Source organism: Pelodiscus sinensis, chromosome 1 (genome assembly GCF_052426305.1).
Source record: "Pelodiscus sinensis isolate ZL-2025 chromosome 1, ASM5242630v1, whole genome shotgun sequence".
In the NCBI taxonomy this organism is placed as follows: domain Eukaryota; kingdom Metazoa; phylum Chordata; order Testudines; family Trionychidae; genus Pelodiscus; species Pelodiscus sinensis.
In genome coordinates this window covers 129,123,524-129,267,702 of record NC_143052.1, presented here as the reverse complement: position 1 = coordinate 129,267,702, position 144,179 = coordinate 129,123,524, and the positions used below count along the sequence as shown (strand labels likewise).

At 43.7% G+C, this 144,179-nt stretch overlaps 2 protein-coding genes and 1 long non-coding RNA gene across 5 annotated transcripts; 1 reads left to right on the top strand and 2 right to left on the bottom strand.

Annotated features, from left to right (window-relative positions):
- Positions 1-35,240: 35,240 nt before the first annotated feature.
- Positions 35,241-63,156, bottom strand: NDUFA9 (NADH:ubiquinone oxidoreductase subunit A9). Of its 2 annotated transcripts, none has more exons than XM_006123043.5 (11): positions 62,997-63,156; positions 58,872-59,036; positions 56,190-56,287; positions 55,900-55,991; positions 53,865-54,006; positions 51,795-51,897; positions 51,102-51,169; positions 50,893-50,969; positions 44,264-44,359; positions 41,077-41,143; positions 35,241-35,518 (listed from the first exon to the last, which is right to left on the bottom strand). In XM_006123043.5, the coding sequence occupies exons 1-11, from the start codon at positions 63,055-63,057 to the stop codon at positions 35,348-35,350; spliced, it is 1,140 nt and encodes a 379-aa protein (XP_006123105.3). In that variant the 5' UTR covers positions 63,058-63,156; the 3' UTR covers positions 35,241-35,347. The 2 variants fall into 2 exon arrangements, with proteins under 2 accessions (XP_006123105.3, XP_075756889.2); XM_075900774.2 differs by having other exon boundaries at positions 58,872-59,048; positions 62,997-63,098.
- A 4,031-nt stretch (positions 63,157-67,187) lies between these two features.
- On the top strand, positions 67,188-91,825 carry AKAP3 (A-kinase anchoring protein 3). The gene is made up of 5 exons (XM_025184624.3): positions 67,188-67,325; positions 73,126-73,232; positions 76,003-76,095; positions 81,543-83,759; positions 91,496-91,825. Exons 3-5 carry the CDS (start codon positions 76,003-76,005, stop codon positions 91,649-91,651), a joined length of 2,466 nt encoding a protein of 821 aa, XP_025040409.2. The 5' UTR covers positions 67,188-67,325; positions 73,126-73,232; the 3' UTR covers positions 91,652-91,825.
- On the bottom strand, positions 76,102-138,217 carry LOC142818788 (uncharacterized). 2 transcript variants are annotated; one of them, XR_016347317.1, is made up of 3 exons: positions 137,696-138,217; positions 107,477-107,581; positions 76,102-80,898 (listed from the first exon to the last, which is right to left on the bottom strand). It is a non-coding gene; the product is annotated as an uncharacterized LOC142818788 (long non-coding RNA). The 2 variants fall into 2 exon arrangements; XR_016347316.1 differs by lacking the exon at positions 76,102-80,898 and adding an exon at positions 91,063-91,359 and having other exon boundaries at positions 137,696-138,215.
- Positions 138,218-144,179: the final 5,962 nt, after the last annotated feature.

Sequence of the window (144,179 nt, the reverse complement as noted above, 5' to 3'; positions counted from 1 at the left end):
GGCACAAATTGGTTAGTGCTTCTGTTGGGCATTCAACTCTTAAGGACATTTAACTTTCTAGAAACCAAATTATTAGTTTAGAAATTCAAGCTTTGAAACTTAACTGTCTCTTTCAAGGCTGAGTTGATAACAATTTTGGCTTGCTTTTAAATTCAACATTATATGTGAATACAGGCTGCCTGGTTATTTCAGAGGAAAGTGCACAGAGAAGGCTGCTGCTGTCTCAGCAGACTTACACTAACTCCTATGCTATATGGGCTGAAGCCACCCAGTGAATAATTAACTGGAAAAATAATAACTGGGAAATAGGAAAGCCTGTTTGGAGATTGGAATACTAGAAATGGATATACCAGCATGTAACCCAACATGCCTTAAGCATAAGTCATGTGTCCAAAAGAAATAATACTCTAGCTGCACAGCTAAATAACCTAGCAGATGCAGCAGTACAAATTTTTGCTGCCCAGGTGGATTGGGAACGCCTGTACATTTGGTTACATAAAACCTTGGGACACACAGAAAGCGATGAGCTGGTGCGGCAGGCACATGCCAAGGGGTGGCCTATCACCCACAAACAAGCCAGAGACCTGGTACAAGCTTGCACCCTATGTGCTGAACTCAGGAAACATATAACAGAAAGGCAATGATTTGCCAGGCTAAGAGATGGAAAAATACTATGGGCAACCTGGCAAGTAGATTATATTGGTCCACCACCCACCAGTAAGCAAGGGTGGAAGTATGTTTTAACTGGAGTAGAAATTGTTTCAAGAATTGGATTTGCTTACCTAACCCGATGGACAACAGGGTTGTCTACGATCATGGGACTAAACCGCTTAATAGCCCTTGTCCCAACACCCCAGTTTGGGGACACAAACCCATGTACTGCACTCCTATAAGGGAAAAGGAGTCTGGACAACTTCAGATGCTGGGCTAACACCAATAACCATCACTGAGGCTTGGATTGTATCCAAGACCGGCGAACCTTATGTTTTATTACAGGAAACTGAGGCAATAGCCCTAAACAGTGCTCCAGTGGGATGGATCCCTCCGAATGCTGGTGTGGATCCGGGAAAACCACCATGAACTTTTTGTATATATATATACCGCTTGCTGTTGTAGTGCTTGCAACCACTGTTGTTAGTTACAGACTATTGAAATAAGACATGGCACTCCAACTCGCCATGGTCTTCTTCCTCATCCCAACTGCTACTGCTGTACCAGAACACCTTACTTGACTCCTCTACTGGACTGGGAATCGAGTTTGTCCCTCTCAGCCCAAATGACTGGTGAAACAAAGTGACATCTTTCGATGGGGACCGGTATGGTTCAATGACAGCGACTACCACAATCCTCTAAATAACTCTGGGGGGAGCTTAAGGGGGGAGGCAAGGGAAGTGGCAACAAACGGTATGGGATAAGATATGCTGTAACTAAAAATGTAAAGCCTCATGGCTAGATTGTCTAGCCCAACACCTAGAACTTTCGTTAACTCCCTTCCTTCACTCTATTGTAAATACTATATTAACCATTTTACTTGTTGTAATTGCTTGCTGCATGCTTCTATGTATTGTTAGGCATTTTGTGTACACTGCTACCTCCTCTGCACAAATCTGGTATATGGCGTTGGGAAGCGATCCTAATCAATCCCTTGATCCAAATTATCTGATCAGACCCTGCTGATAGGGCGATTTTAGCTTCCTCCAAGGAGGGAAAAGGGTGCTGGCATCACCGCCATCTTGCGTTCTGGGACATAGTGAGGCGTGTCAAGGGGGTGGAATGTAGCCAGACACAAAACCCCATCTTGTTTTTCCACGAGCCCCATCTTGTTTCCCCCCCCCCCCCCCACAGAGAGCAAGAGAAAGGCAGTCAGCCTTTGATGCCCTGGGAACACAGGTTTGCTGCCTGTCCCTGACTCTACCATAAACAGAAACCAGACAGTAAATGGGCTAGCTGACGACCCGGGGCCTCCCGTCGCCCTGATGGCTAGTACCAGTAATTGACACGCCTGCACTGTCCCAGGAGAGGAATCTTTGCCCATCACATACCAGAGGTGCCCATTGTCTGCATTTTCCCAGGTGTAAATTATGCTTTGCACCCTTCGTGGGAAACTTGGTGTTCAAAGCCATTTTTCCTAATTGGCCACTTAAAACCAGGAAGAAGCCTACATGACCCAAGGGGTATAAAAAGAGGTTCAGCCGCCCACCCCATTTGAGCTCCAATCATCTATACCTGCTGGCAGGTATTGATTGTCTCCCGAGGTCTGTGGGATGCCCAACCTCGCCCTACTTCTTCCCGAGGGATTGAGAGAAAGACGCTGGCCATGCCAAATCTGGAACGCAGGGGTGAGAATATATACCTGCTATGTGTCTATTTTGCATGCATTTAATAAGAGCTCAGAGAACCAAAAGGGTTTCATGGTACCTGTAAGTGACTTATTAGTGTAATTTCTGTCCTGTCCTTTGTAGTGTCTGTGTTATCTGTAACACAGTAGTAGCATTTAACAGCTAAGTTTACCCTGTAACAATAAAATAGTAACTGTTTAAGCTTTAACCTGACTCCTTCAGTTGCTGTAACAGAACCAAGCACAATTTAAAAGAACTTCAGCCGGTCATAAGGGACTCACTGCCCTGACTGTCGGCTGACACCGCCCTCCTCCCCGCTTCGGAGTCCTCTCTCTCTCTCTCTGCTTGTCTCTTACAGACTCCGAGGCGGTTTCGAGGAACTGGCAGAGGGGCCGGACCGCGTGACAGAAAGAGCACAAAAGCTGCGAGCCTGTGGCACATGCGTGGTCCGGCCAGACACTGCTAATGACAATTCTCCATCTGCGACGCCGGGGGAAGCCCAGCACCCATAGTGGAGCACCCGCGGGGACACCACCTCGAAGAATGACAGTTACTGCACCGGAGGTGAGTAACTTTGCTTTCTTCAGCCTTGCCTCATATCTCATGTTCTCTAGACCTTTCCTCATTTGTGTTGATCTTCTCTGGACTTTCTCCTGTTTCTCCACATTTCCTGAAATGTGGCGCCCAGAACTGGACATGATACTCCAGCTGGGGCCTAATGTAGATGGCTCATTCCCTGCCTAGGGGACATGAGACTGGGCGGGTTAATTTCCAATTCTCCTGTTTATTCCTTTCCTAAGCCAGGGCACAGTAGTTCGGATGGGGGTTGGAGAGGGGATGGAAGCCAGATCCAAGATCAATGAGTCCTGGGAAGTGGGCCCATTGAAAGGAGACTGGACCTGTGGATGCCTTGGGGGTCAGCAGCAAGGGCCTGCTTTTGGAAGCCCCCTCTTTGGAGGCGAATGGGGCAGCATTGAGACACCACCCAGAAGCAGGCACCACAAACTCTAACTTCAGATTCATGGGATGGCTCTCTCAGATCTTGCACATGCATAAGATGTTAGATCTGCAGGGGGGGGGGGCAGTGGTGTAGAGAGGGGGCCGGAGGGGTCAATTGCCCCTGGGAGAAAAATAATATAAAATTTAGCTAAAAATAGATGTCACACATTTTTAAAAGGAATACCATATCTCCTGCCTTTTGTCTCTTTAGGTCCCCAGTTAAAATTTTTAAAAGCACATGAGTGACTAAAGTCATTTTTGATAATTGGACTTGGAAATCTAAGCTCAGATTTTCAAAGGTAATTAAGCTCCTAAAGAGACAGTTGCCAACTCGGATCTGCAAAGATATCTATCAGATCTTTACACACCTTTGAAAATCTGGTCATAAGTGTCCTAGTCAGTTCTGAACGTGAGATGTAGTAGCCCAGTCCTAATTCCTTCATGCTTTTTTTTTCTACACTAATTCCCCTCCTTTCTCTCTCACTATCCAATAAATGCATGGATCAAAATTAAAGGGGCTTTGTGAATATGCTGACTTGAGAGTGGAAAGATTTCATATTGTCATGTATGATTCCTAGTAACCCATCTCAAATATGAAAAACTAGGTTGATACCTGTTCATATCAGGAGCTGTTGAATTCAGTTTATCATTTGCAGTATCTCATTAGGATGTTTAGTGGAGAAGATATTAGGTTTTTTAAATTTATTTATACTGTGGGCAAAGCATCGGCTTACAAGAATTCCTCCATTGTTTTACCATGAGTCTCAAAACATTTGGTGTTTTTCTAAAGGCCTGGAGTCAATTGATTATGTAGGAATCTCAGCTTTCATTTTAAAAAAAGTTCTCTGTACTTCTGGGCCTTACAGCTAAGGAGGAAAGCTTTAAAAACATGAACCCTAAATACTCAAGAAACAAAAGGCCAATAAAAATCCAACATGTTTTAGTTTTAAAAAATCTTATGATTTGTAGACCATTCTCATAACTTTGTGTAGGCATTCCTTGTGATTTTTGGGTTGGCAATACTGCTCTTTGATTGGTGAATTTAGAGAGGTGTCTCTCTTCAGTTTCCCTTTCCACCCTCCTTTTTTGTCACAGGTCATCAGAGAATCATAGAGACAATGGAGAGTAGGGTGAGTCCATGACTATGGTTAATGACTGGTCAGGGTGACTAACTATTATCAGCCAGTGGTCTGAATGAGCTATCTACTGCCATCTGTTAATCAACTGTAGGAAAAGGCTTCATGAGCAGACCTTATTTATATAGACATACCTACTTTGCCACAGAGATCAGTAGACACACTTGCTTGTCAAGGTGATCAATTTTGGCTCTTTTGGGTCAAAATTCACTTAAGACTTGGAGCTGGGAGAATGAAATGTTTTAATACATATTGTATGATTAAAAGGTAAAAGACCTGAACTTAATAAGACCTGGCTTAGGGTCTACCATAACTTGAACACTAAGCAGAGGATAGTGAGTCACATCTAATTGAAAGTCACAGAAGATGGAAACAGGTTTTATTTCTGGTGGTGTAGAGTCTATTTGGGAGTCCTCAATTATATCTGACACTTTACATCCAGGCTACATCTAGACTGGCATGATTTTCCGGAAATGCTTTTAACGGAAAAGTTTTCCATTAAAAGCATTTTTGGAACAGAGCGTCTAGATTGGCACGGATGCTTTTTCACAAAAGCACGTTCTGCGGAAAAGCATCCATGCCAATCTAGACATGCTTTTTCCGCAAAAAAGCCCCGATCGCCATTTTCGCGATCGGGGCTTTTTTGCAGAAAACAAATCTGAGCTGTCTACACTGGCCCTTTAGCGCAAAAGTTTTGCGCAAAAGGACTTTTGCCCAAACGGGAGCAGCAGAGTATTTCCGCAAAAACACTGACAATCTTACATGAGATCGTCAGTGCTTTTGCGGAAATTCAAGCAGCCAGTGTAGACAGCTGGAAAGTTTTTCCGGAAAAGTGGCTGATTTTCCGGAAAAACTGGCCAGTCTAGACACAGCCCCAGTGTTTAAAGGCAGAGCTGACTAGAATCAATTGAGAGTCCTTGTCTTGTCTCAGTGATCGCTTGAGCAAAAATCATTGATAAAATCTTGTGTAGACGAACCTTGGATTCAACATGCAGGCAATATGTGTTGAAGGGCAGTGCAAAGGAGGCAGTGGTGGTGAGGTACCATATTACCTAGTGAAATCACTGGTGCTGAAATCACTAAGGACTGGAATTTGACCACAGAACTGACACTTTAACAGAGACTCAATTTTTGCTATTTAAAAAGTAAATCAATGTAACAGAAAACTGCAATGCTCTCTGATAACTTTTTAAAAATCAAACTTTATTGAAAAGATTGGAGAGTCTGCAATTGAAAATATTTGACCTACACTAAAGGCAACTTATTTAATTTTGTGTAAAATTTTGCATCATAAAGGATAGCATTTTTTAAAAAACATGTTCAACTATATTGATCAGATCTACTTCTGATGTGATATTTATGTGTGGTTGTGGTGCTTTTTTTTTGCTCAACAAAAAATCCTGGGTGGGGGAGACCCCGCCAAAACTGTTCGAATTGGGCCCCACACTTCCTAAAGCTGGCCCTGATGGCACTGATCACTCAGCAAAAGTCATTGCAGAGCTTGCAGAGTATTGTGCTAAAGAAGTTTGATTTTCAAAAACAAACAAAAAAAAATCCCAGCTGGCTCAGCAGATGCAGTAACACGGTGGAAAGGTATTTGCTATGGATCAAAATTAGGGAAAGCAGTGATCAACATATTGAATATGCCACCAATTACGGCAGCAACTGAAGAAGTTTCAGTACTTACAGTATCATTCATAATGCAAAAAGAAACAAGCTAACGCAAGAAAGGGCAGGCAAGCTGATATTCATAGCCCATAATATAAAGCTTCTTAAAAACCTAAATGATGCTCCGTTGAAATCCCCAAGAGAAAAAAAGGAAACAGAACCAGAGAAATGAGGAAAAAGAAATTGATGATGCTGAAGAGAAAAAAGAAGTTGAAGAAGAGGATATGTATGAGGAAGAAGAGATAGAAATATATGAGTCAGATTCGGAAAGTGCAGATTCTGATTAGACTTGTATTCAATCCAGAAAGTTAAAAATATTGTATCCTGCAACAGATTTGTAATAAAAGTTCTACTAATTTGAACCTCTGTCTTTTTTTCTTTACTTTCCCAAATTTTCATTTTAACAATTGGAAACTTTTATGATTCTTGAAGTTTTATTAAAGACATTATTATAAACAGTAAAATTCTCTAAAAACTAACAAGTATTTAAGAAAAAATTCTCAAAAATTCTTGCATTGGAGAATATTCTCAAGAACATTCTTGAGAATATTCTCTGAAAGTTTATTCCAGAGAATTTAACATCACTACTCACCACCCACTGCTGAAGCCAGAACCCAAGCTGTGTAGTTTCTCAAGACAACCGTGGAATGGGTTCCAATGCAGTTGCTGTGTTTGCTACCCCCTAATATTGGCCTGGCTTTTATATGCAAAAAAGCAGTAGTTGTGGCACAGGTGGGTCATAGAGATTTTTTAGCATGCTGGAGGGCCTCAGAAAGAAAAGAGCTGAGAACACCTCATCTATTAGACAACCCCTTGTGAGGGCTGGAATATGCTCTCCAGCCACTCAGTCCCTGGACACAGTTTTGACCCCTTAGACTGCATACATTTGAACACACCCTCTTCCAGAGTTACAGTTTTAGTGTGTAGTCCTTGTGAAACATAACACAAAGGCATTTTGCATGGAATTCTAGCATCATTACTCTCTTAGGGTATGTCTACACTTGCACCCTCTTTTGAAAGAGGGATGCAAATGAAGACATTTGAAATTGCAAATGAAGCACGGGATTTAAATATCCCGTGCTTCATTTGCATATTTACGTTATGGCACTATTTCAAAATAACAGATGCTGTTAAGACATGGTTATTTCAAGATAAAACCCTTCTCCTGAAATAACCCTTATTCCTCATATAATTAGGTTTACCAGTTTTTTCGTCTTAACAGTGTTTGTTATTTCTAAATAGCGCTATTTCAAAATAGCGCCATAATGCAACTATGCAAATGAAGCACAGGATATTTAAATCCCAGCTTCATTTGCAATTTCGAATGTCTTCATTTACATCCCTCTCTCAAAAAAAGGGTGCAAGTGTAGACATCCCTTACTTAACAGAGCACAAAAGCGTACAGAACATATAGAAAACAACAAAGGTCCTAACTGCAATACCACTCATTTGCTCACTCTTCCCTCGGGGGCATGGTGTATTCAGGAAGATAGCCAGCATACTCTGCCTCATCTGGCTTCTACATGCTGGGTTGTTTCTTCCTCCTCTTGAGCTGGGAAAAAATGTCCCCGAATAGATTATCTGTCTTTCTATAACCTTTCAGCTTCCTCTGTCAAGTCAATGATTCCCCTACCAGCCTCATCATATGATTAGAGATCCCTGCTACATTACTTTATTGCCAAGTGACCTCTCCCCGGTTCTCCTTGGAAATCAGTCTGTCTTGAGAGTGATGTTTCAGTAATCGAGCACTGAAAATTGAGTGACTCTATTGTTAGGCCTGTTCACCTTCCTTTTTTGGAATTTTATTCAACATGGAGTTGAAAAGGCATCTGAGATGAGAAAAGGCTGTATGTTCAGAATGGAATTTGGAGCTGGATACACACAGAGGTGATGCATAGTTTGAAGGGAATAAGCATATGAGTAAGCAGAGTCTGTGTCTACATCTCTGTATGTTCAGCCATTGTATCATAGACCATCCGACACTGTTTTGGCAACAATTAGCTCCTGGGAACTCAAACTGTGCCAGGCAAACATCTGCTGGGCAAGAGGATGCTATTCGGTGATAGGTAAAATATGGTCACTGCAAATGGAAGAATTGTTTTTCAATCATAGATATCACAAGACTTAGCACTGCTATGCGACTTCTTCTCTTACACTGGCACATTTTACTGTCACCCACAATTAATATAGCGTGCAGCATTATCACAGCTTCAAAACAATGTAAACATATGAAAGGCCACTTTATCCCTCATTTGATTATGGGGACTGAAAATACAATGACGATGGATTCATGGAATGTCTGCTTGATTATCCTCACTGGCGTCAGTGTATGATTCCCCCTCCTGTAGTAAGACGGTTTGTGCTTAAGGGCTGGGACTCAGGAAATCTGGGTTCTATGGCCTGCTCTGCCATCTACTTCCTTCGCAATCTTGGACTGTGTAGGAGAGCCTGAACTACCCTGCCTTGGCAATAAATGGTGATGTCTGCCTAAAAGCAAACCCCAGGCCTGGTTCAAGTCTGGTGAACCCAAAGCACGCAGGCAAGGCTTGGGTTGAAGGAAGCTGTGAGAGTCAGGAATTGTTTTGCATAACAATGCAGACTAAGTATGGCACGCGAGACCACATCAAGAACACAGGGCATGTGGCCTTGTACTGGTACTTCTGTTTCTGATAAGCAAAAACTACAGATACAGTCATAAAACTGTCAACTACGCATATAGTTTTAGGTAACATCCTGGGTAGCAGGATGAACCACAAATAGGGGCATTGGGCATTTTACGTATCCTACACAACACATAATCAATTGGTAAATATTATTAGAATGACCAAGTCTCGCTTTGCTATAAATTGGATTTAGTAAGAACAATTGATGGGAGGGAATGGGCAGGATTGACCCACAGATCCTGCTTGATGTAACTAGAAGTAATTAGACCCTTCACACTGGTGGCCCAGTGCGTGGTGCTCCTACGTGTGGGAAGAAATGGAACCACGACCTGCTACCTGGCATTGTAGGTAGCATATGGGTGAAGTGTAAGCGAATTAGGCTTTATTATTGTATATAGTAGATCTTTTAGTAATTGCTTTTGCATTGCTTTGCACTGTATTAATTGCTTTAGAATTTATAGTATTTAAGCTTTAAATTGTGTAGTAATTGTTTTAAGGCATGTAAAACTTAAACAACTGTATTAACTGCTTAAAGCTTGTAAAAATAAAAAAGTGGTTAAGTAACCCTGGCATGTCCCAGTTTCCCTTGGATCTAAAATAAATCGAACCACATGACAGACTGACCTTCATTCTAGATTTGATGGTGGTGGCAGGGTGAGAGAGGAAGGGTCTGCAAAGGATTGTACCAGAACAGTAGTGTTATAGAAGTAGTGATTACCCTTCCTGACACTGTTGTGACGCTACACCCTCATACTTTATGGAAATTTGTTTTGAATGAGAATTTGCCTAACAAACATGCTTTATGCAAAACGGGGCAAGTAACCCATCATTCATGAGCTTGAGGCCCCTAAATGTGTATATTCTATTTGTGTACATTTATCTTTCCCTTATGTGAATTTAGAAATATGAAGAGTAAACTTGCTTACTAGTGGTACTTAAGGAACTTAATGGCCTGGTGCTCAAGGCAATGATCTGTGAATGGTCTTATTTTTTCCTGTAAGCCTAAACTGTGGTTGGCCCTACAAAGACATATGACCATGCCACCTGGTGCTGGAATCTCTCTTGAATCTGGTATTTTTCCACTGAGGTGGGGAGAATAGAACAAAGATTTCCTACCCAGGGGAAATTCTGTTTAAGGAATGGGAAGCAATCAATCAGTCTTCAGCTGAATTCATAAACTGCTCCCCATGAAGAGGATTAGAAACAAAGAACTAACAAGGCAGGGGGAGGAAGGGAAAGCAGCTGGGTCCAGGTCAGAAAAAAGATCAGCTCTAGCCTGAAGCACATTACCTGAAATAAGGATTAGGGTAAGAAATTATGATTTGCAACAACTTCTTTCAGTGCCAAATATCAGAGGTGTGACTGGGTTAGTATGTATCTGGAAAAACAATGAGGAGTTCTGTGGTACCTTAAAGACTGTCAGATTTAATTGGGTATAAACATTCATGGGTAAAAACCACTTTTTCACATGCATCTTACAAAGTGATTTTTATCCATGAAAGCTTATGCCCGAAGGGAAGGGATTTGAATAGGAATCTGCCACCTCCCTGGTGCCTGTCCTAACCAGTGGCAATATTCCCCTGGCATATTATGATGTAGTGCTCTCTCAATCTACCCTGTTGAGGCTATTTCAGTTTGTATACATAATTCAATATGCAGTGGGCCATAGAGCACTGAGAATGACTCCAAGGGACCCACCTCAAAAGGAGGGTGTGATCCAGAGTACCCAGAGCCATAATTGAAAATGCCAAGGTCGGGGCAGACTGCAAAAAGGAGAGCAGATTCTCCCCAAAACTGGTGATTAACACTAAAGTTGGACTCACCAACCGTGCTCCTGATTCCTCTCACCCCTTCACTAATTAACAAGAAGGTGAAAAACAAATTGCACAGTCTACTTTGTTGCATTTCAGTTCTTCAGTTCAGGGCAGTGAGAAGGGCTCCGCTTATTATACAAGATGTTCTTCTGACCCCAAAGGTCAGACATTAGCCAGTTAATATTAGTTTGGATCTTACCCCAAAATACTGTGTTGCAGCCAATCCGTTAGTATCTAACACTTAAAGCTTATTATAAAAGAAAAGAACAAAGAACATTGTTAAATAGTATCAGAGGGGTTGCCGTGTTAGTCTGAATCTGCAAAAGCGGCGAGGAGTCCTGTGGCACCTTATAGACTAACTGAAGTGTTGGAGCATAAGCTTTCATGGGCAAAGACCCACTTCGTCAGATGCATGCATCTGATGAAGTGGGTCTTTGCCCACGAAAGCTTATGCTCCAACACTTCAGTTAGTCTATAAGGTGCCACAGGACTCCTCGCCGCTATTAAATAGTAAAACAATCAGATACATACATAAGACTTCCAAGTCCATATAGCAGGTTCTTAGCAGTTTTGGTGATCTGCTGGCTTCAAAGTCCCTGAGGAATACTTCCATAGCTTGGATGGAGCACTCAGACCTTTGTTCGGTGCTACAGTTTTTAGAAAAATTGCTCCAGTGGAGAGAAGCAGGACTGAAGGCAAAATGGAGACGATGTAGCTGCCATTTTATATTATTTGCCATGTGGTCTGTACTCCCTTTGTCCTATACACAGCTTCACAGCACATGGCATGGGAAAGCCTTAAGCTACGTCAACATTGGCAGAGATTTTCTGCTGAGAGTCTTTAGTCAATGGGCACTTTCTTATTTGGCACACACATGCTGCAGGTTTTTGCGTGGCGTTTTCAAGAACATATCTGCAGAAGCACAAGTAAAAATAAACAGAAGCCCTATTGTTATCACAAAGCAGCGAAACACTACATTAAAATGCAACACTGATAACATATCTGTTTTCTCGGTGACCCTAGGCAAGTACACGCGCTGGTAAACACCATGGCCCGGACATTTTTGTTTGCTGAAAAGTGAAAAGGATGTATGGTACTTATGGGGGAGGGTGCACACTAAACTTTTCAACAGGCACAGGCCATTATGGATGTTATCTTCCTTCTGAGGATAAGCATGGAAGCTAAGCTTCATCTACTACATGTTTGTGGTTTCCGCCTCAGTCTCTATGCTGTTCACTTGTGGGCTGCTTGGTCCCTCCACAAGTGATTGCAGAGTGGGGCAGGAAAGTGTCCCTCAATGGGGAGAGGAACAAAGCAGCTCTACCAATCCTCTGCCAGAGATTCTTTGGCAATTACCTCAAAGAAACCTTCCTAGAAATCTCTCTAGAGGAGTCCAGTGAAATCTCAGAGTGAATCAATACCCTGTTCCATCATAGTGACTGGATGCTGTGAGGAGCCCGTGCTGAGGTTGCCCCATATCGTCTTCTGCCTCTTTCTCTTCATCAATGACTTCCTCCTCTGGGTTAGGTCCACTTTCCACTGGCTCCAGACCATCCAAAGCATCCACAGTGCTCTTGGCAGTGGAGGTGGGATCACCACCTAGGACAGCATCTAACTCCTTATAAAAACAACAGGTCTGGGGCATAACTCCAGAGCAAGTGTTTGCCTCTCTCACCTTCTGGTGAGGGTGACTCTGCTCCTTCACCTTTTCTCTGCACTTCATCATCTCCTGATCACAGCTCTTTTTCACACAACCTATGCACACTATGGCTGTAGGTATCGACATTCCTATAACTGGAGTGCAGACAAAACTGGACAGTCTCCTCTTCCCAAATAGTGATCATATCCAATAGATCTATACTGTAGTGCTGCAAGTGGGAGAGCGTTTGCTGCTGGGAGCCACCTTGATCAGCTTGGAAGATACAATATAAGCACCCAAGCAAACAGGGAGGAGGATTTCAAAATTCCCAGGGATTTAAGGGGGGGAGGGTTAGAAGGTTGTATGCCTAGCAGCAGGGCAGCAGAGTTGAGACTGCTAAGAAGAGTGGTCAGGATGGGCATTGCTGGACACATTCTGGGATGCAATTGCAGCAATAAAACCAAGCATACTGTCTTTGGTTTGCTTAAAAAGCCTTGTGACTCTTGTCAAGGTGCTTTTGTCATATCACTGAAACAGAGGAATTTCATCAGCAGAGGTGGCTTTGCATCTGTACAATTCTAGCCATAGGCATGTCATCAAACAGGTTTAGTGCTGATTCCCATCTGTCTGAGGGTATCACCCAGAAACACAGCACAAGTTTTGAACTACAGCTATATGCCACATAGTTGTATTATACAATAAGAGGTGATACAGACATATATGCAAGACGAGTATACTTGGCAAATCATAACATTTTCACTGACACCTTACACAGGAATTCTGGCATGATTCATTGAAATTTTATAACATTGGTAATAATAATAATATAAAGTGTCTCCCAATTCTATACATCATCCCATGGGGGACCCCTGTTCACACCCCTTCTCATCGAGCTAAGGGGGAGGATTGAACTATGATCTTCTATATCGCAGCTGCCCGCCCTCTGGACTGGACTAAAGGTTATAAAGTGAAATCATCGCCTTCACCAATCATGGGTCATGGCCTCCATACGTCCCAAAAGACGGTGGGATGCAGCTTTAAGCTGGTCGATTTTTACAATGTTTTGTGTGGCTCAATAGACCAATGAGAGAAAGGCATGTTCGGCTGCAGTAGGTACAGCTCCATGCTGTAGTAGTGTTAGTTATCATCATCCGTTCTTTCCTCTTCATTCTTTTCTTGTTTTGGTTTTCCACCAAAGTTTTGTGGTAGTGCTTGCTTTTGTCCTTGGTGGAGGCGTTGACGCCAGATATTTCTATCTATTGCCAGGTTTTGCCCAACTATCAATGTCTATCTGAAACTTTACCAAAGCAGCTTTGCAGTAGTCCTTGAAACAGAGTTTAAGGCGTCCTCTGGGTCTTGTTCCCTCTGCCAGTTCTCCATACAAAATGTTCTTTGGGATGCGGTTATCATCCATTCTCTTCACGTGACCCAGCCACCGTAGCCTTCTGTTATGCAGAATGGCTCCCATGCTTGACATTCCAGCTCTTTCTAATACTTTCTCATTCGGGACTTTATCTTGCCATTTGATGTTCAAAATTTTGCGTAAACAATGGAGATGGAAAAAGCTAAGTTGTTTTTCTTGGCTTGCATAGGTAGTCCACATTTCTGATCCATAGAGAAGAACACTCAGCACACACTCAGTCTTTGCTCTAAATGTGAGCTTTGAGTTTGCCCAGGCACATTTTGGTAGTCTGCTGAAAGTAGTAGCTGCCTTTCCAATACAAATATTAATTTCTGCATCTAACGACAAGTTGCTAGTTATGGTTGAACCTAAGTAGCAGAACTTCAAAACTACTTCCAGAGGGTTGTTATTTAGCATAATACATGGTGGAGTCATGTTACCGTGTGCAAGAACCACAGTTTTCTTAACGCTGATGGTAAGAGCAAATTGTAGACAGGTTCATGACAGTTGGGCCATAAGATCCTGGAGTTGTGTTTCATTATGAGCTACAAAAGCAGCGTCATCAGCCAAGAGCAGTTCTCTGATAAGCACTTTCTTTATCTTGCTTTTCACCCGCAGTCTAGCTAGATTGAAAAGTGATCCGTCAGATCTTGTATGGAGGTAGATGCCTCCATGTGAGTTCTTGGAGGACTCAGGACAGCTTAGGAGGACTGAGAAGACTATTCCAACTAGGGTTGGGGCAAGAACACAGCCCTGCTTTACTCCCATGTTCACCAGAAAGCTACCTGATGTATATCCATCAAACTGGATAGTAGCTCTCATACCCTCATGAAAAGCTATGATCAGCTGCAATAAGTTTTGGTGGGCAGCCTATTCTCTCAAGTAGAAGGTAAAGTCTTTGTCTATTAACAGGGTCGAACGCCTTTGTGAGGTCCACAAAAGAGATATAAAGTGGCATATTTTGCTCACAGCACCTCTCCTGTAGTTGGTGAAGGGAGAAGATCATGTCGATGGTCGATCTTCCTGTATGAAAACCACACTGTGACCCTGGATATATGCGATTAGCCAACAGTTAAAGGCGTCTTAAAATGACTTTTGCAAAAGCTTTACCTGCGATGCTAAGGAGAGATATGCTACGATAGTTGTTACAATCTCCCTTGTCTCCTTTGCTCTTATATAAGGTGACAATATTTGCATCTTTCATATCTTGTGGTATTTCCCCTTTCATCCAGCACTTCAGAAGAAGGTCATAAAGAGGGGGAATGAGACAGTCTTTGTTGTGCTTGAGTACCTCACCAGGAATGCAATCTGTGCCTGTCGCTTTTCCGCTTGACAGTGCGTCTATCAGTTCCTGCTTGCTTGGCATGGCATCAAGTTCTTGCATTTGTTCCATAGAGGGAATGAAGTCTCCGGTTTCTGACATGATGTTTCGTTCCTCTGAATACAGCTCTGAATAATGCTCAATCCATCTGGCCATTTGCTTGCTCTTATCTATAATTGAGAAACCTTCCTTAGTTTTTAGGGGAGCAATCTTGGTAATGTTGGGACCTAAAGCTTTCCTAAGGCCTTCATACATTGCTCTTGCATTTCCTATATCAGAAGCAATCTGGATATTACTGCAAATATCTATGCAAATATCTCTCTCTTTGCATGCTGTAGTTTGACCTTCATGGTGTTAGATGGATTCTTGATGTATTCAAGATATGCTTCGTTCTTCTGCTTTATGAGGGGCATCAATCTGTCAACATTTTCCTTAAGCCAGTCCTTATTGGATAACTTTTTTTCGCCAAAAGCTTCACGGGCTGCTTCATAAATAGTGCTACGAAGGGTTTGCCATGTTTCTTCAACTGATTCTACACGTGAATTCTCTTCCCACTTTTTTGCAAAAGCTTTGGCAAAGTCTTCACATTTAGCACTATTCCTTGCGTTCACACAGTTAATTTTTGGCTTTTTGTTCAGTGTGGTTCGAAGGAATTTTTTCACTTCTAGTTTTGTTTTACTGACAATGAGGGAATTGTCTGTGTCACAGTCAGCACTATGATAGGTAAGTGTGGACTTTAAGCAGTTTAGGTCCTTTCTTCGCACGAGGACAAAATCCAGTTGATACCAGTGGCCTGACCATGGTAACTTTGTGGCACTCTTTTCCAGGGAAGAAGGTGTTTGTTATGCAGAATTCATTAATAGAACAAAATTCAAGTAGCCTTTGGCCATTCTCATTCATTTTTCTGATGCCATGATGTCCCAGGCAAATAGGCCATGATGAAGTATCAATTCCCACTCTTGCATTGAAGTCTCCCAGGATGAAAAGTTGTTCACCTGATGAGACAGAATCAACTATTTTCTGCAAGCTTTCATAAAAGTGATCTTTATCTGCACTATTTGTTGTCAGAGTTGGTGTGTAGACACTGATGATGTTGACATAGCCTGATTCAGTTAATACTTAATGAGCTATGATGCACTCGGATTCAGTACTAGGCGTATCTATTGACTTGAGCAGCGAGTTGTGAATGGTAAAATCAGCTCCATGCAGGCGTTTCTCATCACTATGTTTTCCTTGCCAAAAAAAGGTGTAGTGGGACTCTCTTATGGATCCAGAATTGGCTTGTCTAGTCTCTTGAAGAGCAGCAATATCCATGTTCAACCTGATGAGTTGTTGATCTATTAGCCCAGATTTTCTGATGATTATGGTCATATCGTCAGAATCGTTATTATGTCCTGGACACATGTTCCTTATGTTCCATGTTCCCAGTCTGAAATTTGAGGTTTTTCTATTACTGCTAGGCATGTGATTTCATCTGCTTTTTGACTTTTGGTCTAGTCCCATGAGCCCAGTGAGCGGCAGGTCAGCACCTAACTGTCCGGGGACTGCTCGGCTTAAAGCGGGCAGTAGCTGACCAGTGGAGTGTGATTACTCCTCCCACCATCAAAAGTGACCCCTAGCATCTTCCTCTTCACCAATTTAGGAAGGCTTATAACCAGTATCTGCCACTTTCCATGTTATGACCATGCTTAATAGCAAGGATGGAGTGTCCTCTCCATGTTGTGTTCTGCCGCATTGCCTGGGCAGATAATTTGGGATCGTTCATTGCCCAAGGACACTATCCTCCTCTCGATCCTTCCAGTTAAGCCCAAAGGAAAGACAAAAGTCTATATATTTGGAACTGGACTGGTTGTAGGAGATGCCCGAAAACAGATTGGATGCGTCCTTCCTGCTAACCACCTTAGGGTCTCCGCTTCTGATTTTCTGTTTGGGTTTACTCCTGTAGCCTTTGATTCTCCTGAAACTACTCGCAAGGCAGTGAGGGATTTTCTTTCAGGGGTTTCCTTCCCTTAGCCTTCCACCCTCTCAGGCTAACCCACAAGGCAGTGGGGGCGGCAGCCTTATTTAATGGCAGGCTACACTCGCCATGTCACAACACTGTCACTGGGAACATGTGATTTTTGATCAGTACAACGGATGCCAACCGATGTCCCATCACACCCTGGTAGCATTGCCACTGCTGGTCCACAGCTGCATATTAGCACGATGAGACATTCGTATTTTGCAGCAGACCTCTCACAAGAGAGGCCACCTCCTATCCATCACCTGGAGACATGCCTGGTAGCAGGCAGCTCTGCTCTTCTGTTACCAGGGACCCGATAACCATGTTGAATGGCATGAGGCAAGCACTGGTGCTGTCCTTGCATGAAACAGGTTGTCTGCCTGACTCCAGAAAGGGGTTCCTAGATGTGGATCCCAAGCATAGATAGGCACCTAAACCCCTAGGAAGGGGAGGGCTTAGAGTGCACCCTTTTCCCTCGTGTCTGTGATTGGATCTCTTATGCCACCCCCTAAAACTAGAGGCTCCTTTTCGTGGATCCCATCTTCAGGCATTTCTCCCCATGCATTGTATAGGGAGCCTAGGTGCCTAGCTCAGCATTAAGGAATTCCTTTGGATAGCTAGGCACCTACAAGCTAGGCACTGCCATTCCATGCATTGCAACACCTACAACTGGACTTCAGTTCCTTTTTGGTAATGGAGAAAGGTGAGGCACCCTTGTTGTCCTCAGCACCTGACTGTTGCTTCGCTTGCATGACAAAGAACACTCCTTTTTTTCGTAACCTATCAAATATAATTACATGTTATTTGCTGGCAATATCTGGCATAATCCAAATAATTGATGGCTGTGTCAGAGCTGCACACAAGCCCATTTCTAGATGGAAGTACCAGATTAGAAGGCAAGCACAAAGCGATTATTTCCCCATATCTATTGCAGTTTGGAATAATCATTTAGTCATTTAATCTTCACACTCTTCTGCTTCCCCACATACAAAATAATGAGAGTACCAATTTGATCACAAAGGTGATGTTCATGAACGTTTTCACGACACTTTGCAATTCTTGAGTGAATGGCACAGCAGTTGTCACCTCCCCCTGACGACAACCTTATATTTCCCAACTTGTACTGAAAAAGTAAGGGAATCAGCTAGCTATCTCAAGTGTCTGTACATTTTAACATTACAAGCAACCTCCCTCTCCAAGATGTTTGTAACTCTGAGGTCCTACTGTATAACGCCTTTTCTACTGTAAACAAAATCCCTAAGCATGTTTCAGAAAAACAGGAAAATGGCTGCTGTATGAAATTTGAAACAGCATTGAAAAATAATTCATTGAGCTTGTTGTGTTGCTTAGGGACCAGACTGAGCGCCTCTGTGCCACTGATACCCAGGTCTACTAGGAGCTCTATCAGATCCTCCAAAATGGCTGCACTATATGCAGTATTTTTTAATCCTTCCACAAACCCAGTCCGCAAAACTCAAAAAGGCCAGTTTTGAGCTCCTCTTGGAAGAGTGGCCCCCTCTCAAGAATGACATTACCTTGATGGGCACACAAAAACCTGGTTGCTATGTACGTTAGTGCAAGCAATTTAAATGCTGAGCTGGTGAAACCAGATGAGTTCAAAAACTCAGCAAGCTATATAGCTTTGGGGGGGAAGGAGCTTACAAATTGCAAGATATATCAGCTGAGGAGTTGCATAGGGTTGTCCCTGTGGCTGCACCATTTCAGGTAAAGTTGATAGTTGAGGATGAAGAACTTCCTGAAGAGGAAGATCCCAAGCCCACAGATGAGCAAAGGTCCCCTCTGCATAATTCTTCCTCACCAGATGGGAGATTCTCCTCCCAGAACTCTTCACATACTCAGAGGAGGCATTCTTGGAAGCTGAGACCTGTCACCCCACCCATAGCACTGGGAACCATGGCTGTTCCCACCACTTCCATACCCTCCCCCTCCTGCAGCAGTGGTTGGCCATGCTGGGACCCATGTTCCTCCTACATACAGCACTACACTACAGTATCTGAAGAGAGATTTAAAAGACTTGCACTTTTCACCTTAGAAAAGAGGAGACTAAGCGGGGGAGAGAGGGGCGGGAGGAAGGATACGAGAGAGATCAATAAAATCATGACAGGTGTAGAGAAAGAGAATAATGAAAAGTTATTTACTTGTTCCCATATGTGACTGTGCCCGTGTGGGTGAACCCGATGTCTCGAGTCCGGCACCATCCTCTTAAGTCCGGCCGACCAGCTCCTCCTCAGCTGGCGGTGTAACTCGCTCGTCAGGCGTCTCGCTGCGGTTTGCCTCCACCTGAGACGGAGGAGAGAGGGGGGCCCGGGCCTGCCCTCACTCGCGGGCCCCAGCCCAGAGCCCTAAGGACTTGGACCATGCTGCGGTCCCAGTCTGGCTAACGGGGTTGTAACCCTAAATGCGTCAGCCCATGGGCTAAATTCACTGCCCTGCCCTGGGCTACTTCCTCTCCCCTCCTCCGGTGCCGATCGCTGTCCCCAGTCGAGGTGAGCCCTTCCAGCTCCCCCGTTACTCCCTGCGGGGTTTCACGTGGCGCCCTCCCCCCTTATCCTCACCTGGGTCAGCGTCTTTCACTGTCCCTGACTCCCTTGGCGCCCCTCGCCTGCCCTTCCCCCTTACTCTGTACCCGGGCGGCTTTTAAATCTCCCGCCGACTAGGATGTCAGGCCAGACATCACCCTGACATCATCGGCGTAGCCCTGACCCTACGCCAACGTGACGCGGGGTCGACTCCTCCCCCTCTCCGTCTCTGGGCCCGTGCTCCTCAGTCGCGCTGCGGCACTGGTGCATCCGGCGCACGTCCGGTAAGGACTCCCCGGCTGCGCCAACAGGGCATTTACTCCCTGGGCTCCAGTGCAGGGTCTCGGGGCCCCATCACACCATAACAAAAACAAGAGGTCACCAAATGAAATTAGTAGACAGCAGATTAGGTTTTTCTTCATGCAGCACATAGTCAACCTGTGGAACTCCTTGCCAGAAGACATTGTAAAGACCAGGACTTTAATAGAGATCAAAAAAGAGCTAGATAAATTCATGGGATTTAGGTCCATCAGTAGTTATTAGCCAGTATGGGTAGGAATGGTGTCCCTAGCCTCTGTTTGTCAGGAGCTGGAAATGGTTGACAGGGGAGGGATCACTTGAGGATTACCTATTCTGTTCACTCCCTCTGGGACATCTGGCATGGGCCACTGTTGGAATGACAGGATACTGAGCTAGATAGACCTTTGATTTGATCCATTTTGGCCTTTTTTATGTTCCGTCAACACCATGGCCGACACGCTAGCCATCTTTGCCCCAATCAGCACAAGTGGGAAATAGACACTACTGTTCTTCACAAGATCTTTCACAGCTGGGGACATCCTCAAAAATTGATCTTTGTGATGTGTTCAAATTGCAAATGCCGCCAATTCTGCTCCAGGACGGGCCTTGGCAGGGGATTGCTCAGCGATGCCTTCCTTCTCACATAGAAAGCACCTGTTCTATATGCTTTCCCTCCGATACCGCTCATACCAGGAGTCACCCAAAAGCTACATGAGGACCAAGCACACCGTATACTCATAGTACCCTCACTGCCTGGTCAGACTTGGTTCTTCTACCTCAAGTGCTTGGCGCTCTGCAATCAGCAAGTGCTGCCACATAGCAGATTGGGGCAATCTCAACCACATGGTCATATGTTGCATCAAGATCCAACAATGCTTCACCTCAAAGCCTGGCTGCTGCATGGCCCCATAATACTGAAAGCATCTGCTCAGACAGAATAAAGCAAATGTTAATAAATAGCTGTCACCCCATTGCCAGGCAGTCCTACCTAACCCAATGGAAGCGATTCTCAGTTTGGTGCCAATGAAGACGACAGACTCCAACTACAACAGTACCTTTTCTGCCCACTGTACTAGGATATTAGATTTAAAGGAATCCGGCTTATCCTTTAGCTCATTAAAGGTCCACTTGGCCACCACCACAGTGTTTCACTACCCAAAAGACAGCTCCGTGCTTTGTTCCCATCCCATCACAAAACGCTTCCTCATGGGCATTCAGAAAACATAACCCAATGATTAGAGCTCCTACTCCACCCTGAACCATGTCCTCAAGAGCCTCACAAGGGTCCCTTTTGAGCCATTGACCACATGTTCTGTCCATAAAAGTGGCATTCGTTGTGGCCCTCAGGCGGACATGTTGGAGAAATAGTGGCCCTCATGGCTGACCCTCCCTACACTGTCTTCGCCAAGGATAAAGTCACCTTAAAACCTCACCCAAGTTCCTGCCTAAGGTGGCATCCACCTTCCACATCAATGAGCCCATCCATTTAGTTACCTTCTTTGCTAACCCACACGAACATGTACTGCAAGCACCTCCACATGCTCAGTGTCTAACATGCTCTCTCCTTCTATACCCTGGTGAAAATCCACTAGACTCTTTTAGTGCATAGCCAAATGCTTCAAGGGTAAAGCAATCTCTTCCCAATGGTTTTCCAAATGTATCTCCTTGAGAATCTGTCATGGAGAAGTGGGGAGTCTCTGGGCCCTGCACCCCCTCTGCAGCCAGATGTGAGTCTCAACCAGCAAGCAGAGCAGAAGGGTTATCCATTCACAAGGATACAAGCACAGACTTGTTCGTAGCACAGGAACTAGGAGCAGTCAGTACAATCCATCGTGGATTCATAACAACCGTCCACCACAGAACTGTAGCAGTATCTACAGCTTTCCTCAAAGATGTTCCACTCATTGATATGTGCAGAGCAGCCACCTGGTCCTCTGAGCATACCTTCACTAAATACTATGCCATTACCACCAGGCCAATCCCTACAGACATATTAGGACTAGCTGACCTTTCAAACACATCCAGGACATGGCCCCAAAAGCCTACATCTTCACAATGGACACTGCTCTACAGACACCTTAAGTGGTACACCCACACCTGTGGGTGCTCCACTGCCCTTCCTCCTCCCCTACTTTGGGGGCCATGTACCGGTTTCCAAAAGAGAGAAGGAACAGAGGGAGCTGCACCGTGTGGGCAGTCAATGGGCGACAACAGCACCAGTGGGTGCCAACTGAGCATGTGTAGTATGGTGGGGCACTCCTATGAAAAGTCTGGATGATCAGCTTAACAACTTGTAAAGAGCCTTGCTTGCCCTGTAAGTCCAAAGGTGATTGGATTAATAAGACATGTGACCAGATCACCTGATACTGGGATTCTATTTTTGAAACAGGTAATTTTCTAAGGAAGAGGAAATGCAGAACAAAAGATTCCCACCCTGGGAGAAGAATATTTAAGCAAGGGAAAGTTAACCAGTCTCTGTCTTCAGCTGGCATGACATATTCCAAGAGGGCTGCAGATCTAGCTCAGAGTGAAAGATCATCTCTGACCTGAAGATTATGCCTAGGACAAGAACAGCTCTGTAGGGTAAGAATCTGCTTGCAATAAGTTTTTTAGTGAATTATAACTGTGTGTTTTCTTTCCATTTTTTAGTAACTTACTGTGATCTGTTGGTTTTCACTAACAACTGCTTAAATCCTTTTTGTACTTAATAAAAAGAAGTTACTCACCCTGTGTAATAACGATGGTTCTTCGAGATGTGTCCCCGTGGGTGCTCCACTCCAGGTGTCGGGTCCCGTCCCGGCGCCGCTGGTCGGAAAACTTCCATAGCCGTAGCCGGGCCGGACCGCGCATGCGCGAGCGCAGCGCGCGGCGTTCGTGCCTTTGCAACGGTCCAGCTCCCCCTCGTCAGTTCCTCTCACCGCTCGGTCCCTGGAAAACAAAGCAAAGAGACCCGGAGCGGGGAGGAGGGTGGGGCGTGGAGCACCCACGGGGACACATCTCGAAGAACCATCGTTACTACACAGGGTGAGTAACTTCTTCTTCTTCTTCGAGTGGTCCCCGTGGGTGCTCCACTCCAGGTGAGTACAAAGCAGTAACCCAGAATGTGCTCCGGGTCAATTATTTTCTACTGTGGACAGGACTGCAGAGGCTACCGCGGTATCTGAAGCCCACCTCTTAGTTATGGCATAATGACGTGCAAAAGTTGCGCTAGAGGCCCAGGTAGCTGCACGGCAGATATCTGCAAGGGGAATTCCCTTTGCAAAGGCAGTGGTAGTCGCTACTGCCCATGTAGAGTGAGCCCGAGGTAAAGCAGGGAGAGGTTTGTTCCTAATCGAGTGGCATTTCGTAATACAGAGAGTAATTAGTTTTGCAATGCGTTGAGTGGAAAGTGCTTCGCCCTTTGATCTAGGTGCCAAAGATACCAACAAGTCTGTCTGTGCGTCGGCATTGACGTGTTCTATCTATATAGAAAGAAAGCGCACGCCGGACATCGAGCGTGTGAAACAGAGCGTCCCTAGTTGAGGAATGAGGCTTAGGATAAAAAGTCGGGCGGACAACAGGCTCGTTAATGTGGAAAGAAGAACAGACTTTGGGAATAAAATCTGGGTGTAATCGCAGCGTTACTGTATCTTTGGAAAAAACCGTAAAAGGAGGGCTTGCCATCAACGCCCCCAGTTCACCTACCCTTATTGCTGATGTAATTGCAAGGAGGAAGACTGTTTTCATTGTTAGCATATGTAGAGAAACTGATGTCAAGGGCTCAAAAGGTGGGTACATAATGGTGTCCAATACTAAATCAAGATTCCAAGAAGGGGAAGGCGCCCTTCGTGGTGGATGTAAATTTAGGAGCCCTTTCAGGAACCTCTTTGTAATTACATGGGAGAAGAGCGAGGAACCTTCTATTGGCTGGTGGAAGGCACTGATGGCTGCCAAGTGCACTCTTAGGGACGATAGTGCCAGTCCTGAATTCCGTAAGTGAAGGATGTAGTCCAAAACGTGCTGTAGAGGAGATGAGAGAGGGTGTATGTTGTTCTGAATGCACCAGTTAGAGAATCTCCGCCACTTTGCAAGGTACGTGTTCCACGTAGAGTCTTTCCTACTGTGTAGAAGTATTGTCTTGACCTGTTCAGAACAGAGATTTTCATCCCCTTTTAACCACTGAGGAGCCACGCCGGCAAATGCAACGCCTGCAGTCTGGGGTGTAACAGCGTGCCTTGTTCCTGAGTAAGGAGATCTTGATGGAGAGGAAGAGGGTAAGGTGGTTGAATTGACATCCTGTGTAAGAATGGATACCAGGCTTGCCTGGGCCACGCTGGCGCTAGCAAAATGACAGTCGCCGCTTCCAAGCTGATTTTCTCCAGTGTCCTGGAGATAAGAACCGTGGGGGGAAACGCGTACAGAAGTGCCTTCTTCCATGTGATCAGAAGCGCATCGCCGAGGGAGCCCTTGCCGAGCCCTGCTCTCGAGCAATATAGGCGACACTTCTTGTTGCTGTATGTTGCGAATAGGAATACCCCATCTCTGAAATATCACAGAAAGTACATCTGTCCTTATTTCCCACTCGTGATCCGTGGGGAATTGTCTGCTGAGAGAGTCTGCAATTACATTGGCGGTGCCAGGTAAGTACGATGCTGTTATGGTTACGTTGTTCTGTATGCACCAGTTCCAACACCGCACTGCTTCGGCGCATAGGGAGCGTGATCGTGCTCCTCCTTGTCTGTTGACATAATACATTGCGGCTACATTGTCCGTCAGTATCCTCACTGTAAGACCTCTGATCTGGGGAAGAAAATGTTTGCATGCGTAGAAGATTGCCCGAAGTTCCAACAGATTTATGTGCAGACGCCTCTCGCTGAGAGACCATTTGCCCTGGATTCGTTCGCTGCCCATGTGGGCCCCCCAGCCGATGAGTGAGGCATCCAATGTTATCTGTACCGATGGTTGTTGCCGATGGAATGGAACTCCTGGCAGAAGGTTTTGCGCTTTTGTCCACCACTGCAGAGATCTTTGGACATGCGGAGGTAGGCATACTACCTTTTGAATGTCGTGCCTCACAGGGACATAAACCGTGGACAACCAATGTTGGAGGCCCCTCAGGTGGAGGCGCGCATGAGGAACTACAGCAGTGGCCGCCGCCATGTGACCCAGGAGACGAAGGCAATTGTGTACCGATACCATCATGTTGCCGGTGAGTATGGTAACGAGATCCTTGATTGCTTGAAATCTTTCTTGAGGTAAGTAAGCTCTTGCCATGCGCGAATCGAGGTTTATCCCTATAAACTTTATGAATTGCGTCGGAATAAGTGTTGATTTTTGCTTGTTGAGGAGGAGGCCGAGTGATTCGAACGTTTGCTCGACCGTCGCCACCATCTTTGACGCCTCTCGCTGCGTGGCACCTTTTATTAAACAGTCGTCCAGGTATGGATATATTATCACCTGTAACCGACGCAGATGAGCTGCTACGACAGCCAGGGTTTTTGAGAATGCTCTGGGAGCTGAAGCAAGACCGAATGGTAGAACCCGATACTGAAAATGATCGTGGCCTATCACAAATCGCAGAAAACGTCTGTGAGCGGGATATATTGTGATGTGAAAATACGCATCTTGTAAATCGAGGGCAGCGAACCAATCATTGATATCGAGGGATGGAATTATGGAAGTCAGGGTCACCATTTTGAAGCGCTGTCTGCGAAGATAACGATTCAAACGTCTTAAATCGAGAATGGGTCTCCAACCCCCCGTTTTCTTTTCCGTTAGAAAGTATCTGGAATAGAACCCTCTTCCCCTGAACTGATCCGGGACCCTCTCTATCGCTCCGATATCCAGGAGGTGATGAACTTCCTGTCGCAGGAGATTTTCGTGAGATGGGTCCCTGAAAAGGGACGGGGAGGGTGGGGTGGTGGGAGGGATGGAAGCGAAGGGAATGGTGAAGCCGCTGTTTATGACTTCCAGTACCCATTTGTCCGATGTTATTTCGACCCATTGGTGATAGTAAGGTCGTAAGCGGTGGTGGAAAATGGGTTTTGCCTGTGCAAGAACGATTGGTAGGATGCGCTTGCCCCTGACAAGGGAGTCAAACTTGCTGTTTTGAGGCGGGCGCGCCCGTCACTCTAGGTGGTGGTGGACGCCTTCGTTGAGGGCGCTGTCTAGGTCGCGATTGGTCGAACGGGCGATTTTGCTGTCTCTGAGACTGATAATCATACCGTCTTTGGTATGGAAAATAACGACGGCGGCGGAATGGCGGTACGTACATCCCCAGCGTACGAAGTGTTGTTCTTGAGTCTTTTCCGGTATGAAGCACCTCATCTGTCTTCTCTGCTAACAACTTCACCTTGTCAAACAGGAGGTCTTCCACCTTGGAGTGCAACTCCTTGGGCACTGCCGCCGTGGCGAGCCAGGAAGAGCGCCTCATGGACACTGCTGTTGCCACTCCCCGAGCTGCTATCTGAAGATTGGCCTTTGAACATGCATAGCCCTCTTTGAGGATTGATCGTAACAGTTCTCTGTCCGCCTCCGATGATCTTTGGGACAGCTCTGTAAGCTTTGCTATACTATCGAAGCTATGATTCGCCAATAGAGCTGTATAATTCGCTATGCGAAGAAGCAATGTGGCCGATGTATAAACCTTTCGGCCAAATATGTCTAGTTTCTTTGCCTCTTTATCAGCCCCCGCATTTTTCAGCTGTGGGTTCTTAGCCCTTTGGAGAGCTGCGTCGACAACCAAGGAGTTTGGTTGCGGGTGAGTAAACAGAAATTCTGAGTCTTTAGATGCTATAAAATAACGCTTCTCCGCCGGTTTCGAAGTTGGTGGAGTCGAAGCCGGGGTATTCCAAATTTCTGTTGCTGATTGGAGGATTGCCTCGTCCATAGGAAGGGCAACCTTAGATTGTTGCTTAGGGTGTAAATTTCTCCAGTGTTTAAATTGCTTCGTTGGAGTGTCTGCTATCTGAACGTCTTGAGACTGGGCTACTCTCCTAAAAAGGTCTTGAAAGTCCTTTGTGTCGTCCGGGGGAGATGGATCCCCTTCAAACACTGCATCATCTGGGGAAGATGACGAAATATCTTTTTGAGTTACAGACCGTAATTGATCGTCCGTGTCTGATATCTGTCCTTCCTCGGGCTCAGATAAGTGAACTGAAGGCGAAGGATTCTGTTGACTAGGCGATGCCCTCTTCCAGTTTTGAATTGGAGATGATTGTCGTGCTTCATGAGGAGTACGGCAGCAGCAGTGATGAGAGCGAGAGTGAGGTCTTCCGTATCCAGAGGATGATCGATGGCTTCTATATTCAAAGTGGTCAGGGGAAGACCTTCGCGAGGAATATCTGCTGACATACCGCCTATGATAAGATCTAGGCGGGGAGTAGCTTGGTGAGCGGGATCTGTATGATGATTCCCGATGGTAACAATGATACCGTTCACGATGGTCAGAATAACGAGACCTTGACCTCCATCGCGGGGAAGGCATTGTTGGGTTATGAGACAACGCAAGATGACTGACCCTCGGTGAATGAGAGGGAGAAATTGAAGGCTGAGGTGAAGGTGAAATTGAATGCCTTGGTGCTGACTTTCTAGCAGCCTTTGTCGGGACTGCTGAGGCAGGGGGAGCCTCCCTCCCTTGCACTGATAAGGAACAATTGGCAGGGGGAGGAATAATCTCGGCAGCATTATCTGATTGCAGTATCATCCTGCCCGGCACCGCAGGCAGTTGCTCATCCGGTGCGGCTGCGAGAGTAGTATGATCCGTCGGTGCCGACTCGGCACGGTGGGGGGCGCTCTGTCGGCCCCGTTCGTTCCGCTCCCCGGTGCCGTCTGGCAATACGGCATCCGGTGCCGAGCACGGTGCCGGCTTGTCTTGGCTCACAGTAGCCGTTTGCGGTGCCGCTCGTTGCGGCTGGACAGACTGTCGCGGCTCCAGCCCCTGTGGCGGTGCCGAGCGCTCTGCATCAACCGTGCTCTCGGCGGGGCGCAGAGCCGGTGCCGATAATGAGCGGCTTGGTATCGCCGCTTGCGGCTTATGTGACCTGCCTGATTGTGTTGCCGCCCCGGAGACACCCGGCTTATGTCCCCGACCAACTCGGGACAGCGAGGGAGGCGGGAGAGAGCGGGTGGGGGAAGCTCTCTTCTTTTTTGACCCCATTGCCGCTGGGGATTTTGATCTTTCTCTGCCCTGCGGAGGACTTTGAGACCTGCTGCTCCGAAGGCTGTAAAGCCTTATCGCACAGTAGCAGTTTCAGGCGCATATCCCTTTCTCTGCGTGCCCGCGGAGTCAATTTAGCGCAGTGAGTGCATTTTTGTGGCACATGCGCTTCGCCTAAGCATCTCACACAGGCTTCGTGCCCGTCAGATGCTGGCATGGCTTCTTTGCAGAGAGCGCACCGTTTAAACCCCGGTGACCCAGGCATAATGTTGTCTTTTTCTCTTTCTTTCTTTCTTCTTCCCTTTTTCTTTTCTTTTTTTTTTAACCTAACTAACTATTATTATCCAATTTGACTAACTATCTTTCTTTTCTTTTCTTCTCTTTTTTTTTTTTTTTTTTTTTTTAGTGACGGCTTCTGTCTGAGGAGACAAACGGCATTCCGCCAGCAACCACGGGCGGCTGAGAGGAACTGACGAGGGGGAGCCGGACCGTTGCAAAGGCGTGAACGCCGCGCGCTGCGCTCGCGCATGCGCGGCCCGGCTACGGCTATGGAAGTTTTCCGACCAGCGGCGCCGGGACGGTACCCGACACCTGGAGTGGAGCACCCACGGGGACCACTTGAAGAAGAACACCTTTGTTCCCCCCAACTAACAATTACTTACACTGGGCTTGACAGTACACAACCAGTGTGCACATCTCTTATTGATAAAGAGGGTGAACGTCCTCAGGAGCTTTGTGTAAAACTTTTACACAGAGAAAGACCAATTTATTTGGGGGTTTGATCCCTTTTGCATGGTGGTTTCCTGGGTGTTCTGCCTTAGAACTGCATTCTCCCAGAGCTGAAGTGGTTAAATGTCAGCATTGCTCTTCGGGGGGAGGGAAGGGTTAACCCCAACTCTATGCCTTGTCTAGGGGAGTCCAGAGGCTCTGACCCAGCAGGATAAGGGGGAGGATCCTCAGAGAACAAGGCATATCACTGGCATAATCAGCTCACCAGAAAACAATCCCAAGGGGCCTTCTGTGACCACACTGTGTGAGAACTGTTAGCTTGGGGGAAGGGAGGAGGAAGGAGTCTGTGCATCTCTCTTTACATTGAGAAAGAGTGAATTTCATGATATTATAGTGTATAGATCTCTATACAGTATAAAATAGACTTATGTCAAGTTCAGCTTCTAGAGGGGCTCTGTTCTTGAGTGCTTGGAAAAAGTCTCACATTGCACTGCTTACTGTGTGCATTTATCTGCAGCCTTCAGGATGGGGCCCCATCCATGTCTGTGCTGAAGCAGGCTGGAGATCGGGGCTCGACAAGACAAGGTTAACAGATTCCCTCCCCGCCATTGTTTCAGGAAATGAAAGGACCAATAAGGGGAGCTCCATCTGCTGCCAAGGATGGTAGAGAAGGAACTGAAGTACTGCGTCACGTGCCTAATGGACACCAACGGCACAAAGAAATGCTACCGTGTATGCACAGCACAGCAGGGCACTGCTAGAAAAATCTCTGGTTGCCAGTGCGAGGCCACACCAGCACCCAGAGTGGAGCACCCACAGGTACATCATATGAAGAACTACTACCGACACCCTCCTGGAATGAGGGTGTAGCCCATACAGACTGTGACCTGCCGCTGAGACAGAGGGACTAGTCAGCCCCAGTGGCAGTAGAGGCTCAGGACTGCCGATAAACCCCCAGAAGTGGGATGAGAGACCGTTAGAGTGGGTGCTCCTGGAGGGCAGTGTCCTGAAGAGGATACCGTGGTCGGGAGTGATGCAGGTCTGTAGTAAGAGGGTTAAGCATGGACCGGGGAGACACCAGCCAGAAGGAGATGCCTTGCTGAGAAAGGACTAATTCCCATGAGCTACTAGCAGGAGGCTCTGCAGCAGTGAGTCCCACGTCACAACAATCTTCCATAGGCATTCTTCATCTATTGCATCAGATAATGGCCACCCAAGCTGTTATTCAATAGTTTTGTTAAATCCCGTTGCTCTCATAAATGATCTGGAGAAAGGGGTAAGCAGTGAGGTAGTAAAGTTTGCAGATGATACCAAACTGTTTAGGATAGTCAAGAGAAGCAGACTGTGAGGGACTCCAAGATCTCACCAAACTGAGTGATTGGGCAACAAAATGGCAAATGAAATTTAATGTGGATAAGTGTAAAGTAATGCACATCGGGAAAAATAACCCAACTATACGTACAGTATGATGGGGGCTAATTTGGCTACGACAGATCAGGAAAGAGATCTTGGAGTTATCGTGGACAGTTCTCTGAAAACTTCCACACAGTGTGCAGCGGCGGTCAAAAAGGAAATAGGATGTTAGAAATTATTACGGGAGAGAAAATAAGACCCAGAATATCTTACTGCCTATAGTGAGGGACCCAGAACTGTATACGATACTCCAGATGTGGCCTCACCAGAGCTGAATAAAGAGGAATAATCACTTTTCTAGATCTCCTGGCAATGCTCCTCCTAATGGTGTCACCAGGAGGGCTTTGGCTTCCTTGATCACAAGATAATGTTCTAGGAAGGAGGACTGCTAAGCAGAGATAGGGTCTACCTATCGAGGAAGGGGAAGAGCGTATTTGGTTACAGACCTAGCAGGCAGGGCTTTGAACTAGGTTCAACAGGGGCAGGTGACCAAAGCCCACAGGTAAGTGAAAAACATCAAGACCTGGGAGACTGGTCAGAAACTGGGGGGAGCATGGGCTGTAATAACAGGGATAAAGTGGAAGGCAAAGTAGAACTAGGGGGCAAAATCAAATCAGTATCTTACTTGTCTCTATACTCATGTAAAGTATGGCGAATAAGCAGGAAGAACTTGAAATGCTAGTAAATAAACACACACAATGACATAGTTGGAGTCACAGAGTCTTGGTGGGATAATATGCTTGATTGGAATATTGTCCCAGGAGGGTACAGCTTGCTCAGGAAGGATAGATGGGGAAAAAAGGGAGATGTTGCCTTTCACACACACTTGGACTGAGGTTGAGATGAACATAGGTGACAGACATGTTGAGAGTCTCTGGTTAAGGTTAAAAAGGGTAAAAAAAACAAGGTAGGGATAGGTAGACTCCCTAACCAAGACATAGAGGTAAATGAGGCTTTTTAAAACAACCAACAAAATCATTCAAACACAGGACTTGGTGATGGGGGACTACAGCAATGCAGACATCTTTTAGAAAAGTAACAAAACAGGATACAGTATCCAGCAAGTTCTTAGATTGCATTTGAGACATTTTATTATTTCAGAAGGTGGAGAAAGATACTGGAGGGAGGATTCTCTAGATTTGATTTTAACAAATAGGGAAGAACTGGTTAAGAATTTGAAAGTGGAAGGCAGTTTGGGTGAAAGTGATGAGATGATAGAGTTCCTGATTCTAAGGAATAGTAAAAGGGAGAACAGCAAAATAAAGACAGTGGATTTAAAAACGACAGACTTCCTCAAACTCAGGAAACTGGTAGGCAAGGTCTCATGGGAAACAAGACTAAGAGGAAAAACAATTGAAGAGAGTTTGAAGTTTTTTAAAGGGACATTTTTAAAGGCCCAAAAGCAAACTATTCCACCGTGTAGGAAAGATAGAAAGTATGGCAGACGACTACTTTGGACCAACCAGATCTTATATAATGTAAATATGAAAAAGAAGATCTACAAAAAGTAGAAACTACATCAAATTATAAAGGATGAACACAAACAATACAGTATGTATGGGGGAGTTAGAAAGACAAAGGCACAAAACAAGCTTAATCTAGCTAGAGATATAAAAGATAACAAGAAAACATTCTACAAATATATTAGATGCAAGAGGAAGACCAAGGACAGGGTAGGACTGTTGCTCAAAGAAGAGGAACAAACAATAACAGAAAATGTGGAAATGGCAGAGATGCTTAATGACTTCTTGGTGAAAACCAAAATAAAGAAGTATGGCGCTAACTGGACACCAAATATAGAGAACGTTGGAGAAAAGGAAGAAGTTAAAATAGGAAAAGAATAAGTTACAAATTATTTAGAGAAGATAGGTGTTTTCAAGTCACCAGGCCCTGATGAAAAGCATCCTAGAATACTTAAGGAGGTGACTGAGGCAGTATCTGAACCGTTAGCTATCATCTTTGAAAAGTCATGGAAGATGGGAGAGGTTCAAGAAGACTGGAAAAAGGCAAATATAGTGCCCATCTGTAAAAAGGGAAATAAGGACAACCTAAGAAACTACAAATCAGTCAGCTTAACTTCTGTGCCAGGAAAGAAAATGGAGCAAATAATTAAGGGATTATCTGCAAACAAATGGAAGATAACAAGATAATGGATTTGTAAAGATCAAATCATGTCAAACCAATCTGACAGCTTTCTTGGATAGGACAGTAAATCTTGTGGATAAGGGGAGGCGCAGCAGATATCGTATATCTAGACTTTAGTAAAACATTTGATAATTTCACATGAACTTCTTATCAATAAAGTAGGGAAATACAACCTACATGGGGCTACTATAAGGTGGGTGCATAACTGGTTGGATAACCATTCTCAGAGATTAGTTAGCAATGGTTCATAGTCATGCTGGAAGGGCATAACAAGTGAGGTTCCACAGGGATCAGTTTTGGGACTGTTTCTGTTCAATATCTTCATCAATGATCTAGATAGTGGCATAGAGAGTATGCTTATAAAGTTTGTGGATGACGACAACCTAGGAAGGGTTGCAGGTGCTTTAGAGTATAGGATTATAATTCTAAATGATCTAGACAAACTGGAGAAATGGTCTAAGATAATTAGGATGCAATTCAGTAAGGACACGTGCAAAGTACTGTACTCAGGAAGGAACAATCAGTTTCACACATACAAAATGGGAAGTGACTGTATAGGAAGGAGTACTGCAGAAAGGGATCTAGGGGTCACAGTGGACCACAAGCTACCTATGAGTCAACAGTGCAACACTGTTGCAAAAAAAAGCGCGCAGCAAGCATCAGTCTGGGATGCATTAACAGGAGTTTTGTAATCAAGACACGAAAGGTAATTCTTCCGTTCTACTCTGCACTGATTAGGCCTCAGCTGGAGTATTATGTCCAATTCTGGGCAATGCATTTCATGAAACACATGGAGAAATTGGAGAAGGTAGAGAGAAGAGCAACAAAGTTTATTAAAGGTCTAGAAAATATGAGCTATGAGGGTACATTGAAAGATCTGGGTTTGTTTAGTCTGGAAAAGAGAAGACTGAGAGGGGACGTGATAACAGCTGTCAAGTACCTAGGAATTTCCTAGTTTCTAAAAAAGCAACATGAAAATAAATTCCATCATCTGGCATCTGCTGGGGTGCACCAGCAGGGTTGGCAACATTAGATCTATGACACAGATTTTTGCAACTTTGCCAAATGGGGTAAAATACCACAGTACTAGGGTGTCATTCTCTACATAGACCAGCATTGGACTAGGATTAGACACTATCAGCAAATATCTGAAATATAACTGGCAGCAGAGTGAGACCCAGAAATGTTGGGTTTCCTTGCAGGCTCTGGAAGGGTGTGTTCTCTGGTGGACACAGACTCTTTTGCCCATTCTCCTCCCTCTCCTCCCCCTCCCCTCCCCGGCCCAAAACATTTTATCGTATCTTTAAGTTATGGATCAGGTGTCTCCCTGGCTCTCCTAGACAATCCCAGACTTCACACCTTAGGCCTCTCATGCCACTGCCAATTTCCATGTCCAGCCAGTACCGATCTCCCTCCTCTGAACGTCTTGTCCGAGTTCTCAGGCTTCATCCCCACCTGGCCCCAGTACCAGTCTTCTTGCCCAACCCATCACAAATCCTCCCTTTCTCAATCCTCATTTGACTCTCATTTGCTTCTGCCCCCTCCTGACACGGTCTCAGTTCCAGTCTCACCCCCTTTCCTTGTTTGATCTCACTCCCTCCTCCTTCCTAGTCCCTTTGCTCAACCAGTCTCAGTTGGCCACCTAACTGCCAAACCCAGTTCCCTCGCCCCACCAACTTCCCATTACAGTCTTCCATTTGTCAAAATGTACACCCACAACCTCTTGTCCCCTCTGCATTGGATGCAGCCAGCTTCCTCCTCCAAAAGGGTGGGGCACAGAGCACAGGACAGGCAGGCCCCCTACTCTCAGTTCTGGTGCCTGGACCCATCAGCAACTAGGAACTGAGATTCCAGGGACAGTACTGCTCAGTCTTTGGCTGTATCATGCAGATGGAATCTTAAGAAATCAAACAACAAAACTCTCTGGCAGGTGTCTACCAAGCATATGTGAACTGCAGGTTTTCAAAGCCTTAGAACTTGGCCAAACACAGGCAGATTTTCACAGAAAGAGCAAAAGCTGCAGCCCTGACACAAAAGTTGACCCCTTGCCAAATTTCAAGTCCCTGATCCAGAGCATGGTGGCACGAGCTTCTGAAAGAAAGAGTCCCCAGAATTATTTTCATCAACAAAACCATTTTTCCCAAGCTTTGTCATAAAAACCAGCTGAACTGCTTTGACAGAAATGTCTCCCCCCAAAACCAACCTGAAGCAGACAACTAGAATTGAAAATTTCAACCCAAATGGTTAAACTCTGGCAATGTATAAGTCACTAAAATAAGGTCTTATAGTAGAACATAAGAATGGCCGTACTGGGTCAGACCAAAGGTCCATCTAGCCCAGCATCCTGTCTGCCGAAAGTGGCCAGCACCAGGTGCCCCACAGAGGGTGGACCGAAGACAATGATCAAGCGATTTGTCTCCTGCCATCCCTCTCCAGCCTCTGACAAACAGAGGCCAAGGACACCATTTTATCCCCTGGCTAATAGACTTTTATGGACCTAACCTCTATGAAATTATCTAGCTTCTCTTTAAACTCTATTATAGTCCTAGCCTTCACAGCCTCCTCTGGCAAGGAGTTCCACAGGTTGACTACACGCTGTGTGAAGAACTTTCTTTTATTAGTTTTAAACCTGCTCCCCATTAATATGTGATTAGTAAGTATTAGGCAATCTTAATAGGCAACTCTACCAGCTCCACCTACAAAAAAAGAGGAGTTCTAAAGTCTGATGGAGGAGTGCTGAAGATGAGGACAAAGGCTCGAAGTTTGTTTGAACTAGGTTACACTAAGGTAGGAAGCCTTGGTTTTGAGATAGTTAATTCTTTCTATATTGTTGAGGCTCCCTCGAACTAAAATATTTAATGAACACAAACTGAGCAACATAATTGTGCGGTATGGATTAGGTGAGCTTTAAAGGAAGAAAATGATAGACAAGTGAGATTCTTTTCCTCGCGATTAAAAATTTAAACAAAAATAATGACACTGCTGAAATAGCGTTTACATGATTAACATAGGGATTTTACTCAGTATGTACAGAACTCTCCAAACAAAGAAACTCAGCACAAGGCTGTCTGAGAAGCACTGGAAGCCACCCTGGCAACTGTTAGATGGGAACAGTCTTTGATGGTTTTATTTCATCCAGCTCAGTTTCCAGCCAGCGATGTTTCCGGTGACGACGCATAACTTCAATTGCTTTTTGTTCCACAGCAGTTGGTATAATGCCCAGGTCCTCCAAGCCAGGAAGATCAGTGAACTTCATGTCTGTTGTATGAAACTTTAAAAAAAAAAAAAAAGTAATATAAATGAGGATAATACAGAACAGCTACACATATAAAGTTATTCCGCTATTATAAAAATAACATCCGATGGCACCTTAGAGATTAACAGGTTTATTAGGGCATTAGATTTGATGAGTAAAAGCTACTTCATCAGATGAATTGGGGTGGAAGTTACAGAAGCAGAGGTATATATAAGAAAGAAGTTACTGGCGTGAACGAGGCTAATCAAGTCAGTATGGAAGTGGTTCGTTCACAGCCTTTGATGTGGAGATGTGAATATCCATGAAGGGAAAATGGCCTTTGTAATGGGTTAACCAGTTGAGATCCTTCTTCAGTCCTAAATTGATAGTAATGAATTTGTAGATGGAATTCCAGTTCAGCTGTCTCCCTTTGTAAGTGGGTTTTGAAATTCTTTTGTAAAAGTAAAGCTTCTTGCAAATTCATTCCTGAATATTTAAGTTTCCCCTACCGATTTTTAAGTGTTACTATTCCTGACGTCTGATTAACCTGACACACAAACCTTGTATATTTCCCAATGTTTTGGTTCAAGTCCAATTTTAAAATGGTTCAAGTGATGGGACCTTGGGAGAATATTCACTAATGTACAAAATACTATGAACTTAAGACTAAGCTTGCCTTTTGTTCTCTGGAAAAACAGGCATGTACACTAGCACTAGAAGCAAATTTAAATTAGTCTACATGTAATGCTGTAGAATTACTACAGATCCTGGGAGATTCTACTTCAACTATTTTATTTTTAATTTGCAAAACTCCCTTGATATTAGAGCAAGTTGCTGGAACAGGGTTTTTCCCAGGAGAAATAACACTGCAATATAAAGGCACTGCTGGATCTTACAATAGAATACAGGGACTCTGCAGCCACTGCTGAGGGATCAGGTAACCACATGCCACCTCCAGCTCTCTGATCACAATTTGCATACATGGATGTGTGTTGGTGGGAGAGGGCAAGCAGGCCTGATCCAAACCAACCATGCACATTTGATGGTACAAGCAAGCCTCAACAGGAATTGCAGATTTATATTAGGGTCTATGGGAGATAAGAAAATGCACCACATTTCTCCTTTCCTTCTCTTTCATATATTAATGGGTGGCCTCCTGTGCACCACCTGCACAGAATTAGTTAATGATGACCTTTCACTCACAAGCACACAGATTGTGAGAAACTACTTCTCTGGCACATGTTCAGAAAAGTTACACTGAATTAACAATTGTGAAGGGCTGCTTTTACAGTCCTGTTGAGATTGTGCCACACAATGATAAATTCAGTCATCTAATCCTGCATCTGGTAGATGGTTCAGGATTGTTCCTTATAGTATACCTTCCAATGTTTTGGCTCAAGTCCAATTTTAAAATAGTTCAAGTGATGGGACCTTGGGAGAATAATCCACAACCTTTTCAATTTCACAGGTCACAACTGAGTTTGAACTCGAAAGCTACATACAGAGGAATAAAGAAATAGTGATTTTAAAAGGACTGTTATAACTTTAGACAATTTGCCTTTTTTATTGAAGAAATTGAACTCTCTCTGGTATGAAAGCTCAAAAACTGATTCTGGATGTCTGAGATCAGCTCTCTCATTCCATGTCCTTGCACCAACAAGACCTCAATGCAAGTTTTTGTTTGTGCTATTTATGTTCACCCTATTTAACTGAACACCTGCAGCATTTTATCCTCATCTCTGCTACACCACAGCTTTGAACCCTTCACTAAAAACACTTCCCCTACTTCTCTTCTGGCACTCCAGCAACTGCAGTATCAAACTCTGTTTAATCTTGATTACTGCAACTACTCACCTCAGAGGCAGAAAACAGTTAGATTTTGATAGTTTTAGTTTAGAACATTGCAATGCCTGAGAACTGTAGTGCTGTGGGTTTCCCACTGTGATCAAACAACAAAGATATTATCCAGCTGATTATCTCCTGGGATCTATGCTGCATCCAATTACAAGTGATGTTCACATTATGTTCAGACTATTCCTGCCCTACCTTAGTGAAAGATTATCTAAATAACTTCATTACACAGGCCTCAGAGAGGTAGCTCTGTTAGTCTGTTTCAGCAAAAATAATGAGATCGATGGCACTTTAAAGAGTAAGAAATTTACTAGGGCATAAGCTTTCGTGAGATACAACTCACTTCCTCGGATACTTGAAGTGAAAGAAAGGCAAGGGTACAGAGATCAGACTGTAACATCAGTGCTAATTAAATCAGGATGGATGTGGCTCGCCTCCAACAGTGATGTGAAGATGACAGTACTCGAAGAGAATACTTATTATAATGAAAGAGCTATTCCATGTTTCTATTCAAATCAATTCTAATGGTGTCAACTGTACATAAGAATTCCAGCTCAGCAGTTTCATGCTCTAGTCTGTTTTCACCTTCTCATCACTGATTTAATTAGTCCTGATGTTAGACTCCCATCTCTGCATCCCTGCCTTTCTTTCACTTCAAGCATCTGAGGAAATGAGTTATATCTCACTTGTATGCCTTAATAAACCTGTTATTCTTTAAGGTTAAGAACTATTTAGAAAAGCTAGACATATACAAATCCACAGGTCCAGATTTAATACATCCAAAGATACTAAGGGAGTTGGCACATGTCATTGCAGAGGCTTTGGCCATTATCTTTGAAAACTCACAGATTCCAGATGATTGGAAAAGGTAAATGTAGTGCCCATCTTTAATAAAGGGAAAAAGAACAATCCAGGGAACTACAGACCAGTCAGTCTTACCTCAGTCCCTGGAAAAATCATGGAGGGGATCCTCAAGAAATCCATTTTGAAGCACTTGGAAGAGGGGAATGTGATCAGGAATAGTCAACATGGATTCACCAAGGGCAAGTCATGCCTGACCAATCTGATTAGCTTCTATGAGGTAACTGGCTTTGTCGACATGGGGAAGTCAGTGTATATGATATACCTTGACTTTAACAAAGGTTTTGATATGGTCTCCCACAATATTCTTGCCAGCAAATTAAGGAAACATGGATTGGATAAATGGACTGTAAGGTGGATAGAAAGCGTGCTAGATTGTCGGCCCCAATGGGTAGTGATCAATGGATCGATGTCAAGTTGGTTTCAAGTGGAGTGCCCCAATGATCAGTTCTAGGGCCGGTTTTGTTCAACATCTTTATTAATGACCTGGATGAGGGGATGGATTGTACCCTCAGCAAGTTTGCGGATGACACTAAGCTAGGGGGAGAGGTAGATATGTTAGAGGGCAGGGATAGTGTCCAGAGTGACTTAGACAGGTTAGAGGACTGGGCCAAAAGAAATTTGATTATGTTCAACAAGGACAAGTGCAGAGTCCTGCACTAGGGATGGAAGAATCCCAAGTATTGTTATAGGCTGGGGACCAACTTAAGTAGCAGTTCTGCAGAAAAGGACCTGGGGATTACAGTGGATGAGAAGCTGGATAAGAGTCAACAGTCTGTCCTTGTAGCCAAGAAGGCTAATGACATATCAGGGTACATTAGAAGGAGCATTACCAGCAGATGTAGAGAAGTGATTATTCCCTTATTCTGCACTGGTGAGACCACATCTGAAGTATTGTGTCCAGTTCTGGGCCCCCCACTATAGAAAGGATGTGGACGCATTGGAGAGGGTCCAGTGGAGGGCAGCGAAAATGATTAGGCGGCTGGAGCACGTGACCTACAAGGAGAGGCTGAGGGATTTGGGCTTATTTAGTCTACAGAAGAGAAGGGATGGGGGGGTTGATAGCAGCCTTCAACTTCCTGAAGGGAGGTTCCAAAAAGGATGGAGAGAGGCTGTTCTCAGTAGTGACAGATGGCAGAACAAGGAGCAATGGGCTCAAGTTACAGTGGGAGAGGTCTAGGTTGGATATTAGGAAAAACTATTTCCCTAAGAGGGTGGTGAAGTACTGGAATGGGTTCCCTAGGGAAGTGGTGGAATCTCCATCCCTAGAGGTTTTCAAGTCACCTGGCTGGTTGATTTAGTTGGGATTGGTCCTGCTTTGGACAGGAGGCTGGACTTGATAACCTCCTGAGGTCTCTTCCAGCCCTAGGATTCTATGGTGCCACCTGACTCCTTGTTCTTTTCATTTATGTAAAAATTTGTGGAATATCATCAACCACCTTTGGAAAAAATTGTATCAGACACTGACATCAGGAAACAGGACTGCACATTTGCTAACTCTACTCATGAAAATAGTGTTGATATGGTGAATACCCATATTTTCACAGTTGAAACAAGGTTTGGAAAGAGCAACATCACGAAACCATATTAAAATCAACCTTGAAAAGTTATGGAAAAATGTTAAGAGGCTATAAGTTTGCTTATCAGTCAGAAGATCATGGATTCCAGTGTTAAATTAGTACTTTGACCATAACCAATGTAGAGATTTCACCTTAAGCTGTTAAAAGTGTCATAATCTGAATGGGATATTAAATCAAATTGCCTTCTTCCCACCTTAAGACAAAAATCCTGTGGGATACTGCAGAAAAAAAAAGCTTAGTTGTGGTGGAAGAAAAGGTGCTTGTGATTTAAGTGCACCTAAAACTAGAGAAAAACCCAACTCATTCAATGTACACAAATAAGTAAACTTTCCGGTAGAAAGCAGACAGCTGTATGCCACATATCTACTTATAATAGTTCTTTTTCCAGACCCCTCTTTCTATGATACTTAAATGAAAAAGTTTCTCTTTCCAGGTTATGGTTAATAATTTTGTTGTCAGTCAGCCTGGCTCTTTCCTTACATGTTTAAGAAAAATACAGTTTGATTTGTATTATATAGCTGCCAGCACAAACCAGGGGCACCTCCAGGATAGTTCTGGTGTGTATCCCTTTGCAGATGACCCTAGCATTATCCAATAGGCCTAGACATGTAAAGTAAATGGGAATGCATGGAGTAACAGTAGCTGCAGCAACTATGCCACAGATTCCATGAGGATTTTTGATGATAGTAAAGGATAACTCTGAAATCTTAAATATCTCCATAAAGAACTCTCTGAAAATATGTATGAAATCTGAACATTTTGTTAATGGCACAGTATAACACCAAATTCCATTTGTACAACAGACCGAAACTCTACAATGCACAATATGCAAGGACTAGGGAAGTTAACACGTACTTTTGTACACAGTTACATGTCCCCTCCTCCCTATACGCTGCTTCCTCTGTATCAGTGCAGGGCTGGGAGGGAGGTGGGAGCTTGTGCAAAAGCCAGCTCCCCTCAGGCATTGGCTATCACAGAGCTACCTGCCCCTCCGTCCCCATGCTGCTGTGTCTCATACAGAGGTTGCAGCACAGAGGTCAAGGAGAAGGGAGGGGCAGGCAGGAGCCGATATGCACAGGGAATCAGCTTAAAAGCCGGCTCCCCGTGAGCACTGGCTCCCTCCTGCCCCTCCCGTGTGTAAACATGTTACCATTGAAAATTTCAGCGGTTACAATTTTACAAAAATGGATACATTTTAACATCCCTAACAGGCACATCATGTTTCATTACTGCTTAGATTATTAAGAAACACTCATAACACTTCCACAATGAAAAGATTAACTAGTGCTGCCGCAGACCTACCCGATCCACTTTGTCTCTCGTTGTCCATGGGTCAAAAGGATTCATCTCAAAGAATCTTGCCAACAAACTATAACCATGAGAAATGGTGCAAACGTGAGTATTGTGATAATACGGATACAGAGAAGACAATTCAAACAGGCATGCATATTTTAGACTACCCAAGTAATTAACATTTTCTGTAGTTAAGAATGTTAAGGTTTCAGCAAATTCTCAGTTACGGTTACTCTAAATGACTGCTACCACATTATTCAATCTCCTGCCTCCAGAGAAACGATATAGTAGTGTGTGCACAATGTGGGGAAGGAGGTAAACATCCACAGCTAATAAATGCTCACTCTTACACCCCCATTTTTAAAACTGGAGGGACTAGTAAGCTTCTTTTTCAAGGTCTGCTCATTAGCAGGCATAGACAATCTCTCCACCCAGAAGCACTACAATTCATACAAACGTAACGGCCATACTGGGTCAGACCAAAGGTCTATCTAGCCCAGTATCCGGTCTGCTGACAGTGGCCAATACCAGATGCCCCAGAGGGAGGGAACACAACAGGTAATCATCATGTGATCCCTCTCCTGTCACCCATTTCCAGACAGGCTAGAGACAACATTCCTACCCATTCTGGCTAATAGCTATCGATGGACCTAACCTCCATGAATCCATCTAGCTCTTTTTTGAACCTATTAAAGTCCTAGTCTTCACCACATCCTCTGGCAAAGAGTTCCACAGGTTGACTGTGCTCTGTGTGAAGAAAATCTTCCTTTTGTTTGTTTTAAACCTGCTGCCTATTAATTTCATTTGGTGACACCTAGTTCTTGTGTTATGGGAACAAGTAAATAACTTTTACTTATTCTCTTTTTCAACGCTAGTCATGATTTTATAGACCTCAGTCATATCCCCCCTTAGTCTCCTCTTTTTTAAGCTGAAAAGTCCAAGTCTTTTTAACCTCTCTTCATGAGAGATCCATTCCAAACCCCTAATCTTTTTTTTGGTCTTTTTCTGAACCTTTTCCAATGCCAATATATCTTTTTTGAGATGGAGTGACCACATCTGCACGCAGTATTCAAGATGTGGACATACCATGGCTTTATATAGAGGCAATAAGATATTTTCTGTCTTACTCACTATCCCTTTTTAATGATCCCCTTTAAAAAATAAATAAATAAAACCACAATCTAAGCTTAGAATACAAAAGAGATTGATATGAGTAGCAAATTCTCACCCTAAATGATTATTTAAGGAGGTTCGAGAGCAGCTAAGAATCATAGAATCATAGAGCTGGAAGAGACCTCAGAAGGTCATCAAGTCCAGCCCCTTTCCCAAGGCAGGACCAATCCCAACTAAATCAACCAGCCAGGGCTTTGTCAAGCTGGGACTTAAAAACCTCTAGGGATGGAGATTCTACCACTTCCCTAGGGAACCCATTCCAGTACTTCACCACCCTCTTAGGGAAATAGTTTTTCCTAATATCCAACCTAGACCTCTCCCACTGTAACTTGAGCCCATTGGTCCTTGTTCTGCCACTCATCACTACTGAGAACAGCCTCTCTCCATCCTCTTTGGAACCTCCCTTCAGGAAGTTGAAGGCTGCTATCAAATCCCCCCTCACTCTTCTCTTCTGTACACTAAACAAACTCAAATCCCTCAGTTTCTCCTCATAGGTCATGCGCTCCAGCCCCCTGATCATTTTGGTTGCCCTCTGCTGGACCCTCTTGTTTGCAGCTTAAAAACCCCACATGTTTTTAATCTCTCTTCATATGTGACCGTTCCAAACCCCCAATCATTTCTGTTGCCCTTTTCTGAACCTTTCCCAATATATCTTTTTTGAGATGTGGCAACTACATCTGTATGCCGTATTCAAGATGTGGGCATACCATGGTTTTATATATTCTCTGTCCTTTTTTTTTTTATGATTCCTAACATTCTAATTTTCTTTTTTGACTGCCACTGCAGACTTAGTGGATGTTTTCAGAGAACTATCCATAATGACTCCAAGATCTTTCTCTTGAGCAGTTGTAGCTAAATTAGTCCCCATCATATTGTATGTACAGTAATTCAAAGTCTCTAAGGCTAACACATGCATGCTGACAGTACCAATTTAATGGATGTGCAATCTAGGAGTTCAGAGATCTGCATATATAATTTCCATATTGTAAAAAAATGCAGATTTAATCTTTAAAAAGTGATTGAAATTGACAGTATAGTGATGAAGTTCTATGCTTATTTTTGCTCAATACATCAAATTTGCTCAACTTAAGTGAAAAGATGGGTTTCCTAACTGCTAGCCCTGCAAACAAAGCCTGGAGTGTCAGAGCTAGAATTTTTTTTTTCAGGTTCATGCTTCGCCAATAAACATGGTTCTGCAGGTCAATTCCTGTCTTCAATTATCCTTGTATAAGCCCGTGGTCTCCAGACGTAAAAGCGCAAAATTTAATCTTGCATATTTATTTAGCAGTTCTATTGATGACACTCAAAACCCAAAAATAATCCAGTTAACATCTTCATAGCTACGCTGACTCTGCAGTGATAATGTAAGTCAATTCATTTTCCACTGAATGACTGAAAAAGCGCATAGCACATCTGAACATTTTTGGTTAGTTTTATTTGGCAAATCCGAGACTGCACAGTGAGCATGCAGTGAAGAGTTACCTTGAGGGTACTACAACTGCACACTCAGAGCACGTCTTCACTCGCCGCACCAGAGGTCGACCTTTGGGCATTCTAGTTAGCAGGTCTAGATAAGATGCGTAAACCAAATGCTGAGGGCAGTTCCAGGTGGCACCTGTAAGCCTCAGAGTCACGAGGATAAAGGAAGCGGATGGGAGCATTTTCTCCCGTCGACCTCCTGCTGTGAGGATGCCGCCAAGCCAGTCTTAAGGTAAACCGACTGCAGCTACATATTCTTTATAGCTGGAGTTACGTACCTTAAGCCAACCTTCTAGGTCTGATGTAGACCTGGCTTTAATTGCAGTATATCCAAATAAGTGGATTTTTGGCTCAGCACAAGAACAAAAGTAACTGTTGAATATTTTGGAAAACTCAGTCTACATTGACCTCTTAGAATATCCCTTGAGTTTATCCTGTAGTAAAGTTTAAAGTTCAGTGTAAATACTCAATTACTTTAAATTCTTCATGCTTTTACCTAATTGATGGATGGCTTACTTTTAAGACAAGAGATAAGTCTACTTACTGGTAGAGAAAGCGTGGAAGTGGATATGGGAGATAGACTCTATAGGCAGTAGCATATATATAATCTACCAAGTCATAAAGAAGATATCGATGAGGTCTGTAAAAAAGAGTATCAAGAAAATTATATTGTTTCATGCCTCCTTTTGCAAAACTTCAAGTAAATGTGACAACATTTAGTTTGCCAAAGGGCAGCATTTAATGACACAGAGAAAACTTTTCGAAACAGTAAGAAACGAGGGCAGTAAAATGAACAAGCATTATATACAGAGAGGGTACGTCTAGACTACATTCCTCTTTCGAAAGAGGAATGCAAATGAGGGAAATAAAAAATGCAAACGAAGCGCTGATTTACAAATCTCACTTCATTTGCATAATCTCTTCTGATCACTTTTTCAGAAGAGATTTTTTCGAATAAAAAAGCAGTCTAGACAGGGTTCTTTCGGGAAAAAACCCTTTTTTGAAAAAATCCTTATTCCTGAATAAAAAAAAATAGGTTTACATGGTTCTTTCAAAAGGGTTTCCCCCTCCCCCCCCCCCGAAAGAACCCCGTCTAGACTGGTTTTTTTTCCCCAAAAAAATCTCTTCCAAAAAAGCGATCAGAAGAGATTATGCAAATGAAGTGCGAGATTTGTAAATCAGTGCTTCATTTGCATTTTCAATTTCCCTCATTTGCATTCCTCTTTCAAAAGAGGAATGTAGTCTAGATGTACCCAGAGTGAGGACACAATGGGTGTGTCTACATAGCAAAGTTATTTCAGAATAACAGCCGTTATTCCAAAATAACTATACAAGTGTCTATACAGCAATTCTGTTATTTTGAAATAATTTTGAAACTATTCAAACTTCTGTAAACCTTATTCTATTAAGAATAATGGCTAGCCAGAAATAGCTCTTTTGAAATAAGGCATGTGTAGACGCTCCACTTCTGCTATTTCGAAATAGCTCCTCACCAGGGCCATTCTAAGTTATTCCTTCTGGGGCTCCAAATCAATATAGCACATCTACATTAGCAAAGCCTGCTTTGGACTAATTTTGAGGTTTCCCTGCAGTGTAGACATGCTATTTCAAAATAAGCTATTTTTGAATAACTATTCTGGAATAGTTTATTCCAAAATAACTGTGCAGTGTAGATGTAGCCAACAGGTTTTATGAGTTTAGCAATACCAGAGTCATCCTCAAGGTGTAAGCCTATTGCCTTCAATGAGCTTACCATAGGTAAATATGGCCTTATTAAACCCAGGTATAACATTTTCAATATTAGGACTGAAATGGACGTGCAGTGTTCCCAACATTCAAGTTTCTATCTAGCTTGTCCTGGAAGGAGGCCTGGAAGTGGTGGGGGAAGTTGGGGGAAGGTGTCGTCGTCATCTTTTTTTTTTTTAAATCTACCAACATCTTGTTTAGAATTAGGACCTCAAATGCAATGCTTTGCCAAGGAAAAGGAAATGGTACCCAGTCCTAACAAGGGAGAGATCAGGATCTGTCAGAAGGCAGAATGGTACAAAGAAATAAGAAAATCTCCCAGGAAAAAAACAAAAACATCCTCCTCAGGACTAATATCTCCTGGAATGGATTGGCACTTTTCTGATTATTTGGTTGGGCACCAGTTCCACACATAATAGTGTCAGATTAAGAAAACAGACTGCTGAAGTTCCCATGCCCCAGATTGGTTTTGTCATTTAGTACTCCTGTTAATTAATGAGTACTAAACAGAGAGATTGAGCCTAACAGAGCCTAAGCTGAGCCTAACAGAGAATTTCTCTTGGCCCGGAGAAGCATTTGTAAGAACTCTGTTGCCAAATTTTTACAGCTGCTCATGGCAGCCCTTTATTATTGAGCTACACGAGATGTCATTGGTTCTGTTTAACTCATAATGTTGTCATGCAGAGCGTGATCAAAGGAGCATTGAAAATACCAACAACCCTGGTCTCTGAAGGATTTTTTGGAAATTATCAATTAGCAGCCAATGGTCCTGATGACTCTCAAACCCTGATGTGACTACTATACATTTGGAACATTCCAGAAATAATGCACTGGCATTTTCTTATTTAGTTTCCTAGGGGAAGTGAGATTTTAGATCTAGCTGTAAACACAGGAGGTTTAGAGTGTGCTAGTATTATGATGACTACAGGCATGTTAAACTACAGGTAGTCCCCGAGTTACAAACGCATTGATTTACGACCGTTTGTCCTTACGACCAACCTCCCATTAAGCACGTCCCTGAGTTACGAATGTAATCCGCGTTTACGAACATTCACATTTAAATGAATGGGGTCCGATTTATGAACAGATCGAGTTACTACCAAGTGCTTGATACATAACTCGTTCATAAGTCGGGGACTATCTGTATACACATTACTTCTATACAGACAGTCATGATAGCAGATGTAGAGGAGGAAAGACTTCTAAAGGGAAAACTATATTTCCATTTATCAAAACTCATGGCCACAACTGTAATGCTCTTGGGAAGAAAAAGCAACATTTAATAATTGTCTTAAATAAGGAAAGTGTTATTAGAAAACTACAAATGTTGAGGGCACCAGAGCAAAGGTAGTAGATTAACACCTTTAACTATTATTTTTAAACGGGGCAAATATTTTCTAAGAGTCAGATATCAAAATACAAAGTTAGGACCCAACTAAATGTAGGTGGCCTAATTTTCAATGGGACTGATCACTTACAGTTCCCACTGGCCAGAATAGGATTTGTAGATCTGAGCATCTTTGAAAAATATCAAGCCACTAATATTTATGTACCTAAATATGGATTTCTGAGCCTAACTTTAGGCACTTAGAATTAAAAATGTTGACAGACTTCTAGTGGGCTTCTTATAAAGACACATTAAATTCTATTCTTTTGATATAGATGATAAAACATGAAAGAAAACAAATAAGCAATGTCAAATTCTTCTGAATGCTTATATTATCAAATGTCGAAACAGAAAAATGAATAATCAATTCATTCTTAAGCTCTGCACTGAATTTCTGGACCTCTTATCATCCTCGTAAGTCTAATTAGTTAAACCAACATAAGTCACCTTTTATATTGGCTAAAATATATTGATATTATATGAGAGAAAGAGAGAGAGAGTGTATCTGTCAGTGAGTCTGTTTATTTAAGAACTCATCCTAAACGGTAAGAGCTAGGACCACCAAATTTGGTAGGCAGCTTCCTCTTATCCTAATTTCAAGCAAGGTCAGAGTGTAGTTATGACAGGAAAACTGGATGTGCCCAAAATTAAGATTGTTTTCTATAACATGGAAAGGGAGGGGAGGGCTGATTGGAGGGACACAATAATGCACATTGACCACGGGGGGGCAGTGAGTGCCAGGGACAGCTATACTGCAGAGTGATCACTAGGGGCAATCACATCAGGAAGGGAGTGGCCAGCTAGGGACAGAGATTGTCATCTTGTCAACTACCATCCCTCTCCCTCCAGCTCCAGCACTGGACCCGGGGAAGGGGGGAACCCCACCAGAAGGACCATGTCACTCCTCACAGAAGCACTGCGGGGGTCATGCTATGCAGCTCCACCCACTTCCCTCAGGAGCCACAGACGCACCCCTAGCACTAAAGAACTGCCAAGCATGGCCACACCCAGCTGGCCTGCGCTGCCCCTCCAACTTCATGCCCCAGGCCACGCCGGGGGAGCACCAATAGGAGGACTACGCAGCTCCCCCCCAAAACCCTGGTCCAACCCCATTTCCCCAGCTCCCCATTCACACTTCAGGACTCCTTTTTCTTTAGTGGTCTCTCCGCTTTCCCATCAGTGACTCCTTGCTGATATTGTGCTGGGCTCATTATAATCATACAGTAAATAAAAATCTAAAAGACAAGATATAACAAGTGGCAGTGACAAACAGAGCCAAGGTGGGAAAAAGGAGGAAACAGGATAACAACAAAATGTGCAAAATTCGTAGACATTCAGGAGCAGCAATTACAACAGAACCTGCCCAGTTATGATTTAACACAGCCCTCAAAGAAACTAAACAGATTAAAAACAATATTTTTTTTACAAAATTTTGCAACATTTTAATAGCTTGAGTTGCTAGTGACTTTCAAAAAAGGCAGCGTGCAACTTTTGTCAAAGATTACTATGTAGCCTTTCCTTAGTTTAGAAGATTACTTATTCAAACTCTTTTTAGTTATTGATAGATGCTTGAATCTCCAAAATCCTTGGGGTGAAAGGATGGTATCCCTAGTTTATTCCTGCTTCAAAACATGGGTGCTTCACTCTTGGCCTTTAATGAATGGTCAAAATCTTAAGACTTTGAAACAGTAGGAGAATGTTCAGAATTTTGCTGATTCTTCTTTACATTGTTCTGGTTTGATTCTTCTGGTCTGCTACTTAATATGCAATCCTCAGTTCTTTCTGAAGTTGGATCAGCTAGTTCAACACAGTCAAAGCTCTCAGTCTTCTGTTCTAGTATGAATCATCTACTATTAATTCTTTATGTGCATAAAGACCTATTTCTCACTTGCTCCCTTCATAAAAATTCCACTGTTTATTGTTGTTGTCTGGACCATCTTCTAAATTTACTGGATCCTTGCATATTCTGGCCCTTTCTTTCAAAGAATTTCTATCTTTCATCTGATGTGCATCATTTGTCTCTTGCTGTCCTTTAAGATGACACTTCCTATCATACAGAGACTTTCAGAAATTCCTCAAAATCTTAATTTTTGTTTTTCTCCATTTAAATCATTGTTCTGGGATAGGGATAAGAAGTTCAGTATGTAGACTTCCCTGCAGAGAGAAGACTACCGTAGCGCTCTCACCACAGCAGATGGGGGAAGGTCTAGGTTGTCTGCCCCCTGCACTCCCCAGCCAGACTGAAGAATGGAGCAAACTGTGCACTTTTCTCTCCTTCCCTAAGGGAAATAGCCATCAATGTTCCTATACGAATGGGAGAAGGGAGCTGTAGCTCCCCACCCAGCCCTCCTTGAAGGGCGCCTAAGAAGTGGGAAGCTCAGGGCTGAGGCAGTCCCGGACAAAGGAATGGGGGGAGAGGAGCTACAGCCCCTTTCACCTGCCTAGTGATTTTTTTCTGTATGTTTTTGTGTGTCCTCATACGCATTGGGGGGAGGGGGTGAGCTTCAGCCCATTTCCTCCTCCTCCTGCCCCCCCAATATATCCAAACCCTTACCTGGCTTTAAGTTATGATGAAAGGAAGCTGCATACCAAATGTGATGGTCCTAGCTCTTACCGTTTAGGAGTTCTTGAACAAACGGCTGATGGACAAACAGAAAGACTTGCTCGCTCACAAACTCTCTCAAATATATAGTAGATCATGACAGCACATATGCTACTCAGTCCTATATAATAAAAATCAGTGTTGATAAGAACTGTTCCTGTGTTGATGTTTACAATATTAGACAAAAGAAAACCCAGAACAGAATGTCTTGTGCTAAACGTTTGCCTTTAAGTTGCATCCCTTTTTATATCTTTTCTCTACCTTGGTTAGTTAACTTGTGAGCTGTAAAAGTAGAAGTGATTATTTCTCTGGATAGGTACACAATACACATAATAGACCTCTAATTGGGATTACCAGAATATTAACAATAATGGCTTAAGTCCATGATTTTGTTGGGTTTATTCATTCATTCATTCAAAACAAGGAGGTGGAATTTATTCTAGCTTAAACAGCATGCATAAAACAATGGAAAAACAAAATTTACTGCATACAATGTAGGGTCCTTCATTTTCAATTTATTTAAATTTTCCTGGGAATTTATCAGCTATTACTACAACAATAAAAACAAATGAAAATCAGTGCAAAAAAACCCAACCAAACAAAAAACCCAAAAACATATTTCTGGGTATAGCAGGTTTTATTTTGATGGACAGAAAGACAGAGGAAAGTGTATTCAGTAGATCTGTACTTCGAATTCCATTAATCAATATGGCTAGCTGCAGAACTAAAACGTAACTTAAAACACAATGCCACCTCTGAATTTATGAAAATAACATCTCTAATCCCAAAATAAACATTTTCAATAAACAGTTTACTGTTGTAGAACTATAACCTATGTTTACATTTAATAAATGGGCCAACACCATTTGCAATTCATACACTCAACTAGGGATGTTAAATTTTGATTAATCAGCTAATTGAGTAGTAGAAGGAATTTCCATCGACTACTTGATCAGTCAACAAGGAAAAGGGACACTCACTATCCCTGCTGTGCCTCTGCCTTTGAAATGTAATAAAGGTGCAGTGGGGAACCTGCATAGGGTGCAGTGGGGAACCTGGTATGTGAGAGGACTGCTTCAGTCCCCGCTCATGCGGGGTTCTACTGCTGCACCTCTGCCTTTGAAATGTAGCAAGAGCCACAGTAAGAGCAAGAGGTGCAGCGGGGAACCTGACGTGAGCCGGGACAGCTGATTCCCGGCTTGTGCCCAGTCCCCCAGTCTCCCGCTATACTGTATCTTTCCTAATATAGCAGGTTATTTTGATGTATGTGAATGATACAAAAGTAGGGTAAAAATAGGAAAAGGCAGAATAATACTTCTTGTAAAACTTATGAATTATTAAGTAAAAATGGTTTTGAAAATGAAGGGGCTTAATAATATATGAAAAAAGACAAGGCATATAAGCACTATAGTTAGTTAGAATCAAAAGAGTAACCTACCCAGTCAAGGCATATGTTTTTCCTTTAGCATCAGGATCCTGAATTGCACTAATAATTGCCTTGGCCACATCAACAACCTATGAAAAATATTAATATTAGTTTAAAATAACATTGGAGCAATAACTATGTGTTTTCTACAAGTGGTTTGAAAACAAGTTTTGTTTTGCTGCTCCTCCTCCCCCACCCAGTGCCCTTTTTTGAATACCTACATATACAGGTTGCTTCTCTGTTTTCTTGCCCAGAGCAATAAGTGGCACACCACCAAAGAAACGCATATCTGGTAAAGGAGATACATAAGTAACTTAAGAGTGTAATCTATGACTTAGAGCATTGGGCAATAACTAACACAAGATGCTTCAGAGCAAAGCAGATGAGCCAAAAAGCACCTACACGATGTTGAATTACTATGGAGGGGGACTATATTTAAAAACTGCATGATCAGTCTTATTTGACCACAGTCTAAAATATTTATTTTCTACTACTGCAATTAGCAGTGCAGAACCCATACAACCTTGGGAGAGCAACATCAGAATTGCTAAATAAGTTACAGCTGAAGAATCTTTATTCTTGATGAGTTGGATTGTCTTTCTGGCGCATACTTCAAGTGTTGCTCTCCACCACTGGCAATTGGATAAAGCAAGCAGAGAGTCTCTCTCATACTTCAGATAAAAACATGAATCCAAAACTATAAAATCACTTTTCAGAGTAGCTATTAAATATTCTTTCCTAACAGCTGGAGATCTTAATTATGAGGTTCAATTTTATTTATATTATATAGATAACTTGACAAAGTACAGGAGGTTTTTAATACAAGTGTGCTGGTCCCCTGAGAAGGGAAATTACTCCCCACTTCCTCTGGGGTTAGTTATGCAGATTACATATTATTTTATCATAATACTTACTTGCATAATAATTGAAAAATCGGTCTTCTCTTCCAAATATCTCAGAGGGCTTCATAATGATAGCGTCCGGAAATTCCTCCCTCACTACCTTCTCTCCAACAGCCTGCAGTAAGTCAATATGAACAAACCAAACAACACCTCATTAATTTGCTCCACTCTTGACAGGCTGAGGTAACACAGAACAGAATTTCTTAATCTTTTTGATACCAGGAATGGGCCGAACAGCACAAGTCCACATATCGGTTTTTGAGAAACTCTGATACAGAGTACTATCATATCATACTAATACTGCAAAACCCAAATATAAAATTCCATGAACAACATTATTTCCATCTGGGCCACTTCGCCTTTGATATGCACTCAGTTTAAACAACGTGCAGTTCCCAGGGCAACCCACAAAAGCACATTTCTTTAATGGTACTCAGATATAAGTTACATAGATAACTTCCTCCTTAGTGACAAGGTAAATACATAAAGCAAAGGCGTTCAAAAAATAGCTTGGCCTCATTTCTCTGACACATACGGGGTTCAGAAGTTAGGAAAGTCACAGGCCCCCACTTTGATATCAAAACAACTGAGTTGAAAAACTCTCAGTTCAGTTTAATCTGGGGTTACAGCCAAAATGTTTTCTAACATCTGGCTGGCCAATGTTGACAAAACCAAATTATTTTCTAGCCTAGTTAGAAACTATGGCTATAACTCGTTTTAAAAAATTGTCCTAACATGATTTGGCCCCATATTCAATATTGTTTTGATATTATAAAAGCCAGAGAGACTTACATAGTCAGAAATGAGACAGAAATCATGTGAAAAAAGCAAGGAAACAGAAAAAAATAGTATCAGTACCTACTAAAGAGATTAAACATGAGTATGGATAATTGTGTTGCAAAAAAGCCTATGTTCAAATGCAGGCAGTAATCACAATACAAAGATAGTATCTTTGAAGTCTTTGCGTAATCTCATCTCACCTTTCCCCATTCCCACCACCTGCTTACCCCACTCTTATGCCACATCACCACTGTTCCCAAATATCAACTAGGATTATAGGATAGAGTATAACTGAATTATACAACTATTCAATAGTTCCCAGGGGTGAGGCTGGCAACCAGTTTGCTCCTGGCCCCACCGGGAGCCCACTGCCACCTTGCATCAGAGGCAGTAGCACAGGGTGGCAGGCAGGAGCTAGTCTGCAAGGAGAGACAATTAAAAAAAAAATCGGCTCCCCACGAAGACCAGCACCCACCTGCCATCTCCCAGTGGGGGGTCCAATCTCAAGCCCGCCAAGGCCAGAGGCTGCCCTGAGACAGCCTCCCCTGCCTCCTCATAGAGACAGCAGTCCAAGAGTGGGGAGCAGACGGAGCCGATGCTCGGATGGAGCCAAACACCAGCTTCTGTCTCCTTCCTCCCATTCCCGCTGCCTCTGTGGGATGCAATGTGGGGATGGGATGGCAGGCGGCTCTGCAGGAGCTGATACACGCTGGGATACAGCTTCCCATGCCCCTCCTCACCCTTCCACCTGCCTCTTCTCACCTTCCATGCTGCTGCTTTTCTATCAGAGGCAGCAGCACGGGGGTGGGGTGAGGCAGGTGGCTTTGCGGGATCCGGTGCTCGTGGGGAGCTGGTACCTCACAGGCACCAGCTCTGCCCCCACCCCACTTTGCTGCCTCTGGGCAAAGGATTAACTGATAAACCCAGGCTTATTGGTTAATCATGTAGTCGACTACACGTTGACATCCCTAATGTCAACTCCTTTTTGCCAACCAAGACAGTTCTTGCCTCTTAATGAGAGTGGTAGTACATGCACAGGATGCTTGAATACACAGGTTAGATTCAAGATTCCCTTTTTCTCTTTGAAATGCGTATGAAGAGCTAGGTGGGTCTGTACACACACCGAAGGGCACATTATTGAGTCCCAGGTGCCCTAATTATGACGGAGATCACATTTTATGACTTGTTCCCAACCAGAGGAAATATAACTAAGTGGACATAATTTCTAATGTAATCTCTTGAAGTGGATCTGGCAAAACTTTTCAGTCTTCTGAATAAAATACAGACTGAACTCAGACTCACTTTATTCCTAAGGTATTTAGAAGGACTTTTCATGTCAGCATTCAAGTGAGAGATGTGAATAAGCTTCTCCACTCCAGCTTCTCTGGTTGTTTGGGCAATATTTCTAGGAATATTTACAAATTCATCTTCAAAGCTGAAGTTTCTAAAATAAGAAAATAAATGTTATTTTAAGAATAACTGAGTCGGTTATCTAGTTCACTGTAACGTTTCCCGAACATACATTTCCTTAAACCAAGGGACTCTGCATATTCAAGACACAGAAAATTTAAACTGCACCAAAGTAACACTATTTTCAGGTTTTATCTTGCTTCTAGTTAAGACTAAAGCACAGCTCGATAAATTCCCTCATCAGTTTGTCTGTGGCAATCAGGAAATTCTTCCAGGCAATCAATCAATTTCAGCAGAAGCTAAAGTGAAGAGGCACTTGAATAGGGGCGGATGGAACACAGAATGTTCTCACAATTTAGCATCCAAAAGGACATATACAAAGAATTTTAAATGTAACAGGTACCTCATAGACTGTCTGTTACAAAAGACAGGTCCCCACAGCACGGCAGAGATGCAATAACCTGGTAGAAATCCCAACAGACAACTACTGGCCAGAAACTGAAAAAGGAGAGAGTTGACTTCTCTTGCCTACACACTACTCTTAGAACAACCTCCTGCCTCCATAATCTACATATGTCTTCAGAATAAATAGCATCTTCTAGAATTACTCAATGCCTAAACAGCATTGGATATGAGATTGATACTAACATTACGCAAAAAGGGCAGTATTTAATGAAAAGCTAGGCAATGGAGGTTAGCCATAAAAGGAATCTCACTGTTTCCTCCTGCCTTTTTACTTGGAATCATGACTACATCAATCTTGGGGAGGCCCTGTTTACACACACAAACCACACTGGAGCTCCTAAGAATAGCCATACTGGGTCAGACCAAAGGTCCATCTAGCCCAGTATCCTGTATCCTGTCTGCTGACAGTGGCCAATGCCAGATTCCCCAGAGCCGTTGTCACCAACAGGTCAATCGCGATCAACTGATCTTGGATATAAAAAGTGATCTTGGGTATAAAAAGGTTGGAGACCACTGCCCCAGAGGGAGATAACACAATAGGTAATCCTCACGTGATCTCTCTCCTGTCACCCATTTATAGACAAATGGAGGCTACAGACACCATTCCTACCCATCCTGGCTAATAGCCATTGGTGAACCTAACCTCCATGAATCTAGCTCTTTTTTGAACCCTATTAAAGTCCTAATCTTCACCAATTCTTTACCAAGATTAGTTGTGATGTGCATCCATATTTAAAACTTTTTTTGGGTCAGCAAAGATGAAAAATTATCATGTCAAAGGGACAGGAGGGAGGAGAGGAGGAGAAAGAGAAAAGTATATACAGCTGCTCCCCAAGTTACGAACAAGTTACGGACCAATACTTGGTCCGTAACTCGAGGTGTTTGTAACTCGGATCCCATAGAGTTACATGGCGACTGCACTGCTCGTAAGTGTGGATCGCCGTTCGTAATTCAGATCCGCATTTACAACTGCTTTGGTCATAAGTGCGGATGATTATAAGTGGAGGTGGGCATAACTCAGGGAGCGGCTGAATAGACTTGCCAACAGGTATTTCTTTCAATCTAAAATAGGCATTAGTTTTTATGAGTTTAATAATTTATTCTAAACCCCACATATATTAATAAGTTATTATTCTTTTTATATAGCTATTTCTGAAGCTAATAAGGTATCCATGACAAAATCCCATGTGATAGAATGAGGATTTCAGTCATAGCTTTAGGAATTCTCCAGTAGTTAATCTCATTTATTAAGGTCTACATATATTAGGCCAGAAATCAATCCCGCTTCAAAGTGGTTGTGTTTAGTCAGAATGCTAGGGGCTCCATTTGCTATAAGTATTATGAACATTTTAACATTAAAAACGTAACTGATCACATTCTATATATGTGGTGTTAACTATGTTACTAAAATACTCAATGCCTGTTACAAATCTATCCATACAAAGATAAAGAAGAAAATTACTTTGTTTCCCATTCTTGTCCAACAAGATTAATGACCACATTGCTGTGTTCCAAAGCTCTTCGGGTAGAGTCTTTGTCCCTTGAGTCCCAATCCTGTTACCATAAAACCAAATGGGAAAAAATAAGACACAATATGCAAATAGGTGTAATCAAAGAAAATTCACTTAACTTCAACATACAATTGAAATAGACAGCCACAGAGTTCCTACTTTATAAATGGATTACCACTTACTTGCTAGCATAAACCAAAAGGAATACTATTATTTTTAAAATCAAAGCCAAAAGACTCACCATGAACAGAATTTGCCCCAGGTCACCCATCAATCGAAGATGCATGAGGTCATACTGATCACAGCGATAGGGTATAATTATCTGTGATCCAATGCGCCCTAAAATGTTCAAAAGAGTATTTCTTAATTAAAATCAAACTGTTATATAAATATTAAAGGAAATGCTGGTGTTAATGTAAGATATTTCCTTTTTTAACTGCATAAAATAAAAAACTCAATAGATTAACTCAAATACCGTAAAATCCCGACTATAATGCACACCTACCTTTTAAACATGAGAATTCCGGCATAAACTGAACTCCTATCTATAATGCGCACCCCGACTTTGCCGTATTTTGTCTTGCTTTTTGTATTGCTAGGTAATCATGCGTGAGCACCCGAGTATACAGTGCGCGGTGTTTCCATGCTCTCTTTGGGTTGCCATGAGTTGTCGGCGATCTTACATGACTGCTTAAAAACTTAAAAGTTGTTAGCTATGCTGAGGCTCATGGCAACAGAGCTGCCAGCCATGAATTTGATGGCATAGCAGAGTCTAACATTTGGCTTTGGAGACGTCAGAAAGAGCGCCTGCAAGCGCTGCCTCCGATGAAGATGGCTGAGTGAGGTAAAAGTGCTGCATATCCTAAGTTGGAGGCTAAGCTGGTTAAATGGATTGCTGAGTGTAGACAGCAAGGCGGTGGTATTAGCATTGCGGAGGTTAGAATGAAGGCTTTGACCATTGCCAAAATGTGCGCTAACACAGCCGGGTATAAAGCTTCGCATGGCTGAGGCAATCGGTTCATGAATCGCCATGGTCTATCGGTCCAATGCCGAACAACAATCGCACAGAAGCTACCCACGGACTCAGACACCAAGGTACTACAGTTGCAAAATTTATCATAAAACTACGTAAGCAGCACTGCTACGACCTTTCATTAATTGGTAACGCAGATCAGACACCATTAAATTTCGATAATCCCTACAACAGAACGCTTGAAGTGAAAGGTGCCAAGACCATCTCCATTGCTACCACAGGCCATGAAAAGTCTAGGTTTACCGTAATGCTTGCTTGCATGGCCGACAGAACGAAGCTGCCTCCTTATATTGTGTTCAAATGCAAGATAATGCCAAAGAATGTTATATTCCCAAACACCGATCACGTGCGTGTTCACCCTAAAGGCTGGATTGACGAAGTTTTAATGCTTGATCAGCTACAGACAGTTTGGGCGAAGGGGCCAGGTGGACTTATGAGAAAGCGGTCTCTAATAGTTTTGGATGCATTTCAGTGTCATCGTATGCCATCCATCAAGAAACGGCTTCAGCAGGACAAAACAGACTTGGCAATTATTCCTGGTGGAATGACCAAAATGTTGCTGCCGCTTGACGTGACAGTTAATAAGCCAATGAAAGATGCACTATGCAGGAAATGGAACACCTGGTTGTTGGAAGGTGAACATACATTTACTGCAGGTAGACGTATGCGAACACCGACGCTGCAAGATGTTACCAGTGGATAGCAGATATCTAGGTTGAACTTGATCCCGCTATCATAAGGAAGGGGTTTCTGAAAAGCAGCATCTCTAATGCTATGGATGGCAGTGAGGATGATGCCCTGTGGATGGATCCGAGCGACGATGAATCGTCCAAGGGTGAATTACCGGTATGCGAAGATGACAATGATTTGTATTACCTGGATGAAGTTGTCGAGGGTTATACCCCAGAAGATATTGCTCGTCTGTTCAAGGAAGATTCTAACAAATGTGAATTCGAGCGTTTCGAAGATGAGTAGAAGATCCGATATTTGCTTGTTTGTGCTGCAGTGTTGATTTCATTTGTTTAAGTTACCTTTTTGAAACTGTGTATATACTTGCTTGTCAATGCTAATAAAAATCAACTTAACCTCTGGTGTCCAGCGATTAAGTGACGCGGAACTGCCAAATGAAAACTTTGGAAAAAAAAAACTCCTATGGATAACATGCACCCCGACTTTGATGTTAAAAAAATGGGGAAAAAAAGTGTGCACTATACTTGCGACTTTACGGTAATTGAATTTCCAGAGATAAGTTTTATGATCAGACCAGTAACAGCTTTCACACATCTGAGGATCTAGTGGTACACCACAAATAAATTAAGTTTCTCACTAGCCTATTTTAAGAATTATTTTACCAGTTATGGATGCATCATGGATCAAAACTGTAACTTTAGAATAACTTTATAGAAGTCAACTACATAAGAGAAATTCTCTGTAACAACAACACACATACTTATGTATTACAATATGACATGACTAACTAGCACAAGAAGTGCACTAAATCTAAGGATTTTATGGATTTTCATTGCGATTAATATAAATTTTGAAAACATGAGAACTGACCAGAAGCTTCACCTAAACCTAGAACTGGATTTTATGAATTTTAAAAAAAGTTATTTCCATTTAACCACTATTTAAACCATTACTTTAAAATGTGTGCAGATTCTTCTACATTTCTGCATACAGAAATCTTGTGTAAATAAGCCAATTTTCATTTCTTAGAACTACATTAAACAAACAATAGGAATGTACCATAGAGAACAATCCTTACACTGGGTCCATCTCTAACCTCTACTAATCAGGTCATTTTCAGAAAAACTTTGTAGGCTGAAAAGATGTGGACAGTTTAGACAGCCATCTGAACTTCTGAATGCTATTGTCAGGATACATTACCCAATCGGTTGACAACATATCGTCCCAGAAATCCTGTGGCCCCAAAGACAGTTGCCACAATGCCACTAACAGAGGAACGCCCACTTCTTCCATGGGGGATCACAGCATAATGTACATCGCGATGCTGCTGCAGTACAGGAGATCCTGATGCAGCAATGCCAGAGCCTGAAACATACAATCAACGATAGAAAACATGTCAAGTTACTTTAAGAGTTATTACTACCACTCCACAAATAAAGTTGAATTTAGCTTATCATTAAAACTCTAATTTTTAAACCACTTCCCTTTATTTCCTTCCAAAAAAAACAGTTCCTCCCCCTCCCCCACCCACCCTGAAAATTCCCATTCTACCCTAGATTGAGATGTAATATATTGTAGGAAGGTTTGGAAAAGTAAAAAAAAGATACAGGATCAGCATAAGAGAGTGCTATGGAGAGAACTGTAAAGGCATAACATAAACATCACAAGGAAAAGGGTTAACTAAAAGATCTAACTGATGTGGATAAACACCAGGCAGTTCCTGTAGGGACCCCAAGGAGAAGAAATGTTCTTCTTCCCCATCCAGGCAACAAGGAAGAACTGAAAAACTGATCACTTTGTTATACTGTTTACAAGACACTTTCTAATAAGATTTTTTTTGCTCTCAGCTATACAATGGGCCATGGTGGAAAAATGCTCTGTTCATCTGTCTGTGCTACCAGGTGCTAAGATGCATTATTTTCTTTCCTGCCTCTTTTCTCTTTATCTTTAGCTAAAGCCTGTTATTTCTTAATTATATTACCACCACACTTAGGAGACCCAATTAAGACCCAAAAATCAATTGTCTCAGGTGCTGTAAAAACAAAAAGATAGCCCTTGTCTCAAAGAGATACTATCCATGTATAAGACATGAAACAACAGATGAAAATAGGCAGACAGACAATGAAGTGCAAGGAAACAGTAAGACAACATTGGCTTTCATGGTAGGTAATGATATCTGTATACCAGCAACGTAACGTCAAATTTTTTGCAGACTTCATGGCAAAGGAAAGTTTTAAGAAGAGATTTGGAGGACAATGATGAGGTTGCTGCAGATGTTTATGGGAAGTTCCAGCCAGGCATGAGGGGCAGCACGGGAGGAAGCACAAAGCTGTTTTTACATGCATAAGCAGCAAAATGAATACATATAAACTGATTTGCAACTGGCCAAAGGAATACATGGTAAAAAATGAGTGGAGGAGAAATGATGGCATAGAGAAGGGAAATGAGTGGGCAATGGACTGAATGGCAATGAACAGTGTTTCCTGCTCCAATGAGAGATGGGTGAGTAAGAAAAGGGTAGCAAACTAACAGGGTAGAGGGAATGAAGAAAATTTTAACATTAAACTTCAGTAATATGTAACAGTGCAAGACTACCCTCTTGTGGGCCTTACATGGCAATGCAAGTTAAATTGTTGCGGCTTATTTTTAAAATTGGGTCATTCAAAAACAACAGATTTGGACTCTGCTGATCCGAGCCTCTCTCATCTGTATAGCTGATCCACCTCCACAAGAGGCAGTAACTGTATCGATGGGATATAGCGTTGTGTAGACTAGCAAGGCGGACAGTGTAACTATGTTGTTCAGGGGCAAAGATTTTTCACACCCTGAACAACATACATATATCAATGCAAGTTTGCAGTAAAGACGAGGGATGTTATTGTTTACATGACTATTTGATAGTCCCCGGGGGAAGGGCTGGCAGCCAGTGCACTCCAGACCCAAGGAGCCCTCTGTCACCCCCACTTGCTACCTCTGCATCAGAGGTAGTAGCACAGGATGCCAAGCGGGAGCCAGTCTGAAAGGGTAGCCAGTTTAAAAACCAGCTTCCCATGCAGACCAGCTGCCTGCTGCCCAGCGCTGCTGTCTCTTTTTTTTTTTGAGGGTCCAAGCTCCCCACTGACATAGGCTGCTGCGGGGTAGGAGAGGAGGAGGCAGCCGAGCAACTTCTATCCATGGTGGCTTGAGCTGTCTGCAGACAGAGGCTGGTCTGACATCAGCCCCTATTTGCGGGGCGCTTGGACCCCTGTGGACAGGGGCTGCTGCTGGGGGCCAGCCTCTGTCCACAGGGAGCTCGCGCCCCCTACGGACAGGAGCTGCTTCATGGCAGCCTCCTCTGCCCTCCCCCACACACCGCACTGCCACGGCATGGAGGAGGCAGGCAGCACTGCAGAGTCAGTACTAGGGAGCCAGTACTGGGGGAATCCGGCTTTTAAGCTGGCTCTCCCCAGCACTGGCTCTTGCTTCCCTCTCCTCTTGCTGCCTCTAATACAGAGGCAGCAAGGGAAAGGGGAACTGCATGTAGTCAACAAGATTAACCAATAAACCTGACTTATCGGATAATCGTATAGTTGACTACACTTGGACATCCCTCATAAAGACCTGGCCTACATAGGTAAAAATATTCCCTTAGTCAACATAAGCTCTCTATTATGCTTAAGTCCTGTGCAGCACGATTCAGGTTACAGGCCCCCACCTGGAGTTGAAACACGCATGCACACGCACAGGGCAGCAGGGCTCAGGTTTCAACTTTGGCATTGCCCTGGGGGGGTTTGCTCAAACTTCAGTTTTCTTCCCCTCTCCCTCCTCTATTTAGTTGTTCGAAGGGGGTCGAAGTGCTATGACATTTGAGAACCCCTGGACTAGCACATATGTCCAGTGCAACATAACCTCTGTCTAGGTTATGGTCAGGAGAGGCAGTGCCTAACACTAGTTCTGTACCTAAAATTTAGATCTACCTGCTACATGGAAAGTGTCATGCCCTTTGTAACGCAGTTAGGCTCACCTATTCCCTACTGTAGATGCAGCTAGACTGATGGAAGAACTCTTCCTTGGACATAGCTATCTTTTCAGAGTGTGAGATTCATCATAGCAACAAAACAAATCTTTCTGTCACTGTAATAAGTGCCATGAGTGCCTGGAGGAGGGGTGGGGGAAGAAATGGCCTTTTCACACTACCCCCACATTGAAGTGTTGTTCCCACATCAAAAATTATTGCCCATCCTGATCTACATTGTGGCAGCTATACTCCCGTAGCAATTATAGCACTACATACCCTGAAGTATATACGGCCAACTCAATGCAGTCCTTTCATTATTAAGATAGATCTTGCATTGAACTTTACCATGATTTCAGTGTTTTGCTCTAGCTGTCCAGTCAATAATCAATGTAAAGATTTGTAAATTTAAATCTGAAAACTGAAATCCTATAAGCTTTTCCTAGCACTCCACAAAATTAAGTATTTTGATAATCAAATACAAGGAGAAAAGATAAATCTATGGTGAGATCACACTCTACTGGATAGGAATGCAGAAGAGAGATGGTGGAGATACTGAGCTAGGGGGTGGTGCATGTGTGGAGAGAGAGCAGTGGTCATGCTAGGCATAAGCAGTTTCAAGAAACTCTAAGAACTCCTCTTTAGTATTATCTCCAATATACCATTACTCTTATTTAACAGGAACTTTTTAAAGTGTATTAGCACAGGCAAACACTGCCTTTATGCCTGTATCACCGGGTATGCAGTGTGTAACTGTAGGCATTTCAGTCCCAGGATATTAGACAGCCAAAGAAAGTGAAGTAGCATCTTTCACTGGACCAACTTCTGGTGGCATATGGACTAAACAGACATCCTGGGTTTCCGGCCTAGTACAACAATCTGCAGCCCACTAACGCCTTCTTTCTGACCTAGGATGGCAAACACGTCAGCAGGGCACCCTGTATTAAGTTTCTGCCCAACACTCTGGCCCGCCTTACGCTCTGCTGCGACACTGGCTGCCCCTTCCCCCAGCCCCTGCAGAAGTGGGCTCGGTGCGGCAGGAGACGCGGGCCCAGCCAAAGCCTCCCCGCCGCGCTAGTCCAGCGGCCGCCCCCCTCCCCCCCAGGGCTCGCAGACGCTGCTTGCAGCGGGGCGGGTTTCCTGCGGCCAGTGACTGGCAGGGCGGCGGCGGCGGCATCTCCGGGAGCGGCCCCGGCGCGTCCCCCGAGGTGGCCCAGGCTCCCCCCTTGCTTGTTTCCGGGCAGGGCCCCAGCAGCGCGAGCCCGGGAGCGCATCCGGCGGAGACCAGGGCCGGGCTGCCTCGCGGGATGGGGGGCGGCGGTGACACTCACCCGCCCTTGGCAGCAGAAGGAGGCCGCGGGCGGCCCGAAGGCAACCAGCCGCCGCCGCCATCTTCCGCTCCCACAATGCCCCGCGCCTAACGGGTCCTGCGCGAGGACAAGCTTCCCTCCTCCGCCGGCCCCTGGGCGCCGCGCGGGCGGAACGCGGGGCGGGGCGGGGCGGGGTACGGAGGGGAGGAGTAGAACGGTCTCCGAGCCGCGCATGCGCCTCTGGGCGAGAAACGTCTCCGGCCTCTCTGCCGGGAGCCCCTGGTCTCGTTGGCCAATCAGCGCCTCCCTCCCCGCCGCAGGGCGCCCATCGCCATAGCGTCGCGGCGTCGGAAAGACTCGCCCGTCCCGCAGCAGCCTGCTCTGCCCCTCCCCAGCAGGCAGCTCCCCTGCCCCCCACTGGCGTCTGGTTTCAGCCCCTCTTCTGCCCCTGCGGGTCCAGTGCTCCTGGGGGCTGGGCAGGGTTCCCTCCAGTCTCCATCCATGTGCAGAATAAATGTGTGTGTGCACCCCGGCGTGTGCAGATGTGCACCACTGGTAGAAACAAAAACACCTGATCAGCTAGGTGGCATTTGAAACACTCCTGCCCGGCTGCACAAGCGCAGGGCTTACTGTGAACGCTGGGGTGGGGTTTCCTGTCCCATGCTGTGTGGGTGGCATCTCGGCAAGGTCCCTGGGCCCTGCTGTAGAGGCACAGGCTCTTTGGCACGTGGCTTTGTCCGCATGGCCAGGCGGAGGCACAAGCCAGCTTCAGTGCAACCATGCAGTCTTGATGAGCCACACAGTGGCCAAGCTGCTTTAGTAGGGGATCACTGTGAAAAGTGGTCAGGCTAGCACCCCACATGCACACACCTTTTCTCTCTTTTGCAGCCTCTGCTCCTTAGAGCGAGTGCAAAGATCTTGGTTGATGGAGGGGATGTGCATGACACCACCACTTCCCCAATTGCCCCCAAATTGATTCCTCTGCTCACACAGAGCCAATGTGGGCCTGAATTGCATAGAGGTGGGGTTCATACTCTAACTAGTTTAGGTTTGGATTCTAGAGTTCTACAGAAACTTCCATTAAATTCCAGTGGAAGTTGGGTATCTCCCTCCCTCAGGTATATTTGAAAATTGTAGTCTCAGTCTTTCTCAAGGGACTGCCATTTGAAGGTATTCCTACTTCTGAATGCCTGCCCACAAAGGGCATGTCTACACTGCAGGGCAAAAAACCGAATTAAGATACGCAGCTTCAGCTACATTAACTGCGTAGCTGAAATCAAAATAGCTTAATTCAGCTTTTGACGCTGTCTACGCAGCAGGAAGTCGAAGGAAGAACACTCTTCCTTTTACTTCCCTTATTCTTTGTGAAATGAGGGTTTCAGGAGTCATTACTTCAAAATAATGGCTTACTGTGTAGACGCACTTTGTTATGATGTTATTTCAAAATAATGCTGCATTGTAGAAGTGTCCAAAGAAAAGAACAGAGACCAACAATTCAGCCACAGTAACATTTGGTCACTACTGAGCTGCACTGATTTAAACCATATTTATAACTTGTTCATTGAACCACCTTGTGCCACTAAACTCATCTTAAATGAACATTATCAATTATGTGTATGCTGTATATAATCTGTCTGTTAAGACACTCAGCAGTTCTACCAATCATAATTTATTCCTCCTCCAGTTTTTCAGTTTTTCATCCTTAGACTATTGGGCTGTGTCCACATTGGCACCCTTTTCCGGAAAAGGGATGCTAATGAGACAAGTCGGAATTGCAAATGCCGCGGGGGATTTAAATATCCCCCGCGGCATTTGCATGAACATGGCTGCTGCTTTTTTCCGGCTCGGGGCTTTGCCGGAGAAAAGCGCCAGACTAGACGGGATTTTTCGGAAAATAAAGCCTTTTCCGGAAGATCCCTTATTCCTGATTTTAAGAGGAATAAGGGATCTTCCGGAAAAGGCTTTATTTTCCGAAAAATCCCATCTAGACTGGCGCTTTTCTCCGGCAAAGCCCCGAGCCGGAAAAAAGCAGCAGCCATGTTCATGCAAATGCCGCGGGGGATATTTAAATCCCCCGCGGCATTTGCAATTCCGACTTGTCTCATTAGCATCCCTTTTCCGGAAAAGGGTGCCAATGTAGACACATCCCTGCTGTAAATGTTGCAACATAGCCAAATACATGTTCTCTAAATCTACTACATGCACTTTTACAGCATGGATTTTCCAACAGATTCCTTCTGCTTTTGACTCTATCTTGAATACAAATGACCAGTATTTTATAATCTTGCTTAGCTCATAGTAATGATCACTCATGTTAATTCAAAACATGGATTTAAAAAAATGAATTTAGAGATGGGGAAGACAAAGATCTGTTCCAGTAATTGTTGACATATAAGAAGCAAACTTCATGCACATTGAAAAAAAAGCAGGATAGTAAATGGGCTAGAATATGATCTCATGCAGGTATAATTTCTAAGTAACCTTTAAGATCTTTTGACATATACTTCCATAAAAGAATTCATATAATATGGTGTTTATATTGGCTTAAGTGGACTTAATCCTAATACACATACATAAGGGACAGTTTATCCTGCCCATGTCCAGGTTAATTGCAAATGTATTGTTATTAGGACTGTCAAATGAACACAAAAATTGTGATTAATCATGGAATTAAAAATAAATGTATTGATTAATCATGCTGTCAAACAATAATACAATATAATTTAAATATCAATATAAAATTAGCACTATACATTTTATATTCTGTGTTGTAAGTAAAATTAACATATTTGAAAATATAGAAAACACCGTTTCAATTGGTATTCTATTGTTTAACAGTGCAATTAAAAATGTGACTAATCACAATTTTAATTGTTATTCATTTTTTGAGTTTATAGTGTGGGTTAACTGATTAATCAACAGCCCTAATTGTTCTGGAGTAGGCCAGCCTCTCTATAGGTGTAACCGTCACACTGCATGCGTTATGCTAGCTGAAAATTTGGGACAGTGTTAATCTTTTAATGGGCAAACAGTAGTGCTGAGGTAGCAGTTTAGTACTAAAGGCAGTATAGTCTAGATTCTGAAATCCTTACTTAATATTCTCAGAGCTTTCTCAGACACAAAGTTCATTCCAGTCAATAGAACTTTTGCTTAAATAAGGTCTGAGTCTGACGTCAGAATACAGTAAATACTGTATGCCCACAAGGAAATCATGGAGAACTAGCACAGTTGGAAACCAGTCTCATTTTAACCTCAGAAATGTAACTCATGAGAGTATGTACTTTAGACATCTAAATAAAAGTGAATGTTAAGGATTGCTGAGCACCTACAGTTCACATTGTCTTCAATCTGTAAAACTATTCAACTACCAAGCAGCTGTATGGTTGTTCTCCTTTCCTTCTCCCAAATTACAAATCCTCTGGTTGCCTTATACTTAATATAGACTAGAAGCTCTGTACCACAAGGACTCTTTCTTTGTTTTATAGTGCCATGAACATGTGTGCTGATACATATATAAAGTAATAATGTTGGGATTTATTTTCATATTGAGCAATGATGGATTGTGACCGAGACAATAGATTTAACGAAGATGTGGGTTCTGTTCCTGACTTTGTGACAGACTTCCTCTGTGACTTTGTGCAACTCACTTTCCATCTCTGTGCCATACATTCTCCATATATAAAATGCTTTCCTGTTTCGCAGTGATGTGAACATAGATTTGCTAGTTTGTCAGAAATGCTCAATTACTACAGGGATAGTCATTTTTACAAAGCCTATAAAATAATAAATAAACCCTTCTTGCCTTGATCTTGCAATGTGTCCCATTAAAATTAATGGGATTAGTTGTGCGACTCAAAGTGAATAGGACTTGGCCCTTTATATTTTAAAAACGTTTTGGGAAGGCAAAGCTGACAGAGAAAGAACTTACTATATTTGAAACATAGGAAAGTAAAAACCAAAAACCAAAAAGTCTAATAATGACTGAGGATCTGACAAAAAAAAATCACATACTGTAGCAGTCATATAGTTGTTCCCCATTCCCTGCTGAACCCCAGCAAGGAGAAAATTTACTGCAAACTCTGTATTACTTCATGTGATAGTAGAGCAGGGGATCAGATGTACATTGTATGTCTCCTTTTCCATTTGCCCACCTACCCTAGATCTTGTGGTGGTATCGTTGCTATAGAAACACTGATGTCTCCAGAAAGCGTTGTGATGTCACTCTACATTCTGACAGGAGGAGGTTAAGTGGGTGACCACAGCTGCTGTCTTGCAAGAACATCCTAGCAGCTTACTTGATAAAAGTGTCCTTTGAAATCCTTTTGGGCCTTCCACTTCGATGGCGCAGAGGTAGGAAAGTCCAACTGGCTTTTTATCCCACAAGTTATTAAATATGAGGATTAAACAGTAACATAGAGCTTTCTTATGGGCCTACTCAAAATGGACTAAAGTGCAGATTATTCAGTCTCATTAAGGGGGAAAAAATTAGTTCACGAGTTACTCCCTGCAGGTTCCTCTTATTTGTATCATCACCCAGTGAATTGATCCAGATGGCTTAATTTTCAAAAACAATAAAAAGTTCTAAAGCTATTTCCTGAGTTCTCCCATCCCCATTTTTCCAAGGCTCTTGTCCCCAGTTTGTCATCTGTATGTGCGGCAGGGTGGGGAGCAGATAAACTCTACCTTCAGGATTGCTCATATCTCTGTTAATGATCTCAGAGAAGTTTGGCTGTTGGCTAACAGTACAGAGCAGAGCTCCCTAAAATGTGAAGCACTTCCTCCAAAGGGGAGCATAGGGGAATGTGGTGGGGCAGGGACTGGGATAGCCCACATTGTAGACAGAGAAGGACTACCAGCCAGTCCCTCCTTACCCCCAGCTCTGCTCTGGCCCCACCCCAGCCTTGTGCTCAGTTTCTGGATCTGGCTCAAAATCTAGCATGGCTCTGCTCCCAGCCCCAGCCTTGGCCACTGGCTGCAGGAGGGCAAGGCCAGGAGCAGAGCCACACTTAGCCACAGGCCTGGCTGCCAACCCTTACTATCGCCAAGCTACAGCTCTGCTCCCACTCTCACCCTTATCCCTGGCCTCTAGCTAGGGTTACCAGATGGGTTTCAAAAAATACTGGACACATGTGATCTCAGAACTGGAGGGGCAGGGGGACTGGACGGGAGGGGTTTGGTAGGAGTGGGGCTGACCGGGGAAGATCGGGGCGAGGGTGAGAGACCAACCAGCAGGAAGCAGGGCTGGCCGGGAGAGGGTTGGGGGGAGAGGAGCTGGCCAGGGGCGGGGGCCGGCTGGTGGGAAGCAGGGCTGGCCGGGTGGAGGTTGGGGGAAGCGGGCCTGGCCGGGGGAGATTGGAGTGGGGGACCGGCTTGCGGGAAGCAGGGCTGGCTGGGAGAGGATCAGGGGGAGTGGGGCTGGCTGGGAGGAGAGCGGGGACCGGCCGGTGGGAAGCGGGGCTGGCCTGGGCACATGCAGATCCTGGGGTGCTACCTGTCCTGCTCACAGTCCCAGCGGGGTGCATGGGTGAGTCCAGACCCGGGGATTCCATCCTGATCCCGCCCCCACCCCCACTCCCCTCCTCTCTACTGTGTAGCAGCGTATGCCTGGCTGATAGACACGCTCACACAGTGTGAGCATGTCTACCCGCCAGGCAGTATGCAGCTTTGTACTGATACTCCTGATAATAATAAAACTTACTTAATTAGAAAATACCGGACATTTATATGTCCGGTATTTTCTCAATTTGTTTCCCAGATAGAAAGCTCAAATATCGGACTGTCCGGTTCAAAACCAGATACCTGGCAACCCTACCCCTAGCATAGCTGCAAACCCATCCACAGCTGTGGCCCCAGAGTAGGCCCCCTTATCCCTGTCCATGACCCTTCTAAGTCACTGCCCTATTCCCAGCCCTGGCAGTGGAGGATTTTGGGTGGGCTTGATTTACTGACTTATACTGGAGAAACCAAAGTTTGGGGAACACTGGGACACAGTATAGCGTACCGAGATAGAAAACGTCCTTGGAACACAACACGTGCAACCAGAACAAAGTGATTGGAATGCTGTCCATTAATCTCTTTAACACAAGAGGTTAAAACTTCCTTGGGTTAGATTAAAAACTCCCAGAGCAGTACATGGAAGGGTTCAAGGGGACAGACTTCAGCTGTAGAGACCACTGCATATCATGATGGCATTTAATGTCTCTCTTCTGTTGTAACTTGTCAGTCTGTTCTGCCTGGAGTTTGATTGATTGCAATGGATGACAGATAGCAAAAATGAGTTATAGATATTACTGGGAAGGCAGTGTTCCCTATTGGCTACAATGTTAGATTAGTGCCCAAGAGACTTTGCTTCTAGTCCCCCTTCTGCTACTATTCTGTTAAGTAACCCTGAATAAGTCACTTCATCTCTCTGTGTCTGTTTCTTCATCTGTAAATGAGATGAAACCTCTTTTATAATGCTCTTTTAAAACTACTGATGAAAAGAGCTATAAAAATGAAAGGCATTGTTTATTAATAATTACTTACTATTTTTCCCCCTGGTAGACTATTTTGGGGACTCACATCTCAACTCTGAAATTTCCCCAGTTATTTATGTCTGTTGATCATTATTTTACTTTTTTTATATTTTGTCTTTTCCCTAATTAGCCCTTTAATAGCAGAAATCTCTTCCTGCTTCATTTTTCTCTTGCCACTGTGGTAACATAAATTGAGTCTGTCTCAGAATCCCACAGAATCCCTTTTCCTATAATATTCTTAAAATCTTTGAAAAAAGTAGATGTGTCCAGCTCACAATCAGACCCATTCAATAAAATTATTTTAGTACCCATGTAAAGATGAGCTTTTATCTGGGCAAATACTGAATTGAGAACTGTTTGTTATCAGGCTAAATTCAATCTAGAATCTACTTTAATGAAACCTGGTGTTACACCTAGGGTATGTCTACAGTGCATCGTAGGTCGAAATAAGAGACGCAATTTGAGCTATGCAAATTGTGTCTCTTATTTCGATGTTATTTCGAAATAGCTAATTTCAAAATTTGGCACTGTCTGAACAGCACTTATTTCAAAATAAATCACTATTCCAAAATGTCCCTTACTCCTCGTGGAATGATGTTTACAGGGACTTCGGAATAGCAAGCCCGTTATATTTCAAAATAATGAGCACGCTCAAAAGATGCGGAATAACTATTTTGGGCTACCTCCAGTCGCCCGAAATAGAACTGCAGTGTAGACATAGCCCAGAAACCAGGACCTTGAGTCCAACAGGAGGAAGGTGGATGGGGGGCACTGATCAGCCCCAGACTCCTTTGCATTGGGTGTAAAGAGGTTAGTTGGAGTTCTGCACAAAGTATGAGGAAGCACATCCTCTACTGTAGAAAGTGAAGAGTTTTTTAAGCTGCCCCCATTAAGTAGAAACCTTAAGGAAAGCAGGGGACAGTAACACTCCCTGCTCTTCCTGTGATTCCAGGATGTAAGCTGGATGAAAGGAGGAAGTATATATTACATGTTTCAGTATCATGCTCAGGCAGTCTCTCCCAGCAGCACCCAAGTAAGACATTGGAGTTAATGATTAGCAAAATTCATGTATTCCTGTCATCCATACTGTGTGGGTTTTAACACAAGCAGATTGTCCCTTACAGTAACAAACGGGTATAATTTGCTGTGCTTAGAGGAGAATTCACTTTCTGTATAGTCAAAGAAATAATATTTAAGGGTTATGCCAGGAACAAACTTCTAATTTATAGTCATAGCTCCTAAGATTAGGGATGTAAGCGACTAGTCAACTACCCGATAAGCATGTGCTCGACTAGTTCTCCTCCCCACCCCCAACCCCGACCCACCACTGCCTCTATCAGAGAGAGGAAGCCTAATCCGAACTAGATAGTTCGTGCCGCGTGTAGCCGTGTGTCACGCAGTCCGAACTAGCCGGCATTTAAAAATGGCGCCGGCCGGGATCATGCAAATGAAGCCCGGGAAATTCAAATCCCGGGCTTCATTTGCAACTCTGTATGACTACATTAACCCCCCTAGTTCGAACTAGGGGGGTAGTGTAGACATACCCTGAGTGTCCCTGATCATTTTTGTAATTTTGTATTAATATTTTCCTAAATTTTTACTCCCACTTGTTGTCACATGAACAAGTAAGGTAAATTGACCGGAAAGGGGAAATAGTGAAACAGATGATAAAATGCATCAAATGCACCAAGTAAATAAATGGAAATAATCAAGATTGTTCTTTCTCTAATCTTTCAGCTAAATTAATCTCAAATGGTACTTGTAATAGTAGACACAACATATTAATAAAGCAGTGTAATTTTTAGTTGACGATATATCATTCCCATAACCACATCTCTATGTACCACTCTGTGTTAAGTTTGATCTAGATTCTATAGCACTCTAGTACAGCAGACTAGGAATTCTGTGGCATTTTTTGAGTGTATTTTGTTTAGGAAATATGCTAAAATGGAGTGTTCTTGTGGGCTTTACACACATGCCTAACTTTACACACTGTGAGTAGATCCACTGACGTCAGCAGGACTACTTTCAGCATGTAAAGCTAAGCAGATGCTTAAGTCTTTGCAAGACAGGGCCTAAAGGCAGTTATGAGCAGGGGCAGATGACTGTTTTGCGGGGCCCCGGGCAGCATAATTCCGCGGGACCCCCCCTTTGCCACGGCGCATGTGCAGTAACGCCATGCACATGCGCGGTGGTGCCACGGCGCATGCGCGGGGCTTTTTGTAAAAGCTTTAATTGAAAAAATGGAAATCACTAGCAGGCTTGTCTAAACAAATGATGCATGAGAAGCTGAAGTGTAAATTTACAGTGCATTACCTGCCACACATTAACTACCCATATGGACAGTTTCCCCATGCATGTTGACTTTCCTCTGTTTCAAAGCAGAGTAGGATCATAGCACACAAAGGAACTTTTAGGCTACATCTATACTGTAGCCTTCTTCCACAAAAGCTTATGCAAATGAAGCACAGAGTAGAATATCTTTGCACTTCATTTGCATAATTAATTAGCAGCCATTTTTGCGCAAGAGGCTTTTGTGCAAAAAAGAGCTGTGTAGACGGCTCCTTTTTATGCAAAAACACCCTCTTGCACAAGAGCTGTTCTTCCTGAATAAATGCTCCTACACAGGTCCTTTTTGTACAAAAGACTCTTCCTTTTGCTGCTAATTAATTATACAAATGAAGCACAGCAATATTCTACTCTGCACTCCATTTGCATAAGCTTTTGTGGAAGAAGAAGGCTGCAGTATAGACGTAGCCAACATTTGTGGCAACAGGGCAACACAGATAATGAGTGCACAGCACCCTTAGAGCACTGTATGTAGACTTACCTCCCCACACACACACCCCGCCGGCTTGCTGCATGCTAGCTAGTCATCTGGATGAGTCCTTAAAAAAAATTCAGGAAGTAAGCAGGAAATTTTGGGACTTGGGGCAGGGAGCTTTTGAGGCTTTTTGGCAACTGACAAGGTTTTGGAGGCAGTTAATGTTTGAAATAAGCGCATTAGCTGGCTGGGAAAATGATCAGCAATGCAATAGTCAATAATGTCAATACTGAATTTTGCATAATTAGATGTTCAAATTAATACATTTCTCAGAGCTGTGGTTTCAGGATATGTCCAGACTCACGCTGGGAATGGACAACACTGTGCCACTGTACACACTGTTCAAATGGGGATGCTGTTTTTACTAGTATTAGGCCTAGGACTCTGGAGCATAATGCTGCAGCAAGTCCACAACTACAGAGTACAGGGGATCTTGACCATACCCTATTAATTATTATTTACATCTAAACCATTATTGTATTATTCTGCAGTTTTTTCAGCTTTCCTACTTGTTCCTGCTTTTTTTTTTTTTTTTTTTTTTGACTGCAGCATAAAGGTTAGAGAGCACTATTTGAAAGTTTAGAGAGTTTAGTCCTGAAATGCTTCATTTTTTCCTATCCCAGATACTCCTCAAGATTTTATTTCTGGCGTCCAATCAGGCTTCAAAAATTGACACTGATGCTATTTGTGGTTTTTTATATTTTCAAGTATATGGGGCTATTTTTAGTCTATTTTCAGGTGGAAAACAGGAAGTTGATGCTACCACTTTACAAAGATGTCTTAAAACTGAAATATTTTTCTCCTTTTATAGGTTTTGATTTTACATGGCTGCCTATGGGAGCAATTCTCAGAAATTGTGAGGAAAATCACAATTTTTCAGAGACTTCTCTTGGGTCTCAGAACGTGTCCTAGAAAAGAGTGAGTTTGTTCATTCTATTTGAACTTTAAATAACTTTTTTGAACAATAAAACTCAGTACTGAAAATGTTGGGAGAAGTGTCTTGAAGACAATGATTAGTTTAGGATTTTCGGCTCTTTGTGAGTGCTTGTCTAATTATTCAGTTGTCTGGATTTTCAAAATATGTAGTCCTCCCTTACATAATCATGGTTCTGTTTTCTGGCAGTTGTATCGTCTGTCAGGCTGTGGGTTTTAAAAGAACCTAGGTGTTACACCTTGGTTCGGTGATGTGGTGGAAGCCTCAAGGGTTAAAGCCGATTAACTAGTGAAAACTACTGGATGATGGTGTAAAACAAATGATCTTTATTAAGTGGAATGATTCTTTTATCAAAACCAACAATTAGAAAATGGTCTTTTTAACTAACAATTGCCTAATGCTTTTACAGGGTAGAAAACTTGAACACAACTATACCTAACTGATTACAATTCCTAGATTACAATTTACAGGCAGTCCCCGGGTTACGTACAAGATAGGGACTGTAGGTTTGTTCTTAAGTTGAATCTGTATGTAAGTCGGAACTGGCATCCAGATTCAGCCGCTGCTGAAACCGAGCAACTCTGCCTCGGGCTTCCTGTAGTCAGCCGCTAGTCAGTTTCAGCAGCGGCTAACTTGGGGACGCCTGGGGCAGAGCAGCTCGGGTGCTGCTGGGTTGGTCCAGTAGCACGGCCGCTCCTCGGCGCTACTGGACCAACCCAGCAGCACCCCAGCTGCTCTGCCCCAGGCATCCTGATTCAGCCACTGCTGAAACTGATCAGCAGCGGCTGAATCAGGACTCCTGGGGCAGAGTAGCTGGGGTGCTGCCGGGTTGGTCCAGTAGCGCCAAGGAGCAGTGCTGCGGGACCAACCGGCAGCGCCCCACCTGCTCTACCACAGGCCCCGGGCTTTGCTCCACGTCTCCCTGGTCTGCTGGGGGGGCACTAGCTGCGTCCCCCCCAGCAGACCAGGGAGACGCGGAGCAAAGCGGCGGAGGACCCGGGCCGGACCGCGGCGCTTCCAGATCAGCGCCGCGGTCCGGCCCGGGTCCTCCGCGGCTTTGCTCAGCGTCTCCCTGGTATGCAGATCTGGAAGTGGCCGCGGGTCTGGCCCCGGGTCCTCCGCCGCTTTGCTCCCCGTCTCCCTGGTCTGCTGGCTCGCCCAGCAGACCAGGGAGACGGAGAGCAGCTTTTCTCGCCCCGGAGGAGGCGGGCAGCGGGACCAGGCGTCCCGCCGCTCCTGTCCTCCGGGGCAAGAAAATCCCCGTTCGTAACTGCGGATCCGACATAAGTCGGATCCGCGTAACTCGGGGACCGCCTGTACTTATATTAAATCACTGTCTCTAATTTGCTTAACAAAAATACAAAAACGAAGACAATATAATGATAATAAAAACCCCGTCTAAAGCCAGCCCCTCTATGGTTATTTTAGGGCAGCTGGTGGAGTTAGTCATAAATCTACTTTTACAACTTAACAACTCCTGAACTTCTATTTCTAACACTTATACTTAACCTAAATACAACACTACTACACAACACAAAATTATACGATTTACACAGTGTGGTTAACAGAACTTAGATACACTTTACAGAATTACACAGTGAAATTAACACAATGTAACTATTAATTAAACCAATAACTAATACATTTAAGCAATACTTACAAATCCAGCAATGATAACAACACAAAGATACGTTAGAACTTGGAGCATGCTCAGGACTCGTGCACCCCTATCTTTGACTCGAAGGGTGAGAAGGCAGCCTTAGGGTGATCAATCCTTTAGCCGGGCAAAAAAAGATACGTGCCCTCAATACACGGAACCTTCGTCGAACAAAGGGGTTGAGGGTCTTTTATAACATAACCTGATACCCGGTACCTTATTAGGGTCAGTTCTCTGGCCGGGCCTGATAGGCTGGTAATGAGGTAACGTGAAATACTGCCCTATAGGATTTTTCATGATGCCCGCCTGATGGCCCTGTGGACAGTGCTGGGTGTGGGCATGGTCAGTGTGCATGGCAGTTGCGTCTTATCTCCCTATGCCTACCTCCCTGACTTCAAGGACTGGTTAAGAGAGTCTTCTTTATCTCTTGCAGCTTGTGTTCTATTTTTTCATGCTCATCTCCCTGTTCTATGATGCCTACAAGGCCAAATCCCGTTTTACAGAAAACTGCATTGTGCTTCCTATGCTTCTCTGAGTATCTCACAGTCTGGGTTTTCTGTGAGGGGCCTCGTGTGGCAGGATGGGCTATACGCGAAGGCCATGGACAGAAAAAGCCTGCTTTACAACACTAGGGAGTTAGGTGCCCACTGTCACTGAACTGTCTTTGAAAATCCCAAATACAGTATGCATCCCTCAATGCCTATCTAAATCCATTGTTCCATATACACAATCCCCTCTGAAAAAATTGTGCTTAAAGCAACATTGCAATCTTGAAATTCTGATTTCTATCTGAAAATGTATCTTCTGAAATCTCAGGTAACAGCCTAATGTTTCTATAGCTTAAAGAATTTAGTGTGTGCAAAGAATTGCCCTTGATTTTTCTTCAGTTTATTGGCTAGGAGTCATTATTTTCTACTGAATGAGAGGATACTGCTTTGAATTTATCTCTGGTGTGGTGAAGGATCATGTGGTATTAAGAGACCCCGTTTTGGATATATCTACTGCAGATCATCACTGATTGTCCCCAGTATTGTCCACATTCCTTTCCCTTTCCTATCTGTTCCTCTGATTTGGGTTTTCTTTCCACTTCATCATAGATGACTGAAAACGTTGACTGGTTACAGAGCCAAAATGGACTCTGCAAAGTGGACCGCTATACTCCAGGAGGCGAAGAAGAACAGAACTGGACAGTAAGAAATGTGTTGTTTTTTAGAATTATTTTATAAATCTATTTGCATAAAAAGAACAGTTTAGAAAAGTAACCGACAAAAATGCCATTCAGAGCATGAAAAGTTATTTGTGTCTATGTGGATATATTAAAGAAAGGTAAATGTTTTACTTGATGAATTTGTTAGTTAACAGGGCACTCGACATTGCATTTAGATTTTCAGCCATGTAATCAAAAAGGCCAGATTTGTGTAGTTATATTTCAAGTTTGGATTTATTTGAATAGTTTTATTCTCTATTTGTACGTTTTATTCCTTCAATGTAGCAAGGATGTAGCAAGCAATATGGTTGTTAACTGGTCCCATACAATAAGGGATTTACTCTCCAAATGAGAGGAATTGGTGTTCAACTTCATATATTGCAAATAGTGTAAAATTATTATTCAAGAAAATGTGATCAACAGTTTTTTCATTACAATTTGGTATAAACGTTACCTTATTTTCTAAAATAAAATATTGCATTTTTCCCTCTTAGGCCACTTAAGGGTTCATTAATAGAATTGGTGAAGGTGGTGGGGATGGTTCTCCTATCGTGTGAAAATTTTTGAGACTTTGAAAATGGTCCTATTCCACACTGGGACAAAACCTGAGACTGTTCCAATTTTTTCCTGAAAAAACAGACTACAAGAGTTTGACCCCAGAGTCTCTAGTTGCTAAGGTATGCATTGGGGTATGGGGAAGCAGGGTACAAATCTCTCCTCTCTCATGCTTCTATGTCTCAGGCAAGTGCCATGACCACCAGGTTGTTGTGATATAGGTCTTACTATGATTTCAACCAGAACATTTTCTTAATGCAAGTTTTGTCAAAATTGGTACATTCCTATGAAAAGCTTCAGTTTTCACAAATCTGCATTTTCCAATGAAAACCAAATTGTCCAGAAATTCACAACCAGTTCTATACAGCAATATGGCATAATGTAGTTTTTGACACAAGCAGGATTACCTGGATTGCTGCTAGGTGCCAATTCAGAGAACTGTTATGCATCTCTCAATATTGTGCATTATGTGTTAGCTTTATGGCTGGCTGATGTTAGTTTAATTTCAATGAAAAATTAGTTTTTGAATGTCTATCATCAATCATCTTGCTGATAAATCTGGGAACAGAACATGTACTCGAAGAAAACTAGAGTACAATGACTCTATCTTTGGGTAAATAATGAGAAAATTTATTCACAAATGTGTTGAGATCAACAACAATTTACTTTTAACTTTGTTCACTTCCATTTCATAAGCTCTTTGCAAACATTCATGCAAGCAAAGTTTGTTCAAATAAAAGTTCCCCCAAAGCAGTATTTCTGACTAAAACCACAGATTTGTTTAATACATTTGTCAAATAAGTTGTTAGTTGTGGTTTGTTCATCCAGCTCTTTTACCCAGAATGCCTTGATACCACCAGAAGCTGTAATTAGAACCAGCTTGCTAATGTGTGGTAAAGCTTATGGATAAGATAAGAGGTACATGCCATCAAACTATGTGAATTTAATTATGGTTAAACATGTAGATGGTATCATGATCTTTTTAAGGGTACAACCCACTTCTTCAGATGGGTTATACCCAAGAAAGCTCATGATACCATCTACGTGTTTTGTTAGTCTTTAAGGTGCTGCTAGATTATTTGTTTTTAAAGTTTTTCCAGTTACAGACTAACTCGGGTACCTCTCTGAAGCTTTTGATTACAGAAGTTCTTAAAGTAAAGGTGCTGAGAGAGTTGTTAGTAGGTTCAGTGTATAAAGTGAAAGAATACAAATAAATATTATTTAGGCCTAAATTGTGCTCTTTTATATTGGTGTAAATCCAAAGTAATTCCACCAGATTCAATGTGCCACATTCTGCTATACTTGTATGAGTCCATACTAATGACACTGAACTTATTAGGTACTCTGGATTTATACCAATGTGATTTAGGTACTGTATTTTTTGAGTGAGGGACCTATGATTTTGATCAAATGACTTACAAAGTAATGAAAACTACAACTTGGATAAGTTTGGCAGAATTCAGCTCACAGAGAGCCCATGGTAACATTCAAAAACAGAAATCAGGAAGTTTGACTGAAGAAATTGTGAGATTCTTGTTGTTGATTTTACTTTGTCTGGGTTCATACTACATTTCTATGAATTCAGATTAATGTAGCTGTGCACACTGAGTATTGCTGAAAAATTTGGGTTTATCTGACTCCCAAATTACAATGGCAGTAAAAAGCAGTGTGAAACTAACAAAACTTTGTAAAGTTCTCTTTAATGACTGTCAGGGTAGGTCTGTTGGCCCTGGTGTAGCTGAAATTGGATCCTGAACTGACATGCTGGTGTACTTTCATGTAGATGTTATTGTGGGCTGAAGTTTGCTGTTGTCCAAGCTTGAAGGCTTTATTAGATCTGAGAATTACTTCCCTGCTCCCACCCATTCATGTTGTCAGATAAAATACATTATGCATCCCAAAGAGGTTAAAAATACCTTTGTTGGGTAGGAATAAATGGTCAGTTTCCAGAATAGAGAGTGGTAAATAGTCATGTCCTTCAAGGGTCTGCACTGGGAATAAGCCTATTCAACATATTCATAAATGATCTGGAAAAAGGAGTAAACAGTGAGGTGGCAAAATTTACAGATGATACGAAATTGCTCAAGATAGTTAAGTCCCAGACAGACTGTGAACAGCTGCAAAAGGATCTCACAAAACTGGGTGACTGGACAACAAAATGGCTAATGAAATGTAATGTTGCTAAATGAAAAGTAATGCACATTGGAAAACATAATTCCAACTATACCTATAAAATGATGGGATCTAAATTATCTGTTACCTCTGAAGAAAGATTTTGGAGTTATGATGGATGTTCTCTGAGAAAAACTGCACAATGCGCAGCAGCCATAAAAAAAGTGAGCAGAATGTTGGGAATAACTAAAAAAGGTATGAATAATGAGAAAAAATATAGCATTTCCTTTATATAAACTCATGGTATGCCCACATCTTGAATACTGCATCTAGATGTGGTTTCCCCGTGTTTAAAAAGTAGTGATATTAGCATATAGTCATATAAATGATTAACCGATTAATATATCATATAAATGATTAATCCAAATGATTACATGCAACCCCACCCCCTTGCTGCCTCTGTATCTGAGGCAGCAGGAGGGGAGGAGCAAGAGTAAGTGCCTATATGTACCGGTTTCTGTCAAGCCACCAGATCCCAACTGCTGCCTCCCAGAGAACCTGTAGAGCCACCTAACCCCCACCTGCACAGAGAGTGAGGGAGGCAGGTGGAAGCCAGTACATGCTGGAAGCTAGCATTCAAGCTTGCTTCCTACGCATATTGGCTGCCGCGAAGCCGCCTTCCCTCAAACGTACACAAACACTCCGCACTGCTGCCTCTTTATCAGAGGCAGCAGCGGTGGGGAGGGGAGCCAAGTGGCCTGCTGGAGCAGCCTCTGCCCGCATGGAGCTCAGGCCCCCCACAGACTGAGGCTGCTGCTGCCACCCTGCAATGCTGCCTCTGATTTTAAAACTGGCTCCCCTCACAGACCGGCTCTGCCTGCCATTCTGTGCTGTCTCTGGTCCGGAGGCAGCAGCATGGAATGGCAGGGCCAGGAGCTGGGAATGCACTGACTGCCAGCCTTGCCCCCAAGGAGTATTTTAGTAACCGTGTAACCACTAAAAATTGTTGCAGCTACACACTTGCTAAAATATACATCTAACATCCCTCCTAAAAAGGTATATTGGAATTGGAAAAGGTTCAGAAAAGGGCCACAAAAATTATTAGGGATATGAAATGGCTTCCGTCTGAGGAGAGATTAATAAGACTGGGACTTTGCAGTTTGGAAAAGAGAAAATTAAGGGGGGATAATATTTGAAGTCTATGAAATCTTGACTGGTGTGGAGAAAGTAAATAAAGAAGTGTTAATTACTCCTCCTCATAACACAAGAACTAGGGGTCACCCAATGAAATAGGGATCAGTTTTTTAAAACAAATCAAAGGAAGTATTTCTTTATACGGTGTACAGTCAGCCGCTGGAACTCATTGCCAGAGGGTGTTGTGAAGGCCAAGATTATAACAGGCAGTGGCTATGTGTGGGAGGGGCATACATGATCACATGCCCCTTGCTCTGACCAGCCATGGGAACGCTGTGGCTGATTTCCCTGCTTGCATAGGAGACCATGGGGAATGCATTCACACCCTTTGGTCTAAATTGACAAAAAAAGCATCTGCCCCGGAAATTCCTGCATATAGGCCTGAAATACCAACCATGCTGCCTGCTTGGAACACTGTCTGGTGCAATGCAGTGGCTGCATTCTCCCAGGCAGGTGCTGAGCTGCACTTGGCAACATCCTAGGCAGGCATTGTGACCAGAGACTGCCCGGGAGAGGACAGAGGGACTCCCGCCCATGCCAGGTAATGTGCCACGGGGAGAGAAAGGGAGAGCGTGGGGGGCCCAGGGCTGGAGGTGGGAACAAATCACATGGGGGGGTTATATTCCCCTCCAGCTCATGACTCCCATATGTGGCTCCCACTAGTCACCTCTGTGGGTTCAAAAAAGAGCTAGATAGACTCATGGAGGTTAGGTCCATCAATGGCTATTAGCCAGAATGGGTAGGAAAAGTGTCCATAGCCTTTGAAGCTGGGAATGGGCGACGGCAAATAGTTCACTAGATCTTTACCTGTTCTGTTCATTCCCTCTGAAGCACTTGGCATTGGCCACTGTCGGCAGACAGGATACTGGGCTAGATGGACCTTTGGTCTGACCCAGTACGGACATTCTTATGTTCTTCCTCAGTGCTGAAAGAGTAAACCAAAGAGTAGTCTCCTGGTCTTTAAAAGACAATGTATTTCTTGGTGAATTAAGTGAATGATATATGACATTTGGAACCTTGGTTTGGTTATTCATGAGAAGATTAAGCTCAGAGCTAGCTACATCTCCTTGCTTCTCTCTCCACAATAGCTAAAACATCCAATTTTTACATCTATTCATTTAGTTCTCATCATTAGCATTTTTCTCTACTATATAACCCATATAGAAGAGGCCAGACTACATACTAGTGTGAAATCTGATCCAAATCCCCCTGAGGTCAGCTAGTGTCTTACTATTCATACCAATCAGTGCATCTGCATAAGAAGAGTTAGTGTTCATGTTGCAGTTGCAGTTGCTAAACCACCAGCACAAAACATGCCTTCCTGCCACAATTGTAAAAATGTCACCATGTCTGCACTAGCACTTACATTAGTTCTACCACTGGGTGAGCTGCAACACTGCTGGCCATTGCTATGATACAGGTTCAGATTTTTAAGACATAGGCAAGGCAGATGAGATTTGCAGTAGGTTTTTATACAATACATTGAATTGAGCGCAGTCTTTGTACCAAAGAAATATGAATACTGGGGAAAGAAACCATTGTAAATGTATAATATGTTTCAATCCTTAGACTGATTCAGCAAAATTTTTCAAACAAGCTGCATCCGATCCACTCAAAGTTTTGAGCTGGCTCCGAAAAGATCTTGAAAGATGTGCACTTGGAATCCAGGATGTGCTGAAGTCTACTGGTAAACAAAAGGCTTGTGAGAGCTCAAGGGAACCATCAATAGGCGGACAGAGCATCCAGATGCGCAATGCACCTTCCCCGGGTGGTTTCAGTGTCTATGATGAGCAGCTTAGCATGGACATTAGATCCAACAGTGGGTCACCCGATTTCCATATGGAGATGAAAACCACGTCAAGTCAAAAGGAACCAAAAGATGAAGAAAGTCAACAAACTTCTGCAGATGCCAAGCAAGGTGTGGATGAAGTCTCTTTTTATGTTAATAGACTCTCTAATCTTGTCATTGCAATGGCACGTAAAGAGATTAATGACAAGACAGATGGGGCTGATAAGTGCATACACAAGTCACTGTTCGCCTCTCTTGGGGAACCAGGTCACAAGTCTATTGGAGTGGGCACAAATGAAAGCAAAAATAATCCGTCAGAGAACACAACTCATATTAATGTGAAGGAAACCAAATATGAAGATAATCCATCTTCCAAGAAGAAAACATTTTTTTATAAAGAAGTAGACGAACAGTCTTCAAATAGAAATGAACAGAGTCATGAAAGAAGGTCAGCCCACAGTGCGAACAGAACATGCCATCATAAAAAACGCTTTGGCCCAGATGAATTTACAAATACTTTAAGCAAAGGGATTCTGGTTTATGCCAATAATGTGGTTTCAGATATGATGGTCTCAGTGATGAAGACCATGAAAGTTCAAGTGAATGACTCAAGCATAGCTTGTGTGGTGTTGAAAAAGGTGATATTAAAGCACTCCAAGGAGGTAGTTTCAGACTTAATAGATTCCTGTATGAAAAATTTACACAACGTCACGGGAACACTCATGACTGACTCAGATTTTGTTTCTGCGGTGAAGCGGAGCTTATTCAGTCAAGGAAGTCACAAGGCTGCAGAAATAGTACAAGCAATGCTGAATCGTTTACATTCTACCTTAATAGTGCAAAAACCAGCAGGAGATAAGTCCCAGTCTCAAAGCCTTGCGTATGCATCTGTGAAGACAGGTTCACGATCAGCAGATGCAAAGGCTCAAAACTTGAGGTTTTCATCAGCAAAAACGGAAACATTTACCAAAGAGAAAGAGAAAGAAATGACCTGTGCAGAAACAGTAGGTAACCACATCATTAAACACGGGCTTACTCTATGGCATCAAAACCAACAAAAATGCAACAAATGCTCGAAGTCTCAGCCTTCAGCAAAGGAAGCTGAATCTAAGCCTCCAGAAAATCCACACTGGGGTTCAGAAATTCAGAACATTGCCAAAATGTCAGGAGATGCATGGGCAAAAGACCTGATTGTGACTGCACTACTGTTGATACAGTATCATCTTATCCAACAAGAGAATGCAGGCAAGGGCACTTCTGAAGGGGACAAAACTAACAAAGCAGGTACCACTGCATTTGGATTCCTCTCACATGAATCCCATGACAAAGGTGGTGGCAGTAGTTTCAGGCCGTCTTCAGCAAAACATCAGGATTCATCCAAACAAAATGATGAATCAGATTCCCAGAAGTCAGAATGTAAAAAACGGGACCCTGAAAATGACATGTCTAGTATCATATTAATGCTCATCCGAAAATTAATAAATGAGACTGGCTGCAAAATAGAAGACCAGCAAGGAAATTCCATGACAGATGAATCAAACAGGAATCCTGGCAAAAACTCTGAGGGACATGCCCTTTCAGAAGTTGAACAGTCCTGTGAAGAGGCCATATCTGGACTGACAAAAATGATTACCGATCAGTTTGATATAAGTGGCAAAGAGGAGGGCAATGGGCAATTTATTGACAGTTTGGTGGATACAGTGACAAAGTTATGTCTTATGATTGCCAAATACAGCAACCCAGAGTCTGCTCTAGCAGAGATAAGGGAGAGGGAAGAGGGCACCGGGTCGATGGATTCCAAAGGCACGGGGACTGAGGCTGGACTTGGATCAGGTGAAGACAGTGCATCCGGTCGCAAAGTGGTAGTGATGAATCAGAATCCTTCCGAGAGTGTACATAACAAACAGCTTCAAGCACTTCTCCAGTGGGTAGCAGCCTCTCAAACAAATGTGCCTGTATTGTATTTCTTGGATGAGGATGATGAGTTTCTGAATAAGGTAAGCAATGAAGTAACAGGGTGATGAGCAGGGTCTACAGACTATGGTGGAAGTTAGGTTCTTTCTTCAGTTTTTTACTGTCTTGTGGCATAACCTTTTGCTCTAAAGAAAACTAAATATTTCACCTTTTCTCTTGCTAAAATAGTACTCAAAGTATTGATGATGGCACTACTAGCTTTATGAAATAACAGCATCATAAACATTAGAGGTGGAAAAGCTATTATGCCATCAAGTCCATCCCCCTGCCAGTGAAGCATTGTTCTGTGTGGTGCACCCTCTGCTACTCTGAGTCTAGTTTTAAATGACCCAAGTGATTTTACTTCCACCATTTCCCTTAATTCCACAGATTAATACTGTAAACCATTTTTCATGATATTCCATTTTATGATACATTTTATGAAATTGACCTCCTTTGTGAACACTTTAAATCCACTCATGAAAATTTCTATCTGAGAGTTATTATCACTATTGTTATTTATTTGCATGGGACATTTGTCAATTTAAAAGTTACATATTTTGGATTTTCATATTTTTCCTTAAATTACTAATTTTGGGTCATTAATAGTGGAAAAAAATTTAAAATCTCAATTACTTTTCACTGTATGTGCTTTACTTTTTATATTTCTTTCACCTAGGAAGGCCATTGGTCTGTTTTTCAGCTGGACAGTCCTGGTTTTCTCAAGTAGTGTCTCTGGACTGGTTTTGTCGGGTATTTTCCATGTGAAGTCAGTGGACACACCGAAGATGCCAGTTTTTAAAGCCCACCTCCCCAGCCCCTACTGACACAGTCTCCCACACAACATTCATATAAGCTTATGCCAGCAGAGGCAGGGCAGTGGGTATTGAAAAATGGCATCCTTTTGCAGCATGAGCTTGCACACACAGTGCATGTGCAGTCCAGTATTCGGGGGCTGTGGCAGTGGCCACCTTAGTCTGACCTTAGACAATCAACACGAGTTTTAGGGTGATTTATAATAGTTTTACTTTCAGGTTGCTACAATTGGTTCTATGTGCATAGGAAGTTTACAAACAAACAAAAAAGGAAACATTGGTATTGGTCTTAGGTTTTTATTAGGACTGTTTTCACAAAATCTAAATTATGGGTTAATTTTGAGTTGACAGTGTCACTTTAATGTCATTGGTCAACTAAGTTTTATCCCTTTGTATTATCCAAAATAATTTCTCTCTCCCCTTGATTTGTGCCCTTCAATTATTTGAAGGCTTTTATCAAATCACCACAGAACTGTTACTTAGCCAGGATACAAATACATAGGGTTTTTTTCAGTCTGTACTCCTATATCAATCTCTCCATTCCCCATGTTATTTATTATTCCCCATTTCTTTTAGTTTTGCCCTGACAATCTCACCATGTCTCTCACTAGCTAAAAATACTCCATCCCCACAAATATAAGACTTCAGACACATTGAATAGTATCTTAAATGTAGGCCACAGTTAAGATTTTAAATTACAGTTTTAAAATGATTCCTCCTATTTGCCTTAAGCAATTTGATCAACTCCAAGGAAAATTGCTCACAATGTCAATTTCTGTCAGCTCCTTAAGTACTTTAGGGTACGTCTAGACTACAGGCTTCTGTCGACAGAAGTTTTGTCGACAGATACTGTCGACAAAACTTCTGTCGACAAAGCGCGTCCAGACTACATTGAGTTCTGTCGACAAAGCAAGCTGCTTTTGTCGACATGGTAGTCTGGACGCAAAGGACAGTTTCCATTCAATAACACCTTCTGTCGACAGAAACTCTGTCAACAGAAGGTGTTATTCCTCGTAAAATGAGGTTTACATACGTCGACAAAACTGCTGAGTTCTGTCGACGTTATGTCGACAGAACTCAGAGGTAGTGTGGACGCAGGTATAGTTTTGTTGACAAAAGTCCACTTTTGTCGACAAAACTCTGTAGTCTAGACGCACCCTTAGTGCTGTCAGCTCTCCACCCTGACTCAATATGTTGAGGCCAAAAGGCACTATAGCCCTGATGGGGAATGTGGCAGGCCAAATTAACAAAAAGGTCACATCTTTGGAGTTTCTTTTATAACAAACCAACATTCATTCTTCTAGGGGAACAGTGGGGAAACCTAAGGCCTGGGGGCCATATGTGGCCCCCGGCTTGCCTGGATCTGGCCCCCGAGGCTCAGGGGTCCCCCCTGGTGGCCCACCATGTTTCTGGAGTACATCAAATCTACTAACCTGAGCCCCCCAGGCTCTGGTGTGCGAGGGGAATGTGAGGAGTGTCTTTCTCCTTCTCAGCTGGGGGGGGGGGTGTTGTTTGTGTTTTTTGTTTGTTTGTTGCTTCTCACTTGCCCCCGACTGAGTTTTTTCTGTGGGTCAGCGCTCCCCAACTCAAAAAAGGTTCCCTACCTCTGTTCTAGGGCTTTCTTTTTCCAGTCTTTCTTTTGGTAGCACAGACTTCTCCACAGACCATTTTGTGACAAAGTTCAGAGTGAACTAACTTCTCCCTGTGGTTATTTTTCCAAAAAATAAAATCCAAACAGACATGTCTTCCCTCTCCCTGGGAAAGATTCTCAGCCCTTCTTGCTCCCTTCAGGTCTCTGGGTAAGGCCAGTTTTATGTAGTATTTTGGTCTGAAAGTAAACAAAGAGAAATCTGCATTGTTCTCTGTTGAAATTCTAGCCTTCAGAGAGGCTTCCCTAGCATCCACCAAGGCTCTGACTTGCCTATCCTCAGGACAGTTCATAGATTTAATCTAGGCAATCAGTAAAACCAAATGTAGGTTAGAAGATTTAATTTTAGGTCTGATGAAATCCAGCACTTTAGTCACCTCCTAGGCAAAGTTGTGGATGAACAAACCAAGCGTTTACAAATTAAACATGTTCACATCCCTCCCTTCCCACCAGGAGGTCAAAGACACTATATTTTAGTGGAGACTGGCAGAGAATATCTGAGGAGCAGACTGATAGAAGACAATGATAGCCACAGATGCCTCAAATCTGGGTTTCAGAGTACATTCCAAATAATTTGTTGTAGTTTTGGAGAGCTTGGATGGTAAAATTCCCCATAAACTTGCTAGAGTACAGAGCCATCAGGACAGCTCCCAGATCCTGTCTCCCACATGTGAAAGGACTGCCAGTGCAGGTTCTCTCATACCAGGGGCATAGCCTTTCTGGCTACCACTGTCTCATACATTCTGTGTATGATGTACAGGCAGTCCCCGGGTTACGTACAAGATAGGGACTGTAGGTTTGTTCTTAAGTTGAATCTGTATGTAAGTCGGAACTGGCATCCAGATTCAGCCGCTGAATCTGGACACCAGTTCTGACTTACATACAGATTCAACTTAAGAACCCCAGGCGTCCCCAAGTCAGCTGCTGCTGAAACTGATCAGCAGCTGATTCCAGGAAGCCAGGGGCAGAGCAACTCTGCCTCGGGCTTCCTGTAGTCAGCCGCTGGTCAGTTTCAGCAGCGGCTAACTTGGGGACGCGTGGGGCAGAGCAGCTGGGGTGCTGCTGGGTTGGTCCAGTAGCGCGGCCGCTCCTCGGAGCTACTGGACCAACCCAGCAGCACCCCAGCTGCTCTGCCCCAGGCATCCTGATTCAGCCACTGCTGAAACTGATCAGCAGCTGAATCAGGACGCCTGGGGCAGAGCAGCTGGGGTGCTGCCGGGTTGGTTCAGTAGCGCCAAGGAGCGGTGCTGTGGGACCAACCGGCAGCACCCCACCTGCTCTACCACAGGCCCCGGGCTTTGCGCCACATCTCCCTGGTCTGCTGAGGGAGGCACTAGCTGCGTCCCCCCCCAGCAGACCAGAGAGACACTGAGCAAAGTGGCGCAGGACCCGGGGCCGGATCCGCGGCGCTTCCAGATCAGCTGGAAGCGCTGGGGGTCTGGCCCCGGGTCCTGCGCCGCTTTGCTCCCCGTCTCCCTGGTCTGCTGGCTCCCGCAGCAGACCAGGGAGACGGGGAGCAGCTTTTCTCGCCCCGGAGGAGGCGGGCGGCGGAACCAGGCGTCCCGCCGCTCCAGTCCTCCGGGGCGAGAAAATCCCCGTTCGTATCTGCGGATCCGACGTAAGTCGGAGCCGCGTAACTCGGGACTGCCTGTAGTTCCTGAACAAAAAAGAGAAAATTGTTCTTTTGGTTAAAATGGGACAATCCTTGAGAATAGTTAATCCAGAATAAAATTTCTTCATTTGCTCTGCAACTGGCAGATATAAGAACTCCTCCAATAGCAAAACTTGTGGCTCTTCACACATTATCACATAAATCCATCAGTGGCTTGTCTGATATTTGCTAGGTGAGTTCATCCGGACATGATCAGACCTAAGTTATTTAGAAGGTTGAACCTGTATTTAGCCTTTGGAGAAAATTCTACAGATCAAATTATTTTGACTGAAAAGTTGGCTAAATTGATAAGACATAGAATCATAGAACACTTGAACTGAAGGGACCTTGAGAGGTCATTGAGTCCAGTCCCCTGCCCTCACAGCAGGACCAGGTACCATCTAGATCATCCCTGACAGGTTCTGTCTAACCTGTTCTTAAATATTTCCAGTGATGAAGATTCCACAATCCCCCTAGGCAATTTATTCTAGTGTTTAACTGACCTTACAGGAAGTTATTCCTGATGTCCAACCTAAACCTCCCTAGCTGCAATTTAAGCCCATTGCATCCTCTCCTATCCTCATAGGCCAAGGAAAACAATTTTTCCCCCTTCTCCTTATAACACCCTTTTAAGATACTTGAAAACCACTATAATGTCCCCTCTCAGTCTTCTCTTTTCTAAACTAAACAAGCCCAGTTCCTTCAGTCTTCCGTCATAGCTCATGTTTTCTAGACTTTTAATCATTTTTGTTGCTCTTCTCTGGACCCTCTCCAATTTCTCCACATCTTTCTTGAAATGTGGTGCCCAAAACAGGAAACAATACTCCAGTTGAGGCCTAATCAGCGCAGAGTGGAGCGGAAGAATGACTTCTCATGTCTTGCTCACAACACTCCTATTAATGCAGCCCAGAATCATGTTTGCCTTTTTTGCAACAGTGTCACACTGTTGACTCATGTTTAACTTGTGGTCCACTATGACCCCTAAATCCTTTTTAGCAGTACTCCTTCCTAGACAATTGCTTCCCATTCTGTATGTGAAACTGATTGTTCCTTCCTAAGTGGAGTACTTTGCATGTGTCCTTATTAAACTTCATCCTGTTTACTTCAGACCATTTCTCTAGTTTGTCCAGATCATTTTGAATTTTGACCCTATCTTCCAAAGCATTTGCAACCCCTCACAGCATGGTATCATCTTCAAACGTAATAATTGTACTCTCTATGCTATCATCTAAATCATCAATGAAGATATTGAACAGAACCAGTCCCAAAAACAGATCCCTGTGTAACCCCACTTGTTATGACCTTCCAGAATGATTGTGAACTGTGAATAACTACTCTCTGAGAACAGTTATCTAGACAGTTATGCACCCACCTTATAGTAGCCCCATCATATAATGTCTCTAGATGCATCTGGTCATGTTATTGACTATGTAATATTCCTGTGCTGAAACTTCTGAGGCCTTTACCAGGCAAATGATAGCGGCTTTGATAGCATATATCACAATATGCCCTTGTCTCAACAGGACTGCTATGTGGAGTTTGGTTCACTCCATTATGAATCACTATTCTCTCAACACCACCCCAAGAGCAGTTGCTGGTTTTAACAAATCAGTGCTTCATTTAACGTTCATCTAATAGCATCCCACAATCCATCCTCTCAGAAAGGTCACTGCCTCCTAATTTCTTACCTCAGGCCTTTGTGGAAGCAGTGTCATGAAGGAGAAAAATCAATTATTTACCAATAGTAACTTGTTTTCTGAATGTATTGGCTCCAAATAGTCCCCTTCCTCACACTTACTATGTTGTGCTACAAACCCTGCCTACAAACAGGGCTTCTGGAAGTAGCAAAGAACTGAAGGATGGTTAGAAAGGATGGGCTATCTGTGACATTTTCTGTGGAAAGTTGGAAGTGGGGGAATTGTGCACCCTCCCTAAGTGCCAGCTACTGCAATTCTACAGTAGCATGTAATGGTATTTGACTCCTGCATTGTGGATCTGTGAAAGCCATATGGTCAGAGAAGAGGCATTATTGTCGGTAAGTGCCCCCTCTTTTCAAGGGGTGTAAATAGGAGTAAATAGATGAAATTAAGAAAAAGAAAACCCAGCATTTCCTAACAGATAAGTCTAATTAAACTGTGGATCGGCTTCCAACATAAGTGTTGGAAGCCTGCTGCTAGGGGCATTTAGAATTACACTGAAGAAAGCCTGGGTAATTGATTGATTAGTGGAAGCAAGCTGGCAGTGGGGAATGGATTCCCTCAGATCAACAATACTAAGTCTTCTCCAGCCTGTATTTCTATACTCGGAGTAAAAAAGCTCAGAATTGAATGTTATTGCTTTTTTTATTTTGTAGAAGACAGACTGCTGAGCCACAAAGCATAGACACTGATCTAAATCTTTCCAAGCCTTGAAAACTTAGGGCTTGATCCAAAAACAGTTGAGATCAATGGGAGGATTTTAATGGACATCAGTGGATACTAAACCATGCCCATACTCACTGTACTCTGACTAAAGATATAAAAGGAAAGAAATTCTGGGTGAATACACATACACATACATATCCTAATATTTACCTTCCAAATTCTGCTCCATTTTGCCTCCTGCTTTTCAAACAGTGGGTGTTCTTCCATGCCATTTGTGCACTAATCCCTCTGGGTATGTCTACACTACCCCGCTAGTTCGAACTAGCGGGGTAATGTATGCATACCGCACTTGCTAATGAAGCCCGGGATTTGAATTTCCCGGGCTTCATTAGCATAAGCGGGGAGCCGCCATTTTTAAATCCCCGCTGCTTCGAACCCCGTGTAGCGCGGCTACACGGGGCTCGAACTAGGTAGTTCGGACTAGGGTCCTATTCCGAACTACCGGTACTCCTCGTGAAACGAGGTGTACCGGTAGTTCGGAATAGGCACCCTAGTCCGAACTACCTAGTTCGAGCCCCGTGTAGCCGCGCTACACGGGGTTCGAAGCAGCGGGGATTTAAAAATGGCGGCTCCCCGCTTATGCTAATGAAGCCCGGGAAATTCAAATCCCGGGCTTCATTAGCAAGTGCGGTATGCATACATTACCCTCCTAGTTCGAACTAGGAGGGTAGTGTAGACATACCCTCAGGGTATGTCTACACTACCACCCTAGTTCGAACTAGGGTGGTAATGTAGGCAACCGGAGTTGCAAATGAAGCCCGGGATTTGAATTTCCCGGGCTTCATTTGCATCTCGCCGGGCGCCGCCATTTTTAAATATCCGCTAGTGCGGACTCCGTGCCGCGCGGCTACACACGGCACGGACTAGGTAGTTCGGACTAGGCTTCCGTTACTCCTCGCAGACTATGTTATTTTGGAATAATGTCAATTATTTAGAAATAACACTGCTGTGTAGACATACCTTCAGTTATTCTCTCTCTTTGGATGTTGTAGAGAATTATCTTGTCCCTGTTCACAACTGACCTTGCCAGGCTTGCTATTTGGCTCTTTTAATCATTCCTCATAGGTCAGCCTCCCGTAGCACCTAGGCTTTATTGGGCTCATACACCTAAGAAAGTAGAATGGAAGTGGATGTAAGTAGGTGAATAAGATGTACTGCAATACCCTCATCCCTCATTTTTCCCTTTTCAAATTGCCCATTTATGGTGTATCATACTTGTGTTTTGCTTCTATTTATTTCACAGCTTCAACAACTGTCATCAATAGCAGTGGAAAAGGGGTACAGCGTGGGGGAAGTCATACAGGCAGTGCTGAAGTATGAGAAAGAAAAACAACTGGGCGAGGCCCTGGGCAATATGGTTCGGTTGCCAGTGCTGGACTGGCTGCTTAATAACCTGTGAGAGAGGCATCTCTTCTCTCTTCCTCACCAGCAGTGCTTTGATTCCAGGCAAGCACCTATTATAATTGCAGCATATCAGACTCGACTATCCACCACTGATTTGTAGGAGACGAGATTATCAGTTATACTGACTCCTGCTGGACAAGCATATTAATAAAAGAGAACAAAATAGTTACTGAAGTGTGGTCGAAAAAGTTAATTGTCACATGTCCCTTTTAGTTGTCTCCACCAGTTGAATTTTACACCTTGTGACCTCTGAGGGCTGCTGAAATTCCCATGCATGTTTTTCATGCACAGTCTGGTCTAGGGCAGGAGGATTTAAGTTCTTTCCCAAGTCTTGTCTCTTCATTTGAGGCCATGTTTGAACAGGGCTGAATAGTTCATAGGTTTGATTCCCTTGTGCCGTCAGATTACAGTTTGCACCATTCTGTGTCCCCAAGGACAACTGTTCTGGAGTGGGAGTGATTCATCAGTGAAGGGTAGCTTTAAATTCCTTGATCATCCTGCTCTCTGAGGGTATGTCTACACTACCCCGCTAGTTCGAACTAGCGGGGTAATGTAGGCATACCGCACTTGCAAATGAAGCCCGGGATTTGAATTTCCCGGACTTCATTTGCATAAGCGGGGAGCCGCCATTTTTAAAACCCCGCTCGTTCGAACCCCGTGCAGCGCGGCTACACGGGGCACGAACTAGGTAGTTCGAACTAGGCTTCCTACTCCTCGTGGAATGATGAGTAACGGTAGTTCGAACTAGGAAGCCTAGTTCGAACTACCTAGTTCGGGCCCCGTGTAACCGCGCTGCACGGGGTTCGAACGAGCGGGGTTTTAAAAATGGCGGCACCCCGCTTATGCAAATGAAGCCCGGGAAATTCAAATCCCGGGCTTCATTTGCAAGTGCGGTATGCCTACATTACCCTCCTAGTTCGAACTAGCGGGGTAGTGTAGACATACCCCGAGGCTGTCCAGGAGTTGCAATGCATAAATGTCTCTCTCAAACCCCTTTACCACTTCCGTTCCCACAGTCAGTATTGCAGACTTTTGGGGTTGTGGCTTTCAGCTCCAGCTCCCTCAACAAAGTAGGAGTTTGAAAGTATAAGATATTCATCTTGGGATGTATAATAATCATCCTATGGCATGAGGGGTATATACACATTTACTATACCACTGAAAATTACATTTGAAAAATTGTGGAGAACTGGGAGAAAGCATGTAGTGGGATATCACAGGGACTGAATGTTGGATCTGGTCTTATGTAACATCTGCACTAGTGATCTGGAAGGACAAATTCACAGATGATGCTAATAGGAAAGAGTCACAATACCACTGAAGGCAGAGTATGGGATCTAGAGTGATTGGAAATACGGGCAGGAGCTAGATTGAATTTAGAAAAATGCAAGACGGCAGCAGGAAAATAATCGGAAACACAACTGTTCAGGTAGGAACTAGAATCCAGGAAATCAGACGTTAAAGAGACATGGGGATGATAACGAAGAGCAAACTAGACAAGAATTTACAATATAGTAAGGCGGCAATAATACTGTGTTGTGGTCTATAGATATTGTAGAGGCATCATATCAAGGTGCAGGGACACAATAGTCCTTGTTTGCATAGCTCTAAAACAACCACATCTATAATGGTGCATTTAGTTTTAGCCATCTGTTTACCCCAACAGGCATCGATAAAATGGAGGCATTTTAGAGAAGAGGAACAAAATAGGGAGTTTGGAATGAATTGGTTTATGAAAAAGACTAAAATAATTACATATATTGCTCTGTCTGGGATGTGCATGACTGTATAATGCAAAATTTCCACAGAATAAATGTTCCTCCAAATATTTTATTTATTTCATTTATAATTTGTGATTCCCACTAGAGATGTTAAATTGCGGGTAATCAGTCAATCGAGTATTCGATGGATTTTCCATTGACTACTCGATTAGTCAATAAGGGTGGAAACTGAAGAGCATCAGTGGGGTTAGCTCCTCAGTCTGGGAGCTAACCCGGTTGTGGCTCTGCCACCAGGCTCTTAATACTTTTAAAGGCAGAGGAGTGGCGGGCGGGGAGGAAGGGAACCAGGCGTGAGCCGGGAATCAGCTGCTTCCCAGCTCGCACTGGTCTCCCGCTACATCTATGCCTCTTTTGGCTCCCCAAGATGGTGTTGGGGGGAACCAGCTTTTAAGCTGGCTCCCTCCCCCCCAGCACCAGCTCCTGCTTCCTACCTCTCTGATAGAGGCACCAAGGTATGGGAGGGAAGAAGTGACAAATCAAGTCACTACTCGACTACCCGATAAGCATATGCTTATCAAGTAGTCGACTAGTCTCTTACATCCCAAATTTCAACCCAAAATGCTTCCTTTTTCCTGCCGAGGCAAAGGCTGTCATCCCTGTGCAGCTGTGTTCCTGTTGCAGGAATGACAGCAGGAGCCGCAGCAGTGGATGATTATATTTTGTTTTTATGACTAATAAAATATGCAGAGTTTGGCAGAATTTTAAAACACTGTGTGCATAGGTTGTTTTTTCTTGTGCGGCGGTGGGGGTGGGGGCGAGGGCAGAGGTGGGGGCAGAGGGGATGCAGAATTCCCCCTGGGAGAAATATATTTGGTCTCATTAAGAGATGGCACCCCCCCAGGGTACAATTTGGACTGTTGGATAATTGTGCCTCCTTAACTCTCCTGTCTGGTGTGCACTATGCCCTGTTTTGCTGGGTGAGCTACCACTCTGCCCACTCATCCCAGTCTCTGGTATGCAAATCACCCTCAGATAATGCCTGGCCACTCTTTAATTACATTCAGAAGGACACCAGCATATCCCTAGTCCCAGCATTGCACACTAGAAATGTGCATTTTCCACTGCACCACATCCCCATCAACAGAATGAATGCATTAATTAATTCATCATTCTATCAAAGGGGATGAATATGCACCAGGCTTTGTAACTTGAGCACATTCTCCAGACCTCAATCAAAAACACACAGGCTTCACTAAATCTTTAAATCAGTTTGTTAACTACAGAATGACAGATTTTTAAGAGCCGCTAGGTGGCATATGTATAGAAAATCAGGACTGGTTACAAAAAGCTATACAGATTAAAACCACAAGCTGTTTTATAAACTTTACTAGGCTAAGTGAACTTTGAAGCAGTAAGGTTTCCCTTACCCAACAGCCTGTAGCACTCTGTGTAACTGGTCATTTTTCCAGTTAGGACTACTCTCCAGTTAGTAATGTTTTTGTCGTTCCAATGATGTCGTTGCCTTCACAATAGGTGAGGGAGGAAAGGTGGTCTAAGGATGTCACTGCCCTTTATTTTATACTCTCCTCCAGGTGCTGGAAAAATCCTTGCTGAGTCATGGAAGTAGGCAGACTACTGAATGCCCTGCATTCAGTCTTTCATATGATTTTCAAATTCTTGATCACACCCTTTGTGTATGTGAGGCTTGACATGTAAAGCTTTTGTTCACAATCCCAATTTTATTTCAGTTACTTCTAAGGAACTGGTCTATGAGCATTTCTCAGGCTTATAACATGGATAGTTGCAAATTGAGGTGTCATTAGAGGAGGTTTGGGAACAAACTGATAAATTTAATAGTAACAAATCACTGGAGACCAGGTGGCATTCACCCAAGAATTCTGAAGGAACGCAAAGTGAAATTGCAGTACTATTAACTGTGGTTTGTAATCTGTCCTTTAAATCAGCTTCTGTACCTAATGACTGGAAGATAGCTAATGTGATACCAATATTTAAAAAAGGCTCTAGAGGTGATCCTGGCAATTACAGACCAGTAAGTCTAATGTCAGTTCAGGGCAAATTAGTTGAAACTATAGTAAAGAATAAAATTATCAGACACATAGATGAACATAATTTGATGGGGCAAAGTCAACATGGTTTCTGTAAAGGGAAATCATGCCTTACTAATCTACTAGAGTTTCTTTGAGGGGATCAACAAACATGTGGACAAGGGGGATCCAGTAGATATAGTGTACAGTACTTAGATTTCCAGAAAGCCTTTGTCCAGGTCCCTCACCAAAGGCTCTTAAGTAGGTTTTCATGGGATAAGAGGCAAAGTCCTCTCGTGGATTGTTAACTGGTTAAAAGACAAAAAACAAAGGGTAGGAATAAATCATAAGTTTTCAGAATGGAGAGAGGTAACTAGTGGGGTCCCCCAATGGTCTACACTGGGACCAAACCTATTCAACTTATTTATAAATGATTTGGAGAAAAGGGTAAACAGTGAGATGACAAAATTTGCATATGATACTAAACTGCTCAGGATAGTTAAGACCAAAGCAGGCAATGGGGAGCTTCAAAAAGATCTCACCAAACTAAGTGACTGGGCAACAAAATGGTAAATGAAATTTAATGTTGGTAAATGTAAAGTAATGCACATTGGGAAAAATAATCCCAACTATACATACAATATCATTTCATCATTTGTCCTTTGGGCTCCTAATGGAGCATAGGGCCTCCACAGTCATTCTTCATCTCAATATTTCTTATGTGAAAGCAGCTTACTCCCCAGGGGCATCTGGAGTCGACTAAGGGTCATCAGTACGATAGCATCCTTCCGGGTTTGACTGCTGTACATAATGGGGACTCATTTAGTTACAACTACTCAAGGGAGAGATCTCAGAGTCATTGTAGATATTCTCTGTCCCTTTTTTAATGATTCCTAACATTCTTTTGCTTTTTTGACTGCCGCTGCACACTGAGTCGATGTTTTCAGAGAACTAAGACAGAAAATATCTTCTTGCCTCTATATAAAACCATGCTATGTCCACATCTTGAATACTGAGTACAGATGTGGTAGCCTCATCTCAAAAAAGATCAACTGGCATTGGAAAAGGTTCAGAAAAGGGCAACAAAAATGATTAAGGATTTGGAACAGTCCCAACTTTCCCACCTCCAGGGTGCTGGGGAGCACAGCCCCAGGCTTCTCAGCCCCAGAGTGTGGGGAGGCCAGGCAGCCAGCCATGATGGGACGGAAGCAGGGGAGAAACTGGAGGGTAGAGTGTGGGTGGGCCACACCTAGCTGATGGAGAAGATTAGCCGCCTGCTGCCTCTGATACCTACCACCTATGGTAACAATAACAAATATGCACAACAGAGTCACCCCATCCATAGGATGGTTCGGAGAAACCATTCCAGCCACCGTGCTTTGGGGGGCCCTTCAGGGCCCAGGGCCGCCTGGGGGAGTAGCAGGTGGCCTAGTACCCGCAGCACCTCACTCGCTGCAGTGGGAAGCGGAGTTTAAGCTCATTTAAGTGTTCAATATATATTAATTGGTTCTTGTAGTAGGAAGAAACCAGAGATTTTAAACTCACTTAAATTTCCCGCTATTTCTTTTAGCCCGACAAAACTTCAATGGATGCTTTTAGTGACATGTATTGTGGGCCAAATTTTGTTTTCATTTACACTCGTGTATATCTGGAACAACTCATCTGAAGTCAGTGAGCTAAAACTCATCTGCACTCTGTGGGGCACAAGGTTGTCATAGAAGAAGGCAGCTTTAAAATCTGGGAGTCAGCACATATTTTGAGTGGTCTGCCTGTACCTTCTTAATTGACCCTGCACTCTTTCTGGGCAGTATTGGCTAGCAGAATCCAATGGTTGTGTCTGGTCCTATCTAAGGGAGCTGTTCCACAGTCACATTGTTGTAACAGCAGAATAGTTTCCCCCATTGCTATGATACTGCAAAAGAGAAAGAGAAAATAAAAAAAAACCCTGTCAAATAGCAAGATTTCCCTTATATTGAGAAAAGAAATTCCCCGGAGAAAAGAATTCTGTACAGATGGAGGACCACCCAGATCTGCCTCATTTGCTGGAATACAGCTGGTAATTTGATTTCAATGCATGATGAAGTAGTCTGTGAGGTCCACTTAAGCATATCTTGGATGGGGAATTTGTATCAACAGCAGGAACAGGAAGGATTTGTTTACTCTTTGAGGGTCATCTCAATGGAGTTCCACACAGACTTCTCAGGCTGTATATTGCTCTGTTAACAACAATAGCATCAGATTTCCTATGCAAGTGCATAACTAGGCTCTTGTCAAGAGAAAATAACCCAATTGTATTGAAAAAAGGGAGAGAAAAATTGCAAATCAAGTGCTGGAGGTGCTGCATGAAAGTTCTGTACATATAGGCTGTGTCTAGACTGGCAAGTTTTTCTGCAAAAGCAGCTGCTTTTGAGGAAAAACTTGCCAGCTATCTAGACTGGCCGCTTGAATTTCCACAAGAACAGTGACTTCCTACTGTCTGAAATCAGTGCTTCTTGCGGAAATACAATGCTGCTCCCGTTCGGGCAAAAGTCCTTTTGTGCAAAGCTTTTGCGCAAAAGGGCCAGTGTAGACAGCTCAGATTTGTTTTGCGCAAAAAAGCCCCGATCGCGAAAATGACCATCGGGGCTTTTTTGCGGAAAAGCACATCTAGATTGGCACGGACGCTTTTCCGCAAAAAGTGCTTTTGCGGAAAAGCGTCCGTGCCAATCTAGACGCTCTGTTCCACAAATGCTTTTAATGGAAAACTTTTCCGTTAAAAGCATTTGCGGAAAATCATGCAAGTCTAGACGTAGCCTATATAGTGAAAGCTCATAATGGGAGGCCACAGATCACACATAGTATAAACACTGACATTCTGGGTACGTCTAGACTACAAGCCTCTTTCGAAAGAGAGCATCTAGACTGCAACCACTTCTTTCAAAAAAGCGAGCCGCTTTTACGAAAGAGAGCACCCAGGCAGTCTGGATGCTGTCTTTCGAAAAAGCCTTGTTTGCATTCAAGAACACCTTTTTTCAAAAGAGCACTTTCAAAAAAAGGCGTTCTTCCTCGTAAAATGAGGTTTACCATGGTCAAAAAAATTGCGGCGTTCTTTCAATTTAATTTCGAAAGAATGTGGCAGCAGTCTAGACACAGAGGAAGTTTTTTCAAAAAAAGGCCACTTTTTTTCGAAAAAACCCTGCAGTGTAGACACCCTCTCATTGCTGCTGCCAACTGACGTAAGTCATTTTAGGAAGTGATATTGCTTTTGGATTTGACCTAAAGGAAGCATATGACTGCCAGAATGGAAAACTTTACTAAAGCAAATAGCAAAAATTAAAAAAATATATCTCTGGAATATAGAAATGAAAAAAAAAGTTGCTAAATTTGTCATTTATATTCTTTCTGCATTTAGAAAGGGAAGAATTCAAGGGACTAGAATGTGGGCTTCAAACCAACCTTATTTTACACTTAAATTCTGGATCTGCTAGAGCAGGGGCAGGGAACCTTTTTTGGGCTGGGGGCCGCTTACCCAGAAAAATCAGTCAAGGCTGCATACAAGTGAAAAGCAACTCCCCCCCCACCCCAACATGGCTGGGAGCTGGGGCCAGGCTGCTCCATTTCCCATGCTGCCACCACCACTGAATGCAGGAAGGGCACCCCTGCTGCTGGCACCAAGCTCTGCCTCCCTCTGTTAGTCCCCCATGCTGTGTTTCTTTGAGGAAGAAGTGAAATAGGGGCAGGACAGGGACAGAGCAGGAGATGTCCTGAACCCCATGTCCTGCATCCTTCCCCCACTCCCAGACAGCCTGCTGGGGGCAGCCCACCGGAGCTAGCGCAGTCCTATACCCAGCATTCAGTTGTCTATGGCATGACTGCATTTGGGGTACCAATGTGGCTGTGTGCTTTACCTGTTGGCAGGGAGGGTCCTGCCTGTTCCCACCCCTCTTACTTCCACAAGGGTCTGACATACAAGCCTTTAGCTTAGCAAATTCCTTTCAGCTGAGGGTGACCCCTCAGTCCAGACAAACTCAGCATAGTTCAGCTTCCCTTTAGACATACACTGAAGATAACATCTCATTACCTCAGCATTCTCTATGAAAGTGATTTGCAACCCAACATCAGCCAAAACTGACCACTTGGAGCCACTCAACTCCTGTCTGCTGGATACCAATGCAGAGCAGTTATGTTCATGCAAATACATAGTCCTGTATTTTGTTTCAGCTACACCAGACTAACACGGCTACATTTCTATCATTTTCTCCTGAAGACTCTCTTCTGAGGAGAGTCTCTCCCCAAACTGTCTGGAGATAGTTCATTCAGTCTGCTTATAGCAGCGTATATAGCTTCCATGCTGGTTGTGTTTTAGTGGATGCTTTGCCCTGTTAAAAACAGATGGATATACAGAGACATTTAAGAATTCACAATGCTTTCCTTTTGAAAGCAAATGGCTTGTTTGAGAGTTGCAGTTCTTTTTAGAGACAGAGACAAAACACCGACCTGTCGTCAATACCTATTAAGACAGAAAAACTTGGGCTTGTTGAAACTCCAGACTTAGGTGGTCAAAGAAACTCCATTTGAGATAACCTTGTTGGAGGGAAGGGTGCAGAGGCGGTTAAAAGAGAACTCTCATTCCTGAGTATAGTTGCTTCTCTGTAGAAAAAGTTCTTTTCCTGTGTCTGGGACTACAGAAGGCATGCAATTGTACTTTACAGTACGGTAGGGATAAATACTGCCACAAAATACAGGGGAGCAAAACATGAGCTAGGGGAAAAGACACTGGCTGGGGGGAGGGAATTCTTTCATTGCAGAGATCCTCATGTTCTTCTTTCTTTCCATTTACCTCAGTGAGCTGGGAACACATGTAAGGAACAGTGGAACCTATTGTCGCTGACTTGGTCAGGGTACAATTTCACTCCAAGGAGGCTGCTCAAAGATACGTCTTTCCTCTACACTGTCCACCATGTGTCTATCTAGTGTCCTGAGCATTTTCTCCTTTGAAAAGCAGTGAAACTCACCAACCCAAATCTTCACCTCATGTAAGTCAGCACAGTTGCATGAAAGGTCACTCAACATCAGTGTATTGAAGATCTGGGCCAGTATGTAACATCATCCTTTTTAGGCTATGTCTACACTGCAAAGTTCTATCGGAAAAAGATACACAAATTGCAAACCGCAATTTGTGTATCTTTTTCCACTTTTCTTCTGAAAGAGGCTTTTCCGACATTTGGCCTATCTACACTGGGCCAAATGTCAGGGGGAAAAGCCTCTTTCAGAACATCCCTTCTTCCTTGTAGAACGTGGTTTACAGGGATATTGAAAAAATTCTGAAATTTTTTTTGGAAAAGCAAACGCGTTCCTTGATGTGGCGGAACTTTTCCAGGATACCTCCCGAAAAACTCTGCAGTCTAGACATCCCCTCAGTGCTTGATACATTATGCAAAAAAGCCCCAAAACAACCTGCTATAACTTTAAAAAAAATACTGCAGTCATACACATTTAACAGCTCAACTATTGAATGAGAACTAGCTGTTATTTTAGTTTCCCAATTAAAACACTGGAAGGCAGAAAGGACAGAGGGACTGTCAAAGCAGCTCAGTGATACCCTTTTACAAAATAAATGTGCAAATGTGTCAGCATTTCACCTGGCGGCCTGCTCCTAAAGATAATTAATTAGTGCAGAATGCAGACTTCATTTCTCTTACCAGGGGAGATGGAAATGATTCTAGAAGACAGATCAGACAGAAGAATTTGTCACAGGGTAGAACAGTTCCAACTCTAAGACCAAATATGTAGCCCGGGAGAGTCATTTTGTGGCCATGGGTTCAGAGTTCTTTAAGATATTTTTGACAATTGACAAGAACTCACTTGCCAGATCTTGCCTGAAATAGTAATTTCTTTCCTTCTGAAAAAGACTTTAGTCTAAAATGTGCAGAGAGAGTGAGTTGGGAAGTAAAAATAAGACATTTCATATGAAATATACAGTACATATCCTAGTGCTCTGTTCAGTTGAGTTTTAAAAGTCCCAAGTAATAGGGCTTTCAGCACTTTTTAGGAAATGGTTCTACAAGTTAACTTGAGACTTTAATGTGACTATAACAAATACTTTAGAAGTAAGAGAAAGACCAAGGACAGGGTAGGGTCATTATTCAGTGAGACAGGAAAGACAACAGAAAATACAGCAATGGCTAAAGAGTGAAGTGCCCTGTTTTGATTCACTTTTCACCAAATGGTTAGCAGTGATCAGGTTACTAACATTGCTCTCCAGACTCTGTCAGTCTTGTGTTCACTGCCTCAGGGTACGTCTAGACTACATGGCTCTGTCGACGGAGCCATGTAAAATAGTTTACTCGGCATAGTCAAAGAAGCGGGAATTTAAATAATCCCCGCTTCATTAAAATAAAAATGGCCGCCGCGCTGTGCCGACGATCAGCTGATCCGGCACAGCGCGGCAGTCTAGATGCAGAGCGGTTGACAAGGGAAGCCTGAGATGCTGTATGAGATGATGTCAGATGATGCCGGGGAGATGTCCAGGGCCTGGGTTACTGGTTCCAGGCTGGGTTACTGGTTCCAACGCTGCCAGTGTCCTCCTCCTCCTGCAGCTGTTGTTCATCGTTGTCCTCCTCAGGGAGATCTGGGCAGGCAAGCACGGCTGTCTCCAGGACCAAGTCCACCAGTAAGGGTGGGGAAAGAGCTTCCCCACCTCCAGGATCTGGTGCAGCTCTTTGTAGTAGGGACAGGAGTGGGGTTCTTGCCAGAGCTCCTTCACCTTGCTCCATACTTGGTCCAAGGTACAGGGATGCTGTCCCCTCTGGGCCAGAGTTTCAGCCATGTGCCCATAAATGTCTGCATTACACCTCCGGGAGCAGAGATCCTGCATTGTTTTCTCCTTGCCCCACAGATCAAGGAGGCACAGGATCTCTACCTTGGAGCAGGAGGGTGCCCAGCGTTTGGTGCTCCTGGGTAGATCCTTGGAGTCCTGGTGCGGCTCCCTGTGCAGGCTGGAGGATCTCAAGGGGCTTGTGGCTGTGCCAGGGGTCAGCAGACCTTTAGCAGTCAGAACCGCACGATCAGGTTGCTGCTGCAAGGCCAGCTTCCTGCCACAAGGCTAATCTAGGTGCCTGCAGCTTTAAGAGCAGGCAGGAGCCAGGAACTATAGAGTCGTGATTAGTTTGAACAAAGTGTCCACCAGGACACTTGTGCTTTTTCCTGGAGGCCTCTTCTTTCAAAAAAACCTCCCTCTTCCGCATCCACACATGCCTTTCTCTGAAAGAGCTCTATCGGTAAAGGTTTTCTTCCTCGTAGAATGAGGTTTACCACTGTTGAAAAAACTTCTCTGTTCTTTTGATTTTCTTTTGAAAGAACGCGATTGCAGTGTGGACGTGAGTGAAGTTTTTTCGGAAAAATTGCTGTTTTTCAAAAAAAAAACCATACAGTCTGGATGCCCCCCCTCCTCCCTTCCCGGTACTGAAATTCATGGTGATTAAGGGCTTGGGCAGGAATCCAACTGACACTTTGAATGACTGTTCCCGTTACATTTCCAAGTTCTGTTCCAGAAGATTGCACACAAAGTGCCTTCTGATGCACAATGCAATGAAAGTTCAAAAGTAAGGAATCCCCTGTATTTGATTTTTCATTGGTAATATCGCCATCATTTCTTTATGCGCAGCATTTCCACAAATATATCGTCCCAGAATACACAATGTCACATATGGTAGTTGGCTTGTCCAAAGCAAATGAAAAATAAGAAGCTAAACTCAAATTTTGCGTTTGTTTCTTGTTGATTTGATGGGCCATTTTCACAGCTCTGGCATGGAATGTTTTTCTCGATTAATGGTATGTTTTGAATTTTGATTTTGTTCTTGTGAAACTTGTCAAATAGTTCATGACCAATTTTTAGCATGCATCTCTTCACATAATCCCCATCAGTAAAAGGCTTCTTCTCTTGAACAATGCTGTATGAGCCTGAAAAACGTGCGGAGTTTAAGCTCCTACTTTTTTTTTTTTTACCATACCAGCAGACTATTTTGTCCAATATTCATTTTTGGCTGCGGCTCTTTGCGGACTTTTTTTTTTCCTGCATCACCCTTGGGGAATTTTGTAGCAAATGCTGCATGTTTTGTCACGAAATTTGTTTGTTTGTTGGTTTGTTGGTTTGTTTGTTTGAGAACAGTCTCTCACTACAGATGAGAGTGTGGCGATCCTATCCACAAATACATACAAATCTGTCCACCCCTTTTGAAAATTTCGGTGTTCATCATCTCTCTTTCTCTTCATCATGTTTACTGTTAGGGAGTTACAAAGTTCACCATCATGTATGATGATGGAAAGATTTTTTGACCAATCAAATAAAAAGAGAATATGCATGGCCCCCAATGAGTGGAGAGGATGGATGGTTGCTAAAATGAACAATTAAAGGTGAAATAGACCAAAAAATCACCTTGACATGAGTAATCACACATTTTTAAAATTTTGATTTTTTTTTCATTTTAATTTGTGTGTTATGTTTTGGGAATGACAAAGAGACGTATTTGGTTCCATACTGAGCCATATTTGCCTAGCCAATAGCTTGCACACCCCTGACCTAGGCCCTTTCCTAGCCTCCTGGTTCTCCCTTCTTTGTATCTCCCAGTTTTGCTGCTCCCTTCTCCCAAGGAGCAACTGCAACCTACATGTCCCTGCAGTCACGCCCTGAAGAAGGGAGGTGTCCCTACAGGTTGTCAGGCGTCCAAAGCTCATCTCATCTGAGGAAGTGGGTTTTGCCCACAGAAGCTCCTTGATACCATGTATATCTATTTGTTAGTCGCTAAGGTGCCACAGGACTACTCAATGCTTTTTAAAGTTACAGACTAACACGGCTCCCCCTCTGAGACTAGTTGACAAGCGAGTGAGGATGGGGAAAATAGGGGCAGGACCTCAGAGAAAGAGAAGGAGTTGGATCTTGGGTGTAAGGGGCAGGGCAGGGCAGCTTGGTTTTGGTCAGTTAGAAAGTTGTCAACCCAACATATTTTTCCCTACAGCCCCCTCCACTTCCAATTTCCTGTCTTTTGTAATAGCCCCGCCTGTCCCTCACAGGTAAACCTCTCTTTAATTAGCTGCCTGCAGCTGAAAGCTCCCTTGTTTGCAACCTAATTAGCTGATTGGACCCACCTGGCACAATTTAGCTCTTGTAGGGCCAGGGTGTGGCACACAGCCTATCACAGGTCCTAATACTATGTAAGGTGTCTAATAACACTGAGTATTGCTATTTGTATTTAGTTACAACACAAATCTGTACAAAACATGTTTCTAAATTCTTTGCACTTCTGTTTTAATTTTACCCACTGCTTGACAACAGTTGCTTGTTTTAAATGTTAGGCATTTGTTAATGCCATCTAAATGGGTGCATATCATTCTTCACTATGCAGTTTATTCATTTAAGCCCTGAATCAGCACGGTATTTAACAGAAGTCTAATCATATTAGTCCCACAGACGTCAATGAGACTACTTACATGTTTAAAATTAGACATGTGCTTAAGGTACCTTGCTGATTCTGGCCCTTGTTTATCTGACTCAGAGGCAAGTTGAATAATGCAATAAAGAAATTAAAAGCCAATGGAAATTTTTTTAAAAAAATTCTTCAGCATAGAATGAGTGAAATGAAACAACCACTGGAGGGCAGCAGAGGGACAGGAATGAGAAACTTCAGGGGCTAGCTGAGTTAATCTGTACAGGATAAACTTAAAAAACAACAAATGGTCTGGTAGCACTTTATAGACTAACAAAACATGTAGATGGTATCATGAACTTTCGTGGGCACAGCCCACTTCTTCAGGGCTATGTCTAGACTGCAAGCCTCTTTCGAAAGAGCCTCTTTTGAAAGTATCTTTCGAAAGAGCCTCTTTCGAAAGAGAGCGTCTAGACTGTACGTTGAACTTTCGAAAAAGCGGCTTGCTTTTTCGAAAGAAAGCATCCAGTGAGTCTGGATGCTCTCTTTCGAAGAAGACCTATTTACATTCAAGAACGCCTTCTTTCGAAAGAGGAACTTTCGAAAGAAGGCGTTCTTCCTCGTAAATTGAGGTTTACCGCCATCGAAAGAAAAGCCGCGTTCTTTCGATTTAATTTCGAAAGAACGCGGCTTGAGTCTGGACGCAGGTGACGTTTTTTCGAAAAAAGGCTACTTTTTTCGAAAAAAACCCTGAGTCTGGACACAGCCCAGATGACTGGCTACCAGACCATTTGTTTTTTTTTAAGGAATGAGAAAGTAGGTTTGCTGAATATTGACCAACTGAGCTTTGGATACATCTCTGAGGGTGTCCCAGCCCAAATGTTTACGGTGCAATTGAATAGCCCATGAACTCCCAAATCAACTGACAGAGGCCAGTCGTGGGTGTTTAACTGCAATGTAGATAAAAAAACAGGGGCGCATGAGAGTTTGCGGGGCTCAGGGCAGCACAATTTCACAGGGCCCCCCTTTGGAGAAAAAATAGAAAAAAGGTGTCCAATGCGCAAATTGAAGGCTATTTTCATATTAAATGTGAATTGGGTAAATTTGATAGAAACTTAATTTAGTTATTTTAATTATATTGTAAGTCATTCTTAAACAAAATTCTGCATTAATAATTAAAAATTTTCATTTGTATTTAAGTCTCCTCCCTCTCCTGCCTCACCCTCTCTTTCTCTTCTCCTCCTCCTCCTGCCTCTCTCTCTTTCTCTTCTCTTTCTCTTCTCTTTCTCCTCCTGCCTCACTTTGGCTGTGTCCAGACTCCATGCCTCCGTCGACGGAGGCATGTAGATTAGCCAGATCGGAAGAGGGAAATGAAGCCGCGATTAAAATAATCGCGGCTTCATTTAAATTTAAATGGCTGCCCCGATCTGCCGATCAGCTGTTTGTCGGCAGATCGGGAGAGTCTGGACGCGATGCCCCGACAAAGAAGCCTTTCTTCATCGACACAGGTAAGCCTCGTGAAACCAGGTTTACCTGTGTCGATGAAGAAAGGCTTCTTTGTCGGGGCATCGCGTCCAGACTCCCCCGATCTGCCGACAAACAGCTGATCGGCAGATCGGGGCAGCCATTTAAATTTAAATGAAGCCGCGATTATTTTAATCGCGGCTTCATTTCCCTCTTCCTATGTGGCTAATCTACATGCCTCCGTCGAAGGAGGCATGGAGTCTGGACACAGCCTTTCTCTCTTTTCCTCCTCCTTCTGCCTCACTTTCTCTTTCTCTTCTCCTTAGTCCTCCCCCTCCTGCCTCTAACTCGCAGAGCCTAAACGGCTGTTTGGGCCCCGCACAGCGTCCCAGCTGAGCGGCGCAGAACTAAACCGAGCACCACAGTGGGAGGCGAAGGTGGGCGGGGCGGTGATGTACACGGCCAGGGGGTGGGACCTGCAGCCTCTGTCATGCTCTTCACCTCCTGCCCCCTGGCCATGTACTTCACCGCCCCATGCCCCTTTGCCTCCCAGCGTGGCACTCAGCTAAGTTCTGCGCCGCTCAGCTGGGACGCCACGCGGGAGCAAGCAGCTCAAGTGGCCTTTTGGGCCCCTCACGGCAGCTCGGCGCAGGGCCTATTGCAGCGCAGGGTCCGGGGCAGCCGCCCTGCTCGCCCTGCCATATATCCGCCGCTGTAAAAAAACCTCACAGCTGGCCCAGGTCAGCTCTCTCAGGTTGACAGGGCATAGTCTCTAGGGCTAGAAAAATTTCTATACAGACATTTGGCTTGGGCTGAACCCTGAGCTTGGAATGGGTCTATTGCAATATGGACACACTCTTAAAAACCAATTGGTGGGCCATTCTTTGGAACCTACCAGGACACCAGAACATAGGGATTTGTTGAGGGCTGGGGAGATTAATATGACACAGACTGAGATATATACAGTAGAACTCCATTTATCAGCTCTAGAAGGAAACAGGGCCAGATCGGAAAAAAATAAAAAATTCAGATCATCAGGAGAATGGACAAAGAATTTTCTATCCATTATTTTAAAATGCGAAGTTGCTTTTAAACTAGCTGACCCCTGATGGAAAGCATTAAAAACAGCATTGTTTGCAGTATACAAAAGCTGATACTTCTAGTAAAGAATACAGGAAACCCTCACCATTTGCAGTGGATATGCTCCTGGGAGCTTCAGGGAACTCAGCACAGCTCCGGGCCCCTGTCCTCACTGCAGGCTGGGATAGGAGACCCCCACGAATTTGTAGAACTGCAAATAGCAATTCCACAAATGTTAAGGGTCTCTTGTACCAGTTTTTAAAAAATACAAATTGATCATTAAGTTGCAACAAACAGCAATACTAATGGTAACAACTAACAAATAATATTAATAAAGTATCAAATTAAGATACGGTACCCGCTGCAGCACAGTAATAAGTACATGAGTACTAATATTTATAAACTGGAAGGCAAGGAAAAAAATCTGATGGTTTGCAATACTGTGATTTTTCCAAAGTTAAAATCTTGAGCTACTTTCCTTTTTTATTTTATTAATAATCTCCACTTTCGTGATGACAATACTGTGTGTTTCCACTCACTGTCATTTTACAAGGCTGAAAAGACATGACAGTTAAAATTGTGTTGCTATGGAGATGATGCCAATTTCCCATATTCCTGAGGGTGCGCTGGTTGCTCAGTTAATACATGGAGCTGGATAATGGAAGCTTGGATAAATGAGGTTCTGCTGTATAGAGGAAACTGTTTCATGTTATTCATTTGAGTGTTTCTGAATTTTTTCTTAGAGTCTCAAATGAGTAATATGAATTAGTTTCATATTCTATAGCACAGCAGAGAATTGGCTACATCTGTCAAACTAAGAGCATTTTGAATGTTTGTAGATTCAGACTGAAACTCTGGCCCCACTGATGTCAATGACAAAGCCCCCTAGGAGGGCTAAGATTTCATTCAAAAGCGGGGAAAAATTAAACAGAATGAGAGGTAGTTAGATTTGAACCAGGAAGAAAGTTGGAAACATATTTAGGTTTCCATTTCAGCATAAGAAAAGACAGCTCCAACTGTCTAGGTACTTGTATGTAATGCTGGTTTTAAAAAAAGACATTTCAGTAGCATTTGTTCACTTTTTACAAAAATCCACTGAAATATATAACAATTTATTTTTCCTCCAAAAATCTTAATTGCCTCAAATAAAAAAATGTTATGATGAAATAATTATTCTGTGGTACTAAACTAATCAATCAAAATGGGGAATGCATTTTTAATTTTTTGAATAAAAAAATAATCACAGAGCCAAAAAGCCAGCTGCAATGGACAGAGCACAATGCTCCCTGGCACTTTTCATAAATGGACCTAGATCTGAATTGCAGGTTGATGGCTTGAATTCTTTCCAGCATTCCTGGTGTGTGTTAGTCCAGGAATGTGCTCAGTTCAGTCAAGGGGGAAGGTGTGTTTGCCTACCTGGTTTTGGGAAATGGCTGCTGCTATACAGAAAGGCTTTCATTGACACTAATCTCCTCCAGTAAACATTCCACAAACACTGCGAGGTTTAAAATTTTCATGGCAGTTGTGACCATACCTAGTGTTGACCGTAACTAGCAGAAAGATTTTTTCAATATGATTTCTCCTTGTCTCTACTATATGCCAAATCTTTTTTTAAAAAAAGATATGTCAATCAACGCAGGTTAGCTAACAGTTTTAAATGCCACTTTTATCCCACGCTTGCAAAATCTCAAAGCAATTAATGGTCAAAGAGTTCTGCAGAGAAGGATTTAACTGCTCTAGGGGTGCATTTACAAAGCAACGTTATTTTGGAATAACGGCAGTTATTCCAAAATAACAGTGTGAGCATCTACACAGCAATTCCATTATTTTAAAATAATTTTGAAATAACAGATGACTTATTCCAACTTCTGCAAACCTCATTCCACAAGAAATAACGCCTATTCCGAAATAGCTATTTCAGAATAGGAGTGGTATGGATGCTCCACTATACTGAAATAGCTCCTACCCAGGGCCATTCAAAGTAATTACTCCCCAGTGCCTCCTGGGGCTCTAAATCAAGATAGCGCATCCACATTAGGGAAGCCTGCCTTGGACTAATTTTGAGGCTTCTCTATAGTGTAGATGTGCTATTTCGAAATAAACGATTTCAGAGTATTTCTTCCAGAATAGTTTATTCTGAAAGAAGCGTGCATTGTAGACATACACCTAGCAGTGGAAGGAAAGAAGGATTTTTCAGTTCAGCCAAGGGACTATCTTGTGCTGGGTTTTGCCTCTGATGGTCTTTTCCATCAGCATTGCTACAATTTTCTTCCTTTCTGCTTCCCTCAACAAATCAAAGAACTAAGTCAGAAGGCCCCTTGATTTCAGCGGGGCCAGGATTTCACCTCAAGGCAGCTGAACATGCACTTTGCTTGCAGCCTCAGTCAGCTGAAAAGGTTTGGTGCAGTAAGCCTTGTGGTGGAAGGAAACGTAGGCACCAACTGTTGCAAAGAAGTTTAAAAGACACTGGTTGCTGCCTTTACAAAGGAAATTAGCTGGTCAGAGTATCAGCTGAACACTCAGCACTGATGGCAGGAACTCTGATGCTGATACAAAGCATTTCTAGGAATTATATGCATCTCTTACCAGTATTCTAACATGTTTCTCTACTTTTTTTGACAAGACTTAAGCTTCAAAGTGTTACTAAGAAAAGTAACTGATATACTGTAACGTAAAATAGGGCCAGCCCATACCTAGCCTTTACACAAATGCATATTGGAGGTCAAGGGCCAAAGAACTCTTCCTCTCTTTGCTGGAGCCCTGCACAAATGCAGTATTGTCCACATTTGTATTCCAACAGTGTCTTATGGGCTCCATTTTAGTTGGCACTTTACAGGGACAATGTGAGACAATGCCTTCCATGAAGCATTTTGTCTAGTTGGAGAACATAAGAACGGCCACACTGAGTCAGACCAAAGGTCCATCTAGCCCAGTATCCTGTCTGCCAAGTGCCCCAGAGAGAGGGAACACAACAGGGAATCATCAAGTGATCCACCCACTCCCTGAAGTCCATTTCCCTGCTTCTGGCAAACAGAGGCTAGGGGACACCATACTGCCCAGCATGGACCTATCACCCACGAACTTACCTAGTTATATTTTGAACCCTGTTATATTCCTGACCTTCATAACATCAAGAGATAGAGTTGCCAACTGTCTAAGCACACAAAGCCAAACAGCGTTAATTGGTCCCTGCATGTCCCACCCCCTCCTTAATGCCCTACTCCTGCTTACTCCACCCCCTCCCTCTATTGCTCACTCTCCACCGCCATCACTCATTTCACCAGGAAAGTGCAGGGGTTTGGAAAGGTTTGGGTTTGGGGCTGGAGCTGAGGGGTTTGTAGTGTGGGAGGAGGCTTTGGGCTGAACCTGGGGCAAGGGGTTAGGGTGCAGGAGGGGATCTGAGCTCTGGGAGGAAGCTGGAGTATGGGGGGCTCATGCCTGAGGCAAGGGGATGGGATGTAGGATGTGGGCTCAGGGCTGGGGCAGGTGTGTGTGTGCAGTGTGCAAAAAATGGCTGGGATACACATCCTAATATGGTGCAGTTAGTCCTTTGCCTTTAAAATGCCTCACTTACTGCTGAGGGCATCTGGGGATCACCACTCAGGTCTGACAGAAGGAAGAAAAGACATTCTTTTTTTCAGAATAGCAGGAAAAATTGTCAAGGGCCAGGGCTGTAGCTTGTGACAGTAAATATCTGATGAAAAGGCAGAGGGCGGTTCTGTGTGAGCCTACCCTTCCTGTGTGATTAATGTCAGAAAAACAGTCATCAAACACAAGAAAGGAGGAGGCATACCTACTTCTTGCTCTCAGGAAGCAGCAGCAGCAAATGTGCCAGTGAAGAGGATTTTTATATTTTCTCTGCTGGTTCCTGGAGAAGGCTTATCACCCTCCCCTCCCACAAGCAATAATCTTGGATTTGGCTCTTCTGAGATGTAACATGTGGGTTCAGTAACATACACGCCAATATATAGGGTGACTGAACGTCCCACTTTCAAAGGGATAATCCCATATTTAAGCCTTCTTGCAGGAGTCCCTACTTTAAAAAAATGGGCAAATTGTCCCATATTTTCTGTCTCTCCCTTCCCATCAGTACTGGTGGCCAGATCTTTGCTCACCAGCCACCCACCTACTAGCAGTAGTTGTGTGTGTGGGGGGGGTCTGGTGGCTGATAATGGGAGTTGGTGTGCAGGTGATGATCAGGCAAAGCTGCAGTATGCAGTACCAACCGCTGTCCCTGTTGGTCTGTCAGTGCAGTCCCTGCGCTGTGCCAGCTCTTGGCCAAAAGCTTCCCCCACCACACACACATACCCCGGTTTCCAGCCAGCACTGGCTGCTTGCTGTGGTGGCTGTTGAGTGCAGTGACCCCCCCCCCCCAACCGGAGCGCCACTTCTTCTCCATATCTACCGCCCTCCCCACCCCGCAGAAGTGTGCATCCTACTCCCAGCACTGTGAAGAACCAGCCCCTGGTGAGGTCATTCAGCTCTCCAGTAGCCTGGCTGCCAGGCTTCTTCCTCCCCCGAGTACCTCTGGTCACGGGCCAGGAGGAGCCACGCCCTGCATGTGCCAAAGCCCTACACAGAGCTGGCCTGGGGAAGCTTCTCTGCCCCTCAACTAAGCTCTGGAGTGGTAGAGAGGAAGCTGTTTCCAGCTTCTTTGTACCCCAACCCTGCAGGTCCCCAGGGACCCCAGGCAGGGGAACTTAGCACCCTCTTCACATGCTGCCCCCATCCTAGGTCCTATCCCCAGGGAATGCAGGACTGCTCTGTCTCATAGGCATCCTCCCTGCTGAGCCACCATTCTGACTGGTGAACTCACTGAAGCCCCAGAAGCCAGGTTTCCCAGGTCGTGGTGCTCAGTGCATCCTTAGTGCTTAACCCTTCCTGCCTGTGATGTAGCTAGAGGACAGGAGGCAGATGGCCAGCAGCAGCCTGGAGGTATTAGCTACCTTTCTACACTGTGAAGGCAGGAGGGGATGTGATGGCACATCGGGGATCCCCCCGATCCTGCACCCCTGTAGCAGCAAAATGAGACTCCACCAGCCAGTAGAATAGAGAGGGTTTATTGCTTCTCCAGGATACAGCACAGCATAGACATGATGTGGACATAAGGAATCAGGGGTTGGCAGCCCTCGACCCCTTTGGGGCAAGGGTGCATAGGCCCCTCAACTCCCAGCACTCTGCTTAGTCTATTCTCTTCATCGTTTTCCAGCCAAAAACTGCCCAACTCCCATGCCCTGCCCCCCAGCCAGGTGGCCGTCACCACCTCCCTTCCTTTGTCTCTCCCCTTGGGAAGAGACTTGTTATCTGCTCAGGCTGGGACTAGGTGTCTGGGCCAATACACATGTGGGTGAGTCAGTGGGAATCACACATCACAGCGCAGGGGAACCCCGGGTTATAGAGCAGTGGGAGGCAGAAGAAAAGAGATGACCTGTGGAAAAGACACAGGCTGTACCTACCCTTGTCCCCCTTCAGCTAAAAACAGCTTCCATCCCTGCCCTCCTGCACGGTGCTAAAAAGGCTGTTGCTTCTCACGGTCTGGTGTGAACCCTCTCAGAAACATGGGGGGAGGTCTCTGATCCCGCATGTCCCCCATGTGTTGGACACAGCTCCATATACCAGAAGAGGTGGGTCCATCTGGGGGGGCCCAGCCAGGCACAGAGGGTGGAAAGAACTGGGTAGAGAGGGTTCAGTCAGCCACCCCCATCCCTATGTGAGAGAGCTGTTTGGGAATGTGTGTGTCTCCCTTCTTCCCGGGCAAAACTTAAAGATAAGAAGGTAAATAAAGACCCCAGCTACACAGTATTTTTTTTAACAGGGGCTCACTCGCCTTGATGTTAAGTTGAACATTTGTACTGCAGAGTTCTGATTGATTGCCATTGAATTTGCTTGAATATGAGTTATTTTACCCAGTGTCCCATATTTAGCATAGGGAAATATAGACATCTACCCATATATGGCGTTTTACAATGATGTGAGAATGATATTTCTCCCAGTTCACGCCAGACACATGTGCAATGATAAGCACAGCAGCTACAGGTGTCGGGGTGCAGTTGCACCTCCTGGCTTGATGTGGTTTCTATCATATACAGGGTTTACGGTTTGAGTAAAAGTTTCTCAGCACATCCCACCCCCACCCGCATCCCTGACACATCACAATTTATTTAAACTGCTACCTGGTACCATACACTTCTCTGTCTCAAGCAGTCATAATGAGAGCCATAAATAAACTATGAGGATATGTCTACACTACAAAGTTAGTTCGAACTAACGGACGTTAGTTCAAACTAACTTTCATAGGCGCTACACTAGCGCTCCGTTAGTTCGAACTTAATTCGAACTAACGGAGCGCTTAGTTCGAACTAGGTAATCCTCAGTCCACGAGGATTAAGCCTAGTTCGAGCTTACTAGTTCGAATTAAGGGCTGTGTAGACCCTTAATTCGAACTAGTGGGAGGCTAGCCCTCCCCAGGTTTCCCTGGTGGCCACTCTGGCCAACACCAGGGAAACTCGTCTGCCCCCCTCCCGGCCCCGGACCCCTTAAAGGGGCACGGGCTGGCTAGGGTGCCCGTGCCAGGTGCAAGCCTGCCAGCACCCAGCCAGCAGACCCTGCACCTGGCACGGATCGAGCCACCCACCCGATGCCCCCCAGCCCTCCCCCTCTTCCCGGGACCAGGCTGGCGGCTCCCAGGAGCTGGCCCGGGACCGCAAGAGGCGGGCACCCACCTGGGCTAGTGCGGACATCATGGACCTCATCAACGATCTCCACACTAGGCACAGGAAAGTGGCCATTTAGGGCAGGAGAGCTGCCATCCTGGCCACCCAGGAGCAGGTGTGCATGAAAATCAAGGGGGTCCACTGAGACCCCCCCACCCTGAGCCCTGAGCTTACAATGGCCGTACTGGGTCAGACCAAAAGTCCATCTAGCCCAGTAGCCTGTCTGCCGACAGCGGCCAACCCTAGGGACCCTGGAGGGGATGGACCGAAGACAGTGACTAAGCCATTTGTCTCGTGCCATCCATCTCCAGCCTTCCACAAACCTTGGGCAGGGACACCACTCCTACCCCTTGGCTAATAGCACTCCATGGACCCAATCTCCATGACTTGATCTCACGTCCCTTTAAACTCTGTTCTAGTTCTAGCCTTCACAGCCTCCTGCAGCAAGGAGTTCCACAGGTTGACTCTTTGCTTTGCGAAGAACAACTTTCTGTTACTAGTTTGAAGCCTGCTACCCATTCCTTTCCTTTGGTGTCCTCTAGTCCTTCTTTATGGGAACTAATGAAGAACTTTTCTGTATGCACCCTCTCCACCCCACTCCTGCTTTTAGAGACCTCTATCCTGTCCCCCCTCCGTCTCCTCTTTTCTAAGCTGAAAAGTCCCAGTCTCTGTAGCCTCTCTTCATATGGGACCTGTTCCCAACCCCTGATTATTGTAGTTGCCCTCCCCTCTCCCACCCTCTCTCTTCCCCTTTCCCACCTCCTTTTCCCAGTCTCCCCCAGTTTTGTTCAATAAAGACAGATTCCATTTTTGAACACAATTGTCCTTTATTTTGTACATCAAGAAAAGGGGCTAGGGAAGGGTAACTGGAAGGAGGTGAGGGAGAAATGGGGCACGAGCCCCCGATGGGGAGGACTGGGCTGGCTCTGCAGGCTTCACGGGGGTGGAAGCTCTCCTGCAGCCCCCCAATTGCCCCCTCTCCCCAGATGGCAGCCTGCGGCAAGTGCAGCCGGTCTGATGGCTGAGTGCTGTGATGTGCCCAGTGTGGGCAGTCCGGGCAATCCAAGCCAGGACTGCTTTGCAAGCGGGGCACCCCTGAGAACTGTTGGTCTGGGGTGGGGGTTGGGACCCTTTAAGCACAGCCCTCAGCTAGCCTGAGACAGCATCTCCACGCTCTAAGTCCTCCTCTGATGCCCTGCCAGCACTGCTTCCGGCCATCCTTAAGCCCGGTTCAGGGTCCACTTAATGTGGACATGCTAGTTCGAATTAGCAAAACGCTAATTCGAACTAGTTTTTTAGTCTGGATCCGTTAGTTCGAATTAGCTTAGTTCGAATTAACTAATTCGAACTAAGTTAGTTTAAATTAGCGCTGTAGTGTAGACATACCCTGACTGTTCAAGGTGTTATAGCTCAAATCAAGTATCACTGTACAGTATGAAATCATGTGTGCGCACACACATAATCCAGTTCTGGATAGCAACAGACACTGCTTGCAAGGGTGAGGTTAATGAGTTCAGGCTACGGTTCACTAAAGCATATCGTCATAGCTCACACTCCCTTCTAGTGTATCCCTTCCTTCCAGAGCATAGCACTGGAGTGGGTGCTTGCCAGGGCTGGCCCACAACATTCGGGCATCTGAGGCGGGGAGCTCAAATGACGCCCCCATGCTTCCTTGCTTGGTCCAAAACTTTGAAAGGTCTCAATTCTGCCTTCTTCCTGTTCTACTCCTCTCATGGTACTGCTCTGCTCCCTACATATGCACCAGCAGCAGACACAATTTTCTACACTCTGCGTTCTAATTGCGTCCCCCCACAGTCTGGCACCTGAGGCGGCAGCCTCAGTTCGCCTCATGGTAAGGCCAGCCCTGGTGCTTGCCTTAGTATCTCTGAAAGCCATTGCTTTCATGCACAATTCAGCCCTTTGGCTGGGAAGCATCTAATACAGATTTCTTTGGTGGCAAAGGAAGCTCAAACTCACATCCAAAGTGTCTCGAAGTGAGCCCTTCCTCTGGGCTCCACAGTCATTCCCTTTTGGGGGCTGCTCTGAAATCTGCTCCCCAGCTGGGGTATTCAACACGTACCTCTCAGACAGTCTCCCCAAGGGGTCTGTTCCCATGCAGACTCTGACTCAAACCCCCACCACAGGAAATGCCATACTTCTTCCTCCCCTCACACTGAGCTCCCTTAGCCCTTCAGACCCAAGTATTTATTGAAATATCACCTGAACCATCTTAGTCCCGCCTGTTCTGTCTAGGGCTATGTCTACACTGAAAGCTTTTTTCAGAATAAGTTTTTCTGGAAGATATCTTCCGGAAAAGCTTGTTTCAAAATAGAGCCTCCACACTACTGGGAAGCTTCAAAATTAGTCCAAGGCCGGCTCCCCTAATGTGGTTGCGCTATCTCGATTTAGAGCCCCACGAGGCACTGAGGAGGAATAACTTTAGAATGGACCTGGTGGGGAGCTATTTCGACATTGCAGAAGAGGAGCATCCACACACTCTTTCTTCCAAAAAAGCTTTTTCAGAAGAGGTGTTATTCCTCGTGGTATGAGGTTTACCAACATCAGAAAAAGCCCTCTGTTATTTCGATTTGCTTTATAAATAACACAATTGCAGTGTGGATGCCAGTATTGTTTTTCCGGAATAATGGCCGTTATTCCAGAAAAGCGGTGCAGTGTAGATGCACCCTAAGATGCAACTAATTAACTACAGCACACATGTAGCAGATGTGCCTACCTGGCTTTAGCCCTGTTTAACTGGTGATGGAGTTTTCACCTCTTCTCACACATGCAGTGCTTAATGTGTGCCAAGGCTTGCCATGGCCCTAAGCCCCAGCACTGCTAGGACTGGCAGTTCATAGTTCCAGCGCTTCTAGCCTTGCCTTGGCACCTGTTTCATTACAAATTAAGCACTGCGCAGATGTTTAAGCCCATGCTTAACTCCCATTGGCTTCAATGGGACTTTTTGCATGTGTTGGAGTGACTTCCTCAGTAGAGATGGATTTTATCATGTGCTTAACACAAAGGCTACCTCTATGCTACAGAACTTACAGCGGCATACTTGTACCACTGCAGCTACACTGCTGGAAGGTGTTCTGTGTAACCACTCTATGCCAACAGGAGAGTGTCTCTTCCCCACCCCGACCCCAACGTAGCACTATCCACTCTGGCACTTTTATTAGTGAAACTTAGGTTGGTCAGGGGGTGTTTTATCACACCCCTGATGGACAAAAGTTTTGCCAATGAAAATCCTAGTGTCGGCACAGCCTCAGCAGGCTCACAAGCGCCGTCATTAACAGTCCTGGAGATGGAGCACTGGTAAAGTGTGAGGAGGTGCTTTCCACACAGAGTTCTGACAGGGGCATCTCAAGCCCAGTCCACAGAGCACCCGCTCTTCCAGCTCTGGATCCCTCACACTGCTTTGTGTTAATCATTTACCAGCATAGGGATTGTTATCCAACTTTTATAGGCAGAGAAACTGAAGAGCAAGGAAGCCGAGAGTAACTTGCCAAAGGTCACTCATGGCTCATTAGTGATAAATCTGATCTTCAGACTCCTAGACCTATGTTTCACCCAGGCTATGTCTACACTACAAAAAATTTTCAGAAAAACAGCTGTTTTTCCGCAAAAACATCACTTATGTCCACACTACAATCGCATTCTTTCAAAAGAAAATCGAAAGAACAGAAGGGGTTTTCTGACATTAGTAATCCTCATTCTACGAGGAAGAAGCCTTTTTCCAAAAGATCTTTTTCAGAAAAAGGTGTGTGTGGATGGGGAAGAGGGAGTTCTTTCGAAAGAAGAGGAAAGAGGAAAAAGCACAGGTGCTCTGGTGGCTATTCCATCCACAGCAATCACAGCTTACATGTGAGATAACGTCCATTCAGTGCGTGCACTATCTTTCGAAAAAGCCAATTGCTTTTTCGATGCATGTTGGTAGTGCAGACTCTCTCCTTCAGAAGACATTTTTTCAGAAGATCTCCTCCCGAAAAGCTTCTTCCGAAAGAAGCCTGCAGTCTAGACGTAGCCCCACTAGGCTATACTGTCTCCTAATAAGTGATGGGGACCATCATCTCTACATTTAGGCCAGTTTGTATTTTCTTTATTAATTTTAAACACAAAACATATTTTAAGGGGCACATGATCTAAGTTCAACATGCAGGGTAAAACCTGGACTCCACTGAACTCCTGGCAAAACTCCTACCGACTACAAGGGGCCAAGATTTCACTCATTACATGCACAGAGCTTCTTGGGAGTGATCCTCAACTGGCATTCATCCATGCAGCTCCGCGACAGTCACGGGAGCTATCCCCGTTTACAGCAGCTAAGGATCTGGCTGGACGTGCCCTGACTTTGACACCATTAAAGCAAAAGTACAAAATGTTAAATGGAGTTCCTAAGTTACTTTTTTGTTTTGGGGGCAGAGACAACAAGCAGTCCTTCTAGACTATTTTAAACCTGTGTTCTTAAATAGGAGCCTTTACTCAGCTAAGACAGCTTATGTGTTTGGTCTTGACAATTTATTTTCAAAGCCAGCACAATGTCATGATTAACTGTATTAGCTGCTCTGTGTGGTCTTCCTTGCAACAGTTGGAAGAACAGCTCTTTTCCCTTCTTACGTCTGAGTGTCAGATTCAGGGAGTCTGTGGAGATTTCGTGGCTTTGCTTTCTCCTCCGACTCAGATTAACTACCATCTGGTAATTGTTCAAAGAAAAACTTTTCCCCATTGTCACTTCCTTTGTCTGGTGGCCTGTAACATCTGACCTCTGCTTTGTAGGTCATGGCCTTCACCTCATTTCCTACCCAACAGGAATAATGACAGCAGGGTTACGTTTATATGATACCTCTTGTAAGTGCTATTTGTGGGAGCTGAGCTTTAGAATTGCTCTTCATTTCTTTGATGCTAAAATTTCTGTTTTGACCTGCTATCAGCATTAAATTGCTTTGACCTCTCAGTCCAATCTGGCTCTCCTGGTTGCAAAGATTTACACATGTACTTCTCCTTCTGACTTATGGACTCTGAAAAAAAGTAGATTCATTCAGGTGCACAAACATAGCATGCTCTTTTTACACAATGAAAGTACTTTTAAAAAAAATAAAATCACGGCATTAAACCCTGCCTTTAACTCCCCCACTCAGTCCTATAATTCACTATATTTAGATGGTTATTATTGACATTATTGATGCTCTGTAGGTCCCAGTCAATATTTGGCTCCCACTGTGGAGTCATTGTGCAAAGACATAGTAAGAAACCATTTCTGCCCCAAAGAGCTTACAGTATAAATAGACAAGTCAGATAAAGGAAGCATTGTTACCCTTTCTTTATAGGGAGCTCACACCCAAAGTTTAAGGGTGAAATCAAAAACTCCTTGAAGTCAGTGGCAAACCCCAAACCGCACTGCAGGCCACAAATGGGCCGGCCTGTGGGCTGCATGTTGAGTAGTCCTGGTTTAGGGCTTGTAGCCTTCTGGCTGGACCAAGCAGGGTGGGGCAGTTCAGAGAAAGTCTCCCAATCCCTGTTGTAGGCCTTCTGGCCTACAGTGAATTGGCAGCCATCTCAGGCAAGGAGGGACAGCAGGAGGGGAGGGGAACCTGGGCCCACCCTATTCCACCAGGGTCCAGCCCAGGGCCGCAACAGCGGCAGATGGTTCCACCATTGGGTCTGCAGGGAAACCACTAGCGCACACTGTCTCACTTCCCAGCATCACAACTGGAACAAGGTTGGATTACCCAGGGCTACTTCCTACTGCTCTTGGTGGGAAATGCTCTATGGCTGTGGGAGTCAGCTCTTCTGCCTGGTGGTGAGACAACACATTCTCTGATTGCTCCCTGGGCTCCTCTGTCTCCCACAGCTGAGGCGTGCCTTTCCTGCCGGTGGCCTGGCGTTGGTTCTGCAGAGGGCTCGGAACAATGTCTGCTTCCTTCCCTGGTCAAGCCCCAACTTCAGGTCTCTGCTCTGCTGAAGTACAAGAGCTTCAGGTCTCTGCTCTTGTACTTCTGGCCCTGCCCCTGCCCCTGCACTTCCTGTGAGAGGGGCAGTGTAGGTTTGGCTGCACCGAGCAGTGGGCATCAGCCTTTTCCATATTGGAGGGAGGTCCTTCAACCTTACTACAGGCTGAAAAGAGCTAATAGAGAGAAGGATCTTTATAAAGTGAATTTAGGGTCTATGTAAGGTGCTGGTTTGACAGCTTTGGAGTCTAAAGCCTCCAATCAACCAAAGAGATACAGATATGCGCATTGGCAAAGTTCCTCTTGTGCTCACCGCCCCAACTGTGCCTTATTCCTGACCTTGTAGAGAACTACTTCCTGTGATAAGAGAGGAGTTTGCTTTCCCTGCCGATTCAAAGAAGCCTAAGGGAGTCAGTTATTCAACTCCCACTGAAAATCAATGGGGACTAAGCCTCTTTGAAAATTCAAAACCTCCTTAGTATCTATGAGCCTGCCAGATAGGATACTAAATATAGTGATGATTTGATGATGTGGACATTTGTCTATTAGGATCCAGATTGTGACTACATAATAGCAATCAGTCCCTCAGCTAGAGCAATTAATGGAAACAGGTTTGATTACACTTCACCACAGAGATTCATTTGATGTGATTTGGTGATTTCATAGTGATCCAAGGTCAGAATTTGCTATAGTTTTGTCTACAGTGTCAAAAGAGGGCATGGTGCAGCAAGTTGAGAAGCTCCCTAAGACTACAATACTTGCACCAATACATTCAAGAGCTATACAGCAACAAAACATTACATGCTGTAATCTTATTGTGTCTCATCCTTTCCCAGTGAACTTTTTGTACAGCTTCTAGCAGCCCCATTGTGAGTTGGTCCTGACTGTCATATTGCTCCTAGGAGAAGGCTTTATGACAGAGGTGAAACTTGCTTTGGAGATGGACCATTTAGTATACTCTCCCCAGTTAGGGTATTCCATTGACCTGTTCCTCAGAATGTTCTCCCTCTTGGACCTGAGGCTTTGATCCTGGAGCAGTGAAGTTGCAGCATCCCTGGTCAAGGATAGCTGTATATAAGTCATTAACACTGGTCCTACAATTGACAGGTAAACTGCTTTTGCTGTTATATGTACTCTGGATTCTGTAATTTCCACTCCAACTCATCTGATGAAGTGGGTTTTACCCACAAAAGCTTGTGATCTAATATATTAGTCTCTAAGGTGCCATAGGACTGCTGGTTGTTTTTGTAGTAGTTTGTCTTCAAGGTAGCCCAGCCCTAACTCTGGAAAGGATTTATACATCAGGACAAGGACTTTGGATTTAATCTGGAAAGAGCTGGGTAGTCAGTGGAGATTACAGGACACGGGTGTGATTTATGAGAAGATGCATGGAGAGTTTCTGTTGACTGAACTGGGACTGCAGGCCTGAAGAAGTGCTGTGTGAGTCTCAGGCTACTGACATCTGCCACTGCAGCTGAAGGGAAGGAGCCTTGCCCCGTGCTTCTGGGGACAGGGAGGAGCAAGTATCACCTCACTAAAGGCTTGGAAATTTAGTGCCTTGTTCAGCCAATTCTTGCTCCCATGACCAAGCCTTACTTGCAAAAGCATTCCCATTGGCTTCAGTGGAGCCATCCACATGAGTAAGGATTTACAGGGCCCTTATTTTGTTTTAGCATCTGTAGTTTTTGTGTGAGGCCTGTGGGAATGAGCAACTGCTTTTGTATATAAGATGCTGCAAACACGTGCTAGAGATGGGCCACCAACTTCAGATCCAGATCAAGAGTATGTGTGCTGGCAGCAAGGGAGGGGGAGGGAAATGAAGTGGGATTAACTTTTGCTTATGCTTTATGATAGTCTCCAATTCATTACATGTATGTAGAGAACCTACCATAATGGGCCTTGATCTGTGACTGGGACCCACTAGGTTCTACCACAATACAAGGAATCCATTTTAATTATTGTTATCTTTCAAAAAGTTCAGAGCTAGATTTCCTTGGGCTCTGCACCCCCCTCCCCCCCCCCCCCGTTATGATTAGATTTTCAAAAGAGGTCTGCTCTTTGTTACACACCTAAATGTGAGTCAGAAGCCGATGTGCATGCCACATTCAACAACTGCCATTGAGATACTCACAAATTTTCCACAAGAAATCAACACATCTCTGATTGAAATGCTACTGCCTGAAGGTCATCAGGTTGAAAAGTAGCCTTTTAAAAACACATTTTTTAAAGAAATCTTTGATCTTGATCAAAATGATTCACCTTGTTTTATTTTGCCAACAAAAAAAAAATCTCCCCATTTGGGATTGGGCTTTTTTTTTTACAGTTATTGAAAGCACGATGGAAATGATAATTGAAATGATTCATTTCCCAAAAAACAGGTTTTTGGTAAAATGTATAATAGCCACCCCTTTCTGAAGCAACCCTTTTGGGCAGCCTGTAAAGAAAAATATATAGTCCTCAACTTTCTTTACACTGCTTCCTGGCCAGTGCATTTCAAATAAGAATAAACTCTTGTCATCTGAAGAAGTGGGTTGTGCTCACGAAAGCTCATGATACCATCTACATGTTTTGTTAGTCTATAAAGTGCTACCAGACCATTGGTTGTTTTTTAAGTTTATCCTGTACAGACTAACTCGGCTACCCCTCTGAAGCTTAATATCTTATGACATGGCCATACCCGGAGAACAGAATATAAGAATGAAAGACCAATGAATGTCATTACACAGACAAAAATCCTGAGGGTGCCATAAGCTTGGGTGACACAACAAGATTGCCAATGATCAGCATACTGAAGCACTTTGCCTGAGATCAAGGTGGATGGCATTCCGTTTGCAAGGAGTCCATGACCCTTTGGAGTTTGCCATGATGATGACGATGTGGTTTTCAATGCACCAGAATATCTGTAACCATTTTAATGGTGTTTTGTTTTTAAAAACAAAAAGTATTTTTAACCCATGTCAACTTTTGGAAAAAAAACCCCGAAGATCATTATTAAACACTTTGAAATGAAAACTACTTTGAAATTTGACAAATAAGGATTTCATGTTTCAACCAGCTCACTCAATGAGTTGTAAATCCCTCTGAAAAAATTAGCTACTTTACTTGGTGCTTAAATGAGAGCAGAGCTCTAGCTGGCCATGGTTTGGAATGCTCAGATCTTTAAATAATATAATCCTGGACAATACAATCAAGACAAAAATATAAATGTTAATCTAGGCAGTAATGCTGTGAAGCACCTGCAGAGGGCAAACTTGTTCCACCTTTGAGGGTAATTTAGTACTTCTTCTCTTTAAAATGCATTTCTTCCAGTTGAGGTGAGTATTAAGAGCCCATCACTTTTGTAAAAATCTCTAGCCTTCTTTCCTAAACAAAAAAAAAAGCCATTGTCCTTTTATACAATTTTGAGTGAATGTGACAGCTTCATGACTACCAGTCAAACATGGTAGATTTTCACCTTGTAAATTAGGGCTAGTTTATCTTAATTCCTCTGTTTGAGCTTGTACACTCATGTATGGGAGCCCTCTAAACTGATTAAAAAGAATGAAGTTAGTCCTTAAATGACTTTCCTAATCAGGCCTCTTCAAAGTGCCAAGTTGGGCACCTAAAGACCAAGGTGCTCAAAATCACTAGTCCCTTCTGAAAATCCTGGACTGCATTGAAAAAAGTCATTGTAATTTTAAGTACAAATTAAAAGTTTTTGGACCAGGGGACTGTGTCATATTAAGTGTTTGTGCAGCACCTCGCACGAAGCTGCACTGATATCCACTTGCTTTCTAATTGCTACTGGAATACAAATAAATTAACGATAGAGAGGAAGAGGTTAGAATTTTAGAGAGGAGCTTTCCCCTCTTATGCATTTTTAAAGGGCCAGATTAAACTTTTGCTGTTTCCCCAAATATGTTACATTCCTGTCACATACATTTGCATGGTGTTTCCTTCACAGCTCTCAAGAGATTAGGTAACAAGCAGATTTATCTCATTTATATTAAGACCACATTATACCACTCTGATTGAAGACCATAGTATAAAATTGGTTTCCTATACCTAAAGGCTGCTTTACACTGTCCAAGCAGATTAAAGATATAAAGGCCCCTTACTGCAATGGAGAATCAGGCCCTATTCTTCTGCTTATTACAGACGGTTCCCCAGAATATCAATCTGGATTATACGGGGCTTTTCATAGGGGCAAAAGAGCAGGGATTGTGGAAGGTCAGGTAATTATTCAAGGATCATGCCTAGTTCAGGAAATGTTTTGTATATTCCATGCACAATCTTTGCTATTTTGCTGATGTGGGTAAATAAGAGTTAGTGGTGCACTATCTGTACCCTGGAAGACCTGGAAAACATGTTGCAGGGCATATCCTATTGCACACAGTGTTTATTTAAGGATTCTAAGGGTAGCCACACAGCTAATAAAAGAATGTGCAATTACTCATTTTTAATGATTGTTTCCTGGGTGTAGTAAGTGGTTTTGTCAATGTAAATTCTTTGACAACTAAAATCCAGCTAATCTTCTTAAAAAGGCAGAAGTAGCTGTGTCCACCTAGCCTGAGCTGGTAGGAAAGCTGCATAAAGAATCTTTGTGATTCTCTAAATTGTTCATGTCAGTGGAGTATCGACAGTCTGAACAATAATAACAGTCCAGTGTTTACTTGCACATAAATTATTGCCTAACTAAGGGCTTGAATTATGTAGAATTGTGGGTACTCAATACTCTGTGGCTTAGTCTACACTGTAGGATTTTTGCACAAGAAGCCTTTTGCGGAAGAGTTCTTCCACAAAATCTTCTTGCGCAAAAGCACGTTCAGACCTCAAAGCGCATCACAAAAGCAATGTGCTTTTGCACAAGAGAGAGTCCATACTGCACAGACACTCTTGCACAAGAAAGTTCTGATTGCTATTCACAGAATGGCCATCAGAGTACCTGTGCTTCTTTCCATACAGGTTTCTTGTACAAAAACCCCTCCGGAGCATCCACATCTGCCTTTTTGCGCAGGAACTGTAGTGCAAAAAGGAGTTATTCCTCGTGGGGAGAGGAATAACTCTACCAGCAAAAACCCTTTGTCCTGTCGACTTTCTTGCGCAAAAATGTGCTTGAGGTGTGGTTGCTCTGCCGGTTTTTGCGCTAAACCAGCCATTTTTACACAAAAACCTTGTAGCGTAGACATAGCCTGTAAGTTCTAACTTCTGTACAGTTTTCCATCCTGGATATACTTGCCCTTGTGCAAACCACCCCCAAACACAGCTCTGTGTAAATGCAACTGATAGCTTTTTTATTTTAAGCACAGGAAAGTCAGGAAGTTCAGAGTTCAGGTCCTTACAACAACTTTAAAGACACACTGCCACAGTTTGTTTGAAATGAATCAAGTCTGCAGTAATGTACTGAGGGCTTAGATAGCAGCAGAGACGAGAGACATCCCTTTTCAACTTATACATTGGTCAAAAAACTATGTCATTCCAATTCATCTGGCATAGTGCAATTATGTCTCTACTACAATTCCAGTAGACCTGCCCAAAGAGTTCACAAGTAAATGCTGAATATTTTTGTTTATTATAGGGTGTCCATTCCATGAGCTTGGGGTTTCTTTAAAGCCTCACCCTTTACATTTTTAAATTGCCCTCATGTAGTGACCAATGACAATTAGCCTTAATTTTTGTTTTGCACTTATAACACTTTTCAATCAAAGGGTAGCTAGTGGAGCCCTAGAAAATAATGTAATTAAGTATTATAGATAAATCTCTCTTTTACCAATGTCTTAAGAACTGAATATAGAGTCTTTCCCCGTTCCCTCTAAAGTCAATAGAAATTGTCTTCACTTGTGAACAGGATCAACATTATGGAGCCACTGAAATACTAAACAACTTTGACGATCTTGGCTTTGGGTTCCTAAGCACCTTATTCCATGGACTTAAGTTCCTAAGTCAGTGTTAATTGTCTTTGAAACTTCTGCCCTGTATCCCACTTTAAAATCTGACTGGAGGTTAGCAGCTCTTGAGAGAGGAAATATAATCTAGTGAGTAAAACTCAGGAGATTTGGACTTTGATTTTTGGCCACTGACCAGCTGGTGACCAAGTCACTTAACCTCTTTGCTTCTGTTTAATCTCCCTACCATTTTTCTGTCTTGTTTCCTCAGATTGTAAATTCTTTGGGGCATGGACTATTTCTTAACTTGTATTCCTGTACAACTTGCATAGTGGATCTCAGTAGTGCTTTTGTGCAACATCCAGCAGAATGGATCTGGCTTATGGTCTCTTGGCACTACTGGAATATAAATCATAAAACAAAATAACAATATTTAATAATAAAGTCAAAGGAGAAAAATGTGTGTGAGCACCTAAAATACCAAAATTCTGCAGCAGGTATGAAAGAACTCCTGACTACTGACATCTTTGGAGTCAGTGCGTGGTCAAGATTTATTGGTTACTACTGAGAATTTTAGACAGGAGCTTTCTTCTCTTTATGATCAAAAATCTTGTATGTTGTGAAGGCTCTTCAGGCTTTTTTAATCCTCATGATGTAATACAATCATGAGGGACAATAATAATAATAAGTTTGTCTCCACTTTTGTTGTTGGATAGCTGATCGCTGGAGATTAATCTTGAGTTTTGGAGGGATGTGCACATGTATCAGCCTATCTGAGCTTTTGCCCTGTTTGTTAAGCAAATTTAGATAAATGTAGTAGAAGCACTATGCAGTGCTTGGAAGAACTTGTCTAACACATTACAACTTTAAGGATGTTTAAAAACCTGAGCAACATATTTATTTTTAGAATATTTAGTCTGCCAGTCCAGAATAGGGTCAGGGTTGGGGTCAGGAGCAGGGTCAGAGAGAGCATCAGGGTTAAGGTTAGAGACTTCCAGAGCTTTAGATCTTTAATAGCCTCATGATGTAGGGCAAAACTGAGTGAGTATAATTTTCCCCAGGTTCTCAGGGATACGTACCAGTAATCCTGAATATCCAAAGGAGACCAGATGGCCTGCACAAATAGAAATTTGATCATTCTATTAAAGTATTACAATTCTTCTATATCTTACAAATGGGACTTTGTTATATCAACAAGTAGGAAAATCACGATAACCTCAAAATTAGCACAAAGAGGTTTTAGAAGACAGTATTATCCAGTTGACAAGGTATAAGATTTGGGAATAAAAAGACTGGCACTATTCTTGTCTTGGGCCCTGATTTGCTGTCACATCCCTTCACTTATCTTTGCCTCAATTTTCCCTTCTCACTTTCTGTCTGTCTGGTCTATTTAGATTGTAAGTTTATGTTGTGTGGGGACTGTGTAAATATGTATTTGTAAGTGCCTAAAACGGTTAAAACCTGATTTCAATTGGAGCTTCTGGGTACTACTGTGAATATGAAAAACATACAAAAAGCGCTGTGAAAAGAACATTATTTACGTGGCAGAATCAAGCTCTCAAATGTTAGAAAATGCCAGATTTACAATAGCCCATGCAATCTTAGTGCTGCCCTCTTGTGCATCCAGACTTTGAACTGAATGAGGTCAGGGTCTTGTAGAAAAAAAATAGCATATCATCGTGTAATCAAAGACTGCATTATAACACATTTGAACAAGAGAACAGAATTAAAATTGCATGGACATCCTACATTTGGCACGTTTCAAATGCTTGACCGTGAAACATAAATAACATAGTTTTAATGCAATTTCCTATGTAACTTCCTAGGTTTTATTTAAAAAGGAAAAAGATAAAAATGAATTCAGTTATGTACACCTCTTCGTCCTTCATCAATGGGAGCTGAATGCTGACCCTTCAGTAGTGCAGTGAAGACAGCTACTCCTTGTTCTACATTGGCTGGCAGCAAAAGCAAGCTGTTCGTTATCCCAGGAGTGTGGGGGTGAAGCCATGTGCTAGGTCCGGCAGTGTGGTTGAGAGGATTGCTCAGGCCAGCACTCTCCACTTCGACCTCACCCTGCAGCAACAATTGCTCTAGCAGCTCCCAGGTATTCCCCAGCAGAGTGTTTGTTGCTGCTACTTTGGTCATGGTATGAGCACGACTCTTTAGAACGTTTATGACACACAGCTGACCCATCCATAGGATGCTTTGGGGTAGCCGCCCCAGCCTCTGTGCTTCTGGGGTCCCTGCAGTGGCTGTCCCAATTACCCTATGGATGAAAGGGACCTGAGGGATTATGGGAGCCTGGCTCAGGGCGACAGCAGAGATTGCCTTCCCCTGCCCCGCATACTCACCATGGTGGCCCCATCCCTTCGCCCTCTCCTGGCCTGCTGTGCTCAGCTTCCCAGTGGAAGTGAGAAGTAGAGCACTCGGGCCCCAGGGTGGTCCGTTTGCTGCCGCCGTGGAAAAGTGAGGTGCAGCGGGCCGGAAGGGCAGTGTGGTAGAGCAGAACGTGGTGGAGTGGAGCGCAGGTGAGTGGAGCAGGGCCTGCCGTCAGGGTGTTGCCGTGGGCCTGGGGCACTGAGGGGTTGCCCCAGGACTTGCACTCCCCCCCCCCTCTTTGGGATGGCCCTGCATGAACAGTTACTATTGTAGCAGATTGCCAACATTTTCTGAAAGAATGCAAATAAGAAAAGAAAAATGGACTTATAAAACAATGTATAACCTGAATGGGATTTCATGGGACAAAAAAAGGTGACTTCTGGAGGCTTCCCCCAATGAATTGCAAAGGTCTGTTGTCAACAATGGAGATGTTAGAACTCAAAAAAAAAAAATCACAAGAATCCTTTGTGATCAAAAGTGTTAGGCAACATAAATGGGGGGAGGGGGGAGTGGGAAGGGAGAATCACTACCAGCTCTCACAATGATAATAATAGGATATATTCTGGGAAGAGGTTAAGCAGAGATAAGGAACCTGATTCTGACCTCACACCGATGTAAGCTGGAAATAATTCCACTGATACCAGTGAAATTACACCCGTGTAAGTGAAAGGAGAACTGAACCCAAAAGTTTGTTTCAATATGGTACATTTGTGGGAAACTGTGCTTGATACTGTAACCTGGCTTTGTTTATTAGTATCCAACTGAAGTTGCAGCAACAGGAAAATGAAATCTAAACTCCAACTCTGTAAAAGCCCCAAGACAATGTAGGAAAGTATGTCTCAAAGGCAATACTGGTTGTACCTCCCTGGACTGCAACCTCAGAGCCAGGGAATTTGCCAGACCAGGGGAGGTGAATTCTGGCCCTCTGCTGCCACTGGATGTGGGGTTCTGCTCCGGAGCCAGCATTGACCTAGTCGGGATGGAGGGGACTCTTGGGGGAAGAGGCAGGATGGCTGTGGAGGCCTTGAGCACTCCTGCCCCCAGCCATGGGGCTCTACAACCATCCAGTCTCTTCTCCTGAGCAACACCTCCCCCCCACACACCATCTTCCTCTATTTGCAGGCACCCAGAAGCTCTGGGAAGGTGGAGGAGGAGCGGCTGAGCATGGGCAGGCTCTCTGACAAGGGGGTGCAAAGTGGGCAACTGCCCTCTAAATGAATGCCAAAAACCCCACGTGGTACACTCCAGCTTGCTCTGAGGGCTGATAGGGGTAGGGGTGCATAGCACAGTCCAGGTGGCACCAAGAGTTGGATGCCTCAGGCCCACCTCTTCTGCCTAAGACCTTTCCCAGGAGTATGGAGCCACACACCCCATTGCCCAGGGCCCGGCCATTCTGTCAGCCCCCTTGAGGACAGTTCCGTGACTTTCCCCATGAATGCTCCAGCCCAAGAGTCCCCACAAGGATGCTGGACCATAGATGTTGCCATACAAGCAAAGTCCAGATTACAGAAGTCGAACCTGTTGTAATCAAACCATGATCAAGTCTTCTACAGCTCGGTCCCTAAGGCAGTGCTCAGTAGTAAATTGTCAGTAGCTAATTGCCAAGTGTGTTAAGGTGTCTTCAAGATAATAGTTTCTTAGAAACTAAAAAGAACCTTGTTGATGAGGATGAGTTTTAGCAATCTCGCCTCCAAGATTTTGCAGCTGCTTCTGTCTCTCAGGGTATGTTTACACTACCCCCCTAGTTCGAACTAGGGGGGGTAATGTAGTCATATGGAGTTGCAAATGAAGCCCGGGATTTGAATTTCCCGGGCTTCATTTGCATAAAGCCGGCCGGCGCCATTTTTAAATGCCGGCTAGGTCGGACCCCGTGCTGCGTGGCTACACGCGGCATGGACTAGCTAGTTCGGATTAGGCTTCCTAGTTCAAACTAGGGGGGTAGTGTAGACATACCCTCAGTCTTAGTTGTCAAAGCCATTGGCTACGTCTAGACTGGCATGATTTTCCACAAATGCTTTTAACGGAAAAGTTTTCCGTTAAAAGCATTTACGGAAAAGAGCGTCTAGATTGGCATGGACGCTTTTCTGCAAAAGCACGTCTGTGCCAATCTAGACGTGGTTTTACGCAAGAAAGCCCCGATCGCAATTTTCGCAATCAGGGCTTTTTTGCGCAAAACAATACCGTGTTGTCTACACTGGCCCTCTTGCGCAAAAGCATTTGCGCAAGAGGGCTTTTGCCCGAACGGGAGCAGCATAGCATTTCTGCAAGAAGCACTGATTTCAGACAGTAGGAAGTCAGTGTTCTTGCTGAAATTCAAGTGTAGTCAGCTGGCAAGTTTTTCCACTAAAGCAGCTGCTTTTGCGGAAAAACTTGCCAGTCTAGATGCAGCCATTGGTGTAGCATCAGGTGACTTCTTCTAGCATGGCTGTGCTATCTGAGAACTCTATATCCCTTTGGGAGAACTGTGTACTGAATAGAGCAGCTTATGGTATAGAAAAAGAAATATGGATTAAAAACCCTGCCATCTTAACCAATGGCTTCTAATGCCTTTTATAAACTTTCACTGCTCTACTAGTCATCTAGAACACAACACCATAGTGTTGCTTTGTTTTTCGTGGTCTTATAGGCATCATCTCTTGATGTCGCAGGTGCAGATAGATGTAGGGAATGTGTGATGGGGGAAGGAAGAAGAGAAGGCAGAGGGGATGGTATTAATGATGAGGGTCATGTTTGCAATCTCTAGTCTTTCTGGAACATTAAGACTGCGTCTCTGATTCTTTGAGTTCCATGCAATTTACAGCAGGAAAACCAAGGTCTTGCCAGGATATTAAAATACTGTGGTGTTTTAAGGATTGCCTGGAAGAAGGTTACAATTTCCCTTTCTTCTTATTCAGCATGCTAAACTCTTGGCTGCTGCCAAACCTGCCCAGAGGTGTGTAGATTTCTTACGTAGATGGGAGAATTCTTGTACCATTATTATTATTTATTGAGTGTTGACAGTCTGCATAGCCCCTTACAGAACAAGTAAGACACGAGGACCCTGCCTTCAAAGAATCTACCTTCTAAGGCATTGTTTCTTAAATTATGTTCCGTGGAACACTGGTGTTCTGTGAACAACTTGCAGGTGTGCTGCGAGCTCTTTGTTTTTGTCTTTTTTTGCCGGATAATTTTTTTTGGAAAAAAATTTTCATAGGTGTGCTGCATAAAAAAAATTATTGTTTGGTGTTCCATGCTCTCAAAAAGTTTACAAAACATCTTTCTAAGGCCTCAATCCTCCAACAGTAACTGCAGACACAGACCCTAACTCCCACTTGGGGGCCAAGTCTGTTAGTTTCTGTCTGAGTTTCCCTGGCAGGTGCTAGGCCTGAATAGGTGGGGAAAACAATGCACTTATGTACAGGGTGTACAATGTGTGTTGGGGTCATGCCCACATAGAGCAAATCTGTCTGGTTTTCTTGTTACAGAATATCTCCAGTCCTCTCAGGAAGTATCCACATTTTGAATTGCAATGTCTGGCTGTACTCCAGATGCAGCATCTATGCAAGTATCCAGATCCACCCCTGATACCATGCTAGTTATGCTCACCCAGACTCTCAAAGGTATCAAGGCTGTTAAACAGATTCAGATTTATACCTGGGCACCTCTAGGGACAGTGGCTTGAAGCCCTCCCCACCACTGCCCAGTGGCAGATGGGAGCTGCAGGATCACCCAGCTGCCCACAGTGGCTCAGAACTCCTAAACATCAGCAGTGGGGGTACCCAGTCACTTTTGACCTGGAGGTGCCTAAATGCCTCTCCACCCACAGATTTCCCCATTGCCAAATGCCTGCCATACAGTCCCGCCAGAATTTCCCAGTGCCACACCCTCTCACCCAGAGGGTCCTCAACCTGCCAGAAACCCACTCTCCCAAGTCCTGATCCCTGGCCACACCCGCCAGCCCTGCTCAGAGGAGACTGTCTGCCGGGCTGAGTAAGAAGCACTCCAGCAAAGCTGTGTGGAGCAATCTCCCTCTTAGCCAGCCCTACCCCTTGCCTGAACCCCGGAGCGGCAAAATCTGAATTTTTAGATGCTCCTAGAATGCTGATGCCTAATGGGAAATCCAACCCAGCTCTTAACTTCCAATTAAATCAGTGATCTGGGCCGCTCTCTCTCTTAAGACATTTAATGCTTTCAGAGCACCGGGAAGATTCATATGAGTAGAGATGAGAGTTGGGAAGACTCTTGACTGGGCTGACTCAGGCTTAGACCCTCAACTCCTGATGGATCTTGGGACCCTGGGTTCTCCCTGTTTGCATGCAGACAGGAGGGGGATTAGCTTGGGGCCTGAGTTCAAACTCTGGGCTTATTTTGCAATGGATACATACCCTAAAGGCCACTAGATTCTGATGCAACTGGCTATACTTTCTAGGGCAGCTTCATGTAAATTGTAATTAAATAGGGTGCATCTATACAGCTTATTTCCAGTGTATTTCGAAATACTTATTTCATAATTAGGTGCTGTCTACACAGCACCAAATTTCTAAATAACGAACTATTCCAAAATGCCCCTTAATTCTCATGGAACGACGGTTACCGGGCTGTCAGAATAAGCCACCCATTATTTTGAAATCTATTTCAAAATAACAAGCTGCTTCACTAGGCATGGAATAGCTATTTTGGGATATTTCCAGGATCCCGACATAGTTCTGCAGTGTAGATGTATCCTAAGAGACTGCATAATACAAGCTTTACTCTAGCATCTGTGTTATTTGTTTTGATATTAAACTACATTCACTTTATTCTATTCCTAAATTGATCTAGGACAGATCCTCATCCAAATATAAGTAATCAGAGATTCACTGCAGGGGGGGAAGCACAATACAAGGAATACCACAAACATCAAAGGAATATTATCTCTTTTTCTAAACACATTTAGCACGTTTTTAAAGGACACCCACTGTGGCAAATTCCCAACTTTAATACAACCTTGTGATACTGAAATTTTGAAATCTAAGGGATTGATAATGGAAGGCCAGTTTATGTGTTCTGCAATTGCTCCTTAAACAGAGGCAGAAGAGATGCACAGCTTGCAGAACCTCTTAGCGTATGAGACTTCCTTATGTAGCACAGAGATATGTGATGCTCTGACCCCTTCTTGCAGCTCCCAGGTAGAGGACATATTTCAGGCAAGGAAGGACACATAGCATGTTGCAATCCTGCTATTCGCAACTGGCGTAATGTTCCTAATGGGGCAGTGCAAACTGGCTTAAGTTAGAAAAGCCTTGAGGTAGCTCTAAATTGTACTAGGAATCATGCTGCCTTCTCTGCTGACCTCAGAATATGAGGTGACAGAAAGTTGGCTTAAAACCCAGTACTCTCTCTTCTTGCAGCACATGGAGCTGGGGCAGAGAGAAAAATAGGAGCCATAAACTGCTGTTTAAATGCTACAGTAAACTTTAGACTAGAGAGCAGAGTTCACCGAAAGTCAATCCTATTGTTAATTGTTCAGTTTTCTGTCTAGATGGGAAAGTTTGCAGTGTGTTTCCTCATCTGTTCATGAATGCCAGATGCAAATGAGCACAAGGCAGTTATTAAGAAATGGATAATCAGGAAATAACTTTTGAACAATGAGGTCTGGGAGTGTGTGGAACAATCTCACAAGGGATTTGGTGGGTTCCCCATTACTCGAATCACTAGAAATTTCAGTGCATAAGGTCCTAGAGAGTGCTCTGTGGATGAACATAGTCTACATGACCTAATGCATTTCTCTCATCCCGAAGTACATGACTCATTCAATTAAGAGGAAAAATGTTTCTCTCCATTCCCTCCTGAGTGGATGCTATTGTCTGTTCATTGTATGCTGTGGCACTGGTTAGTGATAAACCATGCTCCTTTTGTATCTGCCCGTTAGTGTCGTTTCACGACTACCTAGTCACAGGTACTACAGTGCTTCACAGAATGCTTGCAAAAAGCAGATGAGCAGAGAGCATGAGGTAGGCTTACAGCCAGATCCTGGTTTCATCTCTCCCTGTCTGAGGAAGAAAGCATTTGCAATGACTGTCTAGTCTTCACAGAGCTGCTGATGACCACATCTTCTTGGAATTTGCCTGCTCTCACTGGTGCACAGCAGCATACAGAGCCCCTTCCCTCCACAGGGATTTGTAGATGATGGCTTCTCTCCTGAGACTCACCAGAGTCACTTGGGTTTCTGTTTTCAGAGCAGGGGGGTACAGTGATGTGTGCAATCTTGCTCCAGTTAAACTGACTGTGAGGTGAGGTGGGGGTAGGAAAGAGAGGCCAGGGGCGTGGAGATTGGTGCAGCATAAGGTCCTATATATACTACAGCAATTGAGGAATGGCAAGGAGGATGTGGGACATTTGGCCCTTGCGTCTTCATACCCAGGAGCTTGAGAAAATAGCATCCTAAAGCTGTGACTCCACAACCCCTTTTCTATGGAAACTGAGCACTTATAATACAAGGCCCTGTAAATTGGATAGAGGCGACTGAACACAGTTTAGGCAAAAATTCTGATTTTCAAACTGCCTATTGAGTTACTGTGTGGTCTTAAAGAGGCATGTCTGCTTGACCTCTGCCTTTTTAGGGGTTGGCTACGGACTTTGCCAGAAGCAGCAGCACAGATAGGACAGAAGTGCAGAGTATTGCCTAAAAAGCATGGACTGAATTCTCAGCAGGGGTAAATTATTGGCTCCGTAGGCACTGGGACGGTACTGGTTTATACCAGATGAGAATGTGGCCTAGTTACTGCAATGGCTGTTCTATACGTTTCGGAGGCATGCAGCATTTATCCAACAACAGGTCAGAAGAGCATACTCCTACTCCTCATAGAGTCTAGTCACTCTAACAGTCTGTCTTTCTCTCTCCACTATCATTCTTCCCATCTAAAGACTGGTCTAAACACAGTTTTGTACCTATTTAAAGCTATATCCATTTTGAAAGTGATGTTAAATTGATGCCAACCCCTAATGTGGATGCAGTTATCTGAATATAAAAGTATTTATACCAATAAAGCTTATTCCCCTAATTTTACTAAAATGAGCTATATCGGCTTGGGCATCTTTATACCAGTATGACCCACACTAGAAACAATATCAGTTTCTTAGGGTATTTCTGCATTGCTTCTGGGAGAATGCTTCTGCCCATGCAGACAGACACTCTATTTGAGCTAGCATGATAAAAATAGCTGGTTCAAGTTAGCCACCTGAGTATAAACACCCCTGGATTCCCACATCATATGTGCTTGGATGGCTAACCCAAGCCACCACCCATGCCACCCTTGGCTACTCTGCTATTTTTAATCTACAAGTTTGAACAGAGCTAGCTCATGTCTGTGTACTCACACGGGAAAGCATGCTCTCAGCTTCAGTGTAGACATATTTTTAAATTGGTACCAAAACAATATGCAGATTTGATGTAATCTAGCTAATTTGTTTTCGTATTTATAAGGCTCCTATTGTTAACCAGGCCTTTTTTGAGTGGTAAGATTTAAGTTTGGAGTTTGGTTTTTAATTTAGATCCACAGAAAATTTATTTTAAAGATTATAGTTTTCAAGATTATAGTATTTTGGCTTGTATGCACTATGGAGCAAAAATGCATCTTCAAATTCAAAGCGTTCAGCTTCTTCAGCGTTGAATTCAGAATCCCCATCTCTAAACCCACCATGTCACTTTGGTTCTGGGTCAGATCCAAAACCAGAAGGGACATGCTTTCTGGTTTTGATTCATGTGTAGCCAAAATCTTGACAAAACAGTTGATTGTGCTGCAGATTTGCGAAGTGGTCACAAACAGTGTTCCCTGTAAGATAAGCAGTTGGGCGGCCACCCAGAAGAGATTCAAATGCTGCCCCGCTGATTATCAGAGTGCCCACAGCATCTTACAGCCGGCAGCATGTGTTTCTATTGGCGGTGCGTATCTGCACATGGTTTGGTACACATAGCAAAATTTATTTTGCACACGGATGGAAAAAATTAGAGGAAATATTGGTCACAATTTCAGTGCCATCAATTCCAAACTGAGACTTGAACCCCAAACTTAAGCCTATACTCATTCTGGATCAAGATTCTGAAATTTCTTCCTTGACTCTAGTATCAAGAGTATCACAGAATTTGCCATAGCAGTAGATTATTGCCGGGGTTCCCAAACATTTTGCCCTGATGCTTACCTGTGCAGTTACAATAGGCATTGTGATCTACTGCTAACGCTTGTTGAGGAAAATTGTTCATTTCAATAATATAACATAACATAACATAATTAGCCAATTAGCCCGTCATCAGACGGGATTTTCAGGTCTCTCCTCCATGTCAGTCTTCTCTCCTTAGCCTCTGGTCTCTCGCTCCGTGTCTCTTTCTCTCTCTTTCCTCCTCCTCCTCCTGCCTCCACCTCTTCTCTCTCAGCTCTCCTCCGCCTTCTGCCTATCTCTCTGTCTCTGTCTTTCTCTTCTCCCCCTCTTGCCTCTCACTCTCTCTCCACTTTCCTCTGTCTCTGTCGGGGATGCATGCTCATCCAGGCCCCACGCCCTGGCCGTGTATGTCACCGCCCTGTCCCCCTTTGCCTCCTGCCATGGCGCTCGGCTGACTACTGTGGCACTCAGCCAGGCTTTTGCAGGGGAGCAAGCAGAGCAAGCGGCCGTTTGGGCTCACCCGCGGTGGCCCGGCTGGGCGGCGCAGAAGTCAGCCGAGTGCCATGGCAGGAGGCGAAGAAGGATGTTAAGGAGGGTGGGGCAGTGACATACATGGCTAGGCCCTGCCCCCTGGCCGTGTACGTCAGCGCCCCGCCCTCTTCCCCTCCCGCCATGGTGCTCGGCTAACTTCTGTGCTGCTCAGCCGGGCTGCCGCGGGGGAGTGTCAGCCGACGGTCAGGGCAGTGTGTGTGTGTGTGTTTTAGAGAAAAGGTTTAACGTCCGTGTTTTTACTGCTAGGACCGGGGTCCCGTCGCAGAGGGTGGCCAGAAGGCCAACAGACGCCCTGTTATATAGGAAGAGCTTATTACACCTTAGATTTTAGCTGCTAGAATGCAAGATTCCTTCGCAGCGGGCAGCCTGGGAAAGACTGAGAGGTGCCCCAACGGATCTGCCACCTGGGAGTGACACAAATCTAAACGCCTAAGCTCTTCCTATGTCTGTCTTTTTTGACCGGCTGAAGATCATTTAAATTGTGCTTGGTTCTGTTACAGCAACTGAAGGAGTCAGGTTAAAGCTTAAACAGTTACAGGTTTTTTAAAAAGACTTATAAAAGCATATGGTTACAATGCCTATTGCTCTATTTTTTAACTGCTAGCAAATATAGATTTTAAAAAAAATAGTTACAAAGAAAATAAAGATAGAAAATAGAAATAATGGTACCAAGTGACTGCTTAATCTTTAAAGAGCTCTAAGTCTATGTGTACACTTAAGACAAAGGACCACATCTAGGTACAATTTTTACCTTTTTTTGTGCCTCTTGACTCCAGCGTGTCAGGCCAGGGCCGGTCTCTCAATTCCTAGGAAAGACGAATACGAGGTGGGTGTCCCCTTGGAACCTCGGGAGATCAAACACCTAACCCGACCAGCAGATAGATGGTAGATTGCCACGCAGAGTAAATGTACTGCTGGACCCATCTATATACCCCTGGGGGCCCGTATCCTCTTTCTTATCTAAGAGGCCAAATTGTACTGGTCCGTTTTGTGGCGCCAGTTCTTACAAGCAAGTTTCAAGTTAATTTACACTTGCAAGAGAGGAAGATAGCTAAATTAGGAGTGCCGGATATTCTTTTACTGGGCAAGTGATTCCTCCCCCCGTGGACGGTTGTGTGTTCGTATCAATATGGGTTTGAGTCAAGGACACTCCTTGGCAGCCTCTTGGTCAGCAATTGGCGTATCTCTGTTTACAGCCATTCACGGTCACAGCAGCCTGGGCCTTCTGTTCTGTGTGCCCTGCATGCTCCAGGCAAGCAAAAATGGATGTTACAAGGGGGGTTCCTGTCTGGCTACAGGGAGCAAGCAACGCAAGCGGCCATTTGGGCCCCGCGCTCCACATACAGCACGGGGGTACTGTATGGGGACCGCGGTGCCCAAATGGCCAATTGCACTGCTTGCTCCCTCGCAGTGACCCAGCTGAGTGGCGCAGAAGTCAGCTGAGCACCAAGGTGGGAGGCGAAGAACGTGACTCAGGCAACAGCGCCGCCCAGAGGGAACGGCCAGGGAGGCAACAGCGCCGCCCAGAGGGAACAGCCAGCATTTCGGCATTACAGACTCAGACACTGGGCTACTATATAGAATAGAATAGAATAGAATATAATAGAATAGAATAGAATATTCCTCAGTAAATGTTAACTGCAAATCACAATTTCTAAATATATAAGCTATAAGCAATGTACATATTTCCTTTCCATTTTAATGTAAACAATTGAAATGGTAGAAATCTCTAACAATATGCACTCAAAAATGCTTCAGGATTTTTTTAAACCAAACAGTTTTAAGTAAAACTACATTTTAAAAATTGTTGAGAGCAAAATGTAGTGTTCAATGCAATGTATAAATCTAAAATATGTAAAACTGAACAATAAGCAACAGAATAATATTAGCAAAATTGTTTAAAATATTTGTTAATTTTAAAACCAAGTAGTTGCCCAACTTTGAATACTATATTGTGTTTTCAGGTTTTTTAGAGTACAGTCTGAATTTCTGTGCCATATGAGTAAAGTCCCAACCCTTCTTTCCACTAATTAGAAAAATAATCAATTTTTGTAAATAAAAATAAAACATAACAGTTATATTATATCACCCTATGGCAATGGGTACTCATCTGATTCAGCGTAGGATAATTCAATTTCTTACTTCTTTCTTTTCCTTTTTTTTTTATTTTTTTTTTTTTTTTTGATGGCTCATTTTATGTTGATGTAGAAAGTCCAGGACTTTCATTATCTTCTCTACCACTGTACCCTTCTCATTTTCAAAAAATAAATGGAACTACGTCAGATTATAATCCTTCTTGTAATTTTTTACAGTTGTAAATGGCAGACTGTGTGTATGTTGCTAGGCTACCTTGCAGTGAGACGCACTGTTGTACTTGAAAGAATTAAACTCAGTATATTGCAGCTTGTTTTTTAAAAAATATTTTTCCTAGACTCCATGCAATATATACAGCACAAACCATTACATTTATATGACTTTTACTTCAATTGCACAACTCACATGGAGTTAAAGGTTTACTAGGAGCTTGACTGGAGAATGCAGTTGCACCAGCAGACCACCTGGAACTGTAATGTCGCCCACCATTGGGCAGCGGCCCACAGTTTGGGAACACCTGAACTATGGGATCATCCCTTTGGGCACGTCTACACAGCAGGGCTAAAGCCAAAATAAGCTACACAACCTGAGCTATGTCAATTGTGTAGCTTAAGTAGAAATAATTTAATTCGGCTTTTGGCGTTTTCTACATATCAGGAAGTCCAAGAAAAAGCACTCTTCCTCTGACTTCCCTTACTCCTCGTACAATGATGGTTACCGGAGTCAGCATAAGAAGTCCTCCAGCTTGCCATTATTTTGATGTTATGTCAAAATAACTGCTTATACTGTAGACACGGACTATATTATTTCAGAATAAAGTCAGTTATTCCAAAATAATGCTGCTGTGTAGATGTACCCTTTTAGATTTTGGTTTTACAAGGGCTCATAAACTAGGTAGGAATGGATATGATCAATTTTTGCATGGGAGATTGCTAAAGAATATCTTTTAGTAAATGCTACAGACTGTAGTGTTGGCTCTTCCATCTGTCTCATTATTGAACAAATGCCCTTGTGTGTAGACGTCCTGCAGATAAGCTATAAAAATCATGCCACTGAATTACACAGGCAGTTGTGTTCACTTATGAAATTCAAACTATGCTTAAAACACCCACTTATGGCACCCACCAGCTAAATATATTAGGGATGGCATACAAAAGAGTCTATAGACATCTGTGAAGGAAACTTAAGAGTTACACACCCTATCTTCAAGATGATATAACCAAATAATTCATAATAAGTATAGATGTGCACAATTCTGCTCTCAGCTCTGCATGATGAATCTGGACTCCATTATTATGTTCACATCTGACATGATCCAAATCTCATTGAAGTCAGAGACAACACTCCCACTGACTTCAATGGCCTTTGGATTAGGGCCCCTAATCCCTGCATCCAGGGAACCCTCTTTTTCTGTTCCTGTAGAGAGATCAGACCACTGAAAGTCAGATGCACCATATTGTGCTGGGACCCCAGTTTTGCACCAGGTGTTCTACACAGCCATCGTGACTGACTTCTGAAGCTTTTTCAGCTCACAATCTCTCTATAATAGAGTGTCTTGCTATACTGATTGTTCAGACGGTGATGACCAATGTGGCACACAGTATGTGACGCAACGCTGGCTTGTGGTGAGCAAATACCTGTTGATTATTTCCTTCCCCTACTCTATCTTTTAGCTCAGACCTTAAATTCTTCATTCATAAGCATCAACATCAAGGTGGGCTTTCACCCTCCATCTATTAGTCATTCTATCCTGAGCAGAGGAAAATGTAAATAAAACCAGGGGATAGAGCTGTTTATTTTTCACTCTCTTTGGTTTACTGCATTTCTCTCACTTGTTACTTCACCCTAATCTGAGTGAGCAAATAGCTTGGTGAGACTGAGCTTAGTTGCCTAAATGCTTCTCCTAGCTCTTTACTTTTTGCTTTTTTTTCCAAAATCCCATCTATGTTCCTACTCACTTTCTGTATTATACCCATTCAAGCTCTCCAGATCTTCCTCTCCACCACTTGTGTTGCCAAATCACCCCTCTCACTCTTTGGATCACTCACATCCAACAATTCCCCAACTTTCTCTTTAGACCTTATGTTCTCTGAGCTGCTCTTCAAACTCCTTTCTACAGATCACTCCCCTGATCAGAACAGCTCTGATCCTGTTCTATTTCTGGATTTCATCCTCTCTCCATTCCTTATATACTGGGCTCCTGCTTATTCTTCCAAGCCACCCACTCAGTTCCGACACCACAGTTCCTGTCTGTCTGGAGAGCTCCTGGATTGCATTTTTTTTCTCCCATTCTATTTGAGAAATAACATCAAGCTATGAGCACACACACAATGTGCCAGTTATCCATCCAGTATCGAGAGGCTACTCCATTCCTTTTCCAGTGAAGGGCTCTTTCTCACAGAGAGGTGTAACAACTGTAGATAAATATAATTGAAAACAGACATGGAAAGATGATTGGGCCAAATTCTCTGCTGTACATTGATAGAGCGATAGTGGAGCTCCCACAATTGGTAACAGGAAAGCAGTTGTCCTGGCTGTAGGGAAACAGAAGTCAGTACAAGCAGATAGGGAAGTTTGGCATATAGAAGCAACAAATTATGCAGCCTTCTAGTACCTTAAACAACAACTGAGTGATTATCTTGAAATCTACAGCTGAGCTGTTGGGTTGTCAGCACTAGTAAGAGACCAGAGGTATCCCAGAAAAGCTCTGCCATGTCCAAGGAACAGGTCTGCTTTTCTGAAAAAAAATTCAGAAAAGCAGATGCGTTTTTTCGGCATCCCTGTAAACCTTGTTCTACGAGGAAGAAGGGATGTTCTGAAAGAGGGTTTTTTTTCTGACATTTGGCCCCATGTAGACGGGCCATGTTGGAAAAGCCTCTTTTGGAAGAAAAGCAGAAAAAGATATGCAAATTGCACTTTGCAATTTCCGTATCTTTTTCCAACTTTTCCCTGGAGTGTAGACATAGCCTTGGTCTCTAAGGTGCCACAGGACTCCTCGTTGTTTTTACTGACTTAATGTATGACCTAAGACAAATTCCTTTTAACGTGTCTGTGCCTCAGTTTACCCATCTATAAAATAAGTCTAATAATATGTTTACTGCTACTTCATTACTTCATGGGCTGTTTTAATATTTCATTCATTCAGTGCTGAGTCCTACACTCATTCAAGTCAACTGTACACTCCCATTGACTCTAGTGCCTTAATGTTTCAAAATGATTTTGTGACCTTACCGTGAAAAATACCAATTTTTGTTAGCTGAAAAAACACGAATTTTAGAATAATTTTTCTGTTATCCTATAGACAATGTATTGTTAATCATTATTATTTTATAGCCCCTACAAGCAGGGCCAGATACACCACAGAAAACATTGTACTCCCATCTCCCTGGATATCCATTTACATTAGTGCGAAGCGAATGCAAATTGTCACCACTTCCAGTGAGTAGTATGTTAAACCCTCAAAGCCATCCTCAGCAACAACACCATGAGCAGGAAAACAGATATTCTGGCCCATTCTACACAGGCAGTGTGGCAGGCCTGGCTTTCTAGGAATGATTTTAAACAAGCTTGTTGAATTGGCAATGTTAAAGTCTGTTTCTAACCTAAAATGAGTCACTAACAGACATGAACAAAAACTCTGCTGGGGTTTGCATATGATAGCATGTGTGTGTGTGTGTGTGTGTGTGTGTGTGTGTGTGTGTGTGTGTGTGTGTGTGTGTGTAATGAATTGTGTAATCTACGTTCCTCTGTGTGTGTGTGTGTGTGTGTGTGTGTGTGAGAGAGCGAGAGAGAGAGATCCACACTACTTTGGATCATCAGCATTTTGAATGACTTTCTTCTGCTCTTGCCAGCATGGGAAGGCAGCCTCCCACTGATCACCATGCTGCTCTCCCCTTCTCTTACAGAGGGATGCTGCTTCAGTTTCAGCTGTGTCCTTCTAACCAATGTGAATATTTAAAGCTGTTAAATTGATGGACTGCGTAAATAGGATTAGCTCTGTGTGCGGGGGGGGGGAGGAGGGGGAGCTCCACTGGTTACACAGATTGATAGGAAGACAACAGGGAAGGCCGAGGAGGAGAAGATTGTTTTCAAGCCCACAAGAATATGCTATATGGGAGGTACACAGATAGCTTCCAATCTGCTGGTGATTGGATTAGACATGCTCTTAAATGTGAAGTGCCTATACAAGTCTGGGGCTTAGCTGGTGCCGGTCTGCTGAGAACCTGCCGAGGTGCTAGTGTAAGGATTCTTGCCACCCCAGCAGGCCTTGGAGACGTCTTGCTGTCACAGGACAGAAAGCCCCCGCTGCTGGGCCCTGTCTAGCCCACCATTCCAGGCATCAGATCTTTAACCCATTCTCAGTGAAAGCTGAGATCCTTTGCTTCCATCTGTTCACATGACATGGCTTTACAATTGGCCATGTAACATCCCAAAGAGAAGCGTGAAGCGATCTCTCACCGAGTGGTAGTAGGAAATCGCTTGCTCGCTCTCTCTCTCTTTTTTTTCCAGATGAAGAATTTGAATGTCTTTCATGGTCTGTTTGAAATATAAAGCAGGTTTCTGACACATTTTTTTCCATCTATGCTTGTCAGGGCATTTATTATTGTCACTAACAGAAATGTAAGCCAAACCCTTCCCACCCCCACAAGCTTGGAGCTTTAGATTAACATCTCCAAGAATTTTGGCTGCTATTTTTTAGTTGATTTTAGAACCAAAATAATACTTTAAAATGGGTAAGCCTCTGCTTTATCTATTCGGAGAACTGGCAGCGAGTGACATTGGCAAAGATGATAGATATCTTTCGCAGGTTTGTATAAAAGACAAAGCCACATTTTAAGCAGAAAAAAGTGAAACAAAAATAAATATTTTTCATTTTGTGTGAAAAATATATATTTTTTAATTCCAGCCATGAAAGGTATTATACAAGTGTGATAGATCTGCATTATCACAAGACTATTACTTTCTCGTCAAACAGAAAATGTGGGATAGTGAAACAACTATCTGACACATTTGTGACAAGAATAGGACAGTGGAATGTTGACTTTCAAGTGTTAGTACATAGCCTTTCCTCTCTTTTTTTGATGGAGAATACTAGTTCCTACACTGCATAGTGCTATCAGTTGTATTTCTTTCCCAGAGCC

What these genes read in the sequence shown, in the direction of transcription:
- NDUFA9 (XM_075900774.2), bottom strand. Translation starts at nt 63,057, where the DNA reads ATGGCGGCGGCGGCTGGTTGCCTTCGGGCCGCCCGCGGCCTCCTTCTG. An exon ending in CCTTCTGCTGCCAAGGGCGG is followed by an intron (nt 59,049 to 62,996) that starts GTGAGTGTCACC and finishes TCTATCGTTGAT; the next exon opens with TGTATGTTTCAGGCTCTGGC. An exon ending in AAAACATATGCCTTGACTGG is followed by an intron (nt 44,360 to 50,892) that starts GTAGGTTACTCT and finishes TCTTTTTTACAG; the next exon opens with ACCTCATCGATATCTTCTTT.
- AKAP3 (XM_025184624.3), top strand. Translation starts at nt 76,003, where the DNA reads ATGACTGAAAACGTTGACTGGTTACAGAGCCAAAATGGACTCTGCAAA. An exon ending in AAGAAGAACAGAACTGGACA is followed by an intron (nt 76,096 to 81,542) that starts GTAAGAAATGTG and finishes TTCAATCCTTAG; the next exon opens with ACTGATTCAGCAAAATTTTT. An exon ending in ATGATGAGTTTCTGAATAAG is followed by an intron (nt 83,760 to 91,495) that starts GTAAGCAATGAA and finishes TTTATTTCACAG; the next exon opens with CTTCAACAACTGTCATCAAT.